The 142,832-nt window shown below is 48.1% G+C and overlaps 4 protein-coding genes across 5 annotated transcripts; 2 read left to right on the top strand and 2 right to left on the bottom strand.

Moving 5' to 3' along the window:
• Positions 1-7,207: 7,207 nt before the first annotated feature.
• XCR1 (X-C motif chemokine receptor 1) lies at positions 7,208-8,221 on the top strand (the record flags this gene model as incomplete). The annotated part of the gene is made up of 1 exon (XM_082847598.1): positions 7,208-8,221. The coding sequence occupies exon 1, from the start codon at positions 7,220-7,222 to the stop codon at positions 8,219-8,221; it is 1,002 nt and encodes a 333-aa protein (XP_082703724.1). The 5' UTR covers positions 7,208-7,219.
• A 6,085-nt stretch (positions 8,222-14,306) lies between these two features.
• FYCO1 (FYVE and coiled-coil domain autophagy adaptor 1) lies at positions 14,307-98,001 on the top strand (the record flags this gene model as incomplete). Of its 2 annotated transcripts, none has more annotated exons than XM_082848548.1 (18): positions 14,307-14,404; positions 23,817-23,959; positions 26,931-27,037; positions 28,650-28,775; positions 32,653-32,759; positions 42,251-42,394; positions 45,792-45,882; positions 46,831-49,203; positions 50,260-50,352; positions 51,054-51,172; positions 53,631-53,798; positions 55,751-55,900; positions 56,666-56,877; positions 58,279-58,423; positions 83,319-83,414; positions 86,931-87,141; positions 94,017-94,126; positions 96,125-98,001. In XM_082848548.1, the coding sequence occupies exons 2-18, from the start codon at positions 23,905-23,907 to the stop codon at positions 96,198-96,200; spliced, it is 4,383 nt and encodes a 1,460-aa protein (XP_082704674.1). In that variant the 5' UTR covers positions 14,307-14,404; positions 23,817-23,904. The 2 variants fall into 2 exon arrangements, with proteins under 2 accessions (XP_082704674.1, XP_082704673.1); XM_082848547.1 differs by lacking the exon at positions 96,125-98,001 and adding an exon at positions 94,565-94,667.
• On the bottom strand, positions 65,478-66,503 carry CXCR6 (C-X-C motif chemokine receptor 6; the record flags this gene model as incomplete). Its single annotated transcript, XM_082848550.1, has 1 exon — positions 65,478-66,503. The coding sequence occupies one exon, from the start codon at positions 66,501-66,503 to the stop codon at positions 65,478-65,480; it is 1,026 nt and encodes a 341-aa protein (XP_082704676.1).
• Positions 98,002-115,656: 17,655 nt separating the features above from the next.
• CCR9 (C-C motif chemokine receptor 9) lies at positions 115,657-124,701 on the bottom strand. Its single transcript, XM_082847697.1, has 2 exons — positions 124,319-124,701; positions 115,657-116,854 (listed from the first exon to the last, which is right to left on the bottom strand). The coding sequence occupies exons 1-2, from the start codon at positions 124,337-124,339 to the stop codon at positions 115,766-115,768; spliced, it is 1,110 nt and encodes a 369-aa protein (XP_082703823.1). The 5' UTR covers positions 124,340-124,701; the 3' UTR covers positions 115,657-115,765.
• Positions 124,702-142,832: the final 18,131 nt, after the last annotated feature.

Below are 142,832 nucleotides of genomic sequence, written 5' to 3' on the forward strand. Positions count from 1 at the left end.
AGCCATCTGTCATCTCCCATACTACAGACGAGCTGGGAAACGCTTGCTAGGGTCCTTGTGAGGAGTTTTACTCCACATGTTTGTCAAGCTCCTAGTGTGTTCCAGGCTCTGTCCCGGGCACTGGAGAGAGAGAGCAGTGAACAAGACAGAGACATGGTGCCTGCCCTCTGGAATACAGCCTAACAGTTACACAGTGCCTGGCGTGTGGGAAGTGCCAGTAAATGTTGGCTGCTGGTATTTTAATTGTTAAATGAATCATTATTGGATAAAAATGATAAGCATAATAAGCATTAGCAGAGAATTGCTTTGAAGAATGACAAGGTGTAAAAGAACACAGGCAACGGGAGGGTGAAGTTTAAGCCAAGGAGGAGGGGTAATGAACTAGCGGGGGAGGGAGGAGGCAGCGTGTGTGGCCACCGAGTGCAGTGGGCAAGGGAAGCTTGCATCAAGTGAGCTGGATGGGGACGGACCGCTTAAGTCTCCGAACTGGATGCCTTACTTCCATCCCTCCAGGTCTGCCTTCCACTTTCCTCGCCCGCCTCTGCTTCTGAGGCTCCCCTGTATGGGCTGCATCAACAGTCTCCCTTGCCTCCCTGCTGGTGCCAGTAGAAGGCACCAGCAGGAGTTTGGGTGGAGGGGGGTGGGAGGAGAAAGAGGTTGGCGTATTTATTCTTCTGGCTCTCTCTCTGTTGGGCAAGTGGTGGAAGTGAATACTTCCTCTGCCAAAATCCACATCCAGTGTCCAGCAGCCTTTTTGTAGGGCCCGTCTCTCCAGGTCCTTCGGTGGCTCTTTCTCCTGTGCATTTAGCCCTGGGCTCAGTGGCAGCTGCCCACTCTTGCTGGCCCAGGGGTACTTCACCATCGCTGCTTGCATTCCCTACACCCTGCCCACACCTTTGTAAAAGTCCTTTCCCTGCATTGTCCTCAGTCACCCTCTTGAGAGGGCCACCTGTCCCTTTCTGGAATCCTGAATGATACCACTACACCAGCAAGGATAGGACTTTGGGACTTTTATCTTTGGAGCAATTCTGAGAAGATGCTAACCTTCTATCCAGTGGTGTGCTGGTAAATCTTAACAACCAGCTCTCCAGAGGGAAAAGCCCTGATTTGCAGTGATTGCCAGATTCCAAGGTGTCAATACTTCCACCATGGTTGATTTCATGCTACTAATGCAACAGCAACCAACTTGTAAAATTCCTAAAAATGAAACGCACACAAGCTGGTATGAGCCAGCTCCAGCATACCTCTGCCCAGATCAAACACTAGCTCTAGTCTCTCCCACTAGGGCCACTCCAGCCAGGGGCTAGATGTTCCCACAGAGAGGTGGATGGGCCTTCTGGATGCTGTCAGCCTTCTCCCTCCTGTGCCCTGTGAATGTACTTCCCAGTGAAGCCAGGATGCTGTCTCCAAGGGCTCCCAAAGCTGCAAGACCTTTCATTTGCCCATGCCTGTGCCTGTTCTCATGTGCACGGGGCTGAGGCTCAAACAGAACCATCCATCTTGCTGGACTTGGTCCAATTAGATCATGAGACCCTGGGGATCTAGAGTCAGTGGTTCCCCTATTAACAGCAATTAATTCCCGCCAAGAGCCCCACTCTGATGCTGATGCCAAAGACCTCTGATGCTGGTCTCTGCCCCGGATCCCACTTGCCCACAGATGGGCCCAGACCCTGAATGTGATAACCAGGCCCCTATCCACATTGTGCTTTACCCAGAACTGAACTTCCCCTTCTGTATGTCGAGTCTGTATGAGGCTGGAACTCAATTCCATCTTTGTCCAGCCTGACCAGTGTTTTAGAACTTTCTGTTTAAGGCGAGAGCATGAACTTTTTTCACAATGAAACCAAATGTGAGGAAATGTGAAAATGTTAGTTTCAAATTGTGTCTTCATATTTAGGGAACAAACATTTGTTAAACACTTGCTATATGAGTCCTTGCAATAATTATCTCCGTCAGCAAGGAACAATTACACACACACACAATTGGACAATAAATCTGTAGAGAAAATTCCTAACTCCAAATAACAATATTTTAATCAAAACAACATGATACTACAAGTATCCTTTCAGAATGAACAAAATTTTTAAAGTTAGTAACACCTGATTTTTGACCAGGTATACACTATTTTGGAAATGTAAATAAATACAACCATTTTAGAGGTTCTAAATGGTAAGTATTTTGGCAGTACTTACCAAATGTAAAATGCACATTCCCTATGACCCAGAAAGGCACCACTTCTAGAAATCCATCCTACAGTAATTCAACACCAGTACATTAAAGGTGTATGTATTAGATATACCTTTAATCCCTGCAGCATTGTGATAATTTTAAAAATTGAAAGCAAACTGGATGTCCATTGACAGGAAAATAGGTAAATCCTGATAACATAATGCAGTGGAACACTTTCCAGCTGTTATAAAGAAGAAGACTTGGAAAGACTTTCATGCCATTTTGTTTAATGGAAAAAGGATAAATCAGTGTACATGATACGATCCCATTTTTGCAGTGAAGATCAACAGAATTGGAGCCTTCATACATTACTGGTGGGAAAATAAAACGGCACAGCTCTGTGGAAAATGATTTGGAAGTTCCTCAGAAAGCTAAACATGGGGTTACCAAACAATCCAGCAATTCCACTCCTAGGTAAATACCCAAGAGCATTGAAAATATATATCCATACAGAAATTTACAAGTGAATGTTCAGAACAGCATTATTCATCATAGCCAAAAAGTAGAAACAACCCAAACGTCATTCAATTGATGACTGGTTGAAATGTGGCTTATCCATTGCAGTGGAATATTATTCAGCCATAAAGAGGAATGAAGTACTGATACATGCTACGACATGGATGAACCCTCAAAATATTATGCTAAGTGAAAGTAGCCAGACACAAAAGGTCACATATGATTCCACTTACATGAAATGTCCAGAATAGGCAAAACCATAGAGACAGAAAGTAGATTAGTGGTTGCCAAGAGATGGAGCGAGGTAGGGAGTAGGATTTTCTGCTGACAAACAAGCCTGAATTTCTTTCGGGGTGATGGAAATGTTCTGAACTGGATGGTAATGGTGGTGTACAACATTGTGAATATGCCCCAAACTACTGAATTATACAATTTAAAATGCTAAATTTTTTATTACATGAATTATTTCAATTTAAAATAATAAAGCATTACTGGTACATTAATCAAGTACAATTTTTGATAAGATTAAAATACCACTTTAAAAAAATACATTATCTTTTATGATCCCTTCCAACTCCAAAATTACCTGCATCTATCCTTGGTGGAACCCAGGGGCTTAGATGACCCCTAAGCTGTGGACCCCACCTTCCTGTGGAGACAGGCTGGGTGACCAGCTCTTTTCCAAGTGACGAGTGACGTAGCCAGGTTCTACATGAGGTCTTGGGTGGAGTGGGGGGTTGGGAGCAGATCAAGCCAGGACGCCTAGTGGTGGGAAGAGGGGGGTTAGGAAGACTCCCTGTCTCTCCCTCTGTCTCCCTCTGAGACTCTGCACATTAGCCTTCCCCCACCTTCCTCTAGCCTACTGGGCAGGGTGGGTGTTTCGGTTTCTTTGCGCAAAATATGAAACAAAGAAGCACCATTTCTGCCTCAAGAAGCGTGTAAAGAGGTGCAGATATAGGTGAGTTCCTTTACAAACATTTCAAACATATGTTTTCCTCTACTTCTAATAGCCTACAGCAGGAGTTCTTAAACTCCCAGGTAGGTATCAGAACCACCTGGAGAGCAGGTAAATAATGCAGATTCCTGAGCCCTCCCTCCAGAGGCTCTGATTCCCTGGATCTGAGGATTCCCAAAAACCTGTATTGCTAAAAAGCAGGTCTGTGGACCGTGCTTTGAGTACAACTATCATATAATGCTTTGCTTTTCCTTGTGCTAAAGAAAGTGGAGGTGTTTGGTTATAAGTCTCTATGTAAGGCATTGTTAGTGTTTGGGTAATTGAGAGCTGTATTTCTCAATCCAAATTATAATGTGGACCAGAAAGCTAAAGTTACTCTGTTAGAATTGAAGTGGGCTTCAGAGATGGGGTGGGAGAGCAGTGACAGGCAAAGGGAACCAAACCCCTAGGATGTAACTCGGAGAGCTTTGGGGTTTGGCACCATTCTTCTTTCTGTGCCCAAGGCCTACCAGGCCCTGACTGGCAGCTCCTCTGAAACTTTGAGTGAATGAATCAATAACCAACAAAACACTGGAATGTTTTTCGTAGGTACCTGATATCCCTTTTATTTCTAGTTTGCTGAGTGTTTATATCATGAATGAGTGTTGAGTTTTGTCAAATGCTCTTTTGCATTTATCAAAAAGGGTCATATAGTTTTTGTCTTAATATGGTCACTTAAATTGATTGATTTTCAAATATTAAACCAACTTCATATTTCTGAGATAAACACTTGGTCATGACGTATTAACCTTTTAAAATATATTGCTGGATTTGATTTGCTAATGTTTGGTTAAGGGTTTTTATGTCTGTCTTCATGAGGGATATTGGTCTATAGTTTTCTGTTGTTGTAATATTTTTCTCTGGTTTGGTATCAGGGCTATGCTGGCCTCATAAAACAATTTGGGAATTATTCCATCCTGTATTTCAGGTAGTTTGCCTAAGATCAGTGTTATTTCTTTCTTAAATGTTTGACAGAAGGCACTAGAAAAATCATCTGGGACAGTTTTCTAGAGTTAACTAAATTACTATAATAAAGGTAGGACTATGTCATATCATTTCATGTCAGTTCTGGTAGGTTGAATTTTTAAGGAAATCTGTCCATTTCGTTTGTTGTTGAATTTGTTATAACTGATCATAATAATTTCTCTGTTATTCTTTTAAAGTCTGTAAGATCTGTAGCAATAAGCACTCTTTCATACCTGCTATTGACAGTTCGTGTTCTCTCTCCTTTTGTTCTCAGCCTAGCTAGAGTTTTAGTACCTTTAAAAAATTTTTTTTCAGACAGCCAGCTTTGGCTTTGTACGATATGAAGGGTGCTTACATACCCCCTGTTCCAAAATATCTCCAGGAAATCCCAGATATTTGTATCATTTCTGATTTCATTCTAAACTGTAAGCTTCTTGTAGGTAGAGTCTATTATGTTCATACTATATAATCCAGCATCTATCATAGCACCTGACATATGTCATTGGTCATTAAGGGCTGTTGTATTGAGTCAGATAAGCTCTTCTTTAAAATGTAAGTACCCAATTTCTAAATGTCAAAAAAGAAGACCATAAGACATAGTCAGAAGCAGAATGGGTTGACTAGACTAAGTAAAGTGCTCTTAAAAATCCATAAGAAAAACAGTGTTATCCTAAGTAGAAAGATGAATAAAATCCATAAACGCTAAAAATAAGAAACAGAAGTGGACAGGAAACATGCAAAAGCATATGTATCCCTCTCTAGATATCAAAAGAATACAAAACAAAACAACCATATTAATATTTTCAACTATCTTCGCTTTTGTGTTTAGAGACACAAGTTGATTTAACTACCTAAAATAGGATACATTTTGAGACTGCACCCTCACCGCTATCTTTCCTCCTGTCCCAAACCAGGAAGTGGGAAATTATTTCTCCAGTTCTCCTCAGAATACAAGGTCATAAAGCCTGGGTTCCAGTCTTGGCCCTCCTTGCTGCTTCCTGGCCTTATAACATTGAGAAGGTCATTTTACCAGTCTGAACCTGTCTCCTCTTCTATAAAATGGAAATGGTCACGTCTTAAGAGAGAGCGTTGCAGGATTAAGGGAGCAGTTGAGTATAATGTGTTAGCTCAGTGCCTGACACATAGTGGATGATGAGAGTTCTCTTATCTGTTTCAGGCAGCTGCTTCATCCAACTCTCCCATCCTTCTCTGAGGCCCTGCAGCTTCATTTGCCCCTCTCTCAGTGAAATTTCCAGCTCTTCAATCACTTCTCTTTTGTCTCCTTGGCCTTCTAGTCTCACTATTTCTTTTTTTAAAAAATTTATTTATTTATTTATTTATTTATATTTTATTTTTGGCTGCATTGTGTCTTCGCTGCTGCACACAGGCTTTCTCTAGTTGTGGCGTGCGGGGGCTACTCTTCGTTGCGGTGCGCGGGCTTCTCGTTGCGGTGGCTTCTCTTGTTGTGGAGCACAGACTCTAGGCATGTGGGCTTCAGTAGTTGCGGCACGTGGGCTCACTAGTTATGGCTCACAGGCTCTAGAGCACAGGCTCAGTAGTGTGGCGCATGGGCTTAGTTGTTCTGCGGCCTGTGGGATCTTCCTGGGAAGGCGGATTCTTAACCCCTGTACCACCAGGGAAGTCCTAGTCTCACTATTTCTAAAATCTCACTAGCACAGAGGATTAAATCAATTTGACCGTATGTTTTCTTAGCTACTCCCCTCCTATTGGACACTTAGGATTTCCACTTGCTTGTAAGATACTCTGTAGACCAAACTCCCAGATGATGAAGCTTTCTGCTCTGAGAGTTAATCCTCTGTGTTAGTGGGGATTTGATCTCCCAGATTCTCAACATTCACTGAAGTCTTGAGATGATTTCATAATTGGATTTACGTGAGAGAGATGTTTGCTCCTTTTGTGTCCTCTCCTTTTGGACCGGTTCCTGGAGACAGCAAGTTTCCTGAAACAATCCTGCCATCAGGGTTTGTACACTTTACGGGAGGAAGAAAAGGAAGGAGCAGAGGAAGAAAGAAAGGAAGGGAGGGACAGAGGGAGAGGAGAAGGAAAGGCGGGTGGGCATAGTAAATTCTTAGTAGATATTGAATAAATGAAGGAATGACCCTGGGATCATTAGTGCTGTTTTGTAGATGAGGACCCGAGGTTCAGAAAGGTTAAAAAGCTTGCCCAGGAATGTGATATTGGGCCCCACCTTTGATCTCAGGTCTTTGAATCCAGTTCCACTGTCTTTCTCCTACACCTACTGGGACACTGGTCTAGCTTAGTGTTACTCAAATGACAGTCTTCAAGAAGGGAAGGGGCTTATGACATATTGTAAGTTAATGTGTCACTTCCTTCAAGAAAGTCTTGCTAAGAAAAAATGCTAACCAGACTAAACAGCATGCTTAGTGACTTCACATTTTGGCAAAAGTTCCTAATTTCCTTATAAATAGTTCGCCGCCCAGTAGCTGGAACATGGACTACACTTTTTTGTATCATGGGTCCTATTGCTCTCTAGCCTAACCACATGGCTTTGAACTCCATGTCTGTATCACTTCAGATGCTCTCAGCGTCTGGATGGAGCCCTCAGACATCCCGGAGACCACCACCCCTTTTGAGTATGATCCTCAGAGCTTTCTGTGTGAGAAGAAGACCTTTGTCTTTGCCACCTTCAGCACCACCATCCTGTACTGCCTGGTGTTCTTCCTCAGCATGGTGGGCAACAGCCTGGTGTTGTGGGTCCTGGTGAAGTATGAGAGCCTGGAGTCCCTCACCAACGTCTTCATCCTCAACTTGTGTCTCTCAGACCTGGCGTTCTCCTGCTTGTTGCCCGTGTGGATCTTGGGGTACCACTGGGGCTGGTTGTTGGGAGACTTCTTTTGCAAGCTCCTCAACATGATCTTCTCCATCAGCCTCTACAGCAGCATCTCCTTCCTGACCATCATGACCATCCATCGCTACCTGTCCGTGGTGAGTCCCATCTCATCCCTGCGTGTCCACACCCTCCAGCGCCGTGTGCTGGTGACCATAGCTGTGTGGGCAGCCAGCATCCTGTCCTCCATCCCCGATGCCATCTTCCACAAGGTGTTCCCTTCGGGCTGTGATTATTCAGAACTCGAGTGGTTCCTAGCCTCAGTCTACCAGCACAACATCATCTTCCTTCTCTCCTTGGGGATTATCCTGTTCTGCTACGTGGAGATTCTCAGGACCCTGTTCCGCTCGCGGTCCAAACGGCGCCACCGGACAGTTAGGCTCATCTTCACCATTGTGGCGGCATACTTCCTCAGCTGGGCTCCCTACAACCTGATCCTGTTTCTGCAGACACTGTTGAAACTTGGCGTCATTCAGAGCTGCGAGGTCAGCCAGCAGCTGGATTATGCCCTGCTCATCTGCCGCAACGTTGCCTTCTCCCACTGCTGCTTCAACCCGGTGCTCTATGTCTTTGTCGGGGTCAAGTTCCGCAGACACCTCAAAAGTCTGCTCCGGCACTTCTTGCTCTGCCGGCAACAGGCACCTGGCCTTCCCCTGTCACCTCACCCCCCAGGTGCCTTCACCTATGAGGGCATCTCCTTTTATTGAGAGGGAGTTTGGTGGAGCAGGTGGCGGTAGACAGAGGAGCCGGAGGAGGTGGAGCTGAAGGAGAAGCAGGGCAGGAAGGAGCATAGAAGGCACAGCTCTGGGACACGCTACCACTGCAGCGACGGGGGTGAAAGAAGTACATTACGTCAAGGGGTCCTATATGCCCCCTCTTCTGCGGAAAATTTCCCCATCTGGAAATTTTATATTGCCATCCAGAAAAACGTTTCTTAGATTTTGAGAAAATCTTTTAGCATTTATTCTTTCATTCAGACATGGATTTCTTATCCTTGCTTAGTTCAGAAGTCTGTAAAATAGGAAAGCATGCCCTGAAAGGAGCATCCCTCAAGACTTTATGAGGGTCTGAAATTCAACTGTGCAGATGTAGGCTGCTGGCAAGACGGTCTCTCCCCTCCCTGATGGTAGGGCTGTCCCAGTTGATTTTGGAGGGGGTTGGCTCCGGATGGGGCTCTCTGCAGAACAAAAGTGATCACATCCTCAAATAAGCACAGTCAGAAGGAAATCTGGACTCTAAAAACCCGCAGCTGGACTCGAGACGTGTTCTGTATCATAGTTCCAGTTGCTAGCACGTGAACTGGCACTGGCATATTTAGTCTATAATCTTAAGAATGAGTGCGATAAGTGCCATCTTCTGCCGGCATTTATTTGGAGGATGTAAAAATGAATGAGATGCAGACGCTACCCTCCAGGTGCCAACAGTCCAGCTCTGAAGCCCAGATAACCAAACACCCACCTTGATGAAGGCATCCAGAGTTGAAGATTCCTCCAGCATCGCCTCCTTTCCAGCTGGGTATTGAGCTGACATTTCCGATTCATCATGTTCCACATAAAATGTTCTCCCCCTCCTGGTTGATGGTCCCAGCTTCCCCCTAAAACCAAGTTATCTTTGAGCCCTGCATTTCCTTCCCCTCCACTCCCACTCCCACCGCCAAGTCCTGTTGATATTACCTTCCCAGTGTCTCTCACATGCCTGTGGCTTCGTCCCCAAACCGCCTCACTTCCTCTGCACCTTCCTGCTGCTCATCTCTTTCCCCACCAAGCGTCCTCTGCATTGACATCAGGGTGCTTCAAAACCCTCAGTGGCTCCACGTTACATGGCAAATAAAGCCCAAACACCGTAGGCTTTATTTGCATGTAAATAAAGGCCCCTACGATCTGGTGCCAACTAACATTTCCATCCTTTCTAATTTTATTCCAACGTAAGCCCCCACCCCCCAAGCAGCCTGGGATCCAGCCACAAAAGGCCACGGGTCCTCTCCCAGATACCCTTTTCCCAGTCTCCTCTGGGCCTTTGTCATGCTGGGCCTTCTACTCCCTAACCTACAAGCCCCAGCTGAAATGCCAGCTCCTTCAGGAAGGTGTCCACAACCTGTAAATCAGAAGAGCACTCTCTGGGTTGTCACAGCACTCCGCTTGTTCTCTCTAAAATAGTATTTGGCGCTCTCCAGCATGTCGTAGTTACACCCATGGGTGTCCTATCTCCCTGCCCCATCACACTGCAGACTGCCAGAGGGCAGGAACCTGGTCTTGCACCCTGCCAAGCAGTGGACCCTGGTGTTCTATCACTGTGTACTGAGTGGGAGAAAAGAATGATAGCTGTCATTATTCTTACAATTTATGCTCTTTGTGAGAGCCATGCTCATGTGACATATTCTACCTTGTTTGCCCAGGCTGCTGCTTTATAAATACTAACCTTTCTTTGCTAGTCTCCACTCTCAGAGCACGTTGCTTATCTCTCTCTGTGGCATTGGGTAAACTTGCCCTTGCTTTTTAGTTAGTGGTACACATGCCTGTCTCTTACACTGTCCCAGAGCTTCACATCCAAGGACATAGATAAAAACCACCCTCTGAGCTTTCCCATACCCCACAGACCTGGTCTCAATCTGTGAACCTGATTCAGCTCTGGAGAGGGGCCTTTGGAAAAGCTCCCCATGTGATTCTGACATGCACCCCAGTTACGAACATTTGGCTGCAACTCCTTGAAAATGGGAATTCCAGAGTCTTCCACAGTCCCTTGAGCAGGACTTTGCACTTAGCAGGCACTCAATACATGCTTGTTGAATAAAGTAGCTACTAATATAGCCCTCACCTGGAGCCTAGAGAGCTTGTAAAGCATTTTCCCCTTCACTTCCTGCTGCAATTGATCAATGATCTATTTGCCCCTGGGCAGCCAGCCTTGAAGGAGTTTGAGCTGACTGGGGAAGAGTGAGGGTCTATTTTTAAGAATTAGGCCTGTAGCACCTGTTGGAGAGGGCTGGGTAGTGCACCCTTGAAGGGATAAAACTCCCGTGGACTTATAGCCAGTTGGTGGGGCCATCACTCACCACAGAAGAAAGGAACAGCAAAAGGAAAGACAGTTATGGGGTCAGAGCTAAGCCTATGAGCTTCTGGTCAGGCTAATCATTCTGCACTCCTTCAAATTGATATTATTACAATTTTATTCAACTTTTGTTCAGAGGGCGGGCTGAGCCCAGGGATCAGGAGAGCTGAGGACTCCACTGACACACCCACTTCGCCAAACCAAAGCAGGTTTTGAGCCCACTCTTCTTAGAAGGCAGGTTTGGGGAGCTTGTATCCCTACAGAGCATGCATGCCCTCACTCCACCGTCTTCTCGCCCCATCCCATTCCTTTACATCCCAAGATACTTACCTAAGTATTCTTTTCCACACATATAGCTGTATCCCTGGGAGCACTTCATCAGTACAATCACATTTGTCTCTTTGCATTTCTAGTGATGTTTTGGCATCCCTAGTAGACTAGCTCCCGGGGTAATCTTTTTAATCCAGAGTCTTCTCCTAATCTAGCTCCTTGGGAATCCAAGGGAAGAGGCACAGAGAAGGAGAGGGATGAATGGGAAGATGGAGGGGCATCCATCCTACCAGAAAGGGAACCTGGGCAGGACTGCTGAAGGAAGCAACCCACAAGCTGCACCCCAGTGACCACACCCCACATTTGTTGACCACACTCTTCATGGACCACAACCTCCTGCTTTCCCCTCCCCCTACCCACTGAAACCACTGCTCAACCTCAACTGGACCATTGTGGGCCTATGCCTCCTACTCCAGTCAAAAAATGGTGCCCTGGACCCAGTGCTGCAGACCTCCTACCACTCCTGGAGCATAAAAAATCCACAGCAGCTCTGAGGGTAGATCCTCTTCACAGCATTTCCACCTCCACACTCTGGGACAAAATCAGCAAGAGAGAAACCTTGCTGATCTCTAAATAGGAACATGCCTGCAAGCCTGGGGCAGCCCCAGACCTCAGATGACCCAAGCCAGAGTGGAAGTTGCTTGAGGGCACAAACCCCATGTTGCATGTCTAGAACCTCCCTCAGTGCCCAGCAATGTTTGTGGTTGGTTGAGTAAGTGGATAGGAGACCATCTTTTTGACTCTTTTCTACTTCTGTTTCTTCTTCTCACACTTGCTTATGTCTTCCGGTCAACACCAGGCACCACCCCAATGGGCTTCCCACGAACTCTTCTCTTGGGCCCACCAGCCCGGACAGTGCCTGGTTTGTTGAACTCGCGGCTTTCATTTATGAAACCTGCCTGTGACGGGACAAATATGAATTATTCATAAAATCATCTCATAAAAACAGAAAGCATCACTGTATCATATATGCAAATAAAAGATTAGCATGTACTGACTTACCTCAGACTGGTTATGTTCCCTTCATTTCTACCCAAGATCATTATTTAGGATTCTCAAAAGTTCTCTGCTTATGAAGGATCTGGGTTAAGATCTTGGGTGAAAGGAGTGATACAGAAGGAGGACTGGAGATAAAGTGTCAAACAAGCCCTGTGTGGGTCAGGATGGTAGGAGATTGGCTCCATTCAGGCCTTAGGTGAAATTGTCCAGGAGGCCAAGTCTGTCTTGAGAGCTCCTAGCTTCAGCTTTTTTTCCTATCTCTCCCGTGGTCTGGCACCTGTGTTTTCTGCCTTCAAGTCCAAGGTTTTTTCTGTCTCATGACCCATGGTGCCTGAACAAGTACCTTCCAAAGATCAACCCTCCAGTCAGAAGGAATGATACCACTTCCTGCTGGGAATTTCAGGCATCCTGAAAACTTGGTAGGATATATTTGGCAGGTTTGCAGCGGATTTTGGTAAGGGAAAGAAAGTTATCCTAAATCCTCACCAAGTTATTCCAAGTACAGAGCTCCCCTCTCCACCTTGGGGTCAGCCCAGATTTTAGGTGTAGGGTTGTTGCAATCCCCCCACATCCCACACCCCTATCCCCTCCACAAAAGAGTATGGCTAGAAGGACCAAAGGATGACAAAGGTGGCCTGGCTCCTTGACTTTATCATTTCAGAAAATCAGCCTTGGGAACTTCCCTGGTGGCACAGTGGTTAAGACTCCACGCTCCCAGAGCAGGGGGACTGGCTTCGATCCCTGGCCAGGGAAGTGGATCCCACATGCATGCCGCAACTCAGAGTTTGCATGCTGCAACTAAGGAGCCCTTGAGCCGCAACTAAGGAGCCCACCTGCCGCAACTAGGATCTGGCACAACCAGATAAATTAATTTTAAAAAAACGTACTAAAAGAAAAAAGAAAATCAGCTTTGAGCATCACCCACAGTTAGAGAGAAGACATGGGCAACAGATGGCACGTGGAATTGGATGGTTGCAGGGAGTAGAGACGAGGGTGGGGGTGAGGGAGGGATATGTAGACCTCCAGCAGGTCCCTGGCCACTTTTGTAGAGGGCCTGTTCCAGGCCCTGTGCAAAGGCTATGGGAGGGCCACGTTGAGGGGAGTGAGACCACAAAGCCCCACTCTCAAGTTGGCCAGCCTCTGGTCATTCCTGTGTGGGGAAAGATTTCCATAGGATTACTTTTGTCCCAGGGAATCTTGGCCCTTTTTCCAGGTGACCTGGATGAACCCTCTTGACTGAGAGAGAATGACCTGGCTTGATTGTCCACACAGCTGGGAACGGACACCTTAAATGTGTCATTAAAATTATTCCAAGGCACTTTGCAGTGAACTGTGGGAGTCTGGGGAAGGAAGTACCCACCTGTGTCTGTTCCCTTGGCAGGGGGACTCAGTTTTAGGGGGACTGCATTTCAGGATGAATGATTTCCCTTTGCCATCTCCTTCCCCCTCTTCCCTTTTCCTTTCATTGTTTCCATCCCAACAGGAAGGATGGAAATCACTTCTCCCCAGCTCCCACAAATTGACTATTCCATTCATCTAACTCACTGCCTTCTCTACAACTAACTCAGAAAAGATGGCTAATGAGATGCCATAGCCTAAATCTATTTCCTTTCCTGAATTATTCTACCAGATAACTCCCCTCTTTGTGCATTTGTAATGTTGGGGCCATGGCTCCTGACTGGACACCAACAGCTAAGTCCTGTGAGGTAGAAGGGTGTTTTGGAGCCCAGTCATAGGCTGAAGTACTCCAGGTGCTGTTCCTCTCCTCTCTTGTGACCATTCATTACTAATGAGTGCATTTTGTTCTATTGAGTGCGGCCTCAGAGTGCTTCACAACGTATAAATAGAAAATGTAACTTATAAATAGAAATTGGGCAGAGAGTAGGGAGAAGTTAGGAGTGATAGTTCATTCATTAACACATAGTTTTTGAGCAGTGATTTTAAGCAGGTCCCTGTGTTAAGTAGCAAGGGGGATGAAAAGATAGACCATTAGGCCCAGCAATATATAATGCTTTTTATTTAGCCCGATATATTAAAACATTATTATTTCAACATGGAATCAATATAAAAATGCTAATGAGCTATTTTACATTCTTTTGGAACTCAGGTGTATTTTGCACTTACAGCACATGTACAATTCAACTCAAACTAGTCACATTTCAAGTTCTCAAAAGCCACACGTGGACAGCACTGCTTTCAGGATCCCAGACATACGATTTGTGGACACACGTGCTCCCAGGGATTGCAAGGGTTAATTTAAAGCCGGCTGCCGCCATGGAACCAGTGGGCGTTGTGAGCATCAGCTCTGCGGAGCATGCCGGGAGTTGTAGTCCGCACTCTGTCCGTGGGGTCCGATGGGAGTTGTAGACAGAGGCCCTGTGGAGCATGCTGGAAGTTGTAGTCTGCGCCAGTCTGCGGAGGGGTCTGCGTATCATGGCCGCCTACACCGCGCTCTCGTACTCTTCCGCTTGGCAGCAGAAAGTTTCGGTTCTGTCCCAGCGTGGACCCACGAGCGCGTAAGTGTTGCGGATGGCCGTCCGGACTCATGGGGCACCTCTAGTTGCTGTCGTCTCCGGAGCGGAGAACTTCCCTCCAGGCGCGGCTTGTCACCTGTTGCCCTTACCGCCTCCGCCCTTATGCCGGATGTCCCACAGACTCTGCCGGAGCCCTTGCCCAATGCCCTTGCCCAGCGGGCCTAGGAAGCACCTAGGGCCGGTGAATCTGACCCTGGACCCCAGGCTGCCTCTGGTAATCAGTTAGAAAGACAGACAGTCCCCCTCCCCCCTCCGCCCAAACAGCAGTTCCAAAACACCCGACGGCCAAGGATCCCACATGTGTGGTCTCAGAACAAGTCTTGGAGTCTTTAAGCACAGGAGGGACAGGTCCCCGAGCTTCTGCTTGCATTGTCCAAGAAGCCGATAACCTGAAGAGGCGTATTTCCTGGCTCAGCTGGGCCGGGACAGCCCAGACCTTAACTTTGCAAAACTCCAAGGCTTAACTTTGCCCGGGTCTCTCCCCTCTCGTAAGGGGACGGTTTGTTCATCCTGGGCCATCCCCAGGCCATGGCCCATTCTCTTTACCCACTGTCTCTTGTGCTTTGGTGTAGGGTTTCGAGATAGCCCCCAGGTGATTGTTCCTGAAACACCTGTGGATTTTTGGATTGTGGTGTGGCTGCACCGGACTTCGGCTAGGGTCCGTGATATGAAGAACCTAGGCCGGAGGGTGTAAGGGGAGGGCTGAATTTTACTTTTCCTCAGAAAAGCATGTGTGGTTGACACCTTAACCACGTGGCTCCCAGATAGTGCACTTGTGTCATCTGATGCCCCTTGTCACTCTTCAGAGTTCCATCCGCTGCCCCCCTCCAGAGCAAAATAGAGCACTCTTTGAAACTACCGGTGTTGGCCACAGCCTCTCTGTCCCTCTGCCTGTCTTACCACAGCAGTTTCCTTTCCCAACAGAGAAATGGGTCAGGGGCTCTTTGAGGGCAGAGGATCAGGCGTTAATCTGCTCACTGCTCTCCTGCCACTTCCAGCCTTGTGCTCTGTAGCAAGCTTAACTCCCCTGCCATCTGCCTAATGCGGGCTGCTGGGTATTGTAGCTGGGGAAGAGCTGTCACGCTGAGGTTCTGCTTTCAGTGGCTCCCACCCCTCTGAAGTGGGCCCATGTTGAGTAGGTTCCACTTGACCCTCCCTCCCTTGAGAGCTACTGTTCAGAAATTATTGAATGCCCTGTACCAGTTATGAGCCGTTATTATTAATCACCCTGGAAATCAGAGTTAATTGTCTCAGTGATGGGACGGGGCCTTCTTTGATTAAAAGAACGTGAAAAGGCTTTAGGAAAAAGATTTTCTGTTTCTGTTAAAAGTGTTCTTTGCGTAATGCTTCATTTAGTTTTTAATTTGGGAAAACAAACATACAGAATCATTGAAAGAATTGTATAGAGAACATATACCCACCTGTTAGATTCTACAGTTAATATTTTACTCCAGTTATTTTTGTGTTGCTTTAGAGTCGATCCTCTAGCTACTCTTTGGATGGTCTTTGCTCCTTGTGACTGGTTTTGGGACACCAGCATGGGTTCAGGAGCCATGCTTTTAACCTGGTCCTTCTGGGATGGAATGGCCCCCACAGATGTTTGTGACAAGAGGAACCACCCAAAACAGCACAAGATCAGAGCAGTTGGTAACTTTGTCCCATGTTGGTCACTGAGACTGTGGGCTGCTGCCTCTAGAACATACAATAGGCACTCAGGAATGGCAGTCCCCGTCTTCCCTTCAGGGGAGAGGCTTGGCTAATGGGTAACCTGCATTTTCTGGTGATTCCAAGGACAGCTTTGGTGACTCAAAACCAAAGTGTCTTTAAACCTGAGGCAGAGGAAGCGTATTGTCTAGCTGTGGTGTCATGGTGAAAATCACTGATAGGAACTCAAAGTCTGGAGCCACATTCACTAGCCAGCCCAGGCAGCAGAGCAGGTAAGATTCGTTAACCAGAGGCCGCCTGTGAGCAGAGATGATTCGAGTTTGGCCTTGTGAACATCTGTTCACCTAGTGGATGGATGTCATTGTGTTGCTCAAAAGATAAACAATATTTCCTGTTTGTGATCTCAATGCCAGATTTTTTTTTAAGCTTTTGATTGGTTTAATAGCCTCTGTTTGAACACCTAAATCAATCAGTAGGGTGGGTTTGGAACTGTTTCCATGGGTCTCTGTTTATCATGCTATTTTTAGATGTGTTACTGTACTGTTCTCATAAGAGCTTCGGCCTCAGAGTGCATGGGCTCCCTGGCTTTTACAAGATGAGGATGACAGAACTGTGCTGATTTGGGCAGGAGGTGTTTCTCCCTCTTCCTCACTTTGGAGCCAGTCAGCCTGGTGGTTTTAGTGGCCGCCAGTGGTCCTTGCTGTTCTCTGTGGCATTTGAAAGGAACCAGGTGCCTGTTTCTAGTTGGGTCAGATCCTCCTCACAGGGATGAGGATGTGCGTGCCGGTGTGTTTCGGAGGACAGACTTAAGGAGAGTCTGTGGTCTGGGTATAGTCCTGTGGCAGTGTGGCTGGTTTCAGAGCCCAAGGGCAGGTCCGGCTAACCGTCTCAGGAGCCTGGGGTACTACACCCTTGGCCTGGGGCAGAAAACCGAGTTAGGGGAGCCCTTGGAATCCAGAAGAAAATCCTGAAGGGAAAAAGCATTCCAAGCAAGCCATCAGTCTGCAGAGGGCTAGGCCAAGAGGAGGATCCCTGTAAGAGGTCCAGGGTGGGCTGGCAACTGAACCAGAGGTGGTGGCTTAATGTGGAGCTGGAAGGAACTGTAGCCCCAGGTGCTTTTTCCAGGGCATCTACAGCCTGGGTCAGAAGCGGGGCCTAGAAGCCTCAGCCAAAGTTAACCACCGAGAATGTCTGTTCTTCTCCTTGCACACCTCCTCCGTGGACGAAGGTAAAGGGTAACCTCTCTCCACTGTATCTGAAAACACACACACACACACACACACACACACACACACAGTAGGAAGAGGTCAATACTTTGAACTAAATGTCCCATGGGGCTCACCCAATCATGGCATAATCTTTATCGCATTATTTGTTACATGATAGGGAATGGAAATTTCACAAGATGAATCTGATTCTGCATTCTGAATAGGGTCCAGCTTGGCAGGACTCAGCTGTGATTGAGAGAAGAGAAGACACTTTCCTTGCCCATTGCTTCCTGGATGTTTTCTCTGGGCTTTCCAGTGGCAAGACCTCTGCCCTGCACCCCCAAATGTGGATATGTGGCTCCTTCCTGAGCAACTGCCCACCTTCGTAAAGAAGATAGCTTTCTCCAAGCCCAGAAGCAACACCGCACAACCACAAGTCCCTCTTGACCCTGCTCTCCTGGGTCAGCAGACTGGAATCGGGGCCAGTTTTGTGTATGTTCCAGGGGGAGTGACCGAGAGACCTGGAATTGTTGGTGGGAGGGAGGGGGCCGAGAGAAGTTTCAAGAAGTGATGGCAAAGTCTCAAGTCTTCATTCCCTTTAAGAAAGAGAAGATTACAAGCAAGGAGTGGTTTGGGCGAGATGACCCAGGCCTGCAGTTGGTCAGCCCTTTAATTATAGGTCTTTAATTATAATTGTGTCGCCTAATGAGCCTTTGTTCACGTGTGCTGAAATCTTGGCCTCTGAGCTGGCCTCTGATAAACTCTTGAGCACTCTCCTGGGCACCATCTAGAAGCTCTGGTGAGGGCAGTCTGCCTGACCACTGACCGTTTCAGCACTGAGCCCCAGGACCTCCAGGCCTTCACAGCTGCAGGTACCAGCCAAGTGCCCCCTTTCCATAGGTGGTAACTAGATAGATGCTGTTGGGTGTGCTGAACCAGGCCGAGGCAATGGACTCTTCGGAAAGGCTTCCTGCTTTTGACTGGTCTGAACTGTCCTTGTTAACATTCTTTCCCAGTCAGGGTGGAACTGACAACTTGTATGCCCCAGCTTGTTTGGGAGTCGGGGAGGAGCCGACTGTATGGTGCCCTCTCTGGGTCATGTCTTGGCTATTGTGTTGGGAGCAAGTATGGCAAATTTGGCAGGCAGGGCAGGGTTGTCTTCTATGCCCCAGACCTCCTCCTCCCCTTCTGATCCTTCTTTCCTTATGTGGCTACTCAGATGCTGTTGTCAACTGAAAAAAAAATACACAACATGAGAGCCGTGGGTTAAGTTTTGTTAAGGGGGGGAAGGTCAGTATATATGGTTTTAGTGAAGGGGGTACGTGCAGTCAGTCACACATTGTGGCAAGGCTTGCTGCTAGTCACGAGGAGCAGATGTCACTGTTAATGATTTGAGTGCTTTTCTGTATATGAGAAGATGGAAGAATTTAGGCTCGTAAAATCTTCTCCTGAAAATGTCGAACTATTGGAAGGCTTGTTCTGCCAGTTTTTCCCAGAGCACAGAGTGCCTCATTCCTGATCTCCACCCTGAACTCCTTTCAGGATGTCTTGAAGGCCAATGGCTGCAGTGGCTTAATCCTTGTAGAGGCAGATGGCAAGTTGCAATTTCAGCTGGCACTGTGTTTCTCCTGCCAGAGCCAGTTTGGGGGCAACATCATGAGTATTAGTCATTTGTACCATAGTGTAAAGAAGTTTCCATGAGTCAGCGTCTTCGTATCTTAATTTGGGACTGAACTGCCGTCTCTGTTGTTTAAGGCACATCTAGGCAGGTATGGGAGGAATTTGGAGGTCAGGGAAGATCCTTTACCTCTAAAATAATACATAGGCTGTGACGAGGAACCCAGGTAACAGTACCAAGTAATAAATAAGAATTTTTAAAAACACGTTTAGTCCCTTTTCCTCTTTACCAGAAGATTGGATGTTTTCAGACATTCTGGATAAGCTTAAACATAATTTTGAGTTGTTGGCAAGAGAATCCAGTGTTCCCCCAAATTTTATAAAATGAATTTCTCTGGTATTTGAAAGAGCTTGCTAGAGACAGTGATGGAGGTGTTCACAATGTCATGCAACAAGGACCCTGGGTTGATGGAGGTGATTTGCACTTTGGGGGCCTTGCAAGGCGCTGGAGTCCTGGAGCCCATGGCGGTGTGGATAGAAGCAATCTCTGAGTGTCTCCTGAGTTAGGAGAGCAGGTTGCCAATGGGTTGTAGAGGTCAGGATCGCACTGGTCCATGCCAGAAGTCTGTGATTCCCGTAATATAATAGGAAATATATATTTGATCTCTTACCCTGGTTCCTGGCACAGAGCTTCCAAAACTCTTGGAATTTCCTGAGTAATAGGAGCGTCTTTTGTTATTCATAGCAAAACCCTTTCAACCATAAGCATAACCATATGCTAATAAGATGACTCTTCATGGGGCCCCTGGATAGATAGCTTCTGCCTGAGGGCTGGTTGCCAGAGGACTTTCAGCCCCACCCTTAGACCCCTCTGGGGAGTGGAGAGGGGCTGAAGGTGGCATAAATGGCCAGTGGCCAGTGATTTAATCAGTCATGCCTATGTAATGAAACCTCCGTAAAAACCTCAGATGACAGGATTCTGAGAAATACTGTGCTGATGACACATTGAAGTACTGGAGGGCGCAGAGCCCTGAGGGTATGGAAGCTCCCACCCCACCCCCCTTATCTTGCATCTCTTGCATTTCACTGTTGCTGAATTGTGTCCTTTAAAATAAACCAGTTATAGTAAAATGTTTCCCCAAGTTTTGTGAGCCGTTCTAGCAAATTATAGAACCTGAGATGGGGATTTGGGGAACCCCAGTTTATAGCTGGTTGGTCAGAGGTACAGGTAGTGACAGGTGCTGGGACCTGTGACTGGTGTCTGAAGCCGGGGCAGTCTTGTGGACTGAGCCTTTAACCTATGGGGTCTGCACTGGCTTCAGGTAGTTAGAGTTATAATTGAATTGAGGGACTTCCCTGGTGGTCCAATGGTTAGGGCTCCGCGCTTTCACTGCCGAGGGCACGGGTTCAATCCCTGGTCGGGGAACTAAGATCCCGCAAGCCCTGCGGCATGGCCAAAAAGAAAAAGAATTGAATTGAATTGTAGGACACCCATTAGTGTCAACTGGATATCGATCGGTATGGGGGAAAAAGCCACACATTTGGTGTCAGAATGTTGTTAGTAAAAAATATCTCATCCCTAAACCAAAGGGCAAGCTTATCTAGAGACACAAGGAAGTTGACCAAGGAGTGGAGAGAGACTGTGCCCCATTCTGTGTCTTTTGAAGTTTAATAATAACCTCAGGCCCAGGAAAAGGGAGGCCAGAATGCGAAGAGTCATTCTTTCAAGTCCATGAAAATAGCATTCCTGTGGTGACCATTTGCTTCCTGAAAACCTGTGAGGTGGTGACCCACAGCTGTGGTGGGTCACTCTGTAGTCGCTGTGCCCTATAGGCCCAGCAGCGGTTTCTCAGGGCTCATCTTGGTGGTGAGGCAGAGGGTCTTTGGAAACTCAACTTGTGTAATCAGTGGTTGGGCACAGCTCACCCCGTGGCCTGGGAACTTGGCCTCAGCGGAGGGAGGCATTCCGAGGCTCAGGCGGAGAAGGCCTCCTGGGCTCGGGCTGACACTTGCGGCTTCACCAAAGTGCCAAGAAGTCTTGAAGGAGCATGTTTCTACCTGTTCAGGCTCGTCATTCCAAGATGCCAGTTTGGTTTACAGACACTATTGCCCTTGTGCCAGGCTCCAAAGAGGGCTGGTTTCTAGGAAATCCAGCTGGTCTTATAGTTCATGCGTTGTCCCAGCCAGAACCTGGATGACTAAGAATCTGTTGTCGTTAGTGCTTCCTTTCCAGGCTCCGCCCTCTCTGTCATTTGCGAGTCTCAGCCTAGTTTTAAGTAAGTATACACAGAGACCCAGTGGACTCATGGGGTATAGGTTATCTTCTTACAAGATTATTTCTTTCCGAAGGTACAAAGCTCTCTGGTGACCATAGTCAAATAAGGGGAGTGCAGGTAGAGAAACAGCCTCTACACCTGCTGTGCCCTCCACCTGGCGCCCTTTCCTCCTCAGGTCTCTGCGATGACCTCCTGTTCATCACCCAACTAAGTTGCCATTACTGAGAGTGTCCACCATCCTCTCCCTTCCCCCAGCAGAATGAAAGTTCCCTTCCTCAGGTCCCATTGCATCTTGCTAAATTCATACCAATGCTGCTCTTTTGTTTGCTGAGATAAGATGTACAGTATGTGAGTTTTGACAAATATATATTCGTCAAATATATACAGTCATGTAACCAACACCATAATCACGACACAGAGTAGAGTTGCCCAGCAAAATTTCTGCATACTCTCTTGTAGTCAAACCCTCCCTTCCCCCTCAGCTCCTGGCACCCATGGATCTGATTTCCCCCCCAGTGTTTTGCCTTTGTAAGAACAGGATGCAGATGGAATCATAAAGTAGGTAGCTTTTCAGTCTGGCTTCTTTCACTCGGCAAACATCATTTGTTGTGTGTATCCCTGGTTCATTCCCTCTCCTTGCTGAGTACCCATAACTTTTTATTCATGTCTCTGCATGGACCTCTTCTGCCATATCCGCATATCTGGATGCTTTTCTGTCTGTCTTCTTGGTGCACAGCCGAGCTCCTCCAGGGCTGGATGGTGCCTTGTTGCCCCAGTATCCCCAGGCTGCACTTGACCGTGTGGTGCCGGGGCAGCTGTGCATTGACAGTGATGATCCTTGGTCCTCTCCTCCTCGCTGGGGGAGGAGCCAAGTGTCTGCCCAGGCAGCAGAGCCCCTGCAGAAGTCTGGCCCATCCTGGGCTCCTGCTCTCTAGGGCCCTGGCTGGTCCCTGCTCAGGCTCTGTGCTCAGCAGCTGACCTAGAGAGCCGCCCAGGGATGGGCAGGCTGGCTTCTGGTAAATCACACCCACCCTCGGTTTGGTGTCTGTGATGGCAGGTGCCAGCACTTGCTGGGGACTTGGGCGGAGTCTTTGTGGATGCCCTGACTCTCTGGCGCTCCATGTCACGAATTACTGGGAGTGTGGTACAGGTATGTACCTGTCTAGTTCCTCCTAGGCTGGAGAAGCCCTCTTTGGGCCTTGTTTTCACTGACTCACAGCTGCACTGGCTTGTGAGTTAAAAACAGGCCTTGGCATATCTGCGCCATGACAGGCCCTCCCCAGGCCTCAGGCTGACCTGGAATGCTTGTGTAAATATTTGGAGGAACTTGAGGTTGGCGACCATTTCTCCCCCTGGATCTTCTTGCCTTGTCTCCTAGAGCAGTAAGGCGAAGAGCGTGGTGGGAGAGTGAGGACCAGTTCATGTTTGAAACACTCAAGGTGGTGGCACATTTGAGAGGCGCTGGAGTTCAGGGCAGTTCCTAGAAGCCAGTGGAAGTGGTTGACATTTGCTGTAGTGACAGTGGCTCCGTTGTAGAGCCAAAGGGGTTGAATTCAGACTGACCAGAGTTCACATCACGATTCCCCTCCCTACTGGCCCGGGGCCTTAGACAAGTTACACAGCTTCTCTGTATGCCAGTTTCTCCCTTGTACGTTATCTATCTCCCAGGGTGCTGCTGAGAATTAAAATGAGTGAGTGTGTAAAGCACGTAACAGGCCCAGTGTGCAGCAGGCCCTCGTCTGGGGTGGCTACTAAGGCCACCTCTAGTCTTGCCAACTGCTTTTGCCAGCAAATGTTATGCCTTTGCAGCGGACATCTAAGGAAAGGGTTAGAGGTTCTGAAAGGAGAATATGGTGGTGTCCAAGTGCGTGTCCAGACCTCCTTCCGATGCTGCTCGTATCTCCTCCTCTTTGTTGGTCTCCAGCCACCTCTGTGTCCTTAAATCACTTCAGCAGCTGCCCAAGGAGCGATGGTAACTCGGGACTCACCAGCCGTGAGAGAACTGTAACCGAGCTTAAAATAGAGACTGCCCTTGACTGGTCCTGAGGGCTGCGCAGGCCCCTGACGGCCCCTGGTGTCTGCCCTCCCAAGCTGAGCGGGACTCTGGTGGCTGGAGGCTGCAGACCTCCCTGAGAGGCAAGCCAGGCTCTCCTTGGTCCGGAAGCCCTTAGGGTACGTGTCCTCAGCCTCAGGCCTCCACCGCTGCCTGGGGAGGGGGGAGGGCCCGGCCTGGAGGAGACGACAGATTTGGTGTGGTGGCACCTTAGGCTTAGCAGGTCAGTAAGCGGGGTTGGACTAGTTCTGGCCTTGGTGTAGGGGGATGGGGGGAGCCACTGGGAAGCGTTCTTAAAGGTGGAAAGTGCGGCAGGCCTGCCTAAGGGCAGACTAGGAGGGGAGCTCAGAAAGAATAGGTCATGCTATTTAGTTGATCTTGTTTCTTTTGAAGCTCCCAACCAGGTCCCTGTGTCTGAACATAAGTGTATCAGAGAATGCCCACAGAGCAAGGCCCACACAGAAAGGTCAAGCCCTTCCCATTGAGGGAAGATGCCCAGATGGGGCGACTTTGTGCCCGGAGCAGTGTGCCTCTACTACTGTCTTTAAATTGTGTCTGTGACCGCTCCTGTGCAGGTGCCACCTCGGAGTCTGACCACTGCTGAGCGGCCCCAGGCAGGAGGCCCACAGCCAGGAAAGGCGGCCCCTGACGGTCACGGTTACCATGGCGTCCACCAGCGTGGAGAGCCAGCTACAGAGAATCATCCGCGATTTGCAAGGTACGGCTTGGCTGCAGGGCACACCGAGCTTGGTGTTGAGAGAGCTGTGACTGTGCTTTTGCTGTTGCCAGCTGAAATTAGCCCTGTGATCTGTGTTTACACCGAGAGTAATCGGAGCCCTCGGGACACATCATATTGAAATATTTGGGGCTCAGATATCCTCCCTGTTAAGGCTGGGAGACCTTGCCTGGCCCTCCTCTCAGGCACTGTAAAGGCACTTTGTAAACAAAATCAAATACCTCTTTCTGGGTCTGGGTCTGATTTCTGTGTGTGTGTGTTTGTGTTTTCAAACCACCCGTTAAGTCTCTGAATTGTGAGTCTCTGGGAGATGGCGGAATTGGCTCATTTGCAGAGATATTCTGCCTCCTTCTAAGCAGGAAGACGAGACACCCATCTTGCTTGTTTTGCTCTTCCACCTGGTTCCGGGTGGGACTCACTCCAGTTCTGGGCCTGCTGCCCCCCAGACTTCCCTGAGCTCAACGTTGCCCAATGAGAGAGACTTGTGGGCCTTGGCTCACTGGACAAAGGCAAGGCAGGCGGGGGTGCGTGTGCAGAGAGCAGGCTCGGGAGGAACCCGCTGTGTTCTGTACTGGCTGTGGAGTCCAGGGCCCAGGTTCACCCTTCCAGGTGACGTCCCAAGGGGAGAATTTTGGCAAGTTTTCCGTCCCTCATGAATCACCAGGGCAGGTCTTGTAAGCCTCTCTGGAGCACCAGCACATTTGCTACAACACAGTCTGAAGCTGACTCCTTCCTCTGTGTCATGGGGACCCCAGTGACACTCTCCTGACAGACTCAAGGCGCAGGTTCCTAACTGCTCAGACACAGTGATAACCGACTGCAGTCTCTCATACCCAGGTTAGTGGAGGCCACAACAGTCTTCATTGTGAAGGCAAATATCGATGAGGTAAAAATCACTTTCTCAGGCATATCTCCTGTTTATGTAGTATTTTGGGCCTTCATGGCATTTCATGTGTGCCAGGCACGAGTCTCACAGATAATAGCTCATTGAGTCCTCACGTTTGGTCCTGTGAGGCAGGGACCATTATTATTCCCATTTTGCAGATGTGGAAACAGGCACAGAGAGGTTAAGTGACTTGCCTACGGTCACACATCCAGTCAGGCAGAGCCTGGGTTTGCACACACACCTGGTGCCAGGGTCTGTGCTCTTAACCACACCAGTCTACATCCAGCTAAAATGTGGGAGATGGCTTTTTTCTTTTTAAATCTATATACATGCACACACATACACACAGAAAGTAAAATGACAATCCCTGCAAATCTGAGTTTGCCCCTGGTCTTCAGAGGTTTCTCCACAAAGTAAGCCATCTTCTCTCTGTTTTAGTCTCTGGTTCTCAAGGATGAGTCTGGGACCCAGAGGTCCTTATTGGAGGGAAGAGAGGAGCCCATGGCAGAGCTCCTGATCCAGGGAGGAGGACAGGCATCAGAATTTGTTCAGTTGCCCTTTCCCACCCCATGTGCTATCCTCGTCTGTCATGCCCCACATCCCAAGGCCATCTCAATGTCCTATACCCAGCCCTCAGAGCACTTTGGTGGGAGTTTTTAAAAGGCACCACACTTTCTCAAGACCCTTTCTTTTCATCTGTTGGTAATTATCAGAGATTAGAGCTGGAAATTTCATATTCCACGTCCAAGGCTCCTTCTTTCAAAATTTCAGGAGTTCCCAGGTCAGGTTATGAGCTTTACCCCAGCCTGAGGGTGGGGGAGGAAGGCTGTGTGTCTTTCCTGGTCCCTGGCTGCTGGCTGTCAGTGCCGCCACAGCAGACACTTCTAGTAGGACACACCAGACCACAGTCACTTGTTGTGAGACTCAGTCCCAAGAACATGTCTTCGCCGTTTGCTGACCTTTGCTTGAGGGGTCAGTGTTGATTAACTTTTAGCAGCTCAGGCTCAGCCTCAGTCCTGGCAGGTCTGCTTTCTAACCATGATGTTTGAGAGCAGTGGCTAGGGGTTCCTTTTCTTTCAAGAATTGTCAGAGGAGGTAGCTTTGTGCAGCATGTCCCAGCCATCTCGGCTGGGGACATCTTTCTCAGTGTCTAAACCAAACGCAACTTCTGACAGTCCCTCTGTCCCACGGCAGGGCTGTGAGTGAGAGTCAAAGGGGTTTTTCCTCTTTTTCTACACTGGGAGGTAAATCGTCTTAGAAGTTAAGAGGTGAGCTCTGGGGTCAGAGAGCCCCTGAGAAAACCAGGGTTCTCATTTCAGCTCCGCTGTTTGCCACCCGTGATCTTTGGCTCTGACCTCTCCGTGAGTTCCTTGTCTGTAAAGTGGGGATGATAACGCCAGCCTTCATCAATTCTACCGTGCATTTATGTTTTTTTCACATTTTAACAGCTCTGGATTGGGGATCATCTTAAAATCAGTTGCATCTTAGATTTGTTGAAATAAAGCAATTCCTGCCTCACAATGCTCTATTGAATGAGAAAAACATGCAGAGACCTGGTGCCTAGCCAGTACTCAGTTAACAGAAGCAGGTGGTGGTGTCATTCTTGGCATTGTCGTCATGACCTCTGCATATTCTGGGTCCTCTGGAAACCTGGACTTAACTGTACCGAGCAGTGGGGTTACAGTGAAGAACAAGAAACCTGGCTGGAGTAGAGGATAAGGCTCTCAGGAAGTCAGTATTAGGGGACTGCTGTATGATTTATCCACACAGCAGACATTTTTGACGAAATACTACTCGCAAATGATAAGGCCTACATGGTGGGCCTACAGGGATGACCAAGAAATGTGCCCAGTCAGTGAGCTGTTGTGAAGTACCTGTGGGCTCTCAGGACATCCTAGCGCCTTCTGACTTGGAGTTCCCGCCCATGGATGTTTATGTAGTGCTCCACGTGTGCACGGTGCTTTGCCGTCATGGGCCACTCAGGCCTGCTGCTCCCCGGGGCCATCCCGCTGCTCTCTCGGAGGCCAGTCTCCATCTGGTGACATGCTCCTGTTTGTTGTCTTAAAGATGCTGTGACAGAGCTAAGCAGAGAATTTAAGGAAGCAGGGGAACCCGTCACAGATGACAGCACCAGCTTGCATAAGTTTTCATATAAACTTGAGTATCTCCTTCAAGTAAGTGACTCCTGTCATGTGTTGATTTCTGCTCTATTGTCTCTTGTCTCCCTCTTGGCTTCTTCATCAACATTCAGGACGCAGCTCTGAAAGCTCAGTGCAGCCGTTGAGCCCTCCTGGTTAGACTGAAGGTCAGAGCCATCCCCAGCCTCCAAGTGTGATCCTCTGAGGAATCAGAATGTTGCCCCTCAGGATGGTTTTGGGAATCGAGAACATTCGTCAGAGATTTAGGTCATCTTAATGCAGGTCACAAGGTCTCTCTGTATAGCAGGGATCTTAACTTTGGGGGAGTCACGTACCCCTTCGGCAGTCCGGTGAAAGCTATGGAATCTCTCCCCAAACACATGCATACACATGCAATCACACATTTTCTAGGAGTGTGCGGACCCTCTGAAGATTATCCAGAGGCCCCTGTTTTAGAGCCTCGCTCCTCAAAGTGTGGTCCATAGACCAGCAGCATCGGCATCACCTGGGAACCGGTTAGAAGTGCATTCTTGGTTCCCACCTTGACGTGCTGAATCAGGATCTCTGAGGTCAGCTCAGGAAGTTTTCTTTTAACATGTTTACAGTGTAATGCTTATATCTGCTTGGTTCAAGAAGCACAGATCTAGAGAACTCTGCAGATGTGGAAAAATACAGGCAACTACAATAGGCAGGAAGGAAATGGACCAATATGATAACAGAAGTTATCTTAGGGTGATGGTGTAGGCATTATAATTTTTTCTTTTCTTTTTTTTTTTTGTTTTATCCAGTTGTCCTAACAATGTATGCAAATCTTTTATAATAAAAAAAATGCTATAGAACATTACATTATAGGAAGATATCCTCTATCATTTTGAACACCGTAAGTTTGCAATGTCACCTCCCACCAACGTGTATAGGATGAGAGCCCACTGGAGGAGGTGTCTCAGTGTATTGAAGGCTCACCTTTCATGTGCCTTTTTTTTTTTTTTTTTTTATTAGAGTATAGTTACTTTACAATGTTGTGTTAGTTGCTGTACAGCAAAGTGAATCAGCTGTATGTATACATGTATCCCCTCTTTTTTGGTCACATGCCTTTTCAACTAGTTCTCTTGTTTTACATTATGAAACTATTAATAGGGCGCTTTTTCTTTCAGCCCATTTTAGTTTTGGATTTGAAATGGCTCATGGCTGACATTTATTTGGATTTATTCTATGTATATTAAAACAGTATTGAAACTTGAGTTGAGTAACGGATAAAATGTCACTAACACATTTCCCTATGTCAAGACATCGTTAACACTCTTCATGTTACCCTTAAAACTTTTCATTTGAGTTTCTTTACCATGTCTTAATAGCACCTTTGGTATCTTCCACCCAACTCTATGCACAGAGGTCCCTTTGGGCGCCTATTATTCCTGAACCTCACTAGTTGTATGACCTTGAGCTAGTTACTTAACCTCTCCTAGCCTCAGTTTCCTCACCTGTAAATTGAGGGCAAAAACCCCCTCATTCACCAGTAAATAAAAATAATGCCAATAAAGGGCCTTGCCCAGTGCCAGGCAACTAAGAAGCTGTCATTATTCATCGTTTAAATGGTGGGATAAATAGCAGTGGGTTTGGACGTCCTCACTCTCCTTTCCCTGCCCAGTTTGATCAGAAAGAGAAGGCCACCCTCCTGGGCAACAAGAAGGACTACTGGGATTACTTCTGTGCCTGCCTGGCCAAGGTGAAAGGAGCCAATGACGGGATCCGATTCGTCAAGTCTATTTCAGAGGTAAGCAGAGCAGCCAGGGACCTCACCTCTTTCCCTTGCCTGCCTTAAACCTCTCTCGCAGAGACCTTTGCTGCAAACAGCCAAGTGAGGAAGTGAGGGTTTACGTGTAGGAAGGAAGTAAAGAAATCGAGTCCAGGTATATGCAGTGCCCACTGAGAGCTCTGGGAAGCCACCTAGGTGAGCGTTTACCAAGCCGAGGAGTGGCTCAGTCCTGACTGTATTAGACCCCAACCCAAATGTAACCTAACAGGGTGGGCTGCTCACATTGTGGTCTGCTCATGGTGCCCCCGAGAGGTGTACAGCCTAGGACACCTTTACCTTTTTTAAAAGAATCGGTTTCTTAGATAAAATTCTTAGAGTTTGCTAGGCTACTTTCCCTATGATTTGCCCAGGAAACTTGGATTTAAAATGAAGAGAGTGATGTGGGATCTCGAGAGACAACTAAGCAGCTTCCCACATTAAGTTCTGAGCCCCTCAAGAGCAGAATGCCATGGCTTTGCTGTTTTACAAAACTCCAGATCAGCAACAACACGCATACTCTGTCTCTCTGTCTCTCTGTCTCTCTGTCTCTCTGTCTCTGTCTCTCTCTCTCTCTCTCTCTCTCACACACACACACACACACACACTAGCCTAGTCCATCTGGGAGTGAAGAACTTTGCACATTAAGGAGCAAGTAATCCCCTAGATTTGAGGCAGGAGGCCTAAAGGGTTTGTATATTTCATCTTTCTTTCCAGTATCTCATGAGTAAGTCTAAGGTCCCTTTGAAGTTGGCAGACATGCTCCTTGGCCAGCCTTCCGCAAAGGCCACAGGGTCAGGTGCTCTGGGAAGAACTTCCTGGCCGTGCCAGCTGGAGCCAGGTGGGTTTCTCCTTATAGCGAATGATGGTGTTAGACACGTGGACACTGAGGGCTGGGCATTTTCCACCAGCTGTACCTTCTGACAGCTGAGAAAATGAGGAAAGATCCTGGCTCAGAGGAGTTGGTTTAATGTCCAGGTAGTACAGATACGTCCTGTGAGATCTTGCCTGGTGGGACATTCAGGTGCATGATTAAGTGTTGTATCGCTTCTCAGTATAGTGCAATGAGTTCTGATTAGATGCTAACAAAAATTAAGAAAGTGGATGATGAAAGTGGACCCATGATCTCAAAAAGTTCAAAAACAAAAAAACCTAACAAGGCTATGCAGTATATTCATTTGCAGTATAAGGGAACTATTACTGTTCCCTTCCCCAAAGGATGTTTAAAAAGACCTTTTTTAAAAAAAATAATAAATTTATTTATTTATTTATTTTATTTTTGGCTCTGTTGGGTGGTCTTTGCTGTGCGCGGGCTTTCTCTATTTGCGGCGAGCGGGGACTACTCTTCGTTGCAGTGCATGAGCTTCTCATTGTGTTGGCTACTCTTGTTGCAGAGCATGGGCTCTAGGCGTGCGGGCTTCAGTAGTTGTGGCACGTGGGCTCAGTAGTTGTGGCTCGCAGGCTCTAGAGCACAGGCTCAGTAGTTGTGGTGCACGGGCTTACTTGCTCCATGGCATGTGGGGTCTTCCTGGACCAGGGCTCGAACCCGTCTCCCCTGCATTGACAGGCGGATTCTTAACCACTGCGCCACCAGGGAAGTCCCTAAAAAGACCTTTTAAAATAGCTCCTTTTACATATATAATCAGTTCAGTTAATAGGCCTGATTTAAAATGTAGCCTCAACTCTTTGCCTTCAAAAAATTAAATGTTCTAAATGCTGTTACAATGGCCATTTTATTAATAAGGAGAAGCCCCGGGACATCCCTGGTGGTGCAGTGGTTAAGGATTCGCCTGCCACTGCAGCAGACATGGGTTCGAGCCCTGGTCCGAGAAGATCCCGCATGCCGTGGAGCAGCTGAGCCTGTGTGCCACAACTACTGAAGCCCTCATGCCTAGAGCCCATGCTCCGCAACAAGAGAAGCCACCACAATGAGAAGCCCACGCACCACAAAGAAGAGTAGCCCCCGCTCTCCTCAACTAGAGAAAACCCGCGCACAGCAACGAAGACCCGTCACAGCCAAAAATAAATAAAAACAAAAAAGCCCTTCCCTTGGGAGCTTACAGACATGGGCTGTTATGTGGGGTTCTTTTTAGATGCTGCAGGGCCTATGTGTGGGTGTGCATTTGTATGACCAATACACTTCACTTCAGGATGCCTTGCTCAGCTGTTCTCGGCTGCCTGGGTCTCCTGGTTATCACCACTGAACACTTTGTTCTCACCTCACTTATCAGTGGAAAAGCATTTGGACATAGGGATGTCATCAAGATTCTCCCCTGGGCATCTGTCTTGATACACTCCCCACGGACGTGCCATGGTGGTTTTTATAAAGCCACGTCAGGCTGCTGCCCACCTTCATTTCCAGACCTCCTGGCTATACCCCAAACCCACAAAACTCACATGGAAAAAATGTCTTACAGCCTCTTACATAAATGTCTTCTGAGGTTTCACACCTTCTTATTTTTTAAAACTACTGCATATTGTGGTATCATTTCCTCGAGTCAGCAATGAGAAGGCATATAGCTCTGAGCTAAAAGGTGCTGGGTACCGGGATGTTTATAGCATCATGAATGTGCCGGTGCTTGAGGTCATACCTCATGTTTCCTGTCTCATTCCAGCACCATGGCTGGCTTCTTAATAGGATGGAGGATTAGGACCATCTTTTGGTCAAACCACTACCGTCCCTTCCCCCAACCACCAAGTTAAACATTTCTGACCTTTGAAGAGGTGAGGAGGGAATGGGTCTTGGCTTACCCTGCTCAGAGCCAGCACCTGACAGAACAGGTGCATGTGGTAGGTTGAGAGGTTTTGAGTTCCTGCCTACTTATCTTGAGCTTCTGGGGCTGAAACATTGGGAGCATGAATCCTAATTTGATCAGATCTACATGGCCCATGGTCCATCCTGGCAACTAGGGCCAGAGTCTGTGACCAGCATACCCCACCACCATCACAACAAGCTTCCAGAAACCTCTTTAGAAGCCATGTTTTGGCACTGTGGGGAGAGTTTTTGAAGACAGGCCTGCACCTGGACCCTCCGTCCACCTCAGACTTCCTGAAACAGAACCACACCCATTTTTCATTACTTCAGTGTAACTGGGCCACCTAGAAACACCCCTGCCCTCACCCCCGGGCACCTTCTGACTAAATGCAGTGAGTTGGTATAGCTGAAAATAAATCCAACTAGGAAAGCATTGACAGATACGTGGATTTTAGTGATGGTTCCACGAGGACGCAGAGGAGGCAGTTATACATCCATCACAAGTCCCCCTAACACTCCTCTGCCTTTTGCCCTCCTCTCTCTTGCCCCTTCCACATGGGCTCCAGCCAAGCCCCTTAGGCCTCTTCCCCTGCATCTCTTCTCCCAAAACTTCAAAAATAAGCCCAGGCATTAGCTAAACTGAGACCATCTCTTCCTCTTCAAGTGTACTTCTGGTATGAGAAGCCCTTCATTTACCTCCAACCTGTTTTGTAAATATTCCAAATTAAGTCAGACTGTTTCATCTCTGACTCTAAACCCAGGGATTCTGATGGAGCAGAGGAGGAAGAATGACATTCCGGTAGAATCCACAGTAGGTATTTGAGCCTTTCGTGACTGTATCTTCCTTGACACGTTTGCTGGAGTCTACAGATTATTCTCAGATGGAGGCCTGCAAGACGTCCACCCACTTTAGGCCTCCCTCTGTGGGGTGACATTCTCAAATGTTTTGTGTTCTTTGAGGGACGTAAGTGAAGGTTATGTGTAGGGTAGGATTGGGTGACATTTTCTGCCCTGTTTTGTTTCTGCTTTTGTCAGCCATCCATGAGGCCTGTATTTGGAGTTAGGCTAACAGCTCTTCATTTCTATTTTATCTACATTTTCCAGCTCCGAACATCTCTGGGAAAGGGAAGAGCATTTATTCGCTACTCCTTGGTGCACCAGAGGTTGGCCGACACCTTACAGCAGTGCTTCATGAACACCAAAGTGACCAGGTAAATACATGACAGTGCTGGGCTTTACCCCACACCATTCAGAAATGACCCAAAGTCCCCTCACTAATAATAACGATACAACTTAAAGTCAGACGGAGAAAGACAAATATCATATGATGTCACTTATATGTGGAATGTAAAAAACAGTATGAATGAACGTATTTATGAAACAGAAACAGACTCACAGACATAGAAAACAAACTTATGGTTACCAAAGGGGGAAGCGGGGAGAGGAATAAATTGGGAGTATGGGATTAACAGATGCACACTACCATATGTAAAATAAACAGAGATTTACTGTATAGCACAGGGAACTATATTCAATATCTTATAATAAGCTATAATGGAAAAGAATAAAAAAAAGAATATAGATATGTACATGTATATGTGTAACCAAATCACTTTGCTGTACACCTGAAATTAACACAGTATTGTAAATCAACTAGACTTCAATTTTAAAAAAAATGGTGATGCTAGTTAAAATACACAAGATGGAAGCCATCAATGTCCAATGATGGGAGGCTGTTAAATTACAGCAAATTAGGGCTTCCCTGGCGGCACAGTGGTTAAGAATCTGTCTGCCAATTCAGGGGACACGGGTTTGAGCCCTTGTCCTGGAAGATCCCACATGCCGTGGAGCAGCTAAGCCCGTGCGCCACAACTACTGAGCCTGCGCTCTAGAGTTCACGAGCCACAACTACTGAAGCCTGCATGCGTAGAGCCCATGCTCCACAACAAGAGAAGCCACTGCAATGAGAAGCCCGTGCACCGTAACTAAGAGTAGCCTCCACTTGCCGCAACTAGAGAAAGCCGTGTGCAGCAACAAAGACACAGTACGACCAAAAAGAAAAAATAATAAATAAATAAATGAACTTATTTTTAAAAATTACAGCAAAATTATTTTAAATGACATAACAAGGCATCATTTAAAATTGCAATAAGGTATACCAAAACCTGAGATGAATTACCATATGTTAGTATATGTTACCACCCTTTTGCTAATATAAATATGATTTAAGTAGCGCCACGACTGTCCAGGTTAGACTGTATAGGGTTAAAGGAGGAACTAATTATGTAAGCCTTGATAGCTGCCCAAGAGTGAAGAAGAGGTGGTCTCCCCTCCCCAGTTTTTCTTTGATTATAAAAATGTAGCCTACTCTGTTCTTGGGGCTGCTGCGCTGCCTTGCCTGCCCACTTGTATCTCTCACAAGTTTCCTATGCTAATAAACTCACCTTTTGCCTGCCAAATAAATAAATTAAATTGCAATAAGGAAGTCTATATAGCAACAAGGAAAATAACAATATAATAATCAATGAAAAAGTATGTAAATCTTATCTATCCTAATGGCAACAATGAAATTACAAAAATATATATAAAAGAATTAGAAAGTATATGAGAACATGAGGAGGTGGAGTCAAGAGGGCGGTGTGGGAAGACGCAGAATTAGTGTCTCCCCACAGCTAGGGTGCCTGCCAGCCGCTGGTGGGGGACTCTGATGCCCAAGGAGATGGGAGGAAACCCCAGAGTGAACCAGTAGGGGGACTGAGTGGGGAGGAGAAGTGGAGGCCAGACAGGATCAGTGCCCCTGAGGCTGGGGAGATCAGGAGAGGCAGGTGGGAGGGACCACCCAGGAGGAGCAGAGGGCATTTGCCCTGCCAACTTGAGTCCAGGAAGACCGCTGGGCGTCCAAGAAGCCCGCTGGGCTCCCAGGTGAGGTCCCCTGCCCTCTGAGACCAGGGGTGGGGAGCGTGCCTGGGCCCCTTCTGTTCCTTGAGCCTAAGCTGCACCCCAACAGCCCCCAGGGTGTTTTCCAGCCCTGTGGGTCCTGAGCATTGGCCTCACCCACCACCCAAACCTCACCCTTGCTTAGGCCCCACCCTCCACAGGCAAGGCCTTTTCCCCCACTGTTTTAAATTTTTGTTTATTTTTTTTCTTTTCCCTTCTCCTCTTTTTTACTATTGTGGTACTAATGTACCTTACGGTTGTTGATTCATCTATATTTTTATTTTTATATTTTTCCTAACATATCTGTTAGTTTCCTAGTCTAATTTTATTTTTTACTTTGCTATTGTTGTATGTTTCTTTCTTTTCCTGCTGCCCCAGGCAGCTTGCGGGATCTTGGTTCACGAGCCCAGGGTTGGGCCAAAGCTCCTGCAGTGGGAGCTCCAAGTCTGAACCACTGGACTAACAGGACCTCACACCCCAGGGAATATTCTTTGGAGTGAGGTCTCACGGAGCTCCTCATCTCAGCACCAAGACCCAGCTCTACCCAATAGCCTACAAACCCTAGTGTTAGAAGCCTCAGGCCAAACAATCAGTAAGACAGGAGCACAATCCCACTCATTAAAAAAAAAGTGAGATGGCAAAAAAATACGTCACAAATGAAGGAGCAAGGCAAAAACCTACAAGACCAAATAAGTGAAGAGGAAATAGGCAATCTACCTGAAAAAGAATTCAGAGTAACGAGAGTAAAGATGATCCAGAATCTCGGAAATAGAATGGGGGCATGGATTGAGAAAATACAAGTGTTTAACAAAGATCTAGAAGAACTAAAGAACGAACAAACAGAGATGAACAACACAATAACTGAATTACACGAGAAGGAATCAATAACAGAATAACTGAGGCACAAGAACGAATAAGTGAGCTGAAAGACAAAATGGTGGAAATAGTTGCTGAGGAGCAGAATAAAGAAGAAAGAATGAAAAGAATTGAAGACAATCTCAGAGACCTCTGGGACAACACTAAACGCACCAACATTTAAATAATAGGGGTCCAAGAAGAAGAAGAGAAAAAGGGTCTGAGAAAATATTTGAAGAGATTGTAGTTGAAAACTTCCCTAACATGGGAAAGGAAACAGTCACCCAAGTCCAGGAAGCACAGAGTCCCATACAGGATAAACCCTAGGAAAAACACACCAAGACACATATTAATCAAACTAACAAAAATGAAATTCAAATAAAAAATATTAAAAGCAGCAAGGGAAAAACAAAAAATAACATACAAAGGAATCCCCATAAGGTTATCAGCTGATTTTTCAGCAGAACCTCTGCAAGCCAGAAGGGAGTGGCAGGATATACTTAAAGTGATGAAAGAGAAAAACATACAACCAACAGTACTCTACCCAGCAAGGATCACATTCAGATTCAATGCCAAAGTCAAAAGCTTTTCAGACAAGCAAAAGCTAAGAGAATTCAGCACCACCAAACCAGCTTTACAACAAATGCTAAAGAAACTCCTCTAAGCAGGGAAACACAAGAGAAGAAAAAGGCCCACAAAAACAAACCCAAGGGCTTCCCTGGTGGCGCAGTGGTTGAGAGTCCGCCTGCCGATGCAGGGGACACGGGTTTGTGCCCCGGTCTGGGAAGATCCCACATGCTGTGGAGCAGCTAGGCCTGTGAGCCATGGCTGCTGAGCCTGCGCATCTGGAACCTGTACTCCACAACGGGAGAGGCCATAACAGTGAGAGGGCCGCGTACCGCAAAAAAAAAAAAAGACAATTAAGAAAATGGTAATAGGCACATACATATCGATAATCACCTTGAATGTAGATGGATTAAATGCCCCAACCAAAAGACACAGACTGGCTGAATGGATTCAAAAACAAGACCCATATATATGCTGTTTACAAGAGACCCACTTCAGACCTAGGGAAACTTACAGACTGAAAGTGAAGGGATGGAAAAAGATATTCCATGTAGATGGAAATCAAAAGAAAGCTGGAGTAGCAATACTCATATCAGATAAAATAGACTTTAAAATAAAGAATGTTACAAGAGACAAGGAAGGACACAACATAATGATCAAGGGATCAATCCAAGAAGATATGACAATTATAAATGTTTATGCACCCAACCTAGGAGCACCTCAATACATAAGGCAAATGCTAAAAACTATGAAAGGAGAAATCGACAGTAGCACAATAATAGTAGGGGGCTTTAACTCCCCACTTACACCAATGGACAGATCATCCAGACAGAAAATAAATAAGGAAACATAAGCTTTAAATGACATAATAGACCAGATAGATCTAATTGATATTTATAGAACATTCCACCCAAAAGTGGCAGAATACACTTTCTTCTCAAGTGCACATGGAACATTCTCCGGGATAGATCACATCTTGGGTCAGAAATGGAGCCTCAGAAAATTTAAGAAAGTTGAAATCGTATCACGCATCTTTTCTGACCACAATGCTATGAGATTGGAAGTGAATTACAGGGAAAAAAACTGTAAAAAACACAAATACATGGAGGCTGAACAGTGCGGTGCTAAATATCCAAGAGATTGCTGAAGAAGTCAAAGAAGAAATTAAAAAATACATAGAAACAAATGACAATGAAAACACAATGACCCAAAACCTATGGGATGCAGCAAAAGCCGTTCTAAGAGGGAAGTTTATAGCAATACAAAGTCACCTCAAGAAACAAGGAAAATCTCAAATAAACAATCTAACCCTACACTTAAAACAGCCAGAGAAAGAAGAACAAAGGAAACCCAAAGTCAGTAGAAGGAAGGAAATCATAAAGATCAGAGCAGAAATAAGTGAAATAGAAACAAAGAAAACAATAGCAAAGATCACTAAAAGTAAAAGCTGGTTCTTTGAGAAGATAAACAAAATTGATAAACCCTTAGCCAGACTCATCAAGAAAAAAAAGGAGAGGACACAAAGCAATAAAATTAAAAATGAAAAAGGAGAAATCACAACGGGCACTGCAGAAATACCAAAGATTATAAGAGACTACCAGAAACAACTATATGCCAATAAAATGGACAACGATGAAGAAATGGACAAATTCTTGGAAAGGTACAATTTTCCAAGACTGAACCAGGAAGAATTAGAAAATATAAACAGACGTATCACAAGTAATGAAATTGAAACCGTAATTTAAAATCTTCCAACAAACAAAGGTCCAGGACCAGATGGCTTCACAGGGAAATGCTATCAAACATTTAGAAAAGAGCTAACACTGATCCTTCTCAAACTCTTCCAAAAAATTGCAGAGGGAGAAACACTCCCAAATTCGTTCTATGAAGCCACCATCACCCTGATACCAAAACCAGAAAAAGATACCACAAAAAAAGAAAATTATAGACCAATATCACTGATGGACATAGATGCAAAAATCTTGAACAAAATACTAGGAAACAGAATCCAACAGCACATTAAAAGGATCATACACCACAATCAAGTGGGATTTATCCCAGGGATGCAAGGATTCTTCAGTATACGCAAACCAGTCACTGTGATACACCACACTAACAAATCAAGGAATAAAAACCATATGATCATCTCAATAGATGCAGAAAAAGCTTTTGACAAAATTCAACACTCATTTACGATAAAAACCCTCCAGAAAATGGGCATAAAGGGAACCTACCTCAACATAATAAGGGCCATATATGACAAACCCACAGCAAGCATCATACTCAATGGTGAAAAACTGAAAGCATTTCCTCTAAGATCAGGAACAAGACAAGGATGTCCATTCTCACCACTGTTATTCAACATAGTTTTGGAAGTCCTAGCCACAGCAATCAGAGAAGAAAAAGAAATAAAAGGAATCCAAATTGGAAAAGAAGTAGTAAAACTGTCACTGTTTGCCAATGACATGATACTAAACATAGAAAATCCTAAAGGTGCCACCAGAAAACTACTAGAACTAATCAATGAATTTCATAGGGTTGCAGGATACAAAATTAATGCACAGAAATCTCTGGCATTCCTATACACCAACAATGAAAAATCAGAAAGAGAAATTAAGGAAACACTCCCATTTTACCATTGCAACAAAAAGAATAAAATACCTAGGAAAAATCCTGCCTAAGGAGGCAAAAGACTTGTACTCAGAAAACTATAAAACAGTGGTGAAAGAAGTCAAAGATGACAAACAGATGGAATATACCATGTTCTTGGATTGGAAGAATCAATATTGTGAAAATGACTATACTACCCAAAGCAATCTACAGATTCAATGCCATCCCTATCAAACTACCAGTGACATTCTTCACAGAATTAGAACAAAAAATTTTACAATTCGTATGGAAACACAAAAGACCCCGAATAGCCAAAGCAATATTGAGAAAGAAAAATGGAACTGGAGGAATCAGGCTCCCTGACTTCAAACTATACCACAAAGCTACAGTAATCAAGACAGTATGGTACTGGCACAGAAACAGAAATATAGATCATTGGTACAGGATAGAAAGCCCAGAGATAAACCCACACACATATGGTCACCTTATCTTTGATAAAGGAGGCAGGAATGTACAGTGGAGAAAGGACAGCCTCTTCAGTAAGTGGTGCTGGGAAAACTGGGCAGCTACATGTAAAAGAATGGAATTAGAACACTCCCGAACACCATACACAAGAATAAACTCCAAATGGATTAAAGACTTAAATGTAAGACCAGACACTATAAAACTCTTAGAGGAAAACATAGGAAAAACACTTGTTGACATAAATTACAGCAAGATCTTTTTTGACCCACCTCCTAGAGTAATGGAAATAAAAACAAAAATAAACAAATGGGACCTAATGAAACTTAAAAGCTTTTGCACAGCAAAGGAAACCATAAACAAGACGAAAAGACAACCCTCAGAATGGGAGAAAATATTTGCAAATGAAACAATGGACAAAGGATTAATCTCCAAAATATACAAACAGCTCATGGAGCTCAGTATCAGAAAAACAAACAACCCAATCCAAAAATGGGCAGAAGACCTAAATAGACATTTCACCAAGGAAGACATACAGATGGCCAACAGGCACATGAAAAGATGCTCATCATCACTAATTATTAGAGAAATGCAAATCAAAACTACAATGAGATATCCCCTCATGCCGGTTAGAATGGCCATTATCAAAAAATCTAGAAACAATAAATGCTGGAAAGGGTGTGGTGAAAAGGGAACCCTCCTGCACTGTTGGTGGGAATGTAAATTGATATAACCACTACGGAAAACAGTATGGAGGTTCCTTAAAAAACTGAAAATAGAACTACCATATGACCCAGCAATGCCACTACTGGGCATATACCCTGAGAAAACCATAATTCCAGAAGAGACATGTACCACAGTGTTCATTGCAGCACTATTTACAATAGCCAGGACTTAGAACCAACCTAAATGTCCATCGACAGATGAATAGATAAAGAAGATGTGGCACATATATACAATGGATATTTCTCAGCCATAAAAAGAAACAAAATTGAGTTATTTGTAGTGAGGTGGATGGACCTAGAGTCTGTCATACAGAGTGAAGTAAGTCAGAAAGAGAAAAACAAATACCGTATGCTAATGCATATATATGGAATCTTAAAAAAAAAAAAAAGTACTGATGAACCTAGTTGCAGGGCAGGAATAAAGAGGTAGACATAGAAAATGGACTTGAGGACATGGGGTGGGAGGTGAAGCTGGGGCGAAGTGAGAGTAGCATCAACATATATACACTATCGAATGTAAAATAGTTGTCTGGCGGGAAGCAGCAGCCTAGCACAGGGAGATCGGCTCCGTGCTTTGCAATGTCCCTAGAGGGGTGGGATAGGGAGGATGGGAGGGAGGCTCAAGAGAAAGGGGATATGAGGACATGTATATGCACGTGGAAGATTTGCTTTGTTGTGCAACAGAAACTAACAGTATTGTGAAGCAATTATACTCCAATAAAGATCTATTTAAAAAAAAGTATATGAGAACATGATTTGATAAAGGATAGGATTATGTATATTTTTCTTTTTAAATTATTGTTTTTGCAGTGAACAATTCTTCAGCACTTTTCAGCATGTATTAAAGTATATAACATCTCTGAAACAAGATCAGAGGACCTCAAATAAATGTGATAAACTAAACAATAATAATGACAACCACAGCAGCAGTGCCTGTCTGTGTCACACCCTGGCACAAGCAGGGACTTCCCCCTGTCATCCTCCTCTCCCCTTCCCTACCACAGTCCTTGGCGCACATTGGGCAGGTAGCACTGAGCTTTCACAGGTGAGGAAAGTGAGGCTCAGAGAGGCCAAATGCCTTTCTCTGGGCCCCACTGATGCTGAGGCAGAAAGCAGGAGCTTGGGTCTAGGTCTCTGAACTCCTAATGCCAGGTAGTTTCCTCTGGTGGATGGCAGGTCCTTGGTGCTGGCACTAATGGGCAGACCCCACTGGTCACCCTGGACCAGTGGGTTGCAGCCTTGGCCTCTCATCAGAATCACCTGTGGGGTTTTTAACACCAACGAGCCTGGGGCCTCACCTGAGACACTGAGTCAGCACCCGCCCCATGGGTCTGGGCTCCCTGGGGATTGTGATGAGTGACCAGATTGGGAGCCTTTGTGCCCCTAGTGCTGAAGCCTCAGCAGGAGGGGAAGGAGGAGGGAGAGGTGGAGTTGAGCGTGTAAGGCAGGGAGAGGGTGTCAGATTAGGAGCCGCAGATCAGCTGCCAGTCAGCTGAACCTCTTTGGCTCGCCCGGCATCCCTTTTCCAGCTCTGCCTCCCCTCTACCTCTGGAGTGTTCTTCCAGTTAATTAAAAGAAATACTTCTGAATTAAAGGAAGACCATTGGGGGGGAATATTTTGTTTCATTTTGTCACCTTTAAGATTGATTTGCATAAATGTGTATTGCTCTTGCATGTGCCAGGCTTTGTGAATGCATGTGAGTTGAGAACCTTTGCACATTTGATTTGAAGGTTATTTTGTTGCGATGTTTGGTGAAAACTGTCATAAACAGCTTGACTCCCAGTGTATCCCAGTTCAGCCGAGTAGCTCATTAAACTCATCAGTGTTGTCTTTTTAATTCTTATTGCTTCACGTGAAGTGAAACAACTACCACTTCCAAATGGAGATGTTTTGTTCCTTGGCTTCTATGTTGGTGTCTGGACAGAAATTAGCAGTGAGTTCAGTGTCCCGTATTGAGTTCTCTGGAGGGGATAGAAGACAAGATTTTCTTTGAAAAAAGAAGTGTTCTGGGGCTTCCCTGGTGGCACAGTGGTTGAGAGTCCGCCTGCCGATGCAGGGGACACAGGTTCGTGCCCCGGACTGGGAAGATCCCACGTGCCGCGGAGCGGCTAGGCCCGTGAGCCATGGCTGCTGAGCCTGCGCGTCCGGAGCCTGTGCTCCGCGACGGGAGAAGCCACAGCAGTGAGAGGCCCGCGTACCGCAAAAAAAAAAAAAAAAAGTGTTCTTTCCCCTACAACTGCCTTTTCTTGGACAGTAATTCAGATTTAAGGTTTCTCGCATTCATTTGGAAATAGGTATGATATAAATAATAAACAAATAAGCATATAATTCATTTCAGTAATTTCCCTGAAGAAGAGCAAACTTATTTGAGAGTTATGTGCTCCTACAGTGAAAATCAAATTGGGGTGTATGTGTATGTGTCTGTCTTTAATTAATTTAGTTATCTGAGTTGGAATTTGATGAGGCAGAGCCTTACTGGGAGGACTGATTTCTTGCCTTTCTTTATGTACTCCTGTACTTGACCCCTTTTTGTGTTTCCCTGCAGTGACTGGTACTACGCAAGGAGCCCCTTTCTGAAGCCAAAGCTGAGCTCTGACATCGTGGGCCAACTCTACGAGCTGACCGACATCCAGTTTGACCTGGCATCGAGGGGCTATGACCTGGATGCTGCCTGGCCGACGTTTGCCAGGTACCTTGAAGAATTAATTGCTTGGTTGAAAAGAGCGGAAAGAGATGTTTGAAGTTTTGAAGCTTGCCACCAGTCTACTCAAAGCAGTTTTGCTCATGCAGTAAATTACCTGTAGCTTTGCAACTCTTATCCTTGCTAATTTTACAGACTTGGTTGAATCGTGACTAGCGATAGCATCTGGAGGCTCCAACCTTAAACTAACCTAACTGGCCAGGTGGCATGAGTCAGTGGAGACGCATATGTGAAACCCAAGGTTTTCAGATGTGTTAAGGGGCTTGGTGTGGGAGCAAGCGGGGAGCAAGTGGGCTTTTCCCCAATATGTTCTCATAGATACAGTTATCGTGGAGGCCAGTAAGAGAGGGAGCAGTACCAGTACTCACACACTGTCTAACTGCATCCTCACAACTGTTCCAGGAGCAAGGTGCTGAGGAAACAGGCTCAGAGAGTGGAGGGACTTGCCTAGATTCACATAGCTGGCAGGCAGCAGGGCCAGGGTACTAGACTTGAGTTAAACTCAAGTCCAGCATTCTTTGTTTTGTTTTGCTTTCTGTTAATAAGGTGGTGTTTTGTTTTGGGTTTTTTCCAATTTTTGTATTTCTTATTAGGGACTTCTTTCTATGGAGGAAAAAATACTGACTATAATGGAACCCATTTGCCAACCACCAGGATTTAAGAGCTAACATTTTTGCCATATTTACTTCGTGTCATTTTTAGAAGTGTTCAATTTTAAAATCATTTCAGACTTACAGAAAAGTTGTAAAAATAGTACACGGTACTCATTCACGTTGATTCCCCAGTTATCAGTATTTTACTACAAACGTTTTAATCATTCTTTCTCTCTCTATTCTCTTTGTTTTTTTTTTCCGGCCGTGCCACGTGGCATGTGGGATCTTAGTTCCCCCACCAGGGATTGAACCTGCGCCTCCTGCAGTGGAAGCGTGGAGTCTTAACCACTGAACCGCCAGGGAATTTCTTATCGTTCTTTATCTTTATGTAAACATGTTGGTTTATTTCCTGCACCATTTGAGTACAAGTTACAGACCTGATTCCCCTTTACTTCTAAGTACTTCATCGTGTATTTCCTAAAATCAGGGACATCCTTTCCTAAAGTCAGGGATATCTATATAACCTCAGTTCAATTGTTAAAATCACAGAACATTGATACAATACTGCTGTCTAATCTACAGACTGTGTTCAAATTTTAAGAATTACACCAGACATGTCTTTTATAATCCAGGATCACATGTCAGTGAATTGTTGGGTCTCCCTAGTCCTTGTTCATTTGGAACAGTTTCTTCTCTTTGCACAGACATTTTTGAAAAGTACAGGCCAGTTATTTTGTAAAATGTTCCTTAATTTGAGTTTGTCTAGTGTTTTCTCATTATTGGATTCAGATTAAGCATTTTTGGCAGAAATACCTGAGGTGTTGTGTCCTCAGCACGTTGTACCCAGAGACACAGGATGTTGGTTTGTTTCATTACTTACAAGGTTAACCATGATCATTTGGTTAAGGTGGTGTTAGCCAGGTTTCTCCTAAAGTTACTGTTTCTCTGTTTGTAATTAATATGTATCTTATGGGAAGACATTTTGAAACTAGGTTTTTTGTTGGTTTTTTTTTTTTGGCGGGTACGCGGGCCTCTCACTGTTGCGGCCTCTCCTGTTGCGGAGCACAGGCTCCGGACACGCGGGCTCAGCGGCCATGGCTCACGGGCCCAGCCGCTCCACGGCATGTGGGATCTTCCCGGACCGGGGCATGAACCCGTGTCCCCTGCATCGGCAGGCGGACTCTCAACCACTGCGCCACCAGGGAAGCCTGAGACTAGGTTTTTATCCTGTTTCTTTTAAATCTCCCTCCTGTTAGTTTTAGCATCTGGTAACTCTTTCCTGAATCAGTTACTATCATGGTTACCAGAGTGATTTTCTGACTCCATCATTCCTTCTACACTAATAGTTGGCATTCTATTGTAAGGAAGATCTTTTCCTTCTTCCCCATCTATTTATTCATTTATAGCAGTATTGACTCGTGGATTCTTATTTTTTTCAATAGGTTATATTCTGTCACTGTAATTATTTTAAACCTTAAGGTGCCTTATATTTGGCCAGTCAAAGTCCCTTCAAGCTGGTTCTTGTGGGATTTTTTTGTTATGTCTGATACCTTTTTTTTTAAAGAAATAAAATATTATAGATCCCAATAAAGCCCCACCCCACGGCCATCCTTTCTCCTTTTCTCCCTTTCTAGAAGTAATTACAACCCTGTAGTTAATGCATGTCATTCCCAAATATTTTGTGTTTCACTACATGTGCCTGTAAATATTATGTATGTATAGTTGTATTTTATATATATATTTTTAATTTGCTACATTGATTGAATCATGAGATGGCTATACTTTTGAAGGTTGCTTTTTTCATTCCACATTGTTTTGAGATTTTTATCTGTGTTTGTACAGGGAGTTCTATAGATGTGGAGTAGGGCTGGCAAACCACGGCCCACAGGGCCATGTGTAACACACCTTCATTTACCTATTGTCTATGGCTGCTTTCATGCTACAGTGGCAGAGTTGAATTGTGACAGAGCCCGTAAGGCTTGCCAACCGAAAATATTCACTATCTGGCCCTTTACAAAAAAAGATTGCCAACCTGTGGCATAGAGTATTCCATTGTGTGAGTAAACAATTTATCTGTTTCTCTAGTGATGTGGAGTTAGAAAGGTTCTGCTTTTTCCACCACGACAGTGCTGCCAGGAGCATCCCCACACGTCACCTTATGCACATATGTGACTGTCTTTCAGGTAGATACTGAGAAGTGCAGTTGTTGGGTTGTGGAGACTAACAAGGTTTAAAATGCAATAATTGCAGATTAAGGAGAAGATTCTGGTCGTTAAGTAAAAGTGTGTTTCGTTTGCAATGACTAGCGCCATCAAATAGAACTTTCTGCAGTGAGGGAAATGTCGTGTGTGAACCGGAAGAGGTCTTCCAGCCACATTACTCGTGTAACATAACGTAAAGCAGTGACCTCAAGGCCTGAAGCACAGCGTGACCTTTATTTACCAGACTGACTGTTGTTGGTTCCTCCCTGGTAGACAAGTTATAGCTGGCATCGAAGGTTCTAGGAAAACTTAAACTAAAAACTGGGAAATACTATGTTCACTTCGTTCCTTTTTGGCAGTGAGAGCAAAGCCATCATGCTTAGACTTCAACAGCGGGGTCCAGCTGCTACGACCAACCTGAATGTGTTCTTTGGTGGAAATTGTTGGATTTTGCCTTCTTACTGAACCTGGGAGGGCACTGCCGCTACCACCACCTGGTTGTCTAGTGACAACCAAGGCCTCCCCGAGTGTGTGTGTATGTGTGTGTGTTCCCTGCTCTGATGCAAGCATGTCTGTTTTGTGGCCCCGCAGGAGGACCCTGGGCACTGGCTCTTCTGCTTACCTTTGGAGACCCCCCAGCCGAAGCTCCAGCATGAGCAGTTTGGTGAGCAGCTACCTGCAGGTAATGACAAGAAGGCTGGGGACTCCCTCTCTGTCATGTCAACCAGGGCATGTTCTTGCCCCTCCCAGCTCAGGGGGATGTTCTCAGATGCCTGGTGTTCCAACCGGAGCGATATAACCCCTCAGTCCTACCCACTGTTTCCTCGAGTCCAGGTTTTTATAACCAAAAGGAATTTAGGCCTTTTAAAAACTAAATTCTTTTAAAAGGTTTTTAAAGTGTTTCAGAAGAAGTGGTTTGGCACTGTGATTAAAAGTGGCAAGGTCAAATCCTGACTGTCACTTGCCCCCTGTGTGACCCTGGGAAGGTGACTTACCCTGTCGAAACTTGAGCTCTCTCATCTGTACAATCTCATACCAGCCTGTAAGGTGGTTGTAGGGAGTAAATGAGGGCACACACGCACAGTGCTTAAGGACTTGGCACAGGCTAGCGCTCAGTAAACGTTAGTGCGTCAGGTCAGTTTCATTAATTTTGTTAGAAATGTGAATGTATCGTATAGTTTAATGGAAAAGAACACTGAAATTAATCAGCAAAGCAAAATAAGACTAATCAGTATAAGTAGCATTTTTACCCTATTTTGTGATTTAATTGCAACAGGAATTGTGGGTAGGGTGCAATGGGGAAGCAGTAGTTTACATGTAACATCATTTCTCTAAGAGCCAGCATCCATTATGTTACCAAAGCTACAGGAGGCTGAATGGGAAACGCAAGTTCTGGGTCTCAGTGGAGCTCACACATGTGGCGTTGCATCATATTTTAGGATGTGCTACTGACCTCCTCTGGCATATGCTTTGAGCAAAGGGATCCCAGTCCTTTGAATAGCTCGATAGACTAAGCTTAGGTCATGTAATTGCTGTATTTTTACTTCTGTTCTCATTAACTTCTAAAGCTTTGCCAAGCAGCAATGTAGCTTCATACCCAAGCCACTTGTTTTTCGTGTTTCCTCCTCAGACTCAGGAGATGACCTCCCACCTTGACCTGAGCAACCCCTTAAACCATGAGGCACTGGAGGGCTTTGACGAGTTGCGGCTAGAGCTGGACCAGTTGGAGGTGCGGGAGAAGCAGCTGAAGGAGCAGATGCAGCAGCGGGAAAGAGAGAACCAGGAGCTGAGGGCGGCCGTCAGCCTGCATGGAGAGCAGCTGCAGGCAGAGAGAGAGAGGGGCCGCGCCGCCGCTGAGGACAACCTTCGCCTCGCCGGTGTGGTGGCCGCGCTCCAGGAGCAGTGGGAAGTCACCCAGGCCACACAGAACACTGTGAAGGAGCTGCAGACGTGCCTGCAGGCCCTGGAGCTGGGGGCCTCGGAGAAGGAGGAGGATTACCTCTCAGCCCTGCGGCGGCTGGAGTCCCTACTGCAGCCCCTGGCTCGGGAGCTCGAGGCCACACGTGACTCCCTGGGCAGGAAGGACCAGTGCTCAGCTGATGTCCCAGACCAGCTGAGTGCAGCCGAGCAGAAGGCTGACATGGCACTGGACGCAAAGGGGCGACAAAAGCGCATCCCCAGTGACTCGCCCCTGGAGACTCAGGAGCTGGGGGAGAAGCTCCTGGAAAGGGAGAGCACCCAGCTGGAGCAGCTGGCCAAAGAGCTGCAGCTGAAGGAGGAGGCCCGGGCCAGCCTGGAGCGCCTGGTGGAGGAGATGGCCCCGCTCCGGGAAGAGCTGTCCAGGAAGGGGCAGGAGGCAGCCCAGCTCCAGCGTCAGCTGCACGAGTCGTTGGCCCACTTGAGCTCCCTGGAAGAAGAGCTTGCGGAGGGGAGGCGAGAGGAGCAGCGGCGGCAGGAGGAAAAGGGGCTGCTGGAGCAGGAGGCCAGGTCCCTGACGCGGCAGCTGCAGCTCCTGGAGACCCAGCTGGCCCAGGTGAGCCAGCACGTGAGTGACCTGGAGGAGCAGAAGAAGCAGCTCATCCAGGACAAAGACCGCCTCAGCCAGAGGGTGGGGACGCTGGAGCGACTTGCTGCGCAGTCAGGCCCAGATCTGCCTGTGGCGGCTGCAGAGCACGAGGCTCTGAGCCCCACCCTGCAGCAGGCCTGTGAGAAGCTGGAGGAGGAACAGAGGGGCCTGTGGGAGGGACAGGTGGACAATCCCAAGATGCAAGGGGCCAGCCAGGAGAAGCTCCAGCAGGCCAACAGGGAGCTGGAGAAGGAGCTGCAGAATGTGGTGGAGCGCAACCAGCTGTTGGAGGATAAGCTTCAGGCCCTGCAGGCTGACTATCAAGCGCTGCAGCAGCGGGAGGCGGCCATCCAGGGCTCCCTGGCCTCCCTGCAGTCAGAGCAGGCCAGCATCCGGCACATGGGAGACCAGATGGAGGCAAGCCTCCTGGCTGTGAAGAAGGCCAAGGAGACCATGAGGGCCCATGTGGCTGAGAAGGAGGCTGCCCTGCAAAGCAAGGAGGCCGAATGCCAACAGCTGCGGGAGCAGGTGGAGCAGTGCCGGCAGCTAGCGGAGGCCCGGGCTGGGGAGGTCAGGGCGCTTGAGGACCGGTGCCGCCAGCAGACCCAGCTGATCGAGACCCTCACGGCAGACAAAAGCCAACAGGGGTTCAACCCTCCTCAAGACCACGCGTCCCAGGAGCTAGCAGCCCAGCTGGCCCTGTCTCAGGCGCAGCTGGAGAGCCATCAGGGGGAGGCCCAGAGACTGCAGGCTGGGGTGCTGGACCTCCAGGCCAAGCTGCAGGCAGCCCTGGGTGACCGGGAGAAGGTGCAGAGCCAGCTGAGCGTGGCCGAGGCCGCTCTGAGGGAGCACAAGGCCCTCGTGCAGCAACTGAAGGAGCAGAACAAAGCCCTCACCAGGGCCCACGTTCAGGAGCTGGTGCAGTGCTCGGAGCGTGAAGGGGCGCTGCAGGAGGAGAGGGCCGGAGAGGCCCAGCGGAGGGAGGAGCTCCAAGTAGTGTGGGAGGAGCTGTCCCAGGCAACAGGCAGCTCCGAGGAGGCGCAGCTAGAACCTGCTGAGCTGCAGGAGCAGCCGCACCGGGCCAACACGGATATGGCCGAGCTCGGCATCCAGGTCTGCGCGCTGACCGCGGAGAAAGAGCCGCTGGAGGGGGCGCTGGCCCGCGCCACGCAGGAGCTCCAGGATGCCAAAGAGGCAGCCTCCAAGGAGCGGGAGGGCCTGGAACACCAAGTGGCAGGGCTGCGGCAAGAGAAGGAGAGCTTGCAGGGGAAGCTGAAGGCAGCTGAGGAGGCAGCTGGCTCACTGCCTGGCCTGCAGGCCCAGCTGGCCCAGGCCGAGCAGCAGGCCCAGAGCATCCGGGAGACTGCACGCCAGGAGCTCGACACCCTCAAGTTCCAGCTGAGCACCGAGATCATGGACTACCAGAGCAGACTTAAGGTAACCCTCACCTTGACCGTCTGAGCTGCACTTGTCTCCTGCAGCAGGGCCTGGTGGGTCCATGAGTGGTTGGGATGCACCTTGGGCCAGGTGGCACATGAGGGCCCAAGAATGTCCTGGGGGCCCAGGCCAACATGGCCTCATCCTGGTGTCATAGCTCACAGCATCCTTCTCCCTGCAGGAACATGTTAGGGACACAGCATTGGAGAGGGATGCCTTAACCCAGACGTCTAAATTTAAGGCCATTACAGACAAGTTTGGCCCACACAGAATTTTTTTTAACTTAGTAGCCAACATTTCAAGAGCAGGGTGTTTATAGATTCAGTTTTTGGACTTCTTTTGAAATCTTCGGAGTTCCTAAAGCCTGTGCTCTCATTCCTACGTGGCAGCAGTCAGCAGGAGCTGGGTGGGGACTGCCCACTTTAAGGAAGCGTGCATCCTCTGCTGTTTTCCTTGTACTCGTTTATGTACTTGTTCAGCCCCTTTTGGCATGTGAATTCCTGACTGCCTCGAGTCCTGTCCCTGGATTCTCTGTCCCTTCAGGTGCCTCCTGATAGCAGAGCAGTTGTAGGAAACCAACTCAATTCGTTTTCACAGAGCCCTTGGGATAGACAAGCTTATGAGAACAGCGTTTACCACGTGTCTTGAACTGCAGAGAAAGAGTTAAGAGTGAGGACACAGGCAGACATCTACGGGGCTTTGGCTTCTGATGTATCTGTTTGCTTCTGGGTCTGTGCACTCAGACCACTCCTGACCTCTCTCTTAGGCAACTATTGCGTTCCCACAGATGTGCCTCCCACCTTGTGTGACCCCACCCCTTGCAGTTCCATGTGGCTCATACTCCACCTTTCCTTGGCAGAAATGAAATTCTAAGTTTGGGGGCCAAGCTTAAGTCTCTTGGCTTGACGAGATTGTGTTACCAGGGAAGCCCAAAGTTTATTGAGTTTGGGAGAAAAAGAGAGAGGTAGCTTGTTTTTACCCATTTTGGGGGAGTGGGGCCGAGGGAGTCTCAGAACAAGGACCCCACTTTTCTGATCCCTTTCTCATCCTCTCCAGACCTCCAGTGAAGAATGCAGGAGCCTCAGGGGCCAGTTGGAGGAGCAAGGTCGGCAGCTACAGGCTGCCGAGGAGGCTGTGGGGAAGCTGAAGGTAAGCCTGGCCCCTGAGGCCCAGGGGAGGTGCTCCTGTGAGCCCTGAGCAGCGGCCGGCCCATCGTTCACCTGGTCATTCCACTCCCAGGTTGTGGGCCTGTCGAGGAAGGGGATGTGGCTTGGCTTTCATTGGACCATCAGAGAGGCCTCCCTGCAGGAGTTCCAGTGCCCTGGCTAAAGCTGCCGTCAGCTCACCTTTGTAGACAACCTGAGTCTCTGTCATGGCTCTTCCACTCCCTGAACACCTGGCTAGAGCTGTCAAGTGTGCTTTTCACCGCCCCTGTGTCTTATGGAAAGGAAATAAGTCATCCCTCTCTGCAGATGTTCTCCAAGTCAGTGTTTCTGACGTGAGCCAGAGCAGGGGTGGGACTGAAACCCGTTTTCATGGCAGTGACTTTTTTCAGTGACTCCTGTACCCTGCCACCCCACCTCTACCCCCACCCCGGAGATTCTGATACCTGCTGCCCCACCAGCCACCACAACAGGTTGCAGCTGATGCTTGAGGGACATAATTACAAATGGGAGTCTGTCATACTCCACACACATACTAGTTCATGGTTTCTTGAACTTAAAAACAGACAAAAGCCCCTCCTGTTAGAAGTGCGCCAGCCAGATGGGGTGGGGAACATGCCAGTCACTTGGTGGCATCTTGCATGGGCTTCTGCAACCGAGCGTCTTCTCCCTGCTGTCCTGTGCCAGGCTTCCCAGGCCGATGCGGCGGAGAAGCTGAGCTGCACCGGCAAGCACCTTGCTGAGTGCCAGGCCGCCATGCTGAGAAAGGATGAGGAGGGGGCCGCCCTGCGCCAAGACTTGGACAGGTTAGTTACACAGTCCACCCACGCGGCCATTGGGAGAGTCCTCAAGGGAGGGGGTGTTTGGTACAGTCATTTAGAAAGTCAACCACTCATATCAGGTTAAAGAAGCCCTTTTGCAAGAAAAGCCACAGACTCATAAAGTGCTTATGTCAGAAGCATGCCACGGAGAACCTTGGCAAGCTGCCTGTCACAAGCCTATAGGAGGCTGCAGAGACCCTTTCTCTTAATTCCATTGTCTTATCTCTAGCAGGGCATATTTCAGTTCAGTAACTTCATGCTTTGGTAAAACTAAAATGAAGTAAAAGCTGGGAGATAATCATGGTACTACTAACAGCAAACATTTAAGTAATGCCTAAAATGTGGCAGGTACCGTTTTAAATACTTGGTATTTATTTGCCCATTTAATCCTCCCAACGGTCCTGTGAGGATGGTATTATTATTTATCCCATTTCATAGATGAGGAAAACAAGGCTCAGAGGAGTGAAGTCACTTGCCCAGGGTCACACAGTGTGTAAGTGGTGATGACAGGATTGGAACTCAGAACATTTGGCTCCAGAGTCTTTGTCTCAACAACTACCCTAAAAAATATATAGACAGATAGTTTAGTGTTTTGTTTTGTTTTATTTTAGGGTACTGGTGTGAGAGTATTGTGTGTGCATGTTTTCCCTGCGTGTGTTTTGACTTGAGTTCTTCATTTCCTCTCTGAAATGAGAGGCTGCGGGGTTAGGTGTGAGGTTCTCGCGAGCTCATCTGAGAGTGAGTGAGCGAGCCAGGGAGCAGGATCGGCTTGTCTTCCTGGAGACTCTCTGGTGCTGTGTCTGTGGAAAGCACATCGTGCTGTCGCCCTTTCATCATAATGGGTTTTTTTTGTTTGTTTGTTTGTTTTTGCGGTACGCGGGCCTCTCACCGTTGTGGTCTCTCCCGCTGCGGAGCACAGGCTCCGGACGCGCAGGCTCAGCGGCCATGGCTCACGGGCCCAGCCGCTCCGCGGCATGTGGGATCTTCCCGGACCGGGGCACGAACCCGCATCCCCTGCATCGGCAGTTGGACTCTCAACCACTGCGCCACCAGGGAAGCTCCATCATAATTTTTTTTTAACCTTAAAGTATGGCCCTACCTGTGTCCACCCCCGAGACCTCTTCATCTTCAGGCTTGGGGGCCACCCGGAGTTGTGAGCATCATCAGCCCACTCTCTGGTGATGGGGCCAAACTGGAGTATTACAGGAGTAATACAGGTAATACAGTAATACAGTAATACAGATCCAGGAGTATTACAACAGGGGGTGCTGGGGCCTGATCGCATGTGTGCTCCCAGCAAAAACAGACACACCAAATTCTCCCGAGGCTTTAACTTTTCCACCCATCTCCTACCATCTGCTTCTAGGCCTGGGCCCAGGCTCAATGGGAGATCCAGACCACGCTGGATGTTTAGTAACCTCAATGTACATTTTTTCTCATCTGACCCTTCTCAGCTGACTCCTTACAGAGTTTGAATCCTATAGGACTCTGGCTTCCCTTAGCCAGGTGGTGTTCACGTGACAATTTAAGTAGAACCTCCGAAGTTGGTGGCATTCTTTTTAATGCTATAACTCTGTGTGTGTGTGTGTGTGTGTGTGTACCCGAGATCATTTTGGAGGACAGTGTCTAGTAAACAACAACCTCCTGACAACTTTATACTGGACATGGAAAGGCTGGATTAGATACAGATTCATTGGTCTTGCACAGCCCTCTGTTTTAATGGAGCTGTTATGAATGCCTTGCTTTATAAGGCATCCTTGGAAAACCACTGCCTTAGGGGACAGGTGAGCTGAAAGAGAAGTGGGCAAGGGCGGGAAGACAGTGGTTCATCCGGCCCCCCCGCTGCAGCTTGAGGCTCCAAAGCACCCAGAACAGGATTCCTTAGGCCTCAGCGTTGTCACGTTGAACGCCTCGCAGTGTAGATTGAGTGCCTGCCGTGTGCCCCATGCCAAGCCCCACGTGTAGAGTCCCAAAGACACATGGAAGATAGACGCTTCTCTGTGTGGTCATCTCCAGGAAGCTACGCCTCTGTTCTTTCTCTCCTGGCTCCTTTTTCCTCTTGTGTGTACTGCCATCACCAGCCCATGTACTTAACCCGTTGGGCTCCTCTCAAAACCTCAGTCTCTGCCCAAGAACCAAGTGGTACAGAGTTTGACACACGTGGGGTGCTCCTAGTGACCTGAGCTCAGCCTCCTCTCCCAAATGTGCCTTGTATTTGTCGTGAGGGGTGGTGGTGTGTGAAGAGTTTGGGTGTGTGCGGGAAGTTTCGAAGGCTTAAGAGAGTGTACAGCCTGTGAGTGGGGCTGTGCCAAGGGGCTCCCCCCATGAAGGGGAAAGCCTGGTAGGGCAGCAGGACCCCCCATTAGAGGCCTGGGTTAGCCCAGAGGCACGGGGGAAGCTGGAAGTAGTGGGTAATAAGGAAAACTTACTACTCCTCCACCAGGACCCAGAAGGAACTTGAAAAAGCCACGACAAAGATCCAGGAGTATTACAACAGACTCTGCCAGGAGGCGACAGACAGGGAAAAGAATGACCAGAAGATGCTTGCTGACCTGGATGACCTGAATAGAACGAAGAAGTTCCTGGAGGAGCGGCTGATAGAGCTGCTCAGGTGAGTATCAAACAAGGGGCCAGGGGCTGCCCCCAAGCTTGGCTTTTCTTTAAAGAAGTGCAACTGTTCTTGAAAGGACTCTTCGAGGGAAATGGGCCCCTGTCTGCTTGTGTTCTGTTGTAAGCGCCCGCACACGTGAACAGGGTCTGCTCAGGCCCTTGGCAGCCTTGCACCTGGTCCGTGTTTTCTTATTGCTATGCTGTTTTCAAAATCTCCGTGTGCTCAGCCGCAAGAGTGACAATCAAAGATGTTTAATATCCTCAGGGACTTCTCTATTCCCTTGTCCCTCTCTCGTGAGCCCTTGTCTCCTTCTCCTCCGTCCCACTCTCCCCAGCACCTGGGCCCCCAAACTCCAGTGCCTGCAGGTAGCAGACAGTGATGTAAATGTGTGAACCGGGCCAGGACGGGGCTCTGAGAAACAGGAGGACATGACCTGCTCTGCTCTTGCTGACTGTTGCCCCGCAGGCATCGAGTCCAGGGTTGCCAAGTCACCTTACTTCTTAAGAGAAGGTGGAAATCTGAATTTTTATGTGAAATTGGTCTGACTTTTAAATGTTGACAACTCATTCAAAAAGTTTTGAAAGGTTTCTGTATGGAATTATTATTATTTTTGGCTGCGCCTGGCTGCTTATGGGATCTTAGTTCCCCAACCAGGGATCAAACCCACGCCCCCTGCAGTGGAAACGCGGAGTCTTAACTACTGGACCTCCAGGAAAGTCCCGGAAATTTTCAAAAATACAAAAATAGGATAGCAAAATGCACTGCTGTGTACCTGTCACCCAGCTTCAACATTATTCAGCTCTTGACCAGTCTTGTATCATCCAAGAGTCCTACCCATTTCCCCCACCTCCTCAGATTATTTCGAAGCAAATCCCAGACATCCTGTCATTTCATCCACAAGTATCCTGATACGTACCTCTCCAACACAAGGACTCTATTTTAAACAACCACAGCATCATTACCGCGTTTGAAAATTAACTAATTCCCAATATCATCAAGTGTCTAGTCTAGTTTGAAATTTTTCTAATTGCTTTATAGGTTTTTCTAATTAGTATCTATATTAGGTCTATACATTGCATGGTGATATGTTTCTTAGATCTCTCTTACTTAGTCATGGTTCCCCCACCATCTCACTCTCTTTTTTTTTCCTTTGCAGTTTACTTTTAAAGAAAGCAGGCCATTCATCTGGTAGAGTTTCCCATAGCCTGGACTTTGCTGATTGCATGCCCATGGTGTCATTTAACATGTTCTTCCATCCTCTGTGTTTCCTATAGCCCCGAAAGTTAACAGCAGTTTTAAGGAAGGCTTTATACACATCTTCCCTGGTGCATCAGGCACATTCAGGTGCTGCCAGAGCTTCCTGAAAAGCCTGCCACTTTTTTCAGTGTGTTTGCTTCCTGTAGTGGCTGTGCTGTCTCTCTAAGGAGTGGAGGAGGTCAACATCCCATCGGATTTTCAGGCTGGAAAAGCTTGGCTCTCCTCCATTAATTGTTACTTAAACCATAAAAACATGAAGGATCCCGAGCACATTTAAGATTTGGATTCTTGGGCTCACAGCACACAGACGGTCATGTAATTGTGGCAGCACGTGACAGCTTAAACTCCCGTTGGCTACATGCACCGTCATTTAGACATCTGAGCAGCTGGTGGCCCTTGTCAGTGCCAGCAGGTCTTTGCAGTTGCCAGAGCCTTTTATGGACATCACAGACCCCCCTGTACCTTCACACAGTGTGGTGTCAGATGAGGACTTAACACGTTGGGAGGCTCCTGCTGAGTCTGGGACTGGTGTGGGGTGACAGAGGAGACCTAGACTGGGGGTTTATTTCCAAGGTAAAAGTGAATTCTCCTTGTGTTTTGGGAAATTCGGAAGCAGTCTTTTGAAATGAACCAGAGATAATTCTATTGTTTTCATGGATTCTTTCTTCTATTTTTCTAATGCGGCTTTTTCCCAGGGACAAGGATGCTCTCTGGCAGAAGTCAGACGCCCTGGAATTCCAACAGAAGCTCAGTGCTGAGGAGAGGTGGCTGGGGGACACGGAGGCGAACTACTGCTTTGACTGCAAGCGGGAGTTCAGCTGGATGGTGCGGCGGCACCACTGCAGGTCAGCAGGCGGCTTGCGGGCAGGGCCCAGCACTAGGGCAGACGCCTCTGAACGAGGACGCCGTGGCAGGCGTTGGCACCGCAGCCAACTGTCTAGGAAGAGCACGTTGCCTCTTAGTTTCGAGGGAACCAGTTGAGGAGGGTATGTTAGGCAGGGTCTCAGCAGGACACTCGGGGATCCCTGAAAGGGAAGAGAGTTTAATACAGGGGGTGTAGGCAGAGTTAAGGGGACCCACAGGGATGTAGAGCACCCAGAGACCCAACCTCTGGCCCTCTCTTGGCCTGCAGGGGTCAGAGGGGAAATGAAACCCAGAGAGAGCAGGGGCTGAGGCTTCACCAGAGGAACACAGAGCAGAGACCCCCCCACACCCCCCAGGGCCCAAAGAAGGGCAGGCAGGAATGAATCTTGAGTTGGGGTGGGGACAGATGGAGAACGGTCAGCACAGGGGGATGGGGTCTGTGGTCTCTTAGAGCCCAGCCCCCGAGGCCTAGAATGCACACCTGCATCGTTGCGTTAGGGAAGGGGGCTCGGCCTGCCTCCCAGGACCCTAGGAAGTAAACGTGTCTCCCATCAGGCTTACCAAGATGGCTTTTTTGGAATCTTATGAGATAGGCCTTCAGGCCCCACTCTAGAGTGGGGGCAGAGCCAGGTCTGACGAGCCATGTGGCGTCCAGAGCCCAGAACAGAGCCCGGTTCCGGTCCCAAGCAGGTCACTCGAGACCTCTAGTGCAGCGTCCTCAGGGCCCGTGCCTGTGCCGTCCCCAGGGTATGCGGCCACATCTTCTGTTACTACTGCTGCAACAACTACGCTGTGAGCAAGCACAGCGGCAAGAAGGAGCGCTGCTGCCAGGCCTGCTTCCAGAAGCTGAGCGAGGGCCCCGAGTCCCCCGACAGCACCAGCTCGGGCACCAGCCAGGGAGAGCCCAGCCCCGCCCGGTCACCAGCCCAGGCCGCACCCCAGGCCACCGGAGGCCAAGGTCAGGCTCCGCCACTGCCCTCGGTGTTCTCCAGGTGCCACCCTCACCGCTACCCCACTGTGGCTGCTTAGCTGGAACATGTGTAGTTCAGTGTTTTCCAAACTTAGGCACTAAAAAGGTAGTACCACCAATCTGAGACTTTCTTTCTGATGTAATTAGGATTGAAGGAGAATTGAAAAGGGAATAACTTTCTCCTGATATGATTCAGTGTTATTTAACGTGGTGTCTGTTTACTTCTCAACTCACACCACCAGTGGACCCACAGCTTTGGAAAACGCTGTCTCCCAGGGGCCCAGCCCCATATCCAGCCCTCTCCTTCAGGGTAACCAAAGGCCAGGAGTTGAGTGTGGAAACGAGCACATCCTTCCCTGTCTCCCTGTAGCTCACATTCTCTCTCGGCGGCCAAGAAGGATATATTCTCCTTCATGTCCTCTCACTCAGCTCAGTAAAAGGAAGCGGGATTTGGTTCCTGCTGCTTCTGCTCAGCACAGCCTCGCAGACCAGCCCAGGCTGCCCTCTCAGGACTGGACTGTGGGTGTCTGTTCTAAAGCACGGCCTGTACCAGGAGCCATGCGGCAGGGCCTGCTGGGAGCTTGTAACTCCCATGAACTGTTCTTCTTGCTGAGTCTTCCCCTCGCCTGGCTCACTAGTGGGTGTTCCAGTGACGACAGAGGGTGGCATGGTGCCAGCATGCTGAGGTTGCTTGTTTTGCTTTCTGACATTTCCTGTCTCCTCCTCTGTCTGTCTTACTTTCTGTCTTTTCTTCTTTCGTCTCAGGCCTGCCATCACATTTTCCATCACATGCAAGAGGCTGCTTGTTGGCGGGGTGGGGGGTGACTAGCACAGCAGCATCGCACAGCATCCTTCCTACTGGGTAGCCTGCAAAGTTGGGCACAAGTACCCTGGTCAGAAGCACAATGGCTGCTGTGCAGAGGGAGGTTCTTTTCCACCCCTCAGTGGATTGAGGTGAAAATGCAGGTCAGACAGAATCCTCCTCTCAAAGAGGCATGAGTGAGGTCTGTGTCTGCTGGAGCAAGGATTCAGCAGCACAGAAGTATTACCTTTTTGTTAGGTTCTTTCCTGATAAGGTTTTGATAGGTTTTTCTCCTTCTAAATAAAGGGCCTCAGAGAACATGTAAGAGCTTAAAACCTTTCCACACCACTGCCTAAGGGACTTCAGAGAAATCTCTTACATGGTGCATTCAGTTTCATCTGTAGTCCCTTCATCTGCTTTTCTGGAACATCCCAAGAGCCATTTCTCTCCATCTGGACAGAGTAGCTGTCGGTTGAGTGAGCACTTAGAGTGTGTCCTGGTGGCTCGTCCCATGTAGCTACACTCCCTCCCCATACTGTCCATGACTGTGCATTTCTCTTCTCTCCCGACCTGCCTCTGCACCCCAGGTGCTAACACAGACTGCCGGCCGCCAGACGATGCCGTGTTTGACATCATCACAGATGAGGAGTTGTGCCAGATACAGGAGTCCGGCTCCTCCTTGCCTGAAACACCCACCGAAACTGATTCTCTTGACCCAAACGTGGCTGAACAGTGAGTAGACATCACCTCCATTTCCTGAGTGCTCATTAAGTGCACTTATCAAAGGATTAGTTTCTTATCAAAGGATTAGGAAAGCTTGGAAGCAAGATTGGCTGTCTTTGCTTAAGGGGAGGTGCCTGCAAACAGTGCTCGGGGCAGGGTGCCCTTGAGGAGCACCAGGGCTCGAGGAGTAGTCAGTGTTGAGCCTTGTCAGAGGGTTCCTGGGCGTGTCTGTCAGCGGTCCCCCTGATTTCAGCATCTCCAGGAAGGCCTTTCTGGGCTTAGGCAACTGTATTAATCTGCTAAGGCCGCCATAACAAAATACCATAGACCAGGTGACTTAAACAACAGAAATCTATTTTCTCACAGTCCTGGGAGTGCAAGGCCAAGGCAGGTTTGGTTTCCTGAGGCCTCTCCTTGGCTTGCGGACAGCTGCTGTCTTCCTGTCTCTTCACATGGTCATGCCCGCTATGCATGTGCCACCCATGTCTCTCTGTGTTCTAATCTTTTCTTCTTATAAGGACACCAGTCAGGTTGGATTAGGGCTCGCCTTATTGGCCTCATTTTAACTAACTTACTTCTTTTAGGTCTTGTCTCCAAAAACAGTCACATTCTGAGATACTGGGCGTTAAGACATCAACATATGAATTTAAGGGGGGGACACAATTCAGCCCATGAGAGCAGTGTTTGCTGGGCTGCTGTAGCCATGCTCAGAGTAACACGCTGCTCTTTAAAAACCGTGTTCACCTTTTGGAACCACTCATCAGGCTTGGTAACGGTGCCACAAGATTAATTTCTGTTGTCTCAAGTAGACGTTTCTCTCAGAAGTCCTCTTTTTTTTTTTTTTGGCTGCGCCATGCAGCATACAGGATCTTAGTTCCCTAAGCAGGGATCGAACCCGTGCCCCCTGCAGTGGAAGTGGGGAGTCGTAACCACTGGACTGCCAGGGATGTCCACCCCAAAGTTCTAAAAGCAATAAAAATATAACCAAGTTTGTTACCCGGTGCTTTCCCCTCCCCCATCCCGTGCCTGCCCCATCACCAGTATCTTGTGCTGCTCTTAATCAGTGACCCAGACCCACCAAATGTTCCTGATGCCGCAGATGGACAGCATCAGGCACAGGGGTGTCCTTTAGAACCGGCTCTCCATTGGCCCTGTCATTTTTCTGGGCCGGCTCTTTTCCAACAAGGCCTGTGAGGAGAGTTCTGCAATGGCTAGTTTCTAAATATATGAAGTAACTGCACAAAGTGCTATTGTATTAAAGTGTCAGGAGTTTAAGCCAGGGGACCCTTGGGAAAAGTCAAGTTCCCCTACATGGCAGCCTTGCTCGGTGTTTCTCAGCCCCTGGGGTCTGGCTTAACTGCAGTTCCTACAGCAAAGCACTGCCTGTTTAGAAGCTCAAGGGAGAATTGACATGGCTCCTGTGTCCAGACGTTCGTTGACTCACTTTCCATCCAGTTAGGGAGTTCTGTGATGCTCTTGCCGACTTGTATTGAGACCTCTGTTCCTCTATTCCTGCCCAGAGTTCAGAGGAAGGGCTGTCAGGTTTATCATCCAGGATTTCTGCTGCATGGGAGGAGATGCACTTAATCTTCGGAAGGTTCTCAGCACAGGAGATTTTAGGCTCAGGTGTATGTCTCCATACTCTTCTGTTCTCTTGCTTGAAGGTGACTGACCTTGCCTCTTGGATAAAGCCAGCCCATCACCCAACCCAAGAAAGCCTCTGCTCACTGTGACCATGGGCCCTTTCTTTTCCTTCTGAAGCCTTTCCTGGCTGCGTGAGCCTGCAGCGTTCTCCCCAACCCCCATGGTTCAGTGGTCCCCAGGGCACGTTCTCTTGCATTTGCAGTAAGCCATACTCATGCCGTCATCACCTGGCAACTCTTCACTGACTGTGCCTCAACTGCTGGCCAGGTGGGTAGGTGGGTAGGGGGTCTGGGGAGCAGGACCGGAAGCTCAGGGCCTGGGAGGATGACCTTGGGCTGTCACCTGCATGAGAAAGTGCCGCGCTGCAGCTCCCTCTTCCCTTCACCTTTCGCCTTCCCCTTTCTCAGTAGGAGCAAAAGCAGAAGATCTTCTGACTGCTGACAAATAAGTGTGTTTTGGGTCATGGGGAATCAGGAAGCGCTCCAAGGAAAGGAAACTGCCAGCGTGCTGGCCTGCGGCCTGCGGAGGAGATCCAGGGCTAATGCATGGGCCTGCAGTCCCCATGCGTCCTCTGTTTGGGTGAAGGGCCAGCCCTCCAAGTCAGTTCAGGGCCTGCCTTGTCTCACACCTTCCTTGTGAGTTAGCCAGAGACGGACCCCCGTGTCTCTGGTGGCTTTTTCTTATGTTCTTTTTCTTCCTAAGCTTAGGACCAATCAAAACCACCAGGAGTCTGAGGAGCTCCGACGGGTTTGGTGGGGTGGGGAGTGTGAGGGGTTGGTATAGAGCCTGGGTTTGTGTATGCATCCCTGCCGAGACACTGAGAGAAAGAAATCAGCAAGTCCAAAGGAAGAAGTGGTCCAGGAGGGGTTAAAGGCTGTGAAAGCCCTGATGTGGGGGGAGGAGGCTGCCTGGAGGCAGTGTCTGTCGAGCACTTTCCCTGTGTAGCAGCTTTTGCACGTGACCTCACTTAGTCCCTGCCCAACCCTTCAAAGAGTAGGGATTATGGTCCCCATTTTACAGGTCAAGGTACTGAAGCTCAGGAGGCCAGGTAACTTGCTCAGGGTCAGGGGGCTGTAAGTGTCGGCATTGAGCTTTGTGCCCAGAACCCCTCCCTCCAGTCCACAGGCCCGAGATTCATTTTGAAGAGTACAGCCCTCTCCTCCTGGTCCCGTTTCCCTATCTTCACATCAAGCACCTGCCCACCTTCCCTGCCTCTTTGTCCACTCCTACCACCCCCCACACACACATTCTCAGGACAAACACAGTTGTCTGCCTTGGCCCTCCTGGCCGTGATGGGACAGGAACAGGTCCCAGAATCCAGCTCTCGGGGAGAGCCGGCAGGATCCCGCAGATCCCTAGGCAGCCTCCCAGAGGCCCCTGCACGTGGCTCAGGAGCACAGCCCACCTCAGGTGGAGGGGAGATATTCTCCAGAGCCCTGCAGCTGTGCACACCCCTCCCAACTGTGACCCAGGCCCACCCTCAGCCGTCTCCCTGACCAGGTGCCCAGCTCTTCTCAGGACCGAGGCAGGCAGAGGAGGAAAGAAACTCTGTCCTCCAGCAACAAGCCTGGCCTTGGGTCCCTTGGCCTCTGCTCTGCTTCCAGCAGCCATTCCCTCCTCCAGGCCCGGCCTCCCTTCTCAAGCAGACTGTGCCCATGAAGAACTTGAGGTCCAGAGTCAGACACTCCTGGTCTGCTGCCTCCAGGTTCCCTGGCTTTGAGCACCACAGGCCCCAAACTCAGTTCCCTCCCTCATACAGAAGAGACAGGGACGGCACCTCTAGGGTTGTTAGGAGGATGAGATGGAAATGATGTGGAAAGCCTTCCATGGAATTGCGTGGTTTTGGTGATGTTTCCCCTGAACTGTGAGGTCAAGGGCCACACTGTGATGTCTGCTGCCACGGGCTTGGTTCCTTACATCTTGTAGCTCAGTTGTGTTCGCCAGCGAAAATCCCACCAGATGCCCAGATGATACTGAGCTCAAACTCACGCACGGAGACTGTCCCTGACCCACAGAGCATCTTTGCCGGTACTTGCTTTAGAACAAGTGCTCTGTGGTCAGAGCGCTCCGGCAATTTGTGGCAGGTTTATCACCAACCAGGAGATACGATACCTGGTATCTCAAACCGAGAACAGGATATGGTGATAACAGTTAAGGTTAGAAAGCCACTTTGTGCTTGGGTTAACCTAGCATCTCCGCCTTCAGACAAGTACAGAGTTGTCAGGTACCCCGGGCCATCTTAGCCAACGTTTGGGGGAAGAGAAAGAGGTTATTCACCGGGGTTCCAGCCCTAGCTCTGCTGTGTGAGCTTTGGCAGGTAGTAATGTCTCTGAACTAGTTTCCTCATCTGGAAAACAGGGATGATAGTACCAGGTGTCCTACCAAACGGCATTGGGAGTTACTGTGGACCACAAAGGACTGGGCCTGTGGAAGGGGTGCTGCGCTGAGAGAACGAGGCTAGAGCCAGCGCCCCGGCCACTCCTGGGCCCTGTGCTCTTTGCTCCGCCTCCACCCCTTCAGTACGGGCAGCTTCTGTTTTTTCTCTCCTGCAGCACCATTTCCTCAGTCCAGAATGCTCACTGAGAATCCCGGGCTTCTGGCTCCAGGTAGCCCCTGGAATCAGGTTCACCCTGTGTTCACCACATCTCAGACAGTGTGGCCGTCATGGTCTCTAACCGCCCCACCCCCGGCCTGTAAGTGCAGAGAACCTGGTCGGGGAGGACACCCTGAGGCCGCACGTGTGGCCAACTGGACTCACCCAGGGTCCACACCCAGCCTGACCCCCTCCCGCCAGTTTCCCCCACACCCCAGGCTGCTTACGTCAAGCACTGGTGCGTGGGAGCAGAGGGGAGAGCAAGGGGAGGAGGGCGGGGCTGAGCTTGTGCTCCCTGGGGCTGTCCCGTGGATGAGTGAAGTCGAGAGTGAAAGCCTTGTTTGGGCTGTGCCCGTGTCTGTTGCCCATAATGGTGTGTACCCAGGAGGGGTTTGGGAAAAAGATCTCTACTCCCAAGTGTGAGCAGGTGAGGGCCCAGAGAGTAGGGCCAATGAGTGACTGGGGAGGCAGAGAAGGTGAAAGAAGATTCAGCTGCTGTGCTTTTCCTCAGGACAGGCAGGCAGGTTCTCCTAAGCTGTGGAAGGGCCAGTGCAAAACCTTTCTGCAAGGAGGCTGGAGAGAGGGCATCTAATAGGCCTGGGATGGGGCACGGCCTGATGGGTGCCTGGTCTCCTTTGACTCAGCCAGGCAGGCACCGTTCAACAACAGTGGTCCCAGCAGCCGCCCCTCTGTTGCCGTGACCAGCAGCCCCCAGCGTGGCTTGGAGTGCACTGTCCGTGCCTCACAGCGCTCCTGGAAGGAGGGCCGTTGTCAGCTTGGGGTGTGGATGGTGAAATGGGCTTGAGGAGGCTGCGGCGTTTGTCCCAGGATGGACAGATGTGGAGCTCTCTCCGGGGCAGTGACTGAGTCACCCCAGAGCCCTGCTTTTCCCATCCCAGCACACTGCTTTCCTCCGTGGGGACACATGGAGAGGCCGCAGGGCCCCTGGCTCCCCGACTCTTCACTCCCTCCTTCCCAGTTAGGGCCTCTGCCTCTTGTTTTGGGACATTGTTGGGGAGGCCAGGGGCTCGTGGTCCCTCTACCGGAAGTGCTTGACATTAAGGTGACAGCACAGAGGAGGGTGACCAAAACTCCCCCTCTGAAGCCAACGTAAACAAGTTGAAAGTCAGCCTTGTCACCACGAAAAGGGCAGGTTTTGGTGTTCGAGGAGTGCTGGGTAGTCCATGCGGCCTGAGCACAGTAAAGCCGCTCTCCCCGTGGGTGCATTTAGGCACGTTTATGAAACGGTCGGTGGCCCTGTGGGCCCTGCAAGGCCGGCCTGTGCGCAGCTGGACTGTGCCGTGCGCCTCTGGAAGGCACGAAGCCGACCCTGCCCCGCCCTGCCAGTGCACAGAGAAAGGCAGGCGGCTCACGTTTTGTGTGGCTGGTTCTTGAGAGAATAACAACTACCGCCATTTTGGGGGCCCTTCCTCCCACAAATGCAAACCGTGCTAAGTGTTTGTGTGCACCCTCTCCAGTCCTCACACGCCTGCCCTGAGAGATGGTACTGTTATGCTCTACGTTTCACCAAAGCGGAAATGATTAAGAGATTACCAGCTGGTCTTACCCACTCGTGACTCGGGTCTGTCCAAGCTGCGAAACCTCACTGTTCGGCCCTTTCTGGCCCACCTCCCTGAGCGCTCTTAGCTGTTGTCAACAGGTTCTCCATATTTCAGTGAGTGATTTTGTGACATGTGAGCCAAAAAGGCCACTTTTAAGCCTGTTGAGCAGGTTGCTGGGATCTAATAAACATGCTAAAACTCTGCCTCATTCCGTGACCACATCTCAGAGGTAACAAACGCACCTCTCGTTCTGGGCAGGAGGTTGAAGTCACAGTTGTTATCATTGGTGTATTGATAGAGCAGTGCCCTGAAGGTTGACAGTTTTAACTTATTTCCTGTGCTCTGAGCCCACAAGTGATCACTTTTGGTATATTCAGGAATACCACAGTAAGGTGGAATGTGCCTAAGGATAAAAGTAGTTTGGAGACTTTCAAAAAGTTTTATTTCTCAGTCATGAAAATCATGCTGTTTGAGATGTGTGTGTGTGTATTACATGTACATTTCTCTATGATTTGTGTGTGTGTGAGGCATGGGATAAATGCAGGTTTTAAATGAGCAGACCCACCGAAGATCCATTTCAGAGGCGCTGCTTAGACTCACGGTAGTCTTAGACTCAGCTCTGCACATTGTTCTAGCATTCTGTGGCCCCTGGAATCCTCAGCCGACCCTCATTTGCTTTGGCCCATTCATATTCCCTGGTGCTAGCCCTTCCAGGATTAATCAAAGAGAACATAAAGCACCTATCTGTATAAAACCAAACCCACAAGGCGTGGCAGAACCTGAGCTCATTTCTGTTGGGTGCCTGGTGATGGAGGTCTGAGTCACAGTGTCAGCACTGGTTTTCATGGCTGCTTTAATCTCCCCTGCTTCCCAGTCAGCAGAAGAATCTTCTGAACTTGGGAGCCCGGAGTGTCACCTGCCATCAAGACCTTTGTTGGCCAGGTCCCCCTGTTCAACCCTTAGTCCCATTCCCATTCCCACTGAAGGAGAACCTGGGGTCTGGAGAATCACACGTCATTCCCTGGTGTCAGTATTCTCGGGGTAGAGGAAGGAAAGCTCTGGCAGCTTTCAGCCTCCCCTTTGAGCTTTAGGCCTGGGTGTAAAAGAAGAGGGCACAGTCTGCGCATGCCTGAGAAGAAACATCCCACCCCAGCTGCACCGTTTGATAACTTCTCCTTGAGAATGCTCATGCTATACACAAAGCCTTAGAGGACACAGCCATGGTCCTGTGACTTCTGAGCAGCCTCTCCAAGCCCAGCAAGGCCTACAGCTGGAACATGCTGGTCGCCTCCATGTTGCGAGAGGCTGAAGCAGTCCTGGAAGTGTCCTCTGAACACTTCCGTTGGCTTGAGACATCCAGGTAAGGGAGGCAGCCAGCGTCTTTCACAAGTTTCCAGAAGTTCTTCCGAAACTTCAGGCCAACAAAGGCATAGAGCACAGGATTAAGGCAGGCACGCAGGTAGGCGATGGCCTCTGTCACTGTGATGGCATAGTGAAAGCTAGTCATCGCGTGGTACTCCCAGCTCACGCTGCGGATGAGCTTCACGAGGTTGAAGGGCGTCTGGGTCAGCAGGAACACCGCCACCACCAGGAAGATGATCTTCAGAGACTTGTGCTTCTGGAAGCCTCGGGCCTGAAGCAGTGTCTTGATTATGACTGAGTAGCAGACAATCATGGCAAGCAATGGCAGGAAGAACCCCAGTGTCATCTGGGTGGCCAGAACCATGGTGGAAATCTCCTCGTTGTGATAGCCGCAGACAGGCTTGTCAAGGTAAAGGACGTTGCCATAGATGATCTGCGGCAAGGAAACCAGCAGGGAAACTACCCAGATGGACAAGCAGACGGCCTTACCCCAGGCCATCCGCTTGGCCTGCTGGTTATAGGCCTTGGTGGCCTGAACCACTGCAATGAAGCGGTCCATGGTGATGCAGGTGAGGATGAGCATGGACGTGTAGAAGTTCAAAGTGTAGATGCCCAGCAGGGTTTTGCACATGACTTTGCCAAAGACCCACTCATGGAAGCCTGCATAGGCCCAGAAGGGCAGAGTACAGACGAACACCAGGTCAGCCAAGGGCAGGTTCATTAGGAACACGTCCGTCAGGCTCTTCAGCTTCTGGTAGAAGATGTATATGACCAGCACCAGGGAGTTCCCCACCAGGCCACAGATGAACACCACCACATACATGCAGGGCAGGAACAACTTGCTGAACTGCAGGAAGTGTTCGTGCCCCTGGCTGCTGTCATTGGAAGCGTTGAAGAACCCGAGGTCTTCGTAGTCGTACTCGGCCATGGTGTCTGTTCTGATGGACCCCTGGGAGTCAAACCACAGGAATTATATATATTGGGGGCTGAGGGTGATCCCTCCTGTCTTCCCATTGCCCACAGTTAGGGAGCAGATAGTCACCTCCTAAACCCACCCACTGTTCTGCTCAGTAACAGCCCAGTATATTGGGGACAACCAGTTCTGAGGGGAAACTGCTCAGACAGGACGAGGAACCCTTCACTGGCCCTAAAGTTCTCAGGATCTCACCTGTCTGGGAGACAACACATAACTGACCCCACCCACATTCCATAAAATCCTGTGCTCAGTGGCCTTGGAGGCAAAGGTCACCACGTGGTGAACTGGGGACTGTGTCCTTTTGGAAGAGCGGCGCTGCTCTTCAGTGGGGAGGGCTGTATTCATCTGCCCATGCCTCGCAGAAGGTGCCCACCTAGCCTGTGCCCCATCTTCTGTTAAGTTGACCCCTGGACTACGAATTGTGAAAGCTAAGGCAATATCCCCCTTCCTGCGGGTCCACCATCAAGGAGACTCCTGGAGACCAAGAGGTGTTTGGTCCTTTCTGCCTAGGTGGGCCATCCATCCTGCCTCGTCTTACCGTGATGGGGAGCCAGGGCAGGGAAGAGCCCAGGCTGCCCAGTGCTTTGGCCGAGCGGCTTTCTGACCAGGGAACTGGGCAGTTTTCCTCACGCCCAACCCCAGCTTTCCCCTTCATCTGTCACAGTGTATGACATTCCACCCTCAGGGCCTCTTTGATCTTCAGGAATCTCTTACAAGGTAGATTCCCCCAGAAGGGAACATTGCTTTAGCTTTTATGACCAGCAGTGTAGGGCTGAGGGGTCTCCTTTAACACACGGAAGAGCTGATTGAAATGGGACGTCAGGAGGGTGGGCTACCACGGCAGGGCTCGTGGCCAGCCTTGCAGTGGGACTACTTATAGCAAAGACCGAATAGCTATCTTTCTTGCCTGGGGGTCCCAGCCCTTCAAGGTTATCGCTTCCCTCTGACCCTTCTCTGGGCCCTGTGACTCTGCTGGGGACCATGGACCAGACACGGGTGATATAATCTGTGGTGTGGGAGTAGGGGCAACTGTGGCAGCATCGGCCTTGGAGGGCCAGGTCAGTCCCTGCCACTGTCCTGGAGGTACTCAATACGCAGGGACTCTTCCAGTGAGCAGTGCCATATCCCACTGGCACCTCAAGGAAATGTTTAAGAAGAGCAGGCATTTGGTTTAGCAAAGTCAGAATATCAACCGGCCAGACAAGGGGGTGTAAAAGGAGAGATGATCTTTCCTTTCTGGTCTCCTCGGAGACTTTTCTTTTCCTGATGCTGGGTCCTGACAGGAAGGGATTTCAGCCCTGCTGCCACCTTGGTATTTCATGGGCTCAAAGCACCCTTTCTCTCCAAGGAAGAACCTTGTCTTTGGGCTAAGACTACTCAGTGAAAAGTCCCTCCTCCTGGACCACAAAATGTTGGATCTCTAAGAGTGAAAGGCCAACCCATGGGCATTGTGCCCCACCAGCTCTGGGCTGCTAGGTTAAGTGGGTCAGACGGTGCTCTGTGGGTGTTACTGCTTCACATGGGGACAAAAATATATTCTTCATCATTTAGAATGTGACATTAAAAGTAATGTCAGATCTCCATTATTGTTTGACTTACTCATGGCCTTTAAAAAAAATTCTCCTGGGACTTCCCTGGTGGTGCAGTGGTTAAGAATCCTCCTGCCAATACAGGGGGCACGGGTTTGATCCCTGGTCTGGGAAGATCCCACATGCCGCAGAGCGACTAAGCCTGTGTGCCACAACTACTGAGCCTGTGCTCTAAAGCCTGCGAGCCACAACTACTGAGCCCACATGCCACAACTTCTGAAGCCCGCGTGCGGTAGAGACCGTGCCCCGCAACAAGAGAAGCCACCGCAAGCAATGAGAAGCCCACAGACCACAACAAAGAGTAGCACCCGCTCGCCACAACTACAGAAAGCCCACGCAGCAACGAAGAGAGCCAAAAATAAATAACTAAATGAATGAATGAATTAATTAATAATTCTCCTACTAAGGCTGTTGCTGCATCCTTAGGCTGGCATTGCAGTTTCTTCAGATGACCCATGCAAATTCATTTGTAATAATTGGTAAACTAAACAGTGTTTAACAGGTTGGGACTGCACAGTTCTGTGCAGATAGAGTGTTAAAAATTACTTTCCCTTCTAGAAATATTAAAACCATTTGTTTCTTTATTTTCTCTAACCAAAGTCCTATGTTGATTTGTGAAAATTAAAAAGAAAGTAATATATACAACTTTGGAAATAGTGTCTGATAATAAATAAGCAAAGTATAATTTAGGCATAAAACAATATGACTGAAATGTTTAGGAAGTGCCTTTAATGATTTTGGAAAATGCAATACATTTAAAAAATGTTTTTATTGGAGTATGGTTGATTGACAACGTTGTGTTAGTTTCAGGTGTACAGCAAAGAGAATCAGTTATATATATATAACTGATATATATATAAGTGACATATATATATATATATATATATATATATACTCTTTTTTTTAGATTCTTTTCCCATACAGCTCATTGCAGTATTGAGTAGAGTTCCCTGTGCTATACAGCAGGTTTTTATTAGTTATCTATTTTACATATAGTAGTGTGTATATGCCAATCCCAATCTCCCAATTTATCCCTGCCCGCCCCCCCCCAATATGCAATGTAATATTGGCTGTTACTATTACAACAAATAGATGACAAAGTGAATGTAAAATTGATCATGATTCTCGGCCTTCTTTGATCATAAACCCCTTTGAGAGTCTTATTAAAGCTGTAGCTCTTTTCCCTCAGTAATAATGTACAAGCATGCCTGCAACTCTGGGGGTTCATGAACTCTTTAAATCCCTCTGCCCCATATTCTATAGACTTTGTTTACAAATCTGTGATAAGCTATATGATTTTTTTTTTTTTGTGGTACGCGGGCCTCTCACTGTTGTGGCCTCTCCCGTTGCGGAGCACAGGCTCCGGACGCGCAGTCTCAGCGGCTATGGCTCACGGGCCCAGCCACTCTGCAGCATGTGAGATCTTCCTGGACTGGGGCACGAACCCGTGTCCCCTGCATCAGCAGGCGGACTCTCAACCACTGTGCCACCAGGGAATCCCAAGCTATATGATTTTGACTATATTTTTTAAAACATAGAAAAATGATCAGATTTTATCAGCAGTTCACCCCTGGCTGGTAGAATTAGGGGTGACTTATTTCCATTCCTCCTTTATATTTTTCTGTATTTTCTGAAGTTGCTACAGTTGTATATTGACATATATGGAGAAAAGAAAGTAAACCATAATCTAAGATAACAGCCTGTCTTATAAAATGGAAAAGAAAAACAGAAAAAGAGATTAGTCAATGAACACACACAGTGACTAGACTCTCCTTATCTCCTGGGGAGGGTCTAATTATGCCATTACTATCAGCATCATCTTACAAGCATCATCTTACAGAACGAGGTTGTCATAATCCTCTCCTCGGACCCTCATGGCAGCAAATAGCAGAGATGGAGTTTGAGCCAAGGGCAGTTGAGCTTGAAAGCCTGGGCATTTGACACCATACCGTGCTGCAGGCAGGACTCTGAGAATCCCAACAACCTGGAGTTAGCCCCTCTTTTAACTATAAAGAAGACCAATGACTCACCAGTAGAGATGCTCTTTCAGTTTGTTCCTGAGATGAGGTTGCTCACAGCAGCAAGGTCGACCTCTGCCTCTCTGATGTGGCCCGTTTCCGTTGAGTAATTTTTAAGAGCCCTCGGTTGGTGCTTATAGGAGACCCAGCCCTTCCCAATCTTGCAGATCAGAATCCACATGACCAGCCTGCACCCATGTAATTTGGGAGTCAAAGAGACGAAGCAGTGGCTCTGATGCTGCACACCCCCTGCAACCTGGCTGGGGTCTTACTCTTTTGCCAGGATCCAAGAGGGTTTTAATTTGTAAACTGAAGGGGAGCGATATGCAGTGTCTGGTAGTCCACTGAAGATGGTGGCATTTGTACCCTAAAATTATTTCATTCACTAGTCGTATGTCTCTTTGGGGCAGTTTGGGTCTGGACCAATGCAAAGTCGATGCTATGGCCTGGGTTCCCTGTGTGCCTGCAGCTCCAGTATACGTGACAGCCCTGATTCTCATACCAGTCCTGCAAGTAGGTATTACACCATTTTATAGATGAGAATACAGAGGACCGTAACCAAAGAACAGCCCCACGGACTCACAGCTAATAACTGCCACTTCCAGGATACGAACCCGGGTCTCCATTGTTGCCAGACCAGTGGACCAAATGGCTTCTAGATGATGGGTCTGCCAGAGGGCCAGACACAGCCCTTCCTCCTAAACCCACACCACTCAGACAGTGCTCACCACCCTGCTTGTCCAGACTAGAATCAACAGTGAACAGGCTGAACCAAATACTGCAGGTCAAAGCACCCATCTTTCTGAAAGAAATCTTCTGAGACGAGACATTCCTTCACAGTGAGCCAGCCTGACATCTTGGAATCTTTAAGCTTTGAGAGATGAGTTTTTCCCAGAGACAAACGAACCGTGTCACTTAGGACCAGTTCACAGGGTGATGTTAGAAGGGGCTGAACCTTATCAGACACACTGGCTCAGCCATGGTCGTCCCTCTCAGCAATCGCTTTCCCTCCATGGGGAAGAACAGGCCTCGGTCCGGTGCCCTCCGTGACCACATACATGCTTGGGAAGGAGGGGTGATGTGTACCTTAGAGAGAGCGTGACCATACTTGTCATAACCATTCTCCAATGGAAAGTTCTCCGATGGAAAACTTGCAACTAAATTAGATGATAAGAGCCCCTCACAATTTGGGGGTCAGAATTTTATTTCAACCACTTTACAAAATACCTTCTGTTGTCTTCCGATTTGTAGTGCTCATTGCTTTTCTTTGAAACAAAACTCTGAACTTCTTAAGGGCAAGTACCCAACCATATGTCTTGGGTTTTTCCCAGAATATGTAAACATTTCCGAAACAGAATCGGGGGAGAGTAAAAGTGCTGTGGCAGCCGTGCCCCCTGCAGATTCTCAGAAGTCAGACTGTGTTGAGCTGCTTCCTTTTTCTGAACACCTGACATTCTGGAGCCAGGGCCCTGCGTAGGACGGCAGTTCAGGACGCAGGGATGAGGCAGTTGCTGCTGGTAGAGGAGTAACTGCCAGGCGGTGGTGGGTGGCGGCGGCTGTGGAGGATGAGTTGGAAAAACCCTCAGAAAAGCAGCCTAACCAGAGGGCAGCAGGTGGCAGGCCAGTTGTCAGGACGGGCATGTGGGTCTGAGTGTTTTGGTCAGCCCATAGTTACCAAGTAGTCAGAAATCAACACCAGAAGCGATCTTCTTCACTTGGTTTTTAGGCAAAAGGGAAAACAATGACTACAAGAAAAACTACTAGGAATTTAACAGTAAAATAGAAAGATGCACCCAAGCCCCGCAGTGAATGTGGCCCACGTGTGGCTCAGCCTCTCCTTCCAAACCCAAGCTGTTCAGTAGAGCCTTCTGAGATGACAGGCGTGTCCTGTGTCTGTGCATCCAACACAGCGGGCACTAACTCCTGTGGCTATTAGGCACTCGAAGTGTGGCTAGTGCAACAACAGAGCCAAGCTTTTAGTTTTGTTTTAATTCTGATGAATTTGAATTTAAGCAGCCACATGAGGCCAGTGGTTCTGTACTGAACAGGGCAGTTGTGAACCAAAGACTTCTCCAGTTCACAGGAGACCCCGTGTAACAGGCAGAGCAGCACTCCAACCGTGCTGGCTTAGCAAGGCGGAGGGGTGGATGGAGCCCTCTGGGGAAGGCTGTCAGCAGGACACTCAGGCCATGAGGCTCTCTGGGCTCCATTCCTTCCTCAGCCAACCTGAACAGCCAGAGAGAATCTGCTCCTTGGGCAACTGGCAGAATTGAAGTTAAAGAAAAAAGAGGCTAAGGCGTTTTGATTTGTGACAGGAGAATACTGTATGTTACAGCTGCAGAGAGCAAGCTGGAGGGACCTCACCTGTGACCCCCTAGTCCAGGCAGGCGTGGACCCCTGGACTGCGTTGCTGGGGACTTCCTCAGCATCCTTGCCTGTGGTCACCACTTTATTCTTACTTGGTTCCGAAGTGGAGCAAGCCTTGGTCATGTCCTTGGGGACATTTGGGGCAGGAGACCACCTTGGCTGTGTGCATGACGGGTGCCCAGGCCAAATGTGGCAGGTGTGGCCAAGATGACTGCCCTGATAGGGGGGAGCAAGTTGACAGATGTACATGCCTTAGGACAGTTCAGCTCGACCAACCACAGCCTCAGGGACAGAAATTCAGATGGACAGGAAGGGATGACGTGCCATCAGCCATGAGAGGCCACCGTAGCTAGCGGTAGGCTCCCATGGCCAGAGCAAGGGGAGGAGGAAGGTCACTTGTGGGCAGTGAGCTTGTCTTGCATCTTTTCTGAGGGAAACACCTCAATGGCAACAAAAGGAGATAGGGTGCCCCCTAGTGGCCTTTCTTTGTTCCCCCTCATTCTCAAACTTAAAAATCCTTTGACATCTTCCAACACAGTTGCTTGAACATTTTCTACTGCATCCCACAGTCAGAAATTTACATGACTACCCAGGTGTGTATGTGTATAGACAGAGTCAAACAAGAGCCTCATAAAACAATGCTTATCCTTACCACATGCAGTATAATGCAAAAACGCGTTCATATTTTCTATTATATCCTATTTCTTTTTTTTTTTTAACCCTTTTATAGGAACATTTTTGCAAAAGCATCAGAGTACACCCAGAACTGTCTGTAAATGACAACAGACTTAAAAATGACCACGGTTAAACATTTGATGAAAGTTCATAATAATGCAATTGACAAGGAAATTTAGTTATTTCTGAGATACACATTTTAAAATAATAACTAGAGTTATGACTTATAACATTATACCAGAACATATAAGATTTTTAGGAATTTCATGTAATGTCTGAAACATTTATATTAACATATTTCCATACAAATAAACCAAAGAAAGTTTAGTATTAGTTTCTTTGTTTGTTTTTTTAATTTTTGAATTTTATTTTATTTTTTTTATACAGCAGGTTCTTATTAGTCATCAGTTTTATACACATCAGTGTTTACATGTCAATCCCGCAATCGCCCAATTCATCAAACCACCATCCCCACCCCCCCGCAGCTTTCCCCCCTTGGTGTCCATATGTTTGTTCTCTACATCTGTGTCTCAACTTCTGCCCTGCAAACCGGTTCATCAGTACCATTTTTCTAGGTTCCACATACATGCGTTAATATATGATATTTGTTTTTCTCTTTCTGACTTACTTCACTCTGTATGACAGTCTCTAGATCCATCCACGTCTCAACAGATGACCCAATTTCGTTCCTTTTTATGGCTGAGTAATATCCATTGTATATATGTACCACAACTTCTTTATCCATTCATCTGTCGATGGGCATTCAGGTTGCTTCCAAGACCTGGCTATTGTAAATGGTGCTGCAATGAACATTGGGTGCATGTGTCTTTTTGAATTATGGTTTTCTCTGGGAATATGCCCAGTAGTGGGATTGCTGAGTCATATGGTGATTCTATTTTTAGTTTTTTAAGGAACCTCCATACTGTTCTCCATAGTGGCTTTATCAATTTACATTCCCACCAGCAGTGCAAGAGGGTTCCCTTTTCTCCACACCCTCTCCAGCATTTATTGTTTGTAGATTCTCTGATGATGCCCATTCTAACTGGTGTGAGGTGATGCCTCATTGTAGTTTTGATTTGCATTTCTCTAATAACTAGTGATGTTGAGCAGCTTTTCATGTGCTTCTTGGCCATCTGTATGTCTACTTTGGAGAAATGTCTATTTAGGTCTTCTGCCCATTTTTGGATTGGGTTGCTTGTTTCTTTAATATTGAGCTGCATGAGCTGTTTATATATTTTGGAGATTAATCCTTTGTCCGTTGATTCGTTTGAAAATATTTTCTCCCATTCTGAGAGTTGTCTTTTCGTCTTGTTTATGGTTTCCTTTGCTGTGCAAAAGCTTTGAAGTTTCATTAGGTCCCATTTGTTTATTTTTGTTTTTATTTCCATTACTCTAGGAGATGGATCAAAAAAGATCTTGCTCTGATTTATGTCAAAGAGTGTTCTTCCTATGTTTTCCTCTAAAAGTTTTATAGTGTCCAGTCTTAAATTTAGGTCTCAAATCCATTTTGAGTTTATTTTTGTGTATGGTGGTCAGGAGTGTTCTAATTTCATTCTTTTACATGTAGCTGTCCAGTTTTCCCAGCACCACTTATTGAAGAGACTGTCTTTTCTCCATTGTATATCCTTGCTTCCTTTGTCATAGATTAGTTGACCATAGGTGCATGGGTTTATCTCTGGGCTTTCTATCTTATTCCGTTGATCTATGTTTCTGTTTTTGTGCCAGTACCATATTGTCTTGATTACTATAGCTTTGTAGTATAGTCTGAAGTCAGGGAGTCTCATTCCTCCCTCTCCGTTTTTTTCCCTCAAGACTGCTTTGGCTATTCAGGGTCTTTTGTGTCTCCATACAAATTCAAAGATTTATTGTTCTAGTTCTGTAAAAAATGCCATTGGTGATTTGATAGGGATTGCATTGAATCTATAGATTGCTTTGGGTAGTGTAGTCATTTTCACAGTATTGATTCTTCCAATCCAAGAACATGGTATATCTCTCCACCTGTTGGTATCATCTTTAATTTCTTTCATCAGTGTCTTATAGTTTTCTGCATACAGGTCTTTTGTCTCCCTAGGTAGGTTTATTCCTAGGTATTTTATTTTCTTGTTGCAGTGGTAAATGGGAGTGTTTCCTTAATTTCTCTTTCAGATTTTTCATCATTAGTGTATAAGGATGCAAGAGATTTCTGTGCATTAATTTTGTATCCTGCAACTTTACCAAATTCATCGATTAGCTCTAGTAGTTTTCTGGTGGCATTTTTAGGATTCTCTATGTATAGTATCATGTCATCTGCAAACAGTGACAGTTTTACTTCTTCTTTTCCAATTTGTATTCCTTTTATTTCTTTTTCTTCTCTGATTGCCGTGGCTAGGACTTCCACAACTGTGTTGAGTAATAGTGGTGAGAGTGGACATCCTTGTCTTGTTCCTGATCTTAGAGGAAATGCTTTCAGTTTTTCACCATTGAGAATGATGTTTGCTGTGGGTTTGTCGTCTATGGCCTTTATTATGTTGAGGTAGGTTCCCTCTGTGCCCACTTTCTGGAGAGTTTTTATCATAAATGGGTGTTGAATTTTGTCAAAAGCTTTTTCTGCATCTATTGAGATGATCATATGGTTTTTATTCTTCATTTTGTTAAAATGGTGTATCACATTGATTGATTCACGTATATTGAAGAATCCTTGCATCCCTGGGATAAATCCCACTTGATCATGGTGTATGATTCTTCTAATGTGTGGTTGGATTCTGTTTGCTAGTATTTTGTTGAGGATTTTTACATCTATATTCATCAGTGATATTGGTCTGTAATTTTCTTTTTTTGTAGTATCTGTCTGGTTTTGGTATCAGGGTGATGGCAGCCTCATAGAATGAGTTTGGGAGTGTTCCTTCCTCTGCGATTTTTTGGAAGAGTTTGAGAAGGATGGGTGTTAGCTCTTCTCTAAATGTTTGATAGAATTCACCTGTGAAGCCATCTGGTCCTGGGCTTTTGTTTGTTGGAAGACTTTTAATCACAGTTTCAATTTCATTACTTGTGATTGGTCTATTCATATTTTCTATTTCTTCCTGGTTCAGTCTTGGAAGGCTATACCTTTCTAAGAATTTGTCCATTTCTTCCAGGTTGGCCATTTTATTGGCATAGAGTTGCTTGTAGTGGTCTCTTAGGGTGCTTTGTATTTCTGCGGTGTCTGTTGTATCTTCTCCTTTTCCATTTCTAATTTTATTGATTTGAGTCCTCTCCCTCTTTTTCTTGATGAGTCTGGCTAATGGTTTATCGATTTGGTTTATCTTCTCAAACAACCAGCTTTTACTTTTATTGATCTTTGCTATTGTTTTCTTTGTTTCTATTTCATTTATTTCTGCTCTGATCTTTATGATTTCTTTCCTTCTGGTAACTTTGGGTTTTGTTTGTTCTTTCTCTAGTTCCTTTAGGTGTAAGGTTAGATTGTTTATTTGAGATTTTTCTTGTTTCTTGAGGTAGGCTTGTATAGCAATAAACTTCCCTCTTAGGACTGCTTTTGCTGCATCCCATAGGTTTTGGATCCTCATGTTTTCATTTTAATTTGTCTCTAGGTATTTTTTGATTTCCTCTTTGATTTCTTCAGTGATCTCTTGGTTATTTAGTAACGTATTGGAGTAACGTATCGTTTAGTCTCCATGTGTTTGTGCTTTTTACGTTTTCTTCCCTGTAATTCATTTCTAATCTCATAGCGTTGTGGTCAGAAAAGATGCTTGATATGATTTCAATTTTCTTAAATTTACTGAGGCTTGATTTGTGACCCAAGATGTGATCTATCTTGGAGAATGTTCCATATGCACTTGAGAAGCAAGTGTAATCTGCTGTTTTTGGATGGAATGTCCTATAAATATCAATTAAATCTATCTAGTGTATTGTGTCATTTAAAGCTTGTGTTTCCTTATTTATTTTCATTTTGGATGATCTGTCCATTGGTGTAAGTGAGGTGTTAAAAGTCCCCCACTATTACTGTGTTACTGTCGATTTCCTCTTTTATAGCTGTTAGCAATGCCTTATGTATTGAGGTGCTCCTGTGTTGCGTGCCTATATATTTGTAATTGTTATATCTTCTTCTTGGATTGATCCCTTGATCATTATGTAGTGTTCTTCCTTGTCTCTTGTAACATTCTTTATTTGAAAGTCTATTTTATCTGATACAAGTATTGCTACTCCAGCTTTCTTGTGATTAACATTTGCATGGAATATCTTTTTCCATCCCCTCACTTTCAGTCTGTATGTGTCCCTAGGTCTGAAGTGGGTCTCTTTTAGACAGCATATATACGGGTCTTGTTTTTGTATCCATCCAGCAAGCCTGTGTCTTTTTGGTTGGAGCATTTAATCCATTCATGTTTAAGGTAGTTATCGATATGTATGTTCCTTTTACCATTTTCTTAATTGTTTGGGGTTTGTTTTTGTAGGTCCTTTTCTCCTCTTGTGTTTCCCACTTAGAGAAGTTCCTTTAGCATTTGCTGTAGAGCTGGTTTGGTGGTGCTGAATTCTCTTAGCTTTTGCTTGTCTGTAAAGGTTTTCTCCATCGATTTGAATGAGATTTCTCCATCGATTTCTCCATTGAATCTGAATGAGATCCTTGCCGGGTAGAGTAATCTTGGTTGTAGGTTCTTCCCTTTCATCACTTTAAGTATATCATGCCACTCCCTTCTGGCTTGTAGAGTTTCTGCTGAGAAACAGCTGTTAACCTTATGGGAGTTCCCTTGTATGTTATTTGTCATTTTTCCCTTGCTGCTTTCAATAATTTTTCTTTGTCTTTAATTTTTGCCAATTTGATTACTATGTGTCTTGGCGTGTTTCTCCTTGGGTTTATCCTGTATGGGACTCACTGCGTTTTCTGGACTTGGGTGGCTGTTTCCTTTCCCATGTTAGGGAAGTTTTCAACTATAATCTCTTCAAATATTTTCTTGCATCCATTCTCTCTCTCTTCTCCTTCTGGGACCCCTATAATGCGAATGTTGTTGCGTTTAATGTTGTCCCAGAGGTCTCTTTGGCTGTCTTCATTTCTTTTCATTCTCTTTTCTTGATTCTGTTCTGCAGCAGTGAATTCCACCATTTTGTCTTCCATGTCACTTATCCATTCTTCTGCCTCAGTTATTTTGGTTTTGATTCCTTCTAGTGTAGTCTTCATTTCAGTTATTGTATTGTTGGTCTCTGTTTGTTTGTTCTTTAATTCTTCTAGGTCTTTGTTAAACATTTCTTGCATCTTCTCGATCTTTGCCTCCATTATTTTTCCGAGGTCTTGGAACATCTTCACTATCATTATTCTGAATTCTTTTTCTGGAAGGTTTCCTATCTCCACTTCATTTAGTTGTTTTTCTGGGGTTTTATCTTGTTCCTTCATGTGGTACGTAGCCCTCTGCCTTTTCATCTTGTCTGTCTTTCTGTGAATGTGGTTTTTGCTCCACAGGCTGCAGGATTGTCATTCTTCTCGCTTCTGCTGTCTGCCCTCTCTATCGTATTTCTTTTAATATTCGTCATAACTTATTAATTGATTCCCAACTGACTGAATGGGTCATGACCCAGAGTTTGAAAAGCCATTGAAAGGAAACTCTGTGTCCCTAATCATTGCCTTTGAGACTGCATCACCCACCCATGCACACTCCCACCTCCATCTGTCTCCCCTTCCCACCTCACAAAGCTCCCCCATGTAGGTCCTCAGCCAGGACTAGCAAGGGTTGCAGGACCTACTCTGGTAAGAGGGTCGTCTGTGTTGTGATGGTCAGAGAGGTGGGGAGATGGAGGAGGAGAGGGAACAAAAGATTAGGACATCTTGGGGTTTTTTTGGCTGCACCCCACGACTTGTGGGATCTTAGTTCCCCAACCAGGCATCGAACCCATGCCCCTTGCAGTGGGAATGCGGAGTCCCAACCACTGGACGACCAGGGAATTCCCGACATCTTTTGTTCTTAATGATGGAATATGAGAGAACCAACCACAGTTTTCAGAGTTCGTTTCATCATATGTTATTTATCTTTCTCATTTACGGTATTTGCACTTTGCACAAGGATGAGAGCAAATGAAACGAGGCAGGACTGAGTGGCCTTGGGCCCGTCTCCTCTCCCCTGGCCCCTGCCTCCTTAGCCATCAAGTGGGGTTGGACTGGATGGTCCTTTGAGCTTCTTCTCACACTGACATTCTGTGATGGGGGTGGGGGAATCTGGAAGCCAGCGATTGGAAGATGAACAAGAAAGAGGTGTTGGACAGGAAGGCGGTCAGAGGTGGGCTGAGCTGGGGAGAAAAAGGAGTGACAAGGCTTGCCCTTGGTGGCAGCAGGCACTTGAGGACATGTTCTTGCTGTACCTTCCCGGGGAAGAGTAGGGAAGGCTGAGGGCACGAGCTGCCGACCAGAGCGAGCCCACCTCTTTCCCAGCCAGTAAAACGCCTTCTCCAAGTCCTTTGAAACTTACAGCCTTTTTAAGCCAGCAAAACTTGGAGTCCCTCCGGTTCCATCTCCTCCCATTTAGAAAGGAGAAATCTGAGGTCTCAGAGGAGGAAAGGGCTCACCCAGAGTCACAGTCATAAAGCCGAGACTGGGACCACGTGGAGTGATACCCCTCTCCCCTGAGCCATACCACCTCCCCTGCCCTCTGGAGCCACAGTGAGCTACAGCCAGGGGGAGCCCACTGGTTAGGCCTCAGCGCTGAGGGCGAGGTGTTTGTGAGGACGCGCTCTCCCACCTGCCGTGGGCTGCTGTAGACTGTGCACAGACAGCCCGCCTGACACCTGAGTGCTAGTGGGCGTCTGATTATCTAGGCAGCCCTGGAGGCCCCCGTACCAGCCACCACCTCCAGCCCCTCACAGCAGCGCCCTGAGCAGCTTGTCACAGCCAGCGGCTTCAGCGCTCCAGCAGTAGACAGGAGTGAGGCCGGGAAGTGGGGCGGAGCGAGCAGGCGTGATGTCCGGCTGTCTGAATGAAGCCAAGTCTCGAGCTCAGAGATTTCCAGAGAGGACGGAGGCCTTCCCATGTGCAGTGCTGTCCTCCAGACAGAGAAGCTTTGTAAGTTGGCAGCGAACAGTCTGTTTTGTGTCTGAGAAAATCCTGTTCGAGGTGAAGGTGCTGCAGTTTGTCCCCAGGTGTGGCTCTGCTAACCCAGCGTTTGCCACTCCACGTGTGACTTGGGGTCTTCCTCCTTCAGGATCTGTTGCTGATTCTTTTCTTGATTTCATCAGCATTACCTCTGCCCTTTCATCCTGAATTTACACACTAACAATTTACACCCCCACGTATATTTCTTAACAAGTAGCACAGACATTCTTTGGTTCCTGCACACGGCCGTGACCTGTCCTTTGGGACAGGGAAAGCCCAGCCACAGCCCCTGCTTGCAAAGAGCATGTGGACCAGGGGGAGCTAAGACCCAAAAGCAGATAGGCAAAGCCCAGCGTGAGCAGGGCTGTGACACGTGGGTGGCGGGGAGGAGTATGGGGTGCAGGAGCGTGGGGGGTGGGAGCGAGCTGCAGGTGCCGCGTCTGTCGCAGCCCCTGGGGTGACACCACCAGTCGCTGACCCCAAACTCCTGGTGCCTCATGGTTGCTGCAGGCGCACTGCATGTCGCACAGGTATTCCTGCCCCCAGGGTTGAGTGGCATCCGGGACAGGCTTAGGCGAGGCTCCCTGGATTTTGCCAACTCTGAGCCACCCGTCTTCGCATCTGCATGAAGAACACCTGGGTGCTCGCGGGGCCTTCCCAGCGTCCTGCTGACTGAGTGAGGAGCCTCAGGCCTCAGGCACAGGGCGTAGACTTCGGGGGACGGTATCTGCGGCCCCTCCCCATGGGTGGGTTGTGCATCTCTGCCCATTGCTAGTGCCTCTCCCTGTGGAAGGATGAGCCTCGTGCCCCTGCTGTGGCGTGTTTGGCCACGGGACCCACCCGGCAGTGAAATGTGAGGAGCAGTGTGGTGAGAACCGTTTCTGAGCAGAGGCGATGGCCGCCACCTCCAGCCAGAAGCTCTGTGAGCGTTAGGGTCTGGCCACCCACTGTGCTCTCTTGTATTTCTCACGTTCCAGAGATGATGTGAGGTCCCAGGCTCACCTGAGCTCTGGGATTCAGGGTCTGTTAACTCCCTAGGAAAGCTGCAGAGCCCGTCCCCAGGCATCACACCTGGCCGCAGCCCAGATGGCGCTCTCAGAGAAGCACACCAGTTTCCCAGCGTGAGTTGTAGGTCCACCCTAGGGGCAGCCGTGAACTTGGTGCTCGAGTGGGTGTGAGGGTAAGGTGAGGAGGGCCATCTGAGCGCGTGGTCTGGATGCTTGCTGTCAGCCGCTGACCTCGTGTGCGCTGTATGTGCCGAGGCCGCCTTCCAGTCAGGCCGCAGCTGTCTGTCCCTGCCTCAGAGGGAGCGGTCTGTGGGGTAGGGCCCGTGCCCGCCTCACGTGTCCTGCGCAGTGCTGGGCCGCCGCCTCAGGACCCGCTCAGCAGCAGGCAGGGTGAGGGTAAGGCAGGTCTGAGTTCACACAAGTTCACACAGGGCCTCAGAGGTTGAGTGAATGTGCCCGGGGGCCAGGCTGGTGAGAGCCCAGGGGCATGTGCAGGGGGTGGGATGAGGGAGCAGAACTGGGTGAGGGCATTTTGGGGCCCATTGACCTCACCCCAGAAACATCTGGGGAGAGCCTACTAGGACAGTTGAGAAGGGATTATCACAGCATTTTGGGAAAAAGCCATGCTGCTCAGGAGATCTTCCTCATTAACCCCTTCCCATGGGGCAAATCAGCAAATCATTTCCCTTTCCTGGACCTAGGTTCTTCTCAGGCAGCATTGGACACTGGAGCTGGTTGGGTTTGAGATCCCTGAGCTCATATAAGCGATTGGCCGCAGTGGGCGTGGGACCCAGCAAGATGAGCACTGAGCTGGAGTCAGGGTGTCTGGCTCTGGCCCTGCCTCTCAAGACCTGCCTGGGCCTCTGTGTCCCCATCAGTGAAGTGTGGGCACTGCTCCGAGGATCAGCAACTCAGCAGTGGTTAAAAATGTTCCATGGGAATGCTAGAGTTAAAATTTAATAGATGTCTTGGGACTTCCCTGGTGGTCCACTGGTAAAGAATCCGCCTTCCAATGCAGGGGACTCGAGTGTGATCCCTGGTCAGGGAACTAAGATCCCACATGCCGTGGGGCAACTAATCCCGCGTGACGCAACTACTGAGCTCGCGTGCCTCAACTAGAGAGCCCGTGCGCCACAACTACAAAGCCCGCGTGCCCTGGAGCCTGCGTGCCACAACTAGAGCGAGAAAACCCCCACGCCACAACTAGAGAGAAGCCCCGAACGCTGCAAATAGCGAAGAGCCTGTGCACCGTAACGAAAGATCCCGCATGCCTCAACAAAGATCCCATGTGCCACAACTAAGACCTGACGCAGCCAAAAAAATAAGGAAAATAAATATTAAAAGAAAATTAATAGATGTCTTTATTGCAGGACATCTCAGAGCCTTGAATTTACTGTTTAAGAATGCCATGAGTTTCTAAGAAAGAGCGCAAGATTCCCCTCCCCTGGCAGTGGTGTTCCACAGAACACATTTTGGGAACCATGGCACCTCTGTACTGCCAGGCAGCTCCCACAGCTGGTTCTCCACACAGCAGGCAGTAGGTTGTAAGGGAAGAGGAGCTGTGGCGTGGATCTGCCCTCTTTGTATGAGTCTCTGTCCCACAACCTCCTCCTCCTCAGGCCATGCCGCTTCCTGCCTCATCAGCTCTGGGTGCCTGTCCTTGTTCTCCAGAGATGGGCCAGAGCAGGCTCGTCTAGTCAGGGACTGGTGCTGAAAAGGCAGCATCAGTGGTGCTGGAAACTTACCCCGTGGCTGTAGCTCTGCTGGCGTGGGACAGGAGGGTGGTCCATTTGTGCTGTGGTCACCCATCCCACGCCCACCGGGAAGACACTGGGGAAGTCACTGCAGCCCTGTTGTCTTCCCTCCCCGTCCTGCCTGCCTGAGCCTGGCCCCCATGGCTCTCCACCCCCAGAGTCTGCGGGGCCTCTGTCCTGGCCTCCATGATTGAAGGGTTCCCCGTGCATTCTGAGGTTGGCGACCAGACTCCAAGACTACGGGCTTCAGGATGTGGGACCCTGTGTGCTGATAGCTAACTGGCTGTGTTCTCGTTTGTGACATTTCAGGGACACCACGTCAAACTCGCTAACCCCTGAAGACACTGAAGACATGCCCGTGGGGCAGGATGCTGAAATCTGCTTGCTGAAGTCGGGAGAACTGATGTAAGTGATAGGCTCCCAAGCTGGACTTCCCAGGGTGTCACTTTTGGGGAGGAGGAACACCAGAGGAGGCCTGGCCTTCTGGTGTCCCAGCTGGAAAGCACCCCAGAGGCTCAGACTTGGCCCCCATGGTGGTTTTCAAGTTTGTGCTTCTTTGTGTGTGTGTGTGTGTGTGTGTGTGTGTGTGTGCGTGCTGCTTTTTCTTCCTTCCTCCCTTCCTTCCTTCCTTCCTCCCTACCTTCCTTCCTTCCTTCCTTCCTTCCTTCCTTTCTTTTGTAAAATTTATATACAGTAAAGGTCCCCATTTGTAGTATACGGTGCTTGGATTTTGACAAGTAACACAGTGTAATCACCAGGCGTCTGCCAGCCCCCACATCGAGCTCTGCCAGTGGCTTTACAGTCTCAGGCCTCAGCACCCAACCAGCTCCACTCCCAAGTCTGCCAAAGAGGAAACCTAGGTCCAGAAAAGAAAATTGACCGGAGTGAAGATATAGAACAGTTCCATCACCCCAAAAAGCTCCCCCGTCCTTTTATACTCATCCTTCCCCCACCCCTATGTCCTGTGTTCTTCCTTTTTGAAAATAACTTTATTTTCTTATTGTAAGAAAATTTTCCTTGTAGAAAATCAGGAAACAGAGATAAGCAAACCACCTTGGATATAGCCTTCCAGTCTTGTTTATACTAATATACCTAGTTTTTCAACATAAACAAATATCCTACGTCTTATTTCACAGTCTTTTTAAACTTAATATTGCATGAGTATTTCCCCATATCATTCTTTTTCTCCAGTGTTGTAACGAATGGCTGCATGATTGCATTATGGTCATCGAGTAGATTCAGTCACTCATTCACAGATATTTATCCAGCACCTACTATGAGCTAGATACTCTTCTAGGTCCTTAGAGCACATCAGTGAACAAAGCAGACAAAGATTCCTGCCCTCATGTTCACTTTACATTCCAGCGGGGGTGACAGACAATAAACATCAGTAAATAAGTAAATTATATAGTATGTTACAAGGTGGTGTTTGCTTTGGAAAAGAAACCAAGAGTAGGATTGGGGGGAGGGGTTGCAATTTTATTTTTTCTTAATTTTTTAATTAGTTATCTATTTTATATATACTAGTGTATATATGTCAATCCCAATCTCCCAGTTCATCCCACCACCACTACCATCACCACCACCCCATGCCTGCTTTTCCCCCTTGGTGTCCATACGTTTGTGGGGTTGCAATTTTAAATAGAAAACGCTAAGAAGGTAAGACTTGAAGGAGTTTTCATGCAGATATGTGAGGGACAGCATTCAGGCAGAAGGAACAGTCAGTGCAAAGGCCCTGGGGCAGGATGGTGTCTGGTGTGTTTAAGGAATAGGGATAGGGTCAGTGTGACTGAAGCAGAAATAGGGAAGGAGACTGGGTCAGAGAGGGAACAGGGCCCACATCACATCAGGCCTTCTTGGCCATTGTAAGGACCTTGGCTTTAAATCTGAGGGGAATGGGAGCTTTAAAATTAGATTTGGAACAGAAGTGTGACTTAATATAATTTACATTATAAAAGGAGTCACTCTAGCTGCCATGTGGAGAATGACTATGAAGGGACAGAAGTAGGGAGACCAGTTGAATTTACATTTATGATGTGAGTCTTATGGACAACAGACTTATTTAAGATTATATTTGAGCAGAAATAGCAAACCCTTGATTTCTTTTTATTAGCATCTCCTTTGACGAGACTGAGTATTGTCCTCTCACTGAACAGATGAGGTCTAGAAGGGTAAAAAAGACTAAAGGCACAATCCAAGTAACTCGGTGCAAGGGGAGAACTCTGGAATGTAAAATTATGAAATGACCCAGCATTAGTGGGGCACCCTGTCAGAGTAAGTAATGCAGCAAGATTGCCATGTTGTAAGAGACCTCTTTTCCAAAATGGACCCTTCTGCCTACTTGCAGATTCTTGAAAATTGTAAATATTGGACAAGACCTTTTTTTACTATAATTATCAATAAAGCTTAAATTAACACATGGGAAAATGGTCCATGGAATTAAATTTTTACACAGGTGAATGACCTGTATCAGAGCTGTTCCTTAGAGCATTTTGGTTTTCTAATCATTGATTAGTCTTCTCATTTGCAAAGCTTGGGGAGTATTCCCATCCACCTCTACGACTTTGGAGCCAACAGAATTCTTAGCGCCACCACTTATTTGCTGTGCAGTCTTGGGCAAGTTACCTGCCCTCTCTGAGTTTTGGTTTCCACCCCTGTGTTAAAGGGGACAGTAATATTTTTGTCCATGAAAGGCAGTTTGGTGTAGTAGAAAGGCAGTGGCTTTGGAACAGACCTGTATGGACCTGGATAGAGTTGCTTAGTCTTTTTGAATCTTAGCTTCCTCGTGTGTAGACGGGAGCATCATGCTTCCTCACATAGCCCTTGTGACAACACCCGAAGCTGGCGAGCAGAGTTAGCCCTTGCACAGTTGAGGAGAGGAGATGGGACCGTCCAGGGCTGCACACTCCTGAGCTGCAACCCCGCACTGGAGGCCCTGCCCTCGTGGCCCTCGCTCACCTGCTGCCTCCAGATTTGCTGGGCAGGAGGAGGCACCACTTAATCAGGGAGACTTTGCCCTTCAGCACAGGTTCATCTTCTAACGTAACTGTCACACCCGCCAGAGGCAGGCGTGGTTGTCCCTGTCTGCAGGTGAGGAACCTGAGGCTGACATGAGGGTGAGCCCTGCGGCAGATGAGAAGCGAGGCAGGTACCAGCACCGGGTTCTCTGGGTCCTGCAGAGAAACTCACTGTCCCTAAACCCTTTAAACTTTTGGAACTGGCTCTTAATCCAGCTAATGAGAGTTAGAATAGGGACACAGCCCCAAGAAGCCTGTCTCCCCAGGGCCCTCAGACTACCCTGCATTAAAGAGTCTGGGGTGTTTGCATTTATGAAAAGTCAGGGTGCCTGCTTGGAATTTTTTGGCAGGCCCCGGATTTCCGCTGAAAAGAGGAATGACTGACCGAAAGGGCAGGAGGTTTCAAACGATGCGTGTGCTTACTTCTGGTGCTAATTAGGTAAAAGCGGGAGGCGAGGAACTGGAAGGAGAAAGGGGAGAGAAAGAGTGGACAGCTGAGCCGCAGGGCAGCTGCAGGAGAGCTGCAGAAAGCTGAGGCCTCGGCACGCGCTTCCCGTCCTTGAGCGGCACAGAGCGGCCCAGGCTGTCCTCTCAGTTCCAGCCGGCTTGCAGGGACCACACCAGCTCCTCGCGGGCAAGGATTATCATCTGTATTTTTTACTTCTGTGTCCCCAGTGCCTCGAGCTATGCCAGGCACCTAGTAAGTGCTCAGGAAACATCTGATGGCATGAGCTGCACATCAAGAATTCTCCCATGTTTAAGCGTGTCAGTCATGGGGACCCAGGGCTTTTCCTCCCAAGAGCCTCCAGGGTTTCCAGTCACCTCGGAGTCACAGACAACCTGGCCAGTGGACTCAAACGCTTTCCCTGCTTTGATCAAGTCCCTCTCTGCATTCGTATTTTAGGATAAAATTACCCCTCACGGTGGAAGAGATCGCCAACTTCGGGGAGGGCAACAGGGAGCTGTTTGTGAGGTCCAGTACCTATAGCCTCATCCCCATCACTGTGGCCGAGGCAGGCCTCACCATCAGCTGGGTCTTCTCCTCCGACCCCAAGAGTATCTCCTTCAGTGTGGTGTACCGGGAGGCGGAGGACACGCCGCTGGATCAATGTAAGGTGAGGCCATCTCCCTGCCAGCAGGATTCCCCGGGCAGAGCTTATCTGGGATGTTCTGAGAGGGGCACAGAGAGACCAGAGTGGGAAAACCCCCTGGGCTGCATCATGCAGAGCAGGCAACACACCCGGGCTTGTCCAGCCTGGGGGAGGAGAGCTGCCTTCTAATGTCTGAAGGCCTACTCCTGGGTCAGCTTCAGACTGACCTTAGAATAGGTCGGTAGGTGAAACTGAAAGGAATACAGATGTGTGACTCAGTTTAAGGATCATTTCTTTAACAGAGCCATGCGGAGCAAGAACGGGTCACCATGGGAGGTGGGAACCAAGATCTTTGCTTCTGGTTATGAGCTTAGGGTGTTCAGCATCTCACCTCAGAAAGGTCAGTAGAGGCTCATAGCCATTGTGTCACTTGGGTGGGCTGGAAATCTTCGTGGCAGATACCAGTTCATAAACTCCTAAGACATTCTAAACATGGGACATTGACAGTGGCCGGGACCATAGTTCTCAACCTTGGCCACACATTAGAAATACCTGGGAAGCTTTTTTTAAAATAAATTTATTTATTTTTTAATTTTATTTATTTTTGGCTGTATTGGGTCTTCATTGCCGTGTGCATGCCTTCTCTAGTTGCGGCGAGCGGGGTCTACTCTTCATTGTGGTGCATGGGCTTCTCATCGCAGTGGCTTCTCTTGTTGCGGAGCACGGGCTCTAGGCATGCGGGCTTCAGTAGTTGTGGCACACAGGCTCAGTAGTTGTGGCTCACAGGCTCAGTAGTTGTGGCTCACAGGCTCTAGAGTGCAGGCTCAGTAGTTGTGGCTCACAGGCTTAGTTGCTCCGCGGCATGTGGGATCTTCCCGGACCAGGGCTCGAACCCATGTCCCCTGCATTGGCAGGCGGATTCTTAACCACTGCACCACCAGGGAAGCCCTGGGAAGCTTTTTAAAACACACTTCTGAGTCCGCACCCCAGACCACTAAACCAGAATCTCTAAGGAGGATCCAGGCATCCTTAGATGGTCCCAGTGGGCAATCAAGGTTGAGAGCCACTGGTTTAGCTCAAGGGGAAGAAGAGTAGAAAGGATGGAGTAGGATGCAGAGCACAGGACAATGAACAGGCCTCCGGGGGCGCTGATTCACTGTGGGCCGCGGAAGAGGGAGGGTCTGAATTCCACACCTGAATCTCTGCAGGGAGGGTGCCAGGGGATGATGGAGGGAGAGCTGGTTTGGGTGGAAACACGAGTTCCATTTGAATCACTGTGAGTGGAAGGAATAGTGAGGACAGTCACACAGGCTGGATTGGAGCTCCAGGTAGATCCTAGACTTCTAATACAAAATCTCCATTTTCTAAGAATGAAGCTAGAGAGGAGCAATTTGAAGTTGTGTGAAAGAAGCCTTCTGTGAAGTCTCTGCGATGACATCCACTAGTCCCTCACGCTTGTGGTCCTCTGGGTATCCTAAGGGGCTCGCGGTGAGGGCTGGGGAAGGCCCAGAGCCCCAGGAGGGCCAGGCTCGGGCATGCTGGCACACAGGTCACCGCTCCAGCTTCGGTAGCCACATGGGGGGACGTGTGTCCGTCTGTGTTTGCTCTCCTGCCATCCCTGTCCTGGTGATATCTGCCTATTATAGAGATTGCTTTGTCATTTCTGTCCTCTTCAAGTTCACTCCTTAAATTTAATTCTAGCCCCCCTGCGTTGGCCTTGATTACTGGAGTCTCGTGCTCATGCTTATTTAAAAACTGCTCTGCCCCTCTTTTCCTTTTGGCGGCTCACAGCCACACCACACATGTAGCCTTGGAGCCCTTCCTTCCCAAGCGGTTCTGAACGTCCACCCGGGAGGTCCTGGGCTTGTGGTCAGAGAGTGGATTCAGGCTCACTGCTGCCACCTGGGCACATGTCTCGGTCCATGAGGCAGGTCTTAGTCCCACCTTGCTGATGAGGAAACTCGGGTGCAGAGCGGCCTGCCTGGGCAGTTGGTTGGGCAGCAGTTTAAGCAGCGTGCTGCTCAGCTCTGCACTAGCAACCAGCTGCACCACCTGGAACTCAGCACCAGCACCTTCGCTGTTCACCTCCTGTTCCCAGTGCCCACCGAGCGCCTCGCACTGTGTCTGCCCACGTTAGATACTGGTGGATATTTGTGGGAGGGAGAGAGGGAGGTGACTAGATCCCGTCTTCACGCCTCTCTCCTTGCTCAGTCACTCACCAGCCTAATCCTCATGGCCCTGGGAGACCTGTGTGGTTCCTCCCAGGAATCAGGAGCTCAGGGACGCCCAGGAGCCATCCTCATCTCTGGCTCCCTTATTGCCTGAAGGATATGGTTACCATTGTCTTTCCCACAGTGGACGCCAGGGGGCAGAAGGAGCCCATCTGCAGGGTGGGTGAGAAGGGTGCTCAGGTGCTCCTCTGCCGTCACAGGCGCAACTGTCACCAGCCAGCTGTGGGGATGGCTGTTATGTCTGCCTGTGGTCCTGTACAGACATCAACCTGGAGAATCTACATCCAGGCTCACACCTTTAGCATCTATCCTGAGGACTCCCCGTATGATGCCCTGACCAGACTGGACCTTATTGGGAACAATGGGACATAGTGCACATTGCAACACTCAGGTTTCGTGATTGTGGAGGTTCAGGCATGAGGAGCTATGCTGTGTACTTGCACTCTGTTCACAACCATTTAGTGTACGCTGTATACTGGGCTCTGTAGGGTGGGCCCACTGGGGATAAAGAGAGAAGGAACAGCATGGGGTCTGCCCTTGAGGAGCTCATGGTGTGATCAGAGAGAGACCTTATTAAAAAAACAACTGTGGGGGAAAAAAGAAAGAAACAACTGTGATTCCAGGTGGTGACTGTCGTGGTGGGGTGGCACTTGGGGGTGGGGGGCAGACACCTAACCTGGGGAGCAGTGATCGGGGCAGGAGACTCTTGGGCCAAACCAAGAAAAGCTGTGGGGAGGGGATGGCAGGGGGACATGGGTTACAGGAAAAGCGTACAGGTGGAGGGAACAGCATGGAAGACCAGTCCCATCTCTAGGGGCATGCCAGACACTCCCACTCGGGACCACCCTCTCTCCAGAGGGACCTCCTCTATCAAGGCCATGCCTTGACAGTGAGATTAGAGACTGTGACTTTGGGAAGCACTTGACGAAAGAAGCGGTAAATCAAGGACTTGAGGCTACCCATGTGCAGACTGCTGCCCTGCAGCCTGGGACAAATCAGGGAAGAAGACCGAGGCCCGGCCTCTCTCTTTGGCCAGAGAAGCTCAGAGGCCTGCCTTAGGCTACTGGGAGCAAGGACCCTTGATTTTTTAAACAGCTTTATTGAGGTATAATTTACACACCATATAATTCACCCATTTAAAATGTGCAATTCACTGTTATTTCAGTATTATTCACAGAGTTGTGTAACCATCACCACTGTCTGATTTTAGATCATTTTCATCATCCCCCAAAACAAAAAGAAACCCTGTGCCCATTAGCAGTCACTCCCCAGCCTCCACCCAGCAACCACCAACCTACCTTCTGCCCTTACAGATTCCCGGTTCTGGACATTTCATGTGAATGGAATCATGCAATATGTGGCCTTTTGAGACTGACTTTTTCCATTTAACATAGAACCCTGGCTCTGCACCAGGCCGCCAGGTCACTAGAGTCCCTCGAGAAAGCAGTAAAACCAACTTGGACTGTTTTGCAGACATATCACTTAAATCAGGTCATGGGCGCCCAAGCACTGGAGGCTGATGCGAGACGCCCCCAGAGCTCACACAGCAGAGACCTGTCTCACTCAGGGTTACATGAGACCCCAGTCATCTCCCGTCACCTCTGCTGTATGGGCTTTGACACCAGAGCCTTCGTTAATCTCCCCTAGGCGTTTTGATTGATTGATTTTAAAATCAGTCTTACAGATTTTGACCGTGGTAGAAAAAACAGCAGCTGGAATGAACCAAAAGTCCATAGAGTAGACTGTTTAAAGAAATGAAGAGTATTATCTTACACGTGTTCTCTTCAGAGGACCTGCCTTAACAAGCTCTTGGGTTTTGCTTTGTAATCAAAGTAGTGTGTGGGAAGGTTGAGGTGCGGGGCACACAGGCGTCCCTGTGTAAACAGCAAGCCTTTCTCCCCAGCACTTCCTCCTACATGTGGTTGCCGAAGTATCTTAGGCCAGGCTCAGAATTTTTAGGTTATGCATCACGGGAACAGACCCAACCACCCAGCCTCCCAGGATTCTCAGTCCCCAGTGGAATTAGAATATTGTAGAACATTAATGGAACTTGATGAGATAGGAAGCAGCTGCCACAGAGCCCACGCATAGTAGGTCCTCATGCATCTTTGTCCCTTCCAGGCTTGTCTTGGGCCTGTCCTACTCCCTCACCACCACCAGCTTCCTGCCAGAGCACATGTACTGTGGTGTCAGGAACATACTGTGTGCTGTCTCTCTCTCCCATGCCTTTGGGATCTCCCTCTTGACTTCTCTCTGACCCATATGTTATTTAGCTTCCAAATATTTTGGGATTTTCCAGGCAACTGCTTTTTGTTTTTCTTACTTCATTCCATTGTCAGAAAATGCACTTTGTATAGTTTGAATCCTTTTAAATGTAAGTTTTGGGGTTTTTTTTTTTTTAATGGCCTACCTGGTGAATGTTTCGAGTACACTTGAAAAGCATGTGTGTTCTGCTATTGTTGGGTGGAGTGTTCTATACATATCAGTTAGATCAAGTCAGTTGATAGTGTTCTTCTATTTCCTTACTGAGTTCCTGTCTACTTATTTCATCAATTATTGAGGGACATTAAAATATCCAACTATAATTATGAATTTATTCTATTTCTCCTTGTAACTCTACCACTTTTTGCTTCATATGTGTTGAAGCTCTGTCATTAGGGGCATAAATGTTTAGGATTGTTTTGGCCCCTTGATGAAATTGACATCTTTATCATTATGAAACTGTCCCTGGCCACATTCTTTGATGTAAAAATCTACTTTGATATTAATATAGTCAATCCCTCTTTCTTTTGACTAGTGTTAACATGGTGTATCTTCTTACATCCTTTTAACTTCTTTGTATCTTTACATTTAAATTGTATTTCTTGTAGGCATGATGGGGTTGGGGCTTGCTTTTATCCAACCTGATAATACATGCCTTTCAATTGGGATGTTTAGCCTACTTACATTTAATGTGATTGTCAATAAGGTTAGGTTTGAGTCTCTCATCTTACTGTTTTTTATTTGTTCCATCTGCTTGTTGTTCTCTTTTCCTCTCAAAGCAGTAAACTAGGGCAATTGCAGGGCTCACCTTGTTCTCTCACAGATCACGGTCCATCATTGCCTGATGTACAGTGTCTTAAAAACTGTTTTGTATATTTTGTTGGTTTTGGTTGTTACTTGAGAGGGTAAATCTTAGCCATTCTCCCATGCTTTTGAATATGTTGTCCCTGCTGCCTGGAGCTGCCAGACCTCCCTATAACCAGCTAAGTTGTCCAAGCTCAGTGTTGCCTCTTCTAGGAAGTCTTCCCTGATTCTGCCTCTCCTCCCTCCCACCCAGAGGCTGGGATAGGCACCCCTCCCTGGTAGACCCCTCGTGACAGTCTCACCCAACATAATTGAATGTTTTTTTATCTGTTGTCACCATTAAACCACAAGATCCTTAAGGGCAGCAGAGCCTTTTGTGGGAACTTACTTCACTTTGGGATCTTTGTGGCCACCATGTAGTGTTTCAGGAAACAGGTAGCTGTATTCAAGTTTGAGTTGAAAAAGTAACCACATCTTTATAACTATTTTGGAGTCAGTCATTTTGCACAGGTTGAAAAATGTTTAATAGGAAAAAATTAAAACTAAATTTAACAAAAATTGAATTTCCAAAAAAGGAGCAACATTTAATTTTGTAGAGAATGAAGATTTTTACATTGTGGGGCAGCTCACCACCTTAGGAACCCGTCGCTAAGACGTTACATGGTCTGCGTGACCATTTATGTGTAGTCCCAAATGGGAGGCTTACGGATGCTTAATAAGACCCTCTAAGACCCCTTAGAGGGTCTTGTCTCTAAGTGTCTCTAAGTGCTTGTCCCTTCAAAAAAATGTTTTTAATTTTGGTTGGCTCTTGTGTTCATTCCTGTCATATCTTCAATTTTAAAGTATCTTAGCTGGCTAACAGGTTGAAGACTCTGCCCACGGGAAAGAGGTTGGCCATCGATAGACCCCAGCCCTGGCCCTGTCCAGTTCACAGCATTTGCTCAGATTTGGCCTCTGACAGTGAGGCCCTTAGAAAATAAATGTCTCCTGGGATTAATTTCTCATTCTCAGAGGAGATAGAGAGGAAGCAGGAGACTTGGAAAGATGAAAGGGCTCTGAGGCATATGGACCGACTGGGGCCAAGTGAGAAGCCACGGGTGGAGCCAGGGGTGGTCAGCCTGGGGCCCAGCTCGAGAGATGTGGAAAGAGGGCTCGGCCTGTCCTGTGAGACCCCCAAGGGTAGCAGCACCTGCGCAAAGGAAAGAGCCAGGCAGGATTTCACCTAGAATAAGCCTCACCTTCCTGAAGCCAGAAGGGGGCTGTTCCTCTGGATGGTGGAGCGTTCTGGCACTGGCCATGGTCAGAGGAGGCTGGAGGACCATTCTTTTGGGATGCTGACCAATTCATGATTCTGGATGAAACTCGTGTCTACAGCCTCCCCACTATCTCAAGTTATCGACCCACCCAGGGCATGTGGAAGGTACCCCACCGATCCTGGGGGCTGATCTCAGCCCCAACCCTGCTCAGCTGTGACCTTAGACGAGGCAGGCACTCAGCTTCCCTGGGCCTCAGTTTCCTTCCCCAAGATACAGAGTCTGCCCAGAGGATCCATGGTGCCCTCTCAGCTTCTGTTTCACTTTTCCTATCTGCTTTCTCTCCCAGGTGCTCATTCCCACAACCCGATGCAATTCCCACAAGGAGAACATCCAGGGCCAGCTCAAGGTCCGCACACCAGGCATCTACATGCTCATCTTCGACAACACCTTTTCCAGGTAGGGGCCACCTCATTCATCAGCATCCAGAGGAATCCACCTGGCACCTGGTCCCAAGAACAGAGGTGGATGTTTAAAAGAAGTTATTTAATTATCAGTAGCTTATCATCAGTAGTTCTTTGATTTTAGACCTATGCTTTGGTGTTCCAGTGTCTGTTATAGACTGTGTAACACACAGGCTAATACTTACAGACTCTCGCCACATGGCAGGTGTGTTCTCCGCCCTCCGCTCTTACTCACTTCAGCCCCACATCAGCCTCATGCAATAGGGACTGTCTTTCTCCTTGTGTTACTACTAAGGGACTGAGGACCAGAAGGATAGAAGAGTGACAATCCCAAGTCACACAGCTGGTGGTGGAGCTGGATTTGAACCCAGGTGGCCAGGCTGCAGACTCTAGGCTCTTACCCGGGACGCTCTTCTGCCTCTCTGCTGTCCAGATTCCCACTGCCCAGACCAGAGAAGAGCCCAGTAAATATAGTGGAAGGATTAGGTGGATGGATGGATGGATGGATGAGAGAGAAGCGAAGGAATGAAGGCTAAAGTTTGAGACCAGAGCTGTGAGGACCAGAGCTGTGAGGTGAGGCCCCTGGGCCCTCCTGTCATGGGAGTGGAGCAGCAGGTACCATCTTTGGGAAGCACTGTTTCAAAGCACCAGATGCAGACCCAGGAGTGTAGGGCTTGCGGGGCAGGAGGATGGGGATGTAGGGAGATAAGGCTGGAGGGGCGGCCAAGAAAGGAAGTAGGATAGAGAACCATCATTGGTTGAGCATCTGCTGTGAGCCAGGGGCCTACGTCATGGAGACGTGAGACAGGTTGCTGGGCACCTGTCCCTTTTATGTCTTCTGCTTCAGCGTAAGCCCTTAATTGGGGCTTGCCTCTTTTATAAGACCTGTCTTGTCAGCATCCAGCCACATCCTCTCTGAGCAGGACCTTGAGCTAGCGGCCACATCCCTCCACATGGGCGCCCTTCCAGGCCCACTTAATAGGCTGGGAATAACTTAATAGGACACTCTAAGGGAAAGCTAGAGTGCCACCCCCTCACCACCTCCAGGCCTTGAACTCTCAGGGCTTGTGGCCGTGGGCATCTACCAAGGGAGAGGTTAGAAGAATGGGCTTCCCACCTTGCCCCACTCCTTCCCCTCCCCCCACCCCCACCCCCCATGAACATGAACACACCTTGAGTTAGCAGGACTCTCGGGCACAGGCCCAGCGTGTCCAGAGAGCTGTTTTCGGACTGGACGTGGGCCTCAGCCCCTCTGGGGCAGCAGTTAGGAGACTGGGTGGAGACCAGCCAGGCACAGGCTCTGCTCTTCCCTCTGTGGGTTTTAGTTGAACCCCAGTTTCCTCTGAAGTGGCAGCCAGCATTTTTACTACCTCACAGAGCCCCACTGTGTGTTGACGGAGAGGCCGGTAGAGGCATGTCGAGGGCAGAGTGCAGCCCCAGGCTGGCCCCCAGTTATCATTAGAAGCGGCCGTGGTGCAGTGACACACTCTGGCCTTAATCCACTGAGGTCATCTCAGGGGCCAACTCGAGACTTCCAAAGCATGGACGGCAAAATGGATTTCGATGCCCAGGCAGAATGAAATCCAGGCTCACTTCCACCGTATATGTCCTCTCCATGCCTGCTCCATTCACTTCCCCAGTGCAGTCCAGACCACCTAGACCCCGGAGACCCCCGGGACTGCTTCAGAGCAGCAAGGCAAGCGGGGGCGGGGCTTCACAGTGTGAGACCAAATGGGCCTTTCTGCACCCAAGCCCCAGGAAAGTCTGTGGCGGTGTCCCAAGGCCCCTGATACTTTGCAGGGAGATGTCCCTGCTAGACAGACAGGAAGTGGGGGGGAGGGGGCCTGGAAGAGTCCGCACATTCTGCAAGACGCCCCAGCCTCCGAGCAGAGGTCTCTGCACAAAGACTCGCCGTGCCAGGTCACTGCAGCTGCTGCCCCTCGGGCTTTTAGCCCTCAAGGTAACACCTCCTTTTCCATTTCTGTTTCCTCAGGTTTGTCTCCAAGAAAGTATTTTATCACTTAACGGTTGACCGGCCTGTGATCTACGATGGAAGTGATTTCCCGTAGCCTCAAGCACGTGGATGTTAATAGTTTCCCATTACCCACAGGAAACACTACTCTTCCTCTCCTGTCACATAAAGCACTTACAAAACCCAAAAAACAGCAACCAGCTGCTCTGAAGCCATCAAGATCCACTGTGCGGCAGGCCCTTGGCTGCCCTTGGAGCTGGGTTCCTCGCACTCAGCACCACGCACGTCACTCTTAGCCCTGTGGCTTCTCAGGGCTCAGGCAACGTTTCCATTGTCCTCACACCCAGAGGGACACTATGCCAAAGTTTCAAACACTCAGGAGACCACTGGCCTCTCCTGGGGGCACAGTTGGTTCCAGGCCTCCTGTGGAGAGTTTCCCAGGCAAGAGAGGATCCCAACTTCTGCTCAGGGAGAGACATGGCCCCCCTGTGCCCAGCCTGGGGCCACGCATCATGGGTGACCATGAACTGGGATGCCCTGGCCAGACCCTGTGAGGCCCTCGAGTCCTCCCAGGAAAAGGAGGTCGGGGCACCCAGGGGCCCACCCAAGATCCCAACCAGCCTCCTCCATCGTGCTCCTGTCCCTTCCTGCCCCGTGAGTCCAGGGCTGCTCCAGAACTCAGCCATTTCAGAGGGTCCTCCAGCTGCACTTGCCTCCTGGCCCTTCTGTCTGGGCAATTCTGTCCGCAAGCAAAGCCCTTCACTCAGCCAGACCTCTCAACGGCTCAAAACATCACCCTAAGAATCAGAATTGAAGCTAATCCAGGGAACAGAACCCACCTACTGAGGGCCTGCAGTGCTGTCTGTCTACAGACGGCCAGAGCCCAGATGCTGGGTAATGTCAACGCCATGACCAAAACGCAGGGTTGTGCATCAGCCTATAGGGCTCACTCCTTAGCCGACAGCCTGTCTTTGTTTATATCAATAAGAGCTTCTGCCTCACCTGCAGATATGTTTACTAAAGATCATAAATCAGGCTAGGAACCACTTTTAAAAATTGGGGCTTCTTAACAAAAGTCTTTGGTAACTCAAGTGTCAACAGGCATAATTCATGAATCTGCTCTTTGCACACCTCTTGGTCCCCCCTCCCCACCTACCAGATTCCCCACACCCCATTTGCCCACTTCCTGCTGCTCAGCCTGCACCTGACACCTGTGAGCTGCCTCCCTCTGGGGCAAATGAATCCTCTGTCCTTTTCCAGGACGAGAGAAGGAGATAGTCTTCCTGTTCTCTGTGGCCCTCTTCTCCCACCACAGAGGGCTCACCTTTGACGGCCTTTTTGTGCCCTGTTCACAGGGCAGTCAGGTCCCAGGTACTTTTCACAGTGAGTAGAACATCTGACAAAGCAGCCCACCTTGGCTGGGGACAGGGAGAGGCTGCCGGGCAGGGTGACTGTGGGTCTGAGTGTTGGGCCCAGCCAGCCCTCCAGCTAGCCTGGTGACTAGGCCAAGCCACAACACCTCTAAGCTTTATCTCGTGGTTCACAAGCCTGGTCTGACCAGTTCTGAGAGCTGGAGAATGGGTCAGGAACCCCAGGCCAAGTTCAGCTCAGACCCCACACCCACCATGCACCAGCAGAGAGGACTTGTGGGGCAGGGGTAGGAGGAAATGACTTTGGCGATCGATTCAGAACTTTGATTTAAACAGGAGACTTAGGCACTCCCAGTCACTTTAAGTGGGGTTTGGGACATGGTGAACAGAACCTTCCAGAGAGATTAGCGCAGAGACAAGCTGGACCTCTTGTGCTGTCTTTCCTGGGAGCAGCCGCCTGTGGCAGAAAGCCACGTCTCTAGCATCTCCTCGAGCAAGGTCCTGACAGCGCTCAGCACCAAAACGGAAATAGCCCCCAGAGACTTCCTAGCCTCAGTGCTTGTCCTCACAGGGTGCCACACAGCCTATAGGTTGTTCCAGGGCGAATTATCCTGCCTTTAAAGCCACCCACCTTCTTGGATAGTCAGGTGTAGCTAGTCCACCACGTGGGAGAAACTAACAAAACCCAGAGCAGTCTGGGATCTTGGTTTGAGTGCTTAGCTCTCCCAGGATACCGTGGAGACTGGCCAAGCTGATGGCCTTCTGCTGGTATCACCACCGTCACCTGCAGCTAGAACCAGCGTTTCGAGAGTAGCTGATGTGTTTCCTGCAAAAGGCCTGGAACATTCCATCTGAGGCTGATTCTGAACCTCTGTCACTCAGCCCAACTGTAGCTTAAAAAATCACTTGGCTCTTGTGACGCCAACCCAGAGCCACTCCTGCAGGAGAGCGTGGGCCCCTAGTGGCACCACAACAAAAGGTGACTGCAGTTGTGCAAAAAGGCCATTGCTGTGTTCAGAGACCTGCCCCCCGACCCCCGGTCACACCCCGCTTCTGCAGCATATTTATTTTTTGTGTTGAATGGACTCCTGTCCTTTGTTCCTTTGCTGTGCGCGCTCAGGTTTGCTGTGCACTATGCGGCTAGAGAATATGTATGGCTGCAGATATGCTTGCAGCCATATTTAGGTATGGCTTCTATAAATAGCTTTCTTATTTTAAACAGGTTCCCAATTTTACTGAGGCTTTGGGGTTGCAGTATTTTTTTTGTAATGCAAACGACAATGAAGGACAGCTATTGAAAGTGGTGGCTCCACCCAGTAGACTGAATTACACTAGAAGTCAAGAAGGAGGAAACATCCTTGGGGTCTCAGATCACTATTTAAAAGCAAAAACAAAACCCCAGCAGCCCCTTGATGGCCCAGCTCTCTGAATAACCGTCACTCTTTAGTATTGATACCAGCCACCTTGCTCACCACTGTCTCAGAAGCCACTGATCACCCTCGCCCATGAACACAGCCTCTGTCAGGCACACTCATGAACCTCAAGGAAGGGCGTTTGGGAGAAAGCGTGGCCTCTGCAGAGCGCTTCTGGCTGGAGCCCACCTACTCCAGGTCTACTGGACCAAGAGCAGGCAAGGAAATTCTCAAGCAGGAATCTGGAACTGAAACACCACATAGGGTTTAGAAAGTAGACATGAAAAGCCACACTATGTAGTTCAGAAATAGAGGGGATGGTTTTTCTGGCAATTTTCAGTTGTCACTCACCTTCGGTGGTGAAGTCATTCCAGACTCACATGAAAAGAAATCCCCATTTGGGGATGAAATCTCAATCTGTTTTATGATACTGGTTAGATGTCCACTGACATGGTTTTATAGGAGTTTCAATTTCAGAAGCCCACCTTGGTGACTACATGGGAGAATCCCATCCTTGACTCAGAGGTTTTGAGAATCAGCAGAGCCACCATCTGTGATGCTCAGAACCAAGGGTTGCCCAGAGACTGGAGTCAGCCATCCACATTTACAAAATGCTTACCTGAAATGTACTTTTCAGTGGAACCTTGGGTAAGTTTCTCTCTTTTCATTGTGCTTCTTCCAAGGAAACAGGAAAGACTGAGTTAATGCCTTTTCTCTCTTAAGCACTTTTTCAAAATAATAAAGTACATCTTTAAATTTGGGGAGGCATTTCTGATAAAAAGGCTTCGTTAGAACCTTAGGACGAGTGTTATCCAGAGATGATCCTGCCCCTGGTGGCTGCAGAGCAACAGTGAAGCCTCAGTTGGATGGCTTCCAAATCAGAATTGCACTTTAATTGACTAATCCTCAGTTCTTGCAGCCTTATGGGATAGCGGGTCTGGAAACCCATCGCATTCTTATCTGCCAAAGAATTACCCAGAAGCACATCAAATGTCAACACGCTACCTGCACAGCAGGGGTGATGAACTTTTGTATCCCAAAACATATTCCTTATAGCATCTGCTGCACCATTTGGGAATGTCTTTATTTTTAACCTCAGGATTTAAATAAACACTATGTCATTGACAGTAGTGTCATCTTTCATTCTGTTGAGACATAAGGCAAGCGATGAAGTTGCCCACAGCAGAGTCGGGGTCGAGCTGCCCTTCTGGGACACGTCTTGTACCATGACTTTTCAAAAGGGCCTGAGCCAGCAGCTGCCCTGAACAGTTGCCACATGGCCTGATATCTGGCCCCACAGTCTGCTCTGAGGCCTGTGTTCAGACCTGCCTGAGCCATCGCAATGAACCAGCCCACTGCCCTCTGCCACATGAGCTTTTGCTTTCAGCAAAATTCCCCAGCCCTCCCCTGGTCCTCAAAGAGCACACAGAGCAAAGAGCGACCTGATTTACCAGAATAATGGGGTGGGGGAGGAGGTCACGGTGACCTAAAACCACAGTTAGTGAACCTGGATATAAATCTGGGCAAGACTGCCAGCACGAGGCAGTACAGAGGATCAGCAAAGAGCCTGGACACAGGCCCCGAGGTGCATGTCCCAGTCACTCCACTGGGCAGATTGAGCTCAGGCTGGGCAGTCCATCTGCACTCACCTCTCCTGAGTGCCTTGTGCCCCACAGAGCCCCTCCCAGTCCCCCTTCCCTCCACCTCCCTCCAACCCTCCCCCTGCCCCCCGGATTCTCCTGTGGCCTCATCTTTCATCAGTTACTCAGGAATAAGTTACTTTCCGTAATCGGATTGTTCCCGCGAGGGCCAGGACCTGTGTTTCTTGCATCTTCATCTCCCTCTGCCTCACCTCACAGCATCCAGCACTGTGCCAGGCACGAGAGCGCTCGCCAGCCTCTGAATCGGCGAGGACACTCGGTGCCTTGGTCAGCTCTAAGCCATCAACAATCCCACTGGCCAACTTGGCCAGAGACAAACTCCCCAAACCCCCATGTCAGAGAAGGACAAAGGGCAAGCCTGCAGGGGAGGTTTGGGGAGAATGGAGGTGAGCTGGTCACTAGATCCGACCCCTCACAACCCCCTATACCCTCAAGTCAAGCCTCTTACTGTCCAGTAACAAAAGAGTGGTTTATCCAAGTGCCCAAAACAGCACAGCAGAAGGATTTCTTTATTAATAGGACAGTCCCTCCCGAGACTCAGGTGGCCACGTGGACTGGGCCTAGAAGGAGAACCGACGGGGACACATGGATGTGCAGGCTGCTCTATCTGGGCTGGGATCCTTCGTGGCAGAATCCCTGTGCACCTCACCCCACCTGCTGAACCGCTGAGTAGTCCAAGGTGACCAGACCAATCCTCCGCTCCAGGGTTTCCCAGCCCCCACTCGATTCCAGGCATTCTGGCCCATCTCGGCGTCCGTACGCGCCGTGGCACTCGTCCGTACGCGCCGTGGCACTCGGTTCCACGCCTCTTCCGCTCGGTCGCCGCGTGGTGCTGGAGAACGTAGAGATTCCCCAGGTGACTCAGAAGGACACTGTCTGCAGGGTCAGCCCTTTCGGTTTGAAGATGCGTGGGAAAAATCTGGCGAGTGGGGCCCGCCACCCACGCACATCTGAAAAGCAAATAGATGGTGAAACCTGTCGCCCGAGATGAGAAAACGGACTTTTTCGGGGGGAGAGATTGAAGCCGAAGCTATCAAAACCCAGGGGAGAGCCGAGCTATTATGAAAGCCGCTCAAAGTGGGTTAGGGTTGAAAGAAAGGTCAGCCTTTTACTTTTTCCACACCTGCTGGTTTCTAAAGAAAGATGGTAAAGCCGAGCAGAAGTGTGATTGCCGGCCTCTGGTCTTTGATGTGTGTCTCCTGGTCCCTCCCCCATCCCCCGAGCTCTGGGGGAGGATGGAGGCTGGTGTAGTTTCCTCACACCTCCTGGCACGTTCGTGCTGAGGTTATCGCAGACTTGGCAGCCCCATCTGCAGCCTGGAATGAGTTTTCTTCTTAGCTCAAAAATGAACAAAGGGAGCCAGGCCTCGCCAAAGCTGAGAAGCGTGAGTGCCCTTCCCCAAGGAAGGCCTCATTTCCAGAGCAGGTTTGGCTTTGGGCCTGTGGCTCCACAGAATCCTCAAAAGGGAGGTGATTTCAGGGAGGCCTCCCAGCTTTCCACTCCCAAGGTGGCCTCTGACTGAGCCCCAAGGAGAGAAGGACACCATTCCTGGGAGGTCACACATCCGTCGGCCAGGTCAGTGGGTCAGGCGTTGTCTTCTCCCTGGCGTGAGAAAGGAAAGCGGGTGGGGGGTGGGGGAGGGTGAAAGGATAGGAGAGTGAAGAAGGGGTCCGAAAAGAGGACCAGCAGCAGGGAGGGCCTTTCCGGAGGAGGCCTCGAGGGGTGCCACACCGCAGGCCAGCTTAGCAGAAGCCGCCTTTCTCGTGGGAGGAAAGGAGCAGTGGGGAAATGGCAGGTTTACGGAACAGACACCAAAGGCAGGGACTGCAGACACGGAGAAGGTAATCCAATTTGTCCCTCTGTCCCGGAGGCTGACTTCAAGGCCCCACGTGCTTTCACAAAACAGCCCTTGCGTGTGGCAGCAGGTCAGCCCTCCAAGTGGCCTTTGCACGATACACAGGGTCCATATGTAGAACCAAAGGTCTTTGTAAAGACAGCCCTTCTCCACCAGCAAGGACCCCACAGGACTGTTGGGTGTTCTCAGCAAGAGGATCACACGTTCACACCCCCAAGATGACCCTGTGGAAGAGGCATAGGGACCCGTGAGGCACAGATCAGGCACACAGGCTCCTTAGGATCAAGGGTTCAGGTGTTAAGCTATCAGGAAAAGCCCAAGACTCACCCAGGGCTCAATTTTGCTCCAGAGTCAAACTGTTCATTTATTAAGTGTCAGTAAATACAAAGCAAGTAGCATAGAGTTTCTTAGAAGAAAGTCCTCTTATTTGGGTTACCTGGTGGCATATTAAAATGCAGAGTCATGGGCACTCCCTGCATCAACTCTGGTTCATCAGGTCTGGTTCATTCACAAGTCGGCCAGGTGATTCTGGTGGAGGTGATCCATGGACCACACCAGAAAGTCATTGATGATCACTACTGGGTCACCATTTTGGTTAGAACTTGAGGAAAGGGATACAATCAGCTAATGGATATGTCTTCTAATTTAACTCTACCAGTGACTCTCAAATCTTGGAACCAGGACCTATCCCTCAATCCACCGATCCAAGCACTAGGATGCAAGTGGTGGAAATTTCATTCTTGGAGAGGAAGATATTTCTAAATGAATCACCTGATATGAAACTATTCTACAGGTAAAATCTTTTTACAACCATAATTTTCTTCTTTATGGCTTGTATTTGTATTCAAGGGACATGTTGTTAACTGGCGTCATTTGTAAATGGAAAGACATTCCCTTCCCCAAATCCAAAGTAGTCCCATATGTGTCCACAATTTAAGAATTAGAGGAAGAAATATGAGTTTGGTACCAAAGGGTTTGGGTTCTTAAGCTGGTCCATACACAGAATTCAGAAGGTCTATGAACTTGGAAAATGACGTCTTTACCCTATTATCTAATTAAAATGTAGGTCTTCCTTCAATTATGAGTATAGACTACATGCCACACTAGCATGTATTAGCAAGACCTGTGACTCGGTCACTGGTGGAAATGACGGATATTTTCAAGTTACACGAAAGTTGTTGCAGACGCTCAAAATATCATTTATGCCGATTTCCACTGTGAAATGAAGGTTGTCATTAGGCCTGCTGGTAGATTTTATTTAACGTGTTCATAAAGAGGCATGTGTGTTACTAGTCCACAAATTTGTTTTAATAGTTAGAGAATTATACGTCAGTGTAATTGGTTTCCTTTATAATCCTATTTATTGTATTTTATTCATTTTAAAACATTCTGAAAAGGAGGCTATAGGCTTTGTCAGATTGTCAGAGGGGTGTGTGAGGGGAAAAAAAAGGTTAAGGACCTTTGGGTTCTGGCAGGTCTTCATGGAAAAGAATACAAAGATCATCTCATTGCAGCACTGATTTATTAATAATAACATATAATTAATAGCAGCATATCTAATTTAATAGGCTCTTGCCATAAGTCAGCCACGTTTTCCGATGAGGAAACCAAAGACCCAGGGCACTTGATAAGTTAGAACCATTTGGAGAAGAGGTTACTACTAGGCTGAGACGGCTGTGGGAGTAGTTTTCTCCAAACCGTTACCATTTCACTGGAACATAGATTCTCCAGTGATTAAAAAACAACCTTCCATATACCAGGCTATGCTATGGCAGCTCTTAACCTTCAGACCCTCACTGTGTATCATCTTCCATACACGAGGCTTTATCAGTTGTTTATTGTCACAATAACACTGCATAGTGAACAGTCTCAAAACCGGCGGCTTAAAGCACTAAGCATTTATTTCGCTCACACATCTGTAGGTTGACTAGAAGGTCTTCTGGACTCACTCTTGCTGGGCTCACTGATGTGTCTGCCCTCCGTCAGCTGTGTGTCATCTAGGCGGTTCCGCTCATCTCAGCTGTGCTCTCTCACATCTGAGGGCTGGCTGGCTGCTCACTGACCTTGGCTGGGCTCACTCCCACGTCTGTGGTCAGTTGGTTGGTCCCCTGGGGCTGGCTGGGCTAGCATGGCCTTGGCCAGACGACTGTGCTCTGCCCCTCACAGGCTCCCATTCCCCCAGCAGGATGGCCCAGATGCTCAGATGCCTGCTGGGCAGGTTTCCAAGCGAGCAAGGAGTACACACGCCTTGGGAGACCTAGTCTCAGAAGTGCACAGCCTCACTTCAACCACATTCTGTTGACCAAAGCAAGTCACAGGCCAGCCCAGATTCAAGGTATAGGGAAAGGGACTCCTTGATGGGAGGAACTGCAGGGTCACATTGTAAAGGCTTTGGGGACAAGGGGTGGAGAATTCGGACTATTTTTGCTATCATTCTACCGCAGAGTCAGTCGATCTTCCCTTCTTGCACTTCCCCCTCCACCCCGATTCTCACTCTCCTTCAGGAAAATACAGGCCTTCTCCAGATCCACTCATCCCTGTGCACAAAGATACACACAAGACTCTTCATGGACACATTGTCTGTGACAGCAAAACACAGGAAAGAGCATGTTCAAGGTGGGTGGGTTGAAGAATGACTGCCTGTGGAAATGGGGCTTTGGACGTGGTGGCTTTTACTTTTCTCTTATAACTTTTTGTACCATACAATTGTTTTTACTGCATGCCAGTTTAACTTTTAAAATTTGAAAACTAATTTATCCAAAGAACAAATTCACCTCAGTTTATGGTTATCTCAGTTTCCCAGTAAACAACCAAATGCCCAACTCCTCCAAGCTCAAGTCATAACAGAGTTGTTCATCTCTTCCTACATTCACCAGAGGGCCACTGCTCCTGTAAGCATGACCACATGAAGCCAGAAAGGGAGGGCCTGGGAGCAAGCCACAATCTGATCAGGCCTCTTGCTCCCCCGACCTCAGGGCTGGCCCGTCTGGGGCCACCGTACCATCCTGACTCGACCCACATGAGAAGAGAGCTATTCCTAGGCTCCATGGTGGGAGTTTGACCACTGGAACAAAAGTACTTGAACTCCAGTTGGGGAAAAAGTATAGCAGTATCTAGGAGGTCGGATTCTAGTATCAAGAAGGCATGAATAGATTCCTGGTACCACTACCTGCTAGCTATGGCTTGTGGTGATGGGGGTACTCTGTGCCCCACTTTCTCCATCTGTTAAACGGGAGACATAACAGTAGCTACTTCATAAGGATGCTGTGGAAACCACATAAGAACAAAAAGGGCCTTATGGAGTGTTTCCCGTAAAGAGCCACTCAGAAATGTGATAGCTGTTGTTACCAAGAAAGCTCTCTGCATACACCTTGTCCAACCCCTTTTCCTCTCCTCTCTGGGTATCAGTCAGCTAGGTAGTTGAGGGATTGAGCGGTTGGGATCATTGAAGACAAGGTAATTTACAGAATAGCAGCTTCTGGTGGTTGTGAAACACAACCCAAAGTTACTAGACATTCCTCCCATAAGAGGTGAGTCTGGGGCCACTCCCCCCTTGAACCTGGGCTGGCCTGGCACTGCTCTGACTGGGGAGAACAGCCAAAGTAATGCTATGTGACTGACTTTTGGTGCCAGGTCAGAAGAAGACATACAACTTGCCCCTGGTCCTCTTGGACCCTTGCTCAGGAGAAACCAGCTGCTGTGTGAGACCCCTGTGCTGAGGGACCATGGCTTGGCACCCTACTTGGCAGGCAGTGCAGCTTCTGGCCCAGTGGCCTGACCCTCCCAGTGCAGCTTTCAGGTGACCACACCCCCAGCCAGCATCTGACAGCAGCCAGAGGCCTCAAGCTAGACACGCCCAGCCAATCCCCTTCCAAATTCCTGACCCTCACAATGGGGAGCACAGTAAACGGTTACTGCTTTATACTGCAGAGCTTTGTGGCAGCAGTAACGGGGACATGGCTGAACAGAGTACAAGCGCGTTCTAAAAGCACTCCTTTCACTTAATTGTGAGTGAGGCAAAAAGAGAACACCGTATCAAAAAAATTGTTTTATTGGATGACCCCTTATACTTCATCACAGCAGATCTGACATGAATGTTGTCTATACATCCCCTTTCCACATCCTCACTTCCCATTTGCTTCTCACGCAGCCCTAATCTGCCCTGATTAGGCCTCAGAAGGCACTCACATCGAGGCCACAGGCAGCCGCTGCGGAGCCAAGTCCAGAAACGCTCCCGGCCCTCATCCTCCAACTTTTAAGCATCTCAACACAGTTGACCCCTCCTTGATCCCCCCTTGCTTGCCTCCCACAGTGACACTCCTCTCCCATTTCTCTTACCTGAGTGGTCGCTGCTTGGTCCCCCACGCAGGCTCCTCCTCTGTCCAGCCTCTAATAGTGGGTTCCTAGAGCCGCATCCTGCCCTACCCTCAGCCCTCGTCCTCTCCACTCTGTCTTGATCTTAGTAGTTCCCATGGGCATGACTGTCATCTTCATGTGGGTGACCTCCAGATTTGCATCTTTTCTCGACCTCCAATCTTGCGTGGAGAGCTAGGCTGGCCCTAGATGGAACTCGATCCACCCCCAATCTTCTTCTCCACTAATCCTCCCCTCCCCAGTGGTGGCACCGCCGACCACCCAGAAGTTCAAGCTCAAAACCTCATCCTTGATTCCTTCCTTTCTCTCAGCCTCACCCGCGCCTGTTGCTTCTACTCCAGAATGAGTCTCAGAGTCATCCACCTCCTCCGCCACCTCTGCCACCATCACCCTGAGCCCAGCCACCGTCGTCTCTTTCCTGAACAACTGCCGCAGCCTTCTGATCGGTCTCTCTGCTTCTACCCTTTCCTTCCCACTCCCAGAACCCCTGCCAACCTTTCTTCACCCAGGGGCTTTAGAGATCTTTAAAACATGAGTTAGATCAAGTCACACTCCCACTTAAATATCTTATCCCTGGCAGTGGAATAGAATCTAAATTCATCATCTGGATCTGAGGAAACCCCTACCTTTCTCTCCAGTCTGACCTCCCTCACGCTCATAACCTCCAATCAACAGTGAAAGAAGCCGAAGTCTTCTTTCAGCTCCTGAGCTGTGACAATCACTTCCCTGCCTCAGTGACACCAATGAGGATTAGAGCTGATGGTCCCACACTGTCTCAGTGAGTCAGATCTCTTCTGGCCCTTAGAGGCTTTCTGGTTCCAAAAGTTGAACGAGAGAAAGTACCGGGGCTCACTCCGCCTTTGTTAGTCTCCCAGGGTATTCTGAGTTCCCTAGATTGTTAGTCCCACTGAGAAGGTGTCGCCCACAGTGTGAGACCCTTTAGAGTCTGCTCATTCATTCCCAACTGTCTCTGTACCTCCCTTGGTCCCTTTGGTAAGGAGTGGCCCAGCCAGATAGGAAGTTTCCATCCAGTATTCATTCATTCATTTGTTTATATCTGGAGCTTTGAAAGGATAAGAGCATGATTTTTGAGGGAACTTATGTGATGTCTTGGATGTGCTTTAAAATACTCTAGCAAAGATAAAGGAAGGAGCTAAGGGAGAAAGGTAGGAGTGGAGGAAGAAAGAGGGGAAGGGAGGGGCAAAGGAAGGAAGGGGGGCAAATGAAACGAAGAGTGAAGAGAAAAGGAAAGAAGAAAAGAGAGTGGGTGGCATAGGCGGGGTAAGAATGGAGAGAATGTTGATCACTGTTGAAGCTGGGTGATGGGTATGTGGGGGTTCATTATGCTATTCTCTCTACATTTATGTAAGTTTTTAAATTTCCATAATTAAAGAGTTTAAAAAGAAAAGAGCATGAGTGGAGATAACCTGAACCAACTCAATGGCAGGGACACTTTCCTAAGTACTTAGCCTGGCATAGGCATGGGTGCTACAGGGCCTTTGCACGTGCCACTCCCTCTTCCCAGTACACCCTCCCTCCCCTTCATCCTGTAGGTGATTCCTGCTCATCCTTCAGCTCTCAGCTCAATGTCACTTTCTCATGGAAACCTTCCCTGTCTCCCATCCCCAGAGTAGGTCAGAGCCTCCTGTAACGCACTTTCTAGCATCTTAAAACCATCTCTTTGTGACAGTGTGATTAGGGTCCGTCACCTGTGGACTGTGAGCTTCATGAGCGCTGGGCCTGTGTCTGCTTTTGCTCAGCATCACCTAAGCCCAGTGCCTGACACGTAGAAAATGTTCCGTAAGCTTTTGTTGAATGAGGTTGTTAAAGTATTGTTGTCAATTGCTGTATTTTCCCAAGATACAGGGTTTCACAAGGATGGGTGCTTCATGAAACCAAATATTTGAAATTGGAGGGGCCACTGATTGATTTGACACACGTTTATTGTCTGTCATGTGTGAAGCCTCTTGTAGGTGCTAGGGAAATAGCAACGAACAGAACAGAAAAACAATCCCTACCCTGTGGAGTTTACAGTTGTTGTGTATCAGGTGGTGCTAAGAGCTGTGGAGAACAACAGAAGCGGAGGTGGGGGGCGGCGGGGGAGGACTGAGGCGGGGCAGGGAAGGCCTGGAGGAGAAGGTGGTGCTTGACCACAGACCTGAGGAGGCGGGGTAGGAAACTTGACTGGTGGGGATCCAGCCACAGTCACCTAGAGAACTGCAGCGTGAACTGTCTGATACCTCGTCCAGCCTCTTCTTTAATGCTGGGTCTTTGCCGTATGCTCCGGGGGGTTCACCCGGGACGGTCACGTTATTGTGTTGGCTCTGAAAGGCTAACACCAGAAATTGTTGGCTTCTCAGCATTCTGTTTATCAACTGCTACATAACGAATTACCTCAAACTCAGTGGCTTAAAACAATGATAACCATTTTATTATATCTCATGATGTTATGAGTCAGGAGTTTGAGCAGGGCTTGGCAGGGTGATTCTTCTGTTCCATGTGGTATTGACACACCTGGTGGCATTCAGCTGGCGGATGGGCTAGTCTGTTTGTGAGAAAGGAGCTAGGAGAGACAGGTGGGGACAGAGTGGGGTGAGGAGGACAGGTGGGTGTCCGGAAGTCTGGCCAGGTTTGGGTGCAGTTTCCTTGGACCTGCACGTCTGCAGACCTGCAGCGGAATCTGTGGCTCCTTCACACAGAATTTGAGGCTCCACAACTGCACGTGTTTGGGGAGGAGCCCGGGAGAGGGAGCAGGGAGGAAGCTTCTTGAGTCTGTGAGGATGATGACATTGTCCTGTGCTGGTCCTCCCGCATGGCCCACTTTTGGAGGAGGGCTCAGCACAGCCTCGGCTGTCACATGTCATCATTTAGAGTTTGTGTGCAGTGGTATATGAAGCAGTGCTGGCCAAGGCTGTGCCCATCCATCTTTGCATCCCCTGGTACTCAACCTGGTACTGGGCAAATTGTTGGTCGACCCTCCAAAGCAGTGGCTGATGTGTCTGACCATGTCAGGCAAGGCGGGACAGCATCATGGGCAAAAGCCAAGGCTTGAGTGCCAGACATGCCCAGGGTCGTGTCCTAGCCTTGCCGATTACTAATGGCGTGATGCTTAGCGAGTTCCTGATCTCTGAAGCTCAGCCCCTTCATCTGTAAAACGGGGTGAGTTACCATGTCTACCTGGTACAGAGCAAGCAAGCAGGAGATGGCGGCTGAAAGGTCATGAGGGGAGACTGTCTGTCCTGTAGCCGCGGGGCCTGGCAGGCCACTGGTGTGCACGAAGGTCTGCTGAGGGTTGAATTAAGATCAGGCAGGCTCGTGCTCCCAGCCTCCTGAGATGAGTTCTGTGACGGATGCTCACAGAATTCTCTGTAGCTCTGGACACCCCGTGTTCTTTACCCGGAGGGTCTCAAATGTGCTCTTGTAATTGGCAACCCCTGGTGAAAAGACTGTTGCAGGCTGCCTTCTCTAGAAGCAGATGCTGAGCTGGAATTTGGGGGGCAAGATGTCTATTAGGGATCAACAACTAAGAAGGGAAGTTGGGGGAAACAGGACTGGGCAGAGGGAGGAGTCAAACTGAGAAGCAAACCCAACAGGCGTTGCCAGCCTGGCAGGAAGCTCTGGAGCAGATGCTGCCCATCAGAGCACCCCCGACAGGCTGACACCCTCTACACCCCCCTTCCAGGCGTTGGACGCAGGGGAATGGACCTTGGGTCACGTGGCTCTGGCCAGGGCTGCGCTGTGCAGCGGAGGCAGACCTGAAGGAACTGGCAGCTGGACATTATGTGCTGACCAGATTCCCTACAAGTTATTTCACGAAAGGACATCCGGTTGGTGCCTCTCCATTAACCGCAGAGATTTTTTACTTATCTTGTGTACAAGAGCGGAGAGGAATTCATAAAGGGTCTCGTTTTGGAGAAACACATTTGCATGTCTTTCATAGGATTTTATAAAACAAACATTGAAAGGGACATTAGCTATTTGGGTTGTCTGTAGTAATAATACAGAATTGACTAGAGAAACACTCCATGTCCCAAGAGGATGCTGGGCTTAGACTGCAGTTGTAACAGGAGGGCCATATGGAATGGGGCAGAAGGAACTGTGTTGCAGACGCACCATGTCTTGGTTGTGATGATAATTCTAAAGCCGCAATATTTGTTAATCACACATAGTAAACAATCAGTAAACATTTGTCAAATGAAGAGAGATTTGTTTGGAGCATGTAAAATGTGTGAGGTGTGGGTGCTGGAGGCCCTGATTATTTCCCTTTTCTCAAAGTCACTTAGAGCCCCTTGACCAGACCTCACTTTGAGACAAGCTGACCAGAGTGGAGGAGGAGTAGCTCCAGGGTAGAGAGGTCAAATCCACTGATGGACAGAGATCCAGAGGTGGGATGGGGTGATGCTCCTGCCCATGCTTGACCTGGAGCCCACGGGAAGCTCCAGCCAATGAGGCCAACTCAGAATTGGAAAACCAAGCACACCTGCTGAAAGATTACAACCACAAAACACAGGTGCCAGCTTTTCATTTATTAAAGCAGAAAGACAGTTGGAGGTGTCTGAAGGTTTCAGGCTTCATGGCAGCTTTGCTGTGTGTTTAAGCCCATCACACGAACACTCCGCATAACCGCCACACTATGGTGGTGACGGCCTTCTGCGAGGCTGACAGGTCAAAGTGGAAGGAGCTCGCTGGGCCTGGTTGCTTCCTTGCACAGGACTATTTGTAGCAGCCGCTGTGGACGGACGGAGGAAATCATAACCCCACGCCTCTCCCAGGGGTTGGCGGCGGTGGTCTGAGCCTCTCAGCGGACCGTGGGAAGGCAGTGGTGTCCGGTACCGCTCTAGCCAGCCCTCCTTGACCAACTCCTCTCAAGCTGCTGTAGGTAACAGGACAGCACTACTGCCCAACAGACGTAATGTCCCGTTGCTCAACCTTGCTAATTTTGGGGGGGACGTTTTCCGGCAGCTGATTTCTGATATGTGAAATACAAATTTGAGAAATGACCAATTTTAACAAATTTATTCATTCAGCATAGTGTATCTGCTATATCCAAGGCACTGTGTATGGGGTATGTTTGGCACATAGACCAGATGAGGAACGCACACACGAAGTTGCTGTCCAAGGGCTCACTCACCCAAAGAGGCTGCTTGTCCTGGAAACTATCTACAGACCAGTTTATAAGCCACACAGTGACACCAGCCTCATGATTCTCAGCCGAGGTTGGTGGGGGGGGGGGGGGTCTCACCTGAGACTTGGCTTTCCCATATTGCTAGAATGTAAGCATCTTGACAGAAAGGGCTATCATATTCCCATTATAGCCTCAGTGAATAGAAAGGGACTGGCTCATGGTGTGCACACAATTGTTTGCTGAATGAACAAATGAGGATTCTGTAGGCCTGAAAGACAGGCCAAAGACCAAATCTCTAGTCATACAAGCAGACTGCTTCAGAATGGCAATCCCCACTTGAATGTGCATGTTGTGATGTGTTGATTTAAGATCAGTTTTTAAAAATTGTTTTTCAGTAGAAAAGGCAATTTCTTTTTTATAATAAACACACATCCAACTTCATTCAGTTTCTTGATTTTTCTGATTTATAGAGTTCCAGTAAAATGTAATTATATTGTAATCCTCTTTTATCATTATTTCAGAAAAGTACGCACACAGCATATTTTATGGAAATGTTGAGTGGATCACAACTTCCTTGTGGGTTTCCCCTTGTTGATTCTTCCAACGTTTTTATCTTAGGATAAATCTGCTACTAAAACCTAGTTTAATTTGAATATAAAATGGTCCTATTTATGCAGTCATTTAAAAACGAAGACAATTCGCCAACAAAGGAAACTTAAAATCTTTAAAATATAATATAGCTGCAGCATGTCTTTAATCCTGCATTGAAGCTGCGTTAGGACTGGGACAGTCTAATAGTGACAGTCGGGTCCTAAAAGAAGTCTTTGGAACTAGGCGTGGTCATTGTGTGTTAGGGTGCAATGCAGGGTTCGTAGTTCTTGTGGTGTTCCCACATCTCCTTTCTTAAAAATCAGGGGGGAAAGGGCTTCCCTGGTGGCGCAGTGGTTGAGAGTCCGCCTGCCTATGCAGGGGACACGGGTTCATGCCCCAGCCCGGGAAGATCCCACATGCCATGGAGCGGCACTGCTGAGCCCGCGCGTCCAGAGCCTGTGCTCCGCAACAGGAGAGGCCACAACAGTGAGAGGCCCGCGTACCGCAAAAAAAAAAAAAAATGGGCAGAAGACCCAAATAGACATTTCTCCAAAGACATACAGATGGCCAAGAAGCGCATGAAAAGCTGCTCAACATCACTAATTATTAGAGAAATGCAAATCAAAACTACAATGAGGCATCACCTCACGCCGGTTAGAAGGGGCGTCATCAGAAAATCTACAAACAATAAGTGCTGGAGAGGGTGTGGAGAAAAGGGAACCCTCTTGCACTGTTGGTGGGAATGTAAATTAATACAGCCACTACGGAGAACAGTATGGAGGTTCCTTAAAAAACTAAAAATAGAATCACCATATGACTCAGCAATCCCACTACTGGACATATACCCAGAGAAAACCGTAATTCAAAAAGACACATTCACCCCAATGTTCATTGCGGCACTATTTACAATAGCCAGGTCATAGAAGCAACCTAAATGCCCATTGACAGACAAATGGATAAAGAAGGTGTGGTACGTATATACAGTGGAATATTACTCAGCCATAAAAAGGAACAAAATTGGGTCATTTGTAGAGACATGGATGGACCTAGAGACTGTCATACAGAGTGAAGTAAGTCGGAAAGAGAAAAACAAATATCGTATATTAACGCATATATGTGGAATCTAGAAAAATGGTGCAGATGAACCAGTTTGCAAGGCAGAAATAGAAACACAGGTGTAGAGAACAAATGTATGGACACCAAGGGGGGAAAGCACAGGGGGAGGTGGTGTGATGAATTGGGAGATTAGGATTGACATGTACACACTAATATGTATAAAACAGATAACAAATAAGAACCTGCTGTATAAAACAAAACAAAAACAAACAAAAAACGGCATGGGATGGAAGAGCCAAACTCAGTTGAGTTCTTCCACTTAACTGCACAGTGTTATTTAGGTTTGGCCCATGCCTGTTGCTTATTCTTCTAGGTTCCTCAAAGGTTATCTGGGTCTCCTCCTGGAAAAGGTGACCATATAGACAGCTCTGTCCATAGACTGCCTTGGGGAAGCCATCCTTCCCTTTGACTGTAGGCAGTTCTTGTTGTGCCGAGACCCATGTTGATGTGCTGGTCCCAGGCCAATGCTTATTTGCCACCAACTGCCCACACTCGGGGTGGGTTGGCGCAGCCTTTGTATTACCCTTTGCTCCCCCTGGTTGCTGCCCACTTTCTGCTCACTTTATTTCTCACTAACATGTAGTTTAGAAGTGGGTGGGGAGAAAATGGACACCGTGGCAGAGTCTAGAGCTTTTGTGTCCCCTTTGGAAGGGATGGCCTTGGAACTGAAACCACAGCAATTCGCAGCCTGCTGGGAAAGTGAGATGCTTCCTCGGGAGGAAGTGGCAAAGCTGGTATGGCTTATGGTGCTGCTGTAATTGTCCTTCTTGGAAATTCCACTGGACTAACCTGGAAAAACTTGGAAGATAAGTTTGAACAGAGGAGAGACTAAAAATTGGTCAGCGAAGATGATTTTATGGTATTTTGGAAATGCTATTTCCCTGTCCTAGCCTCTTATTCTTCACACTCTAATACGGCTATTTGATCTCTAATTGTACACATTTAAAATATAGAGACAGGGTGAAGAAAGTGAAAAGTAACGGATGTATTTAAACAGTCATTTAAAAAGCACTTTTCTAATAAATGAAAGTTTTAAATGTGATAAATTTGCCGAATAGTTAAAAGAAAGACACAGAGCAAAGGTGAATTGTGTTAACTTTTTTTTCAGCCTAATCTCTAAGTTGAAAGCTTTTTTTTTAACATGTTAGCATTATACAGTATGAAGAAGAGAAGCATGGAAGCAGATATCCTTGCAGTGGCCTCAGAAACAAAAGGGCAAATGGGACCAACCCATTTTATAGGGAGCAGATAGAGTGGACCATCACACAAGCCGCTCAACACAGTGAGCCCATAATGGAGCCGGTTCCCACCAACTGAGGTTCTTAGTCTCCGTGCACGGGCTGAGAGGACCACTTCCATGACACCACTGGACAAGCTGAATCCTTGCTCGGATCAGTGTGGCAGCCAGGTGTGAAATCACAGAACCTCTGGCAGAAATGGGTTGGAAACCAACAGAATCCGGATGACGTGCTGGTATGGTCAGTTACCCAGGGTCAGTTACCCAGGGCCTCACTGACCAGTGCTGCAGATAGCTTCAGAACAGGAACAAGCACCCTCACTGGCCCAAAACAGATCAAGGAGACCAGAAGGGCATTAGATCTGAGGGTGTTTGGAAAGATTCTAGAGCAGGAATCTCTAAGACCTGGCATGGGTATCAGCCCCCCAAACCAGGGTAGAAATTCTCCAAAGATGGGAGTTTTCATGAAGCCTTGTGCATTCGTGGACTGTGGCAGTGGCCAGTGCTTCTCTGTCTCCTTTTGGAAGGGGTGGCGTCAGAACTGAAGGCACAGCAATTCACCGTGCACTGAGAAATCCAAGCCTCCTCCAGAGGTCAGCTGCATTAACGCTCAGGCAAGTGGCAAAGCCGGGGAGGCTTGCAATGCTGCTCCGTAGTCCTCCTTTGAAAACTGCAGGTGTGGCAGCCAGGAGCCAATCAGCAGCCCCCTGGGATGGCCAGTCAATTTTGAAGACTCTGGCTTGGCAAATCCTGACGAAAAGTACAATGGTATTCAAATTCATCCCTTTCTGAGTTTTTTATTTCCTTTTTTTTCACTTCCTTTTCCTTCTCTGCTTTCCCTTTGGCCCTACCAGTAAGGGAAGTCGTAGCTGTATTTCTTGTTACTTCCAAAAGGCCCATCCACCTCGGGGAGAAGATCCCTCAGAGGGAGAGAGCTCCCGAGGTTGTCTCCAGCAACATAGATGACAGCTTCAGGCTTCCTTCTCTCCTTGTAAATGAAACCCACTGAGCCTGGCTGATGCAACCCAAGTTCTTTAGGGTCTTCACAAGATCCCGGCGGAACCTCTCACCCACAAAAACGTAGAGAACAGGGTTGAGGCAACTGTGGAGAAAGGCGATGGTTTGAGTGACCTGGAAGCTGATGTCAATGTTGGTGGAGACAGCACAGCTGGAGATGAACGTGCTGTAGGCATCGATGGTCTGCACCAGCAGAACGCAGTTATGGGGGAACTGAGATAGGATGAAGACAGTGAGCACGGTGACGGTCACCTTCAGGGCCTTGTGCTTGGATGACTTCTTGGCTTGTATCAGGGTGTGAATGATGATGGTATAGCAGCAAGCCATGACCACAAAAGGGAGGAAGAATCCCAGGATGACTTTCAGAGTCAAGACAGCTGACTTCAGTTTGGTACTCTCGTCACTGGGGTAAACCATGGTGCAGATAGCGATCCCATACTCCTTCTTGACTTGGCTGTACAGGAGTTCTGGGATGCAGAGCGCGGCCGCCATCACCCAGACAGTAAAGCAGACCATTTTGCTGTACAGAAGCCTTTTCTGCCTCCACATCTGCGCTCTCATGGCCTGAGCAATGGCGATGTACCTGTCCACGCTGATGCACGTGATCAGAAGCACACAACTGTAGAAGTTCATCTTGTACATGCTGTTGACCACCTTGCACATGAAGGTCTGGAATTTCCACTGGTCAGCGGCAGCAATGGCCCAGAAGGGAAGGGTGACGAGAAAGAGAAGGTCAGCGATTGCCAAATTCAAAAGGAACATGTCGGTCATGGTCTTCACCCTCGTGCAGTACCAGTAGACAAGGATGACCAGACTGTTGCCCAAGGCCCCCACGATGAACACGAGCCAGTAAAAGGGTGGAAGGAAGTAGCTTGCGAACTGCCTGACGTGGTTTTTCTTACAGAATAAGTCAGTGATGTTGAAGTTCCCGTAATCTTCCATGGAAGACGTGGTGTCATAGCTATAGTCATCTGACATGTTAGGGATCAGGCTCTGCAAGGAGACACAGGATGGCACCGGGTCAAGGGCATGCTTTTGGAGGTTCTATCTCATGATGGCAGAGGCATGGAGCCCTTGAACCTTCCATTCCCAAAGTCTGTGATAAGACAAAAGAAATGTATGTGTAGGAAGTAGGAATTCTGAGAGCATCTGCTTGGATTGTAAATGATTTATTTATTCAACAAATGTTTATTGAGCACCTACGACATGGTAGGTACTGGGTACATGCTGGAGAGTCAGACATGGTTCCTGCTCTCATGGAACTTACCTACTCTGGGAGGAGACACTCAAGCAAAGGAACAGTCACAGGCTGCATGACAGAAGCTCTGACGGCGTGGGAAAGAGGGTCTGGGACCACTGGTGGGCGGACTTTTATCAAACTAAGTGAATGGTTCTGATTGTCCCTTCTCTCTACCCTCCCAAAAAGGTCCTCAGAGGCTTTTAAACTTTTCTGGGTCCAGGTTCCCCTGAGTCTTCTGAAAGCTGTGGATCCTCTGTTGGAGAAGCACCAAAGAGTCACACATGCACCCACTTACACATGTGCACACACATGAACACACACACATATTCACACACTCTCACATACATGCACATACACAAGAACCAGGACAGACTACGTGATTTCAGGGTCCCTTGTTCAAAATTTGTTAAGAATTTCAAGATAGCAGAGCATTAAATCAAGCAAGTGACACTTCTAAGCATGAAGTGTGCAGCATGGGTGTGTGTAACACACCCATGAAACCAGCCCTCACAAGGACACACACAACACATTTACAAACACACGTGCACACAAACATGCCTACACTAATACACATACGTACTCACAGGTACATATATGCACACATTCAGACACGTGTGCACACACCCTCATGATGTGTACACACGTGTGCTCACACACACACACACACCCCTCATTACAGCTTCAATGGGTTCCTGGTTCAGAAGCCTTCCTAGAACCCCTGCTGGGGGAAGAGGAGATAAAGGCTGGAGATGGAGCCCTTGAGTCGAGCCTGGGATGGAGGGAATGGAGGAGAGGTTTGCCTGGTGGAGGGGAAACTCGGTCCTGCATCTGACATGTTCCAAGGCCTCTACTTACAAATTCTCACATGCTCTCACTTCCCACCAGCACCCCCCTCCTAGGGCCCCCATTAGGGCCCCCAATCCTGCCAGGGACCACTAGCTCTCGTTCCCTTGCCCCAAGGTACATGCCTTGGCAAATCTCATCTCTCCCTTCATTTCTGCTCCGGAAATGCAGCAGTTGTTCAGTTCATCTAGAAGCATTTGGACTAGAAGTAACCTCAGATCCCCACTAGGTTTTCATTTTGTTTTAAATATTTAATGCCAATAAATATTTAAGTAAAAATATTTAGTTTATGTATTAAACTATTCATGTTGAAATAATAAAACATCTTCTACCAGTCGTCTTTTAGCTGGGAGTTCCCCTTCTACACACATTATCATCTCCATCTATTTCTAATAGTTTCAACCAGCATTTCCCAAACCATGTTTTGGGTGGAACACTAGTAGTTCAATAGCTGAGAATCTCTGCTTACTATATCACCTTCTTTGAAATTCACAATAATCATGAGCATATGAAAGGCTCTGAGAAGTCCTGCAGAGCTTCTTTTATTTTAACTGCATGATAGCATAGTAAAGGCTCTGAGAAGTCCTTCAGAATCTGTTGAATTTTGTTTAATAGTGTTTCCTAATCTTACATGAGCATGGAACCTCTCGTGTGTGTGTGTGTGTGTGTGTGTGTGTGTGTGTGTGTGTGTGTGTGTGTGTGTGTGTGTTTACTGAGTGCTTATTAAGATATCAAGACACACTGAGTGGACTGATAAGGTGCAGTAGACGCCAGGAGGCTGTGGTCTCCTGAATTCTGAAGCTCGTGCCAAGAGCTGAGGTGATGGGTCCATTCCGTTTGGGCCCCGACTGGCAGGAAGTGCCAGGAGGACGCCCAAGGTAACCTGGACTGCAATTAGGAAAACCTGAATCTGGTCCTGATCCGCCTCTAGTGTGTGACCAAGAGAAAGTCCTATTGCAGAGAGACCCTTGGGGGCCAGATCCAGGAGCTGGCTCTTCAGGAGCCAGCAGCTGGGAACGGCCTGCTTCTGGGAAGAGCTGAGGAAAACTCTCCATTTTGAATGTGCTTCGTCCCCAGGCCTGATTCACCCATCCTCAACGTACATTTAAAGATTCCCCTCCCAGCTTTGGCTGTTGTCTGCAAGCCCAGATCGTTGGGAGCACAGATCTTACGGATGACTCATATTTCAGTGAAGATGCTAGGACACTTCTGCCAAAGCAGGACATGGGAGCCAGGCACCGTCAGTGGCCCCACTGGGAAGGGCATCCCCTAAGAGGTGGGGTTTGAGTAGACTTTGAGAGGAGACAAAGAACTTTCAGGTGGAAGGAAGAACACGAAGAGCACAGAGACCCACAAAAGTATCACTGGAGATTTAAGAAGTTAGGAGGTTGACATTTTGGAGGAAAGTCAGTAAAACCATGCAGATGAGCAGGTGTCAACTGTGAATCCACACAGTGAGTAGGTGTCAAACTGCTTTGTGGAGGGTGTTTCTTTTTACATTTTTGGGGGGTTAAATAGATTTAATAGACGCTCACATGAGCCTGCACCCAAGGCTGTGAGTTACGGAGGCAAACAGCATCCCCATTCACAGATGTGGCACAGAGGGGACCCCTAGCAGTCCCAGTGTCCCAGGAGACCCAGCCTTCTCCATGGCCTGGTAAATGAGCCCGTGACCACCGCTCCCCAAGACTGTGTCCCAGAGTGGGGACACTGTGTCCTGCTTGAAGCACACGGAGCACGTTTTCTTGTTGGGTGAGGGTTGGAGGACCCAGTGCTTCAGCATAGAATTGTATTTAGTTAGGGACTCCCCAGACATATTTTAAGAGTGACTGAATTCACACACAGAAAACCTGGGTTTGTGTGAATTTTATCAAGACTACAAGGTAAGCCTATATCATCCTTACAAGTTCAAAGCATTGGCCATCTTTTTGAGGATGACAAAGGAAGAATTCACGTCCCAGGCTAGGGGGAGCCTGGACAAACTGTCCACCTGCATCGAGACTTGTACTCATAGCTTTGTCCATGCCTGATAGGTAAATACCGAAGGATCCTTTGAAAATCTCCCAGCAAGTGTAAACGTCGATTATTTACCAATTTATTTGATTCCTTACTGTCAGAGCACCCAGTGCACATGAGACCCAGTGCAGAGTACAGGACATGCATGCATTTAATCCTTGACCTTCCAGGTAGGGGCGGGCCCCTCTTCCAGATGAGGGGCACCTGGCTTCTGGGAGGAATTCTGAGGTTGCCAAGCCATTCCTCCCTCCCTCCCTCCCTGCTCTCTGAGTCCTAGAGACACTGCTCTTGCTGGAGAAGCTACCCACAAAGGCTGTTTTCAAAGTCTGGGTCGGAACGTCTTGAGAGAAGATCAGTGTAAGGATCTGAAATCCACACGGCCTTGCGTGTATCCAGGAGCACCTGCCGGAGCCTCCTGGCCTGAGCACTGTGTGGAATGACTTCCCACAAGCTGCTGTGAGTTTACCCCGGGGTCTGCATCGAGGTGGCATCTAGGGAGCTCCCCGTGGAGCCCACCCTCTCCACCGAGAGGGGACCTCCAAGGGCCTGTCCGTATAGCTCTGTGTCCTACTCACCAAGACCTAGCCTAGATATTTATTTGGCATTTAAATATAAAAGAGAAGTGAAGAAAGGCTTTCGAATCTCTTGAAGAACAGGTGAGGGGTTTTTTTTTCTTTTCGCTCACGCACCATATAAGTTTTGTGACTTAATCAGGATTCCCTTTTTCATTGGGAAACTCAGTCAAACTGGTAGCCCAGTTATAGTAACCAAATAAGACCCTTCAACCATTGCTGTCCAATAGGAGTATAAGGCAACTCTGGGTTACTTTTGTATTTTCTAGTAGCCAAGTGAAAGAAGTAAAGAAGAGACAGGTGGAATTCACCTTAATAATGTATTTTATTGGAACCTAGTATGTCTAAAATATTTTTTCGTTACATAAGCAATGTAAAAGTTACCAAAATATTTTACAGCCTTTTGTTGCGGAGATTATATTTGAATGGAGTGCATTTTACACGCACGGGGCATCGTAGTTGGAGTGGCCCCATTTCATGTGCTCACGGGCCCCACGTGGCTCGTGGCTACCTCACCAGACAGCACAGCTTTAGGCCGAAAACCCAAGTTCTAACTCCTTCCCTTGGTCTTTTCTCCCTATTCTGTCAGTTTCCTCTGACCCTGTTGTAATACATGTCCTTTCTTTTCTATTCTGTTGTACGCACCCAGTAAGGTGCCTCAAGCCTGTTATGGAACACGAGGCAGGCAGTGGAGACGGAGTGAGACAGGGTGTCGTTATTGCTGGGAAGTGTCCAGGGCCTGCTCTCTGAAGGGGCTGACCATTCTCTTCCACATCAAATTAGAATGTCTAGAAATCTTACCTAAGGTTTCTCTTGCATTTCTTAGCAAACTGTGTTGTTCTCAGACACTCTTAAAAACATGACGTCTTTACCAACTAGACCACTATTCGGAGCCTGTGGACCCCCATGAGCAGAGGTCTGAGCCAGATCTAGAATATTCTTCCAGTGTGAGGAGTGGTGATTTGCTGGGGTGGACAGGGCCCAGACCTGGCCAGGATGGTGTTTGTGTGAAAATGCCACCATCTCATTCCCTGCCTGCCTAAGAAAACGGCATGCTCATCCTAGGCTCGAGAAACAGGTCTCTATTTCTCGTTCCTTGCCGATAAATAGTGTGATTTGTTCACTCATTCGACAGATATTTACTGAGCACAGAGTACGTGCCAGGCAAAGAAGCCACTTCCAAAGGACACCATTCGCCTCGGTGATGGAAATAGAATTGGAGTAAAATGTTCAAAAGGGCAATGGCTCCTGCACCAGGCCTCGCCTGTCAAGCCCGAGGCTGGGATGGGCGTGGGGGCAGGAGGGGAGGTCCATCTGCGTGCAGAGCCCTGACGGCAGCTCCGCAGCTCAGAGGTGCCCTAGACGGCGCGGCATCGTGGGATGGCTCTGTTACTCCCAGGGGGCTACTTAATTGGGGGATTTATATCATTTATTTTGGATGATTTTTAGCATTTTGATCAAGAAAAGAAACGCATTGTAGTCTTAGGTCTAAGTAGACGAGACAATGTGTCACGGCGTGCCCAGTGGCCGGCCCGGAACTCAGCAATGGGCTGCCTTCTCCTCACGTAGGCTTTTGTTTCTGCTCTGGAAAATGTTTTTGGAAGCTCAACAGGTTTTAGAATGATGTTCAGATGTTAGAGACCATCTTAAGAGAGGAGGAGACAGACCCAAGGAATGGAAGGTTCTGCCCCAAACCCTCAGCCACTGGGGGAGGGTCAAGGCCAGAGCCATCCCCCAGCCCCTCAGTCCCAAGCTGGGGCACTTTTAATCCCTGCTGACCCAAAGCCCAGCTCTGCACGTGCTGATGTTGTCAAAGTGGCCACACCAAACGTGAGCCACGGCATCTGGGTCCCAGCACCTGAGCTGGGCCTCACGGAGCCCAAGCAGAGTGGCCGTCAGGTGCCCTACCTCCCCACTCCCCAGCCCGGAAAGGTTCTGGGCACCAGAGGATGCCCGGGAGCTGCCTGATGCTAGGGGCAAACCTCAGTGCACGGCCGGGCAAGGGGCCTGCGCTGCCCGCTGGTGCCCCCAGCGAGGCTCTGCCCCACAGGCCCTGGCCCCCGAGCCCGGGCAGGTGTGTCCTCCTCCCCTCACGAGAACCTTGGCCCAGAAGCAGCAGCCCAGGCAGTGAACGTCGTGCTGCTCCTGGAGCAGGAGGAAGGTCTCCAGAGCCTTCCGAGGCCTCCCTCGCCGACTCACGTTGTCTCTGGAAACCTTCCCCCAGCCCCAGGCCCCTCACTCCCACCGCTGGGGAGAGGCCAGGGTAGAGGGCAAAAGCTGTGCTCCTCATTGCTCCTTAGTGCCAGGAGGCGGCAAATGGAGGGGCGGGACACAGGCAGGGAGGGATGCGTTGGGAGCAGTGGGAGTTGGCAGGCACTGCCCCAAGGTTCTCTGTCCCCGCCTTCGAGGAAGTGAGACTTCCACACAGTGAGGCTTGGACCTCGGCGTGTTGACATTTGCCCACAGCGGGGGGGACCCAGGGAAGCTGTGACTGTGAGAGCACCCTCCAGGGCTCCTCCTCCTTTTAGCCACGAGACCTGGAACCTTCCGTTCCTTGTCCCAGCTCGTTTCCTCATCTGTAAGCATGGCTCTGCCTTTACCGTGAGGCTGCAGGAAAGTGGCACCCTGGCTGGTTACTGGCACATGGCCAGCGCTCAGAAAGGTGGCCACAGGGACGTCATGGCTATTTCCCAGGGTCGTAGCTACAGAGGTCCCATCTTGTCCCCATGTAGGTGGCGCTGGACACCTCTTGACCACAAAAGGTCATTACTGGGGTGCATTTTTCTTCCTCTCTGGAGCTGCCTTGCAGTCTGGATATCTTCCAAGATTCCAGAGGATAAAACCGAATGACTGACAGTGTCAGCCCCGTTTCCAGCATCAGGGATGAAGAGCAAATTCTAACTCAGGAGAGAAACTAAGGGTCTAATTCTGGTTAGAAAAATAGAGACTGACCTCGTTACTTCACCAGGTCCAAAATAATTGTCTTGTTATGGGATATGCAATGACGTATGCAATACTAAGTATCATTAGCATATGATAAATAACTTTTTGGACATCAGGGGTGGCAACCACCAATCTCCACAGATGGTGGGAACCTACAGTGTACTGTGAGGGATGGTTTGTCAGCTCCACTAAGAAGGTTTGATTTCAATACCTACATGTAAAACCCAGATTCTTACTTTGAGAAAAGCAGAATTAAAACCTTTAGGTATTTTTGTGAGCATTTATGAATATAGCAAAAGCATAGGAATTTGATTTGATTCTATAATTAATTACATTTGACTATAAAATCACAAACAATTCTCTGATGACTTTACTCACTCATTTTTGTTGGCCTCATTTCCTCTTTCAGAGAAATATATATCATTATGTGGTTTTTGTAAAGGCTACATAATGGTATGTAAGAAACAAAACTAACATGCCCACCGTGGGTCTTTTAAAAACAAACTAAATGGATTCTCTCTTGTCCTCTTTTGTCTGAGTTTCAGAACAGACACATGGGACAAAGACATCCTAAAGATCATATAATCCTCACCTATTAGTAAAATCTAAAATAGCATTTTCCTCTGTCCTCCCACATACCCCAAAGCTCTTCTAGCGCTTCGCGTTTGCAGAGCCCGCTGTGCTGGGCATCGACCACCTGTCCTGGGCACTGCTCAGCAGAGCTCTTACCCTGGGAAACCACAGAGAAATCCTTCCGCCACAATAGATTCCTTCCCACTCCCTGAAAAGAGGCCCCAAAATAGAGTGCATTTTGAGGAACCCAAGGGGCGTAGCTGTACTCACTGTGACTTCTGTGGGGACCATGGTGGGTCAGATGCAAGCTTGCTTCTAGAAAGAGAGGGCAAAAGTCAAAAAGAGGACTGGCTCTTAACTCAACAGTAACAAGTACCTAAAGATGGAGATTAAGCATTAAATCTGTTTGTTCTCATGGAGGAAAAAAGAAATCCCAAGCAAGAGTTAGAGTCCATGTTATACTGATGTCAAGTCAAATAGATTTCAAGTCAAGTCTAGATTTCAGTATCATCTTGGTTGTTAACCTAGAAATGAAAGAAACCTCTCCTTTGAGAGCCCTGTGTGGCTTTGACATCTTCCCAGCATGTCCTTTTAATCTTAGCCCTTTTTCTCTTGACTCAACTTCTCTATCAGGTGCCACCCACCCCCATTTTTTCCACCAAGGGACTCCAGAAGATGGCAGGACAGCAGTGACTTAAGAATGTGCTGGGCTGACTGCAGGGGAGGGGCCTCTGGGTAACCGGGTGGCAAGGACACAGGAGTGAGGTGGCGTCTGTCAGTATCAGTCCCTCTCCAGGAGAGGCCCCGTGCCCCAGCACCTACCTGTGTGCTCTGTTTACAAATTCAGGGCCTATTTACTCTGTACCCCAACTCCAGCAGGAAAAGGAAGTCCTTTTCTTTGATTTGTTTACCAAAGAAAAGGCATTTGTCTAATGCAAAGGGCCTCCGAGCTGAGAGAAATCTCAGCTGTTGTTTTCCTGTGTTTTGAGTCTCTGCAAAACCCACCCCTCTGTGACCAAGGGAACAACCGCTTGGCTCCCTTCAAGGAAGGGGTCTGTGCCCATATTTCCAAGAAACATGTTCAGCCCACCCCAAGCTTCTGGAAGGAAACATTCTCCTTCATAAATCCAACCCTAACCTGTTGGGCTTTTTTTTCATAACACGTTGTAACTGTCCCTGCTTTTCTAAAAGTGCAGTTGTTTTAAAAACATAACATGAGGGACAACCACTCTGGAAACCCGTTAAACATACACCCTGTGATCTAACCATCCCACTCCTAAGTATTTACCTAAGAAAAATGCAAGCTTATATCCACACAAAGACTGATATATGAATGTTCATGGCAGCTTCATTTGTAATAGCCAACTACTGGAAATAGCTCAAGTGTCCTTCAAGCATAGCTAATGGATAAGTCACTGTGGAATAGCCATACAATGGAATTGGAACAGCTACTGATACACACAGCAACGTGGGTAAATAACTGTGCTAAGTAAAGAAGCCAGACCCCAAAAAAGTACATACTGTGTGATTCTACTTACAAAAAATTCTAGAAAATGTGAACTAATCAGTAATGACAGAAAGTAGATCAGTAATTTCATGGTGAGAGAGGGAAGGGGAGGACGGGGCAAGGTAGGAGGGGGATAAGAGCACGCCAGGAAGCCTTTGGGGTGATAAGTATGTTCACTATATTGATTGTGTGATGGTTTCACAGTTATATACATACGTCATAATTTAGGTTCTGCACTTCATATATTGGCAGTGTTTGTAGCTGGACCTCAATAAAGTGGTTAAAGTAGAGAAAGGAAGAACAGCAAGATCTGATGAAAACTTTGTTTTCGTCCCTCCTCAGAGTCATATCTGGCCATTAGCAGGCCAGGAGAAAGGCGGCCAGAACTTCCTCCCTGCAACCTTCCTGCCAGTGGCTTCTCCACAGTGCCTTGGAGTGCCTTGTGCTGTTGTGTGGGAATTGAGGGCTCAGTATGAACTCATGTATTTTAGGGTTAGATGAGATTAGACAGATGGTGATGATGATAGAGAGATAGATGATAGATAGATAGATAGATTGGTAGATAGGTAGATAGATAGATAAATTTGTGTGGACACTGCTATGTATTTGAGCATATTTGCTGGCTCTGTCTGCTGAGAGGAACTAAAAGCCATGACACTCAGTAGAATGACCTTCTAGTGCCCAGATCTGGGTTTCTAAATACCTTTCTCCCTGCCAAGAAACCAGGATTCCTTGGAGAAATGTCTGATTCCAGAGTTAGGGCAGGGAAACTATAAGATGAACCTGGGACTCATTTTTGCCACAGAAGGCAAGTGTTCAGAGACCGTGAGGACTTGTCAAAGGACATAGGCGCCAACTTGATGGGCTTCCACTAGCCAAATCTGAGGCAATTTAAGCATCAAATTAAATAATGATAGCAGTCTTTATAGCACATTCAATTAAATGAAGATCCATGAATCCATACTGATGAAAATAAATGAGTAAATACATGAGAAAAGTAATATCCTCTTATGGTGCCAACTAATAAGTACAGAATGAATAACGTTATTGGAAAATCACCAATGGATGATGAAATTAGTGGCTGAATGTTTGATGAGGAATTTACTTCATCTCAAAGCATCTCCCCCCAGATTACATATTGCCCCATTGAATTTATTGTTCTCTGTTTATTTTTCTGAATCATGCTCTAAAACAATAAAATCTTTGTAAAAAATTGCCCAGTTGAGTTTGAAAGATCTCAACTCAGCTAATTTAATTTTAATACAGCTTGGGTAATAGGGAGATGGTTTTTGAGACATTTGTTAGAAAACACTTCATATATTTCTAATACCTGTGGCTTATGTCATTTCCTTTTACCTTGCGTGAAGACACTGAATATTAACTAGATAATATCTGAGAAAACAAATGCCCAAAGGAGGAAGCCACATGAAAGAATGGCTTTGGTTATAGCTATAGGTTGAAAATAAGGATTGATGGTAATGATGTTGGTAAGAGTTTGGGGGAAAAGCCTCCACTCGGCAGTGGGGAGTGTAAATCGTTGTGACCTTTTTGGAGGGTTAAGCCATATCTTTCAAAACATACAAAGCACAACAGCTCTGACTCAGCAGTTTATCTGCTGAAAACACGTCCTCCTAGTAGTCGCACAAAGAACATAAAGATGCATATACAGGCATATATGTTGCAGCATTTTTTTTTTTTTGTAGAACCAAAAAACTAGAAACAACCTATGTATCTAGCAATAGTTAATATTCTGATACATCCATTCAGTAAACCACATGTAGTCAAGACATAGAATAAAATAGACCCCACACTGATACAAAGAGGTCAGCAAGATTATTATGGGTAAAAATGCAAGGTGTAGAAGCTTACGATGCATGATCTTTTTAGAAGTATATAAAAGGTTATACACTTCACAGCTGATCATTACTGAAACGTTCTCTGGAAGGAGCTTGAACAAGGATGACCAGTGGAAAGTGAGACTTTCATTTTTTCCTTTAGGTTTTGTAAACTATTTAAATATTTTACTTTGTGCACGACATTCTATTTTAGGGGCTATCATAAAAATAACTTGTCAGCCTTAAAAAAACAAAAAAAGAAGCCCTAGTGCTATTCCATTCTGTACACCTGTTTGCAAAACTTGTCCAAAGGAGGAACTCGTAGCCTCCTCCAGCTGCCTGCAAAGCAGCTCTGGAAGAGCAAATCTAGCAAGTAACTTGCTCAGGCTACTTTTTGCAGCTTTGGAATCCTACACTAGCTTTTTATAAAGGTTTTTCTTCCTTCCATTATAAAAGTGTTGCTGGCTCATAGAAGATTTGGAGAGAGCCCAAGAGTAAAACTAAAAACGAAATATATTCCTCCGTGGACCCACCACCTAAAGACACTGCTGAGAGCCTTTTCATCTATTCCTCTCTTCTCTTTGTCAGAATACTTTTTGTCTATTTTATTCCACAAACTGCAAAGTCTCAGAACTTGATTTCATTTTCTTCTCGCCCCTGAGAAGGAGAGAAAAACGGGGAAAACCCCACATGTGACAAAACACACTGAAAGCAAGGTGGGAGAACGCGAGCGTTGGACTCAGTGCCGCCCCAAATCTCTCCCCTTGCCACTCGGTGTGGCCTCATCCAGGGCAGTGCAGCTGCCTAATCTGAAAAGCCTGCTTGTGTTTCGAAGCCCAGTGGAGTGAGGTGGGGGTAGCACACTGGCCGCCATCTGCTCCTTGGTCCACCCTTTGCTGCCTGTGGGACCTCAGCAAGGAGCGACCTCCCCTCCCCCAGCCTTGGTTTCCTCCTCTGTAAAATGCACGTGATAGCCCAGCCTACTCCAAGGGCTTGTTTCGAGGGTCAAGTGCAATGCTGTGCATTAAGGCTCTTAGCGGAATGCAGAGAACTCTGCAACAGTGAGGGAGCAGTCTTCATCCCACAGCTTACTTGACACCAGATACACTTGCTTGGCTTAAACACTGTACAAGACATGATCCATGTCCTCAAGAAGCTCACATTCAAGTACAATGAATACATCATGGCTGCAAATACCAATAATGGGAAATGCTATGAGACGATTTGGGAATTGGGAGAAGGAAGCTGGGTCTCTGGCGCTGGGGAAAATCCAGGAGGGCTTCATTGAGGAGGCAACATTTTTGCTGGCCCTGCAGGCTGGAGAGTGTGGGGACATGCAGTGAGGGGACAGAACATGACTCCAGGGCAGGGAAACACAAAACATATCCACAAAGGCATGAACGCCAGAAAGCAGAAGGTATGTGCAGGGTCCTTAGAGGTAGGGAGTTGTTAAGTCTCCAAGAGTGGAAAGTGCCTATTAAAAAGTTAGCCTGGAGTCCATTAATATCTAACCATTATTTTTCTATTCTCTGCTGTCCTTAAAAGTAACCAACATGAAAATCAGCATGGAGTTGCTCGTAGTAGCCCCAGTGAATTGGATACTGATACTAAAGTGAGTCAGGAAGTCAGGTCCTGACTTTGATCTTTGTCCGACTTTGTGCAGGGAGGTTGGATCACCTCTCGCTTTTTTGTTTGTGTTTGGAAGCTCTGCCTTTTTCACCCTGCGCGAAAGCAGGGACTCTGAGCTGTCTATCAGGCTATCTGCTGCCCCAGCCTGGGTCAGGTGCCCACCCCTCAGGCACTGTGCTGGGCTCGGGGCTGTGAGTGGGTTGCATGTGAGGGAGCTTCCGAACAGACGGACAGATATTGGAAAAAAAAGAGGCTGTCAAACTCCAGGTGCTGAAATGGCAGGTGAACTTTGGTTGGTTGGGCGAGGGGAGGGAGAAGCAGGCCTCACCCACTGGTGGCTGCCCCACATCCCAGCCCCGCACTCAGCAGCTGCTCCCCCGCAGTGCATCCAAGTAGTAAGAGCCAACTAAGAACTAAAGAGGGTGAGCGTGTTGACAGGACAAAACAGTAGTCACTGATGAGTCATTTAAAATAGGGTGGCTTTGCTTTTTTCTGATCATAAAGGAGTATATTCACAATGAACAGCAACCAAAAAAAAAAAAAAAAATCCCCCCAAAGCAAACATATATAATGAAGAAAATAAAAACCCCTCAAACACCTCTCTCCTAGGATAGCCGCTGTTCATTTTCTGAGATGCAGCCTTTCAGACATTTTCTCTGTAACACAATCTCACACACACGCACCCCCCCACACACACACTCTGAAAGGAAATCAGACTGCACAAACAGTTTTCTGTCTTGCTCTCTAGGGAACAGTCTTTCATGGACCACTTTATGTGCCAGTTCAGTTTGAGGCCGTATCACCAGATTGGGTGGCTGCCAAGTGTTCCACTCTCCGGATTCTCTACAGTTCATTTAACCAGTCACCTCTCGGTGCAAAGTTCGCTTGTTTCCAGTTTTTCACTGCTACAGAGAATGCAGTGAAATGCATGCTCTCCCTGGGACAGTCTCTCAGACCCAGGGACCTCATCGGGACTTCCCTTTCCCAGCCCCTGGCCACCTTCTTGCCATCTGTGCCCCCCTCCTGCTTCTCCCTCCAAATCACAGAACAGACTGCCTCGAACCCAAGCTTCACACATGTGGGTGGGAGGCTGTCCTGGAAGCCTGGCCAGGGCGCCACTGGATTCACCTCTGCCTCCCTGGCAGCTTCTAGCCAAGTGCCTGGTTCTCAAGGCCACTGAGCAAACGAGTGGGTTTTAGAAGCCATCGTGGCAGCACACAACGGAGGACACGGGTGACACTGGGATGGGGAGGAGGAGGAAGGGCGATACTCACGGTGGAGGGCAGCGTGTGAGGCTCCTGGAGGAGGCCACCCCGCCAGCTCTGGGTCTGGGGAGGGGGCTGGCCTGCCGTCTGCCTGGGACGAGGGGCAAGCCTTCTGTGAGCTCTGAGCAGGCAGCTACCCGACGAAAACACCAGAAAGGAAGCCAGGCCACCCCTGCCTGTGCTGTCACTGGTGGGGTGGCCAGGAGGGTGGGGAGAGGGGAGTCACCAGCTGCAGCTTCCAGTGCTCAGCTGAGTCGGTGATCTGCAACCAGAAATGAAAAGCAGAGAAATGCTGGGTTAAGGAAAACCGTCTTCTCTGAAGACGCACATACAGATTGATCATCTGAGAACAGTTTCTTTTCCTAGACAGCATGGCTACTTTCAGGAAATGGGGAAATGGAGAGTCCCATCCAGAGAGGTCAGCCTTTTCTGGCAGGCTGAAGTGTGTACCTTTATAAGATCTCTTTGGGTGGCGTTGTCTGAACAGGCCTGTATGGGGTTATCACCAGCACTGTGCACCCCAGTGTAACCCTTTTGGCCTTAGATATACCTAGACCCCTACAGCTGTGCTGTCTAATGCCGTAGCTGTTGGTCACATGTGCCTATTTAATTTAAATTGTTTAAAATGTGACTGGTTCCTTAGTCACACTAGCCACATTTCAGGTGCTCGACAGCCATGTGTAGCCGTGGCTACTGTAGTGGACAGCACAGAGGCAGAGCAGGCCCATCCCCTCTGAAAGTTCATCGAATGGCGCCCCTTTATTAGAAGGTCATGTACGTGACACATATGTGGGAATACAGGGAGTGTTGGAGAACCAGAAACACCTTAAAACTGGGGTCAAATACAGTCAGAATTTATTTTGATGTGACCGCTATCCATCAGATGGATTAACGTCAAGGATGCATTTCATCTTATTAATCATGGGTGTTTAGGTGAAATTTTGAAAACGCCTAAACAAATGCATGTTATATTTTTAACAGAGTCACAGAGGAAGTCTTCGCTAGCCATGGCTATGGTGGGGCCTTCAATCATGACACAGTTGCACCCCCTCTGGGTCCCAGGGCCAGGTGCTGTGCCTGGCATTCGAGGGGCGTTTAGGGAATAATTGTGGAAGAGAAGCTGCAGTCCACAACCACTGACGTCCATAACAGAAAAAAGACCCAAGTTGATTCCTTGTTGTCATTATGGCAAAGACCTCTTTTTTAGATTTGTTCTGGGGAAAAATCACAACTACACTGCAGTGGAGACTCATCTCATCTTTTCAGTACACTTATCGTCCTATGGCCTTGGTGGTGCTCTCCTAGGCACATGGCCCGTCAATCACTGTTAATTCCTACAGAGCAGAGCAATGCACAAGATGCAGCTTGATTTATTATCTTATTATCTAAATGGAAAGGCCAACGAATAGCCCATATGAAAGGTACAGAGCAGTGAGCAGTAAGAATGAAAGCAGTGGTTGATTTCAGCAGCCTTGAGGGAGCTGTGAATTCCCTTACTTCGTCCACATTCATTGAACATCGTGTCTAAGACGGCACATGACTGAGAATCAGCCAGGTGCTCTCGCCTCTCACTTCTCCCTGTGAATTGGCAAATAATGACAGAGAAGGAAGGGGCAATAGACGGATGAAAATGCTCCCTTAACTGATTTCTGGGTGTCTTGGCAGAGAGAGTAGTGAAGCTGCTTCTCCCTTATGTTTGATTGGGACCTGGGAAAGCTTCCAGGAGGCTGACACACACACTACAGGTGCAAGAGCCCTGGGTGAGGAAGATGCTGTACTTTCTACCTCCTCTTGACTCAAGCTGCTTCTTCACCAGGTACGGGCATCCCAAGTAGACACTGCTTGCCCACCAGATGGCTGGTGAGTCTGGTGGGAAGAAGGGAATTGGGGGAGGTGGTCAGGGAAGAAGAGAAGGGGTAAATATGCTATTGTGGGAAGATGCCCTCTTCTGTGTGGCCCCTCCCCTGCCCCCATGGTCCAGGTGTTCTGGAACTTGGTCCAGAAGTTCTGGATGAGCTGCTTTAGAACTCCCGGGTCCCCTCCCCTGGGCTGCAAAGGAGGCATGAGGCTGGAAGATGCAAGGAGGTAGTAGAGAGAATTTCTGATTTCTCTAAGGAGCCTAGGACAAATGGGATTCTTTTTGCTTTCATTCAGTTTGGGTTCATTCCTTGGAGGGAATGCCCCATTCTTTTGTTTTGTTTCTTTTTGTTTGTTTGCTTTTCTGTGTTTCTCTTTCTGCAAGTAGAATTCAGAGCTGGGTGATTATGGGAGGTTGCCAGTTCCCTTTTGCAGCGGGGATTTCTCCTTTTGCAGCGGGGATTTCTCCTTTTGCATTCTCACCTAGATGAGTTCTAGAGGGCAGGGTGGTGGGTGCAGGCCCTCTGGGTCCCAGGGCCCAGGACTGAGCCTGGAGTTCAGGGTCATTGAGGGACTAATGGTGGAATGGTAGCTGTAGCCCTGAGGTAGTCTGATGTCTACCTCAGAGGAAAGGCCCAAGTTGCCTTTGTCGCAGGGGCCAGTGGGAGAGCCATGTCTGGGTTCTCCCGTGTTCGTCCTCACATTCCAAGTGTCTGACATGATCTCTGGCAGAGAATAAATGAGTTTTGCTTCAGTCCTCTACTTTCCAGTTTCTCTGTATCTAAGTCTCAATTTGTAATCTTGTTCTTCCTGAACCTTCGGTACATATTAAGAAAGTCAGATCCAAAAGCACGGTGGGGTCTTTGGAAACAGACAATGCTAGATTTCCACTCTTCATTGATTAAGGCCTTATCTTACCTTGGGAAATCCAGAGCGTCTTGAAGGGGTTAACAGTCGTTTGGCAGTGAGGGTCTGACCAGTGCAGGTACAAGGAGTTCCAGGGACAAACTTCCGAGGTGTTAAATTCATAAGGACTTTCCCCACTAACTCCGTGAGGACAGGGACCTTGAGGTCTTGGCGCAGTTGCAGCTCAGCAGCACATTCCAGGAGCTTATTAATCATCTTTTGACTACATTAATGAAAAAAACAAACCTCATCTAAGTCCTGGGAATCTAGGGCAATGCCATCCTTTAGAGCTTTCTACAAGGTGGTGGTAATGTCCTGTATCTGCACTGTTCATTGCCCAGCTGCCAGCCACGTGTAGCTAATGAGCACTTAAGCTGTGGTTGGTGTGACTGAGAAGCTGAGTTTTCTAAATTTTATTTCATTGCAATTGGTTTGAATTTAGATGTAAATAGTACATACAGCACGATAGTGCACAGTATAGGTCTAGACTGACCCACATTTCAGCAGCTAATAATCTCCGCCTTAGCAAGAGATTTAGGATGGCTGACTCTACAATACAGTGCGGGACCACTCTCCTCTCCCCAAGGGCAGAGGGGCTCGAAGGGGAGCCTGTCCCTCCCGAGGAGGCTTAAAGTCAGTTCAGACTTTTCCAGGACACCTGTAGATTCTTTAAATTCGTCATGTGTTGTGGTTAGCAATTAAAACCATTAAAGGACAAGAAGGAGGAAAAAGTAGTCGTTTTGGTTAATATCAGGTACCATGAATAGCCACTGAAAGTTGGGAAGCAACTCAGGAGGCAGTTGTCAGAGGCAGAGAGCTGGGGGAAAGAGTGGTCCACAGTGTGCACAGCAGTAGGAATGAAAGGAATGGGAGAGACATGGCCATGTGACCCCCAGGGGCTGGCAAATGATGGGATGTTGCAGGAGGGGGAAGCAAGATCATTCAGAGGCTCTGGAAAGACTTGGGTGCCTTTAATGGAGAGGGCAGGCGAGGGGAGGTGTTGGTTTTATAAGATAGTGGTACATTTAGCATTGGATGTGCTACAGTTAATGTACTGAAGTGAAGGTATCTGGAGGCCAGAGAGGAGGTCAGGAGTTCACTGTGTGGCTGCCAAGTTCTTGTAGAACATGCGCTATTTATAAAGGACATAAATGTCATCCACGCCTCCTGAGGTTTTGTGCTCACAGCATGTGAATCATGAGACCAGTTGCAGGATCTCTGATTTTATTTGCACCATGTATTTATGATAAAAACTAGCCCTTCTGCCCTGGCATGCTTTATCTGACTGGAAGATCTCACGTGAGTCCTTCATTCAACATCTGTTTGCCGAGTTCCTGCTCTGTGCCAGCACTGAGCTAAAAGCTAGGGATGGACAGTAAACAAGCCAAAAAATATCAAGTTAAACGACAGAATTAAAGCAGAGAGTTGGCGGGGTGACTGGGGCCTGCTCACACCGGGTGGCTAGGAAGGACTCGCTGGGGAGGCGACACCTAGGACCCGGGTCATAAGTTCCCCTAAGGTGAAGATTGGGGTAACCATTCCCAGCAGAGGGAACAGGTGGCAGGAGGAGCTTGGTGTGTCCAAGGATGAGAAGACCAATATGCTGGGGGACAGAGAGATGGGAGGCGGCCGGAGAAATAGGAGGGGTCCAGTGGCATGGGGACTTGAGGCCCGGGTCCGTAGTGTTGATCTGATGCCAGGTGTGATGGAAGCCACCGAAAGGATCTATGTGGGCAATGACACAATCCGATTTCCATTCCTAAGAGATCACTGGCTGCTGTGTGGGAAACTTCAGGGAAAAACAGCAAAACCTCATGGTTTCTCTGCAGGCTGTCTCTGCGTGAACTCCCGCCGGCCAGAATCAGCTCACTGGATTCTAGCTTCCCCTTAGCTGGGCCACTGTCCATCCTCCCACTTCCGCCTCTAGGGAGGCATCAGGGCAAATTCAGGGCACTTATGTCCCTCCCTCCCTCCCGACAGCCCAGATGGAGGAACCATCAGGGAACTTATGCAGTGATGATGACAATTACGCAGGAAGATTCCCGACGGCCTTTTTAAAAAACAAATAGACATTCTTTTTTAGAGCAGTTTTAGGTTCACGGCAAAATTGAGTGGAAGGTACAGAGAATTCCCATATATCCCCCTGTTGCTTCACCATGTACATGCTGCACCAGAATGGTGTATTTATAGCTGATGAACCTATGTCAGCGTATCATTATCACCCAAAGTCTGTAGTTTACATGAGGGTTCACTCTTGGTGTTGTACATTCTCTGGGTTTTGACAAATGTGTAATGGCATCTATCCACCATTATAGTATCATACAGAATAGTTCTGCTGCCTTAAAAATCCTCTGTGTTCCACCTATTCATCCCTCCCTCCCCCTAACCTCTGGCAACCAGTGATCTTTTTACTGTCTCCATAATTTTGCCTTGCCAGAATGTCATATAGCTGGACTCATACAATGTGTACCCTTTACAGATTGGCTTCTTTCACTTTGTAATATTCATTTAAGTTTCCTTCACGTCTTTTCATGGCTTGATAACTTCTTTTTTTAGCACTGAGTAATATTCCTTGTCATTCACCTACTGAAGGCCATCTTGGCTGCTTTCAAGTTTCGGCAATTATAAACATCCATGTGTAGGTTTTTGTGTGGACATAAGTTTTGAACTCCTTTGGGTAAATACCAAGGAGCTGGATTGCTGGTTTGTATGGGGAAAAGAGCATGTGTGGTTTTGTGAGAAGCTTCCAAACTGTCTTCCAAAGTGGCTGTAACCTTTTTTTTTTTTTTTGCGGTACGGGCCTCTCACTGTTGTGGCCTCTCCCGTTGCGGAGCACAGGCTCCGGACGCGCAGGCTCAGCGGCCATGGCTCACGGGCCCAGCCGCTCCACAGCATGTGGGATCTTCCCAGACCGGGGCACGAACCCGTGTCCCCTGCATCGGCAGGCGGACTCTCAACCACTGCGCCACCAGGGAAGCCCCTGGCTGTACCACTTTGCATTCCCACCAGCGATGTGTGAGAGCTTCTCCCGCTCCACGTCCTTGCCAGCCTTTGTTGTTTTGTCAGTGTTCCAGATTTTGGCCATTCTCATAAGTATGTGGTGGTATCTTATGGTTTTTTTAATTTGCATTTCCCTGATGACATATGATAAAGCATCTGTTCATATGATTATTTGCCATCTCTGTATCTTTTGGGTGAGGTGTCTGATAAGGCCCTTTGCCCATTTTTTAATCAGGTATTTTGTTTGTTTGTTTTTAAACTGGTGAGTTTAGAGGTTCCTTGTATATTTTGGATAACAGTCCTTTACCAGGTGTGTCTCCTGCAAATATGTTCTCCCAGTCTGTGGCTTGTCTTCTCATTCTCTTGACATTGTCTTTTGCAGAGCAGTTTTTTTTTTTTTTTTTTTAGATGTTGGGGGTAGGAGTTTATTAATTAACTTATTTATTTTTGCTGTGTTGGGTCTTCGTTTCTGTGCGAGGGCTTTCTCTAGTTGTGGCAAGCGGAGGCCACTCTTCATCGCAGTGCGTGGGCCTCTCACTATCGCGGCCTCTCGTTGCGGAGCACAGGCTCCAGACGTGCAGGCTCAGTAGTTGTGGCTCACGCGCCTAGTTGCTCTGCGGCATGTGGGATCCTCCCAGACCAGGGCTTGAACCCGTGTCCCCTGCATCAGCAGGCAGATTCTCAACCACTGCGCCACCAGGGAAGCCCGTGCAGAGCAGTTTTTAATTTTAATGAAGTCTAGCTTTTCAGTTCTTTCTTTCATGGATTGTGCCTTTGGTGTTGTATCTAAAAAGTCATCACCTACGGGGCTTCCCTGGTGGTGCGGTGGTTGAGAGTCCGCCTGCCGATGCAGGGGACACGGGTTCGTGCCCCAGTCTGGGAAGATCCCACATGCCGCGAAGCGGCTGGGTCCGTGAGCCATGGCCGCTGAGCCTGCGCGTCCGGAGCCTGTGCTCCGCAACGGGAGAGGCCACAACAGTGAGAGGCCCGCTTACCGCAAAAAAAAAAAAAAAGTCATCACCTACCCAAGGTCATCTAGATTTTCTAGTGTTGTCTTCCGGGAGCTTTGCATTTTACATTTAGATCTAAGATCCATTTTGAGTGAATTTTTGTGAAGGGTGTAAGGTCTATGTCTAGATTCCTTTTTTTGCACGTGGATGTCTTATTGTTCTGGCACCATTTGTTAAAAAGACTATCTTTGCTCCATTGTATTTCCTTTGCTCCTTTGTCAAAGATCAGTTGACTATTCATGGGGGTCTATTTCTGAGCTCTCTATTCTGTTCCATTGATCTATTTGTCTCTTTTTTCACCAATACCACACTATCTTGATTACTAAAAGCCTTTTTAAATTTGGAGGCTTTTTGTGACCCTAAAAATCAGTCCATTAAACTTTTAATTCTTCTTTTCCTACAAGAAATGTAAAAAAGAAAAAGAAAAGAAATGTAAATAAAAAATAGAACCCTATTCCCCAGCCTCATCCTGCCCCCAGTTTTCTTTATGATGTTGACTCTCACCCTGTCCCTGACCCCGCACTGCATTGAGACTTGGTCATTTTTTCAAAAGCTTGAAGCTGGTGTTTTTAAAAAGTCAGGAAATTTCCATAGCATTAAACTAGCTGTGTCAAAGTTTCAAAATGGCCACATCAAAACAACCTCATCAAAGGTCAGGTCTCTCTCATGGAGGCCCAGGGAAGAGCTTCTTCATGGGGGGCAGTTAACCTGAGGCCTCCAGTCTGATGCTTCCTCTGTAAAGTCACACACACACTGAACACACAGGTGCTGACTGAATTTCTACCTGCTGGACGTGGAGAAACATGAATTAAGACCCCATCACAGGCTTCAGGTTGCTCACAGGTTTCCATCTGAGAAATAATAGCCGGCTTTTCAATATAAGCCACATTTGGGAAAAAAAAAAAAATGCCCCCAAAACCATGTAGAGCAGCTTTCCCAGACTTGAGTCTCGTGGCCCAGAGATGTGGGTAAGTATTCAGCAAAAGGTAAAATTCTTTGCAAGACAGGCAAAGCAGCACATCTAAGGTTCTGAGACATTCTGCAGGAAAGACATCTGCTTGCTATCTTTTAAACTTGGAATCTGTTTTTTAGTAGTGTCAAATATTTTATTCAACACATCTCAGGCTATAGGGGCTGGGACCCCCATTCTTTTCCCTCCGTCTTGTGTTGATGAGACCTTCCCCCCTGTATTTGAGATTACACAAGAAGGAGAGAGCTGCTGTCTTGGCTTCTACCTCCACCGTCTTGCATGCAGGGGGCTCTGCCGAGAGGCTGGGGGATAATTCCACTTCCACTCGATGACCCGCCCTTCCTTTCTGTTGTTGCTAAATCTCAAAGATTTAGCTCATTTCTCTTTCTGGTTTTTTTTTTTTTTTTTTTTTAATTTTTTAAAAGAATTATTTATTTATTTTTGGCTGCGTTGGGTCTTCATTGCTGCGCACGGGCTTTCTCTAGTTGTGGCAAGAGGGGGCTACTCTTCATTGCGGTGCACAGGCTTCTCATTGCAGTGGCTTCTTTTGTTGCGGAGCCCAGGCTCTAGACGTGCAGGCTTCAGTGTCGCGGCTCGCGGGCTCTAGAGCTCAGGCTCAGTAGTTGTGGTGCAGGCGCTTAGTTGCTCCGCGGCATGTGGGATCTTCCCAGACCAGGGCTCGAACCCGTGTCCCCTGCATTGGCAGGCAGATTCTTAACCACTGCGCCACCAGGGAAGTCCCTCTCTTTCTGTTTTAAGGCAACTATCAACTAATTTATTGAATTTTCCTCCATCCCTGGGAATGGTCAAGGAAGAGAGTGAAAGTTCTCTCAGCAGAACAGGGTTGGGATGACTGGCCATGACTCTGTGACCCGGGGCAAGAGACTTCCCTTATCTCTAAAACATGGTGACAGTTCCCCCCAACCCCGCCCTGACTGCTATGAGGGTTAAAAAGCTACTATAAGGAAGGAGCCAAGAAGGGCCTGGCACTTAGCACATGCTCAGTGAGCAGTACTTTCTATTGAAGGGGGTCATCCTGATGTTATGGCCATGTCTGAGGTCTGTCCAATTCTTCACTTACTTACAGGGTGGCCTTTGTCTCAAAGCCTCAGTTTCCTCTTTTGTAGAACAGGACATTAATACCTATTCCTTACGGTTGCTATCAGTGTTGCTATCTGAGAGATTGGCATTCGGGAGGTGCCAAAGCAAAAATACTGGTCCTTTTTTTGATAAAAAGAATTCATTTCTAAACACTACAGAGAAATCTGGTAAATAACAATGCAGGAACATCATTCAAATTCAACTGAATTAACAGGTTTGCTTTGCTATCTCACCCTGGGTCCCCTTCCTGATGACTTCTCTTCTTAATGGTTCCGAAGCCTCTGAGGGCTTTCTTGGGGTTTTCCCTCCTGTTACTGGGGTAGAGTGGCTCAGGCATCCTCTTGACCGAGATCCCCACTCTTCTCCAGAGAAAGAGGAAATAAATAAATGTCCTGAGCCTCCAGTTTGTGCCAAGAGCTTTACAAACATCACCTTATGTAATCCCTTAATAAGTATATAAGATAGAATGTATCCTTTTTAAATATAAGGAAGGAGAGTCTTTGAGCAGCTAACTGAATTTCCCAAGAAGGGCTCTAAAGGAAATAAGCAAGGTGTATCAGTTAGCTATTGCTGCATAAGGAGCCACTGCGTAATTTAGTGGCTTAAAACAATGATTGTTACTTAATTCATGATTCTATAAGTTGCAATTTAAGCTGGGCTCAACTGGCCAGTTCTTATCTCGGGCAACATCAGCTAACTTTAGCTGGACCTGCTCGTGCAGCTGTGGTCAGCTAACAAGTTGATGAGGGCTGGCTGTCTAGGATGGCCATAGCTCTCATCTGTGCGGTCTCCCATCCTCCACCTGGGTCACCTGGGTTTGTGTATGTGCTGATTATAAGGTTCTGAGGGGTGGCGGGAGACAGAGAATGCACATGAGCGGAAGTACCCAAGGCCTCTCAAGGTCTGGGCTCAGAGCTGGCATACCATCACTTCTGTCACATCTGTTGGTTAAAGCAAGGCACAAGGTCAGCCTAGATTCGGGGGGTGGGGAGATATCCACCTCTTGATGGGAAGAACCGCCAACTCCATCTCAAAGGATATGAAAGGAGGGAGACCATTAATTAGGAACTTCAATGAAATTAATCTCCCACACAAGGTGATGTGATAAAGGGTGGCTGGGTCATGGGAAAGGGAGAGGATAGGGCTACTTCCAATGGGCGAACAGGGAAGGCTTCTCTGAGGAGGTGACATTTATACTGAAGTATGAAAAGGAAGAGCCATTCCAAGACACGGGAAGGAGCTTCCCCTAAGACGGAGTTATAAAATGTACAATCCCCAAGGCAAAACATCCATATCCTGCAGACAGACCTATTGGAAAAACATACATTAAATAAAGAACCTAACAGCAGGCACACGGGAGAGCAACGTAGCATAAACATAGCATCAAAATGCTCATCCCTTCACCTCCCTCCACCCCCAAATGGCTACTGAAAGCCTGAGGGTTTCTTCAGTGGCCCTTATTTTCATGAAGTAGTTTTGGTTCCTTAGAGAAAATTGCCTCCTAAAATAGGGATGTGGGAGAGAGGAGGAAGCAGAAAGGAGTATGCATGTAGAATGAGGACAGGAGAGAACAACAAGAAAGAGGGAGCTGGAAAGACAAGGGTAGCAAAATCTCTGGCACGTGGGAAGCCCTTACAAGTACTCGTAGAATCCATGAACGGATGATGTCACTGTCTGCGGCATAAGATAAAGCAAATTCCAAGTAATTAATATAAGACAGAATAGGAAAATGTCATGAGGTAAGTATATGTGTTTGTGGGCGGGTGGGCGCACGCATGCGTAATGGAGGAATAAGGGAGATAAAGGGAAGCAGAGGAAGACATCTCTGCTGATGCGGGCAGAGAAGCTAAATGTCTTCAGAAGGTTGTGTTACAATTTGAGCTTCAAGCGATGGGCAGTATTTCAATAGGTTACATGGAAGCCTGTGGGGAGGAGATTGTAGGAGAGAAGACATGGTATTTAGGAGGCATGAATGGCTTGAGGAATGCTCAGAGGCTGGAAGGTTTGTTTTTCTTTGAATCTGGGGAAGGAGTAAAGTAAGTGGGTGTAGGGAGGTCTTCCAGAGAAAAGGGGACTTGGTAAAATATCAGTTACAGGGAGCTTTGGGAGGAGACACAGAGGATTATTATGAGCAAGGTGCTATAAGAAGAAAAGAAAGGCAATTCAGAACTCCTCAGTGACAGCCTTGAGTTATTAGCCACTTTCACAAAGGACGGAAACACCGCTGCTCCAAGCCTGTTTTCTAAAAATGGCTGGAGCCTTTCCTATCGAATCTTTTTAAACAATATTTAAAAACAGAGGGTTCAAGGGATTACATCACACAGATCCAGCTCTTTGCCCCACACCACACCCCATCTTTGGAGTTTATCCTTGTTTGTTCCATGACCTCCTCCACAGACACATCAGAACCAACCACAGAGAGGCTGGATCCCCTGCCGCCTTCCTCCTCGGCCCCTCTGTGCCCCGTAAGTGCCCTGTTCTCTCAAGCCCACAGGTTTCAGCTTTCACCCAGGAAGATGCCCTGTGGAGATAAGTTCCCCTGCGGTTGAGAGTGAGTCGTGAGCCCAGGTCTGCCAACTCCTTGCTACCACCTTGTTGTTCCTCTGTCTCTGTCACTACCACCGTCGATGAGCCCCTCAGATAACCCCAGACGAGGGCCACAGACTGACGTCACTTCCTTAGGTGGGCAACAGATGAGCAGGAGCCCAGATCCCAAGCTCCCACCATAGGAAAGATTTCTATGGGAAAGAGTTGGTCCTGGGGTTGCAAGCGAAGCTCCTGCAGACTGAAAGCCAGACTGCAGCTGTTGGCTGGAAATTGCCCTTGTTATTAGGCATCTGGCAGAGCTACCCCACTTTTCTGTCTTTCATCTTTGCCGTTGCACTCTTTGGGGGCTTCACTCCGTTTACTAAACGTGTGTGGGTGTTAAAGTCACACTGTGGAAAACAGCATGCACATACACATACACCGCAGGCTTTTTTTCCTCCATTTCTACACAAACAGGTGCTTTTATAGCTTTTTGCAATCAAGAAAACTGTCTTTTACTACTTGCTGTTGCAATTTCTCTAGGAAAAGCAGTTCTGCTCCTACAAACTCAAAAGAAGACAACCCGAACTTTAAAATGTACAAAAGGATGAAGAGGCAGCTCCCAGATGAGGGAAGGAAAACACCTGAAAAGATGCTCTCTAAGTGGTCATCAGGGAGATGCACGTTAAACACCAACAATATTTTCATCCTTCACGTGGGCAAATCTTTATGAGTTTAATAGTGAGCATTAGGGTGGGGAACTAGAGACACACTCCTGAGAGTGTGTGAATTGGTTCAGCCATACCGGGAGGGGATAGTGGTAGGATCTGTTCATGTATAAAAGTCGCAACAATTCGTTTACAGAATATTCATGCATGCCCTGAAGGAGGTATTATAGCAAAGGTACTTGTGTTGGTGAAAATGGAAAACCACCTATATGCCCATCAATAAGACAAGGATTTCCTAAAGGATGGCATATCCATTCTATTGAATACTATGCAGAGGTTAAAAAGGAGATGGATCAGGCTTCCCTGGTGGCGCAGTGGTTGAGAGTCCGCCTGCCGATGCAGGGGACACGGGTTCGTGCCCCGGTCCGGGAAGATCCCACATGCCGCGGAGCGGCTGGGCCCGTGAGCCATGGCTGCTGAGCCTGCGTGTCCGGAGCCTGTGCTCCGCAA

The sequence above is a fragment of the Leucopleurus acutus genome, assembly GCF_964270905.1.
Source record: "Leucopleurus acutus genome assembly, chromosome: 10".
Lineage (NCBI taxonomy): Eukaryota > Metazoa > Chordata > Mammalia > Artiodactyla > Delphinidae > Leucopleurus > Leucopleurus acutus.

Excerpts from the sequence above, each read along its gene's own strand:
- CCR9 (XM_082847697.1), bottom strand. The coding sequence starts at position 124,339 with ATGGTCCCCACAGAAGTCACA. Across the intron at positions 116,855-124,318 it reads TGGTCCCCACAGAAGTCACA|AGCCTGATCCCTAACATGTC; the intron begins GTGAGTACAGCT and ends GTCTCCTTGCAG.